This window comes from Lissotriton helveticus, chromosome 1_1 (genome assembly GCF_964261635.1).
Source record: "Lissotriton helveticus chromosome 1_1, aLisHel1.1, whole genome shotgun sequence".
In the NCBI taxonomy this organism is placed as follows: Eukaryota; Metazoa; Chordata; class Amphibia; order Caudata; family Salamandridae; genus Lissotriton; species Lissotriton helveticus.
The window spans coordinates 1,139,202,281-1,139,346,459 of record NC_136057.1 but is presented as its reverse complement, the minus strand read 5'-3'; positions in this window follow the sequence as shown (position 1 = coordinate 1,139,346,459).

Here is a 144,179-nt window from a genome sequence, read left to right as displayed (position 1 = left end):
TTCAGCAGAACTTGAAAAGAGGGAGCAGAACACCTAGCGATAACAGGTGATCTCTGTGTTTTAATTTTTGATTCTGAGCACATATTTGTTTTCACAATCACCATTTTGCAGTAGCTACCAGTCAATATGGTCCTGAAGAAAGCAATGACAAATCTGTCACGAAATTGCTGAAACATGCCGACCACATAAGAACATTCAGACAGTCTATATATTTGTGCGACTGGCACTGACTACTTTTTAACTCTGGGAGGGTGGGTAACACCTGAATAAAGTTATGAGTAACCCCCCCATCCTATTTTATGATCACTTAATTTGTTTAATTTTTCACTTTTTTGAGCACTGCAACATCAGTCCCTCCATTTTGATACTTAAATCCTCAGAACTTGAGTAGCAAGACCACTGTTAGACCTTACTGACCGGGGGTGGAGTTCTTTTCCAACATCTGGACCCCCCACTCTGATAGTTGACTGGCTATACCAGTGGTGGTCTTGACGGAATCCCAAATGATGAAGGGCGGTTCCATGTGGTGACTGATGGGCATCCGTCTTTGACCATCTTTAGGGATGACCCTTACCAGACACACATAGGTTGAGGTTGTCTTAGAGGACCCTTTTAGGATATATTGTGCGTTAAACCTTACTATAGACCCTGTGATATACATGTTGTTATAAGTGTATAGGGAACATATTGGAGCTTGGTCTTAAAAATTCCCTTTGGTCCTTACTAACTGTTTATTGCTTGCTCATGAATTTGAGGTAGCCTTCTATGGGGATGCTCTCTACTGCCCAGGCTTCCTGTAAGAGGATGATATTGTATTCCTTTTGGAAACCAAGGGTGGCAACGGATTGATTTTTCAGCCCAAATCCGTTAATATTCCAGGAGCATTTTGTTAGGCCCTGGTGGGTAATGTTTCAATCGTTCCGTGTTCTTGATAAAGCCCCTGGCAACCATGACCAAGCCACCCTCTCGACGATTTGCTGGTTGAATGTGCGCCATGGAGTTGCTTTTAGTGAATGACTTCTTCCTGACTTTAAAACTGAGAAAGGGGCTGAGGTTGGCTGAGGGGGTGAGCCTGGTTGTTTTCTAATATTGATGGATAGCGAGAGTCACTAGGCATTGTAATTTTTATGCCCCAGTTTTTAAATTGTTCGGTTTTTGACTGAACTAATTCTCAGATTGCTGGAGATGCTAATGTGAGTTGAGTTACTTCACCCATGTTGAGTCCTGTGGATGGTAAAAACTCAATTGCAACTATGTCTTTTGATTGGAGGGTACTTAAGTCCGGCGATGATTTAAAGAGCCTGAGGATATTCCTACGGTCAGGATATCATGAGGACCTCTTGAGACGTATTCTGGGGTTAGCAGTAGTTTGGTATCTGGGCTGTTGATTGCATGGGTAAAGACCTCGTCAGTCATTGCCAACGTTGTTTGTTTGGGGTTTTCTTCGGTTGGCAGAGTTGTTGTAATTATGGCAGGCAGTTGAGGAGACGGTTCTTGGTAAAGGGTAATCAGAGGTAAAACAGGGGGTCTAATACTTGTGGCCTCCAACTTGCGACGATTTGATACATTTGAGGAATTCAAGTGAGATTGTTCTTCGGCTGTGTGCTCTGGGTCCAGGGGTGGTCCTCCACTGTAGGAAGTAGCGTTAGATGGTGTACGGGCCCTTGTAGCTCTGTATTGGGTGCTGGTGCCTCTGTGAGGGATTGATTAAAACCGGGTTATGGTTTCTGAAAAATACAGAAGCAGTTTTATTAACATGTTGTCAATCTGTGGACAGAATTGATTAGACCACTTTCATTTCTGCCTTTGGCAGCATATGTTGGAGTACACCAAGGCAGTGTGAGGGAGAAGTGCCATTAATTGTGCAAAGGTATTCTTCATCAGAATTTCATGTCCTACCTCAGTAAGTGTGTCTATGTCTTTGCCATCACAGTGTCCAATCATGAGGTCAGGGTGTTGGCAATCCACAATGCTTATAATCAAAGACAGTAATTGATTCCACTTTAAGCCTCTCTGACCAATCCAAGTAAAGTCCACATTAGCCAAACCCAAGTCTCTGTTAAATACCACTCTTTCTAGCAGCCTCTCTAGCCCAAAACACATAGCTGTGGCCCACAATCCACACTCTTACCATTTTGAAGTGAAGCTACAGTAGCAGACAGTTGAAGGTTGGAGCTGAATAAGACAGTTTCCAAAACAAAAGGCAGTTACAATGGATGTCATGTGCTGATAAAAAAATAATTTGATTGGTTGCTGTAAATATACAGGTTAATAAAACTAGGTAGTGTCATTAGAAGATATGTAAGTAGATCTCTTATTGGCTCTCGTAAAAAAGTAAAAGTGTAATGCTGACTTGGATATGCCCTTTATTCTGTACAGTAAACGACACCTGCTGCAGCTCATATTGTAACTAATATGCTGCAAACTTGTATGTCCTGCTGGTTCTAGTGGGTTGCTATGGAAACTGTGCAAAAAGTGTATTAGGGGAAGGGTGGTAAAGTATGAGTTCTTTTTTTATTTGAGCTATTTAGACTAATTGTTGTGTAACACGAGTTACATTTCCTAGTGAAGGCTTGCTAATAAATTGTACCGTACTCTTTAAATCATAAAGCTACCAAGCTAAATATGCTTTTGGACTCTGGTTTAGTTTAGCAAATTTGGTGAGATGATCATGAATAAATCACAAAAATGCACAAATACCTTACCATAGTGGGTTTATAAAATTGCAAGAAAGGGTTAATACATACTAACCATTCAGAAGTGGAGTTACAAAACAAAAAAAAGAAACATGTTTTTATTTGCTGCCTTCCCCACTATCTAAGAGTGAAAAGTTGAAAAGGTTGTCATTACTGGTTGCTTTGTATGAGAGTGGTGTGCCATTCTTATGCTTAGCTTTCACATTTCCTGAGAGTATTGAATCTATGTAATAAGAGCAAAAAAAATATTTTTCCAATAAACTCAATTTTCCGGTATGAGAATTCCATTGTATTTTGAGAAAGAAAATTGATTTAAAAAGGTATATGTGTATTTGAGGTTGAAAAATGTGAGTATGAAATATAAATGTTTAGAAACTCTATCAGATGATCTATGTTTGGTAGTGTGAGTGCTTTTATATAATTATCAATCGGTGAGTAAGACAGTTTCTGAGTGTGTGAGTATGTAACAGTTTCAGTGAGGTGCAGAGTTGCTGAGAAAGAAATTAGCTCACAATGTTTTGCCCAGGAAATGAATAATATACCTGTTATGTTATGTTATGTTACGTCTACTTATAACGCGCACGGATACTCATGAGTGTCCCGGCGCAAAGCCAAAGGGGTGTGGAGAGAGACTATCAGGCAAAGAAGGGAGTCTTCAATTTCCTTTTGAACACAGCTGGATCCTGAATAGACCGCAAGGCAAGGGGGAGGGCATTCCAGGCCGCAGTGACCTTCAGAGCAAAGGAGCTGCACCCTAGCCTCTGATACTTAAAGCGAGGGACCTGGGCAAAGCGAAGGGACATGAATCAGAGGGCTTGCGAGGGGACATAAAAAGAAAAGCGTCTCTGCAGATAGAGAGGGCCGCACCCGTGGAGAGCCTGATGGGCCAGAACCAGTGATTTAACTTTGACTCTGTCTACCACGGGGAGCCAGTGGAGAGATCACAGCTGATGGTGAACGCTGTTCCTCGCCGAAATGCCCAATGGCAGTCTGGCTGCTGTATTCTGAACCACCTGTAGCCTTTTCAACAGGTAGCCAGAAATGCCAGCATCAAGGGCATTGGGGTAATCCAGCCGCGACAAAATCAATGCACACGTAACTGTTTCCCTTACCGATTGAGGTAGGAGAGAAAGAAAATTTCCGAGAGTCTTGAGAAGGCCGAAGCAGCAGCCGTCCAATTTCTTGATATTTGTTGAGAAAGAAAGACTCTCATCGAACCATACTCCCATCCCAAGTTTTTAACGGGCTTTCCTGTGGCGAAGGGCAGTGGAAAGTTAGGCAGCCACAGCTGCTCTTGGAAATTAGGAGGCAATTTACCAAATAACATCCGCCAGCCATTTAAAAATAGAAGCCAAGCAATGTTGAGCCACTAAGTCCGTTACTTTGGCCCAAGTAAAGAGCAGCTGGGTATCGTCCGCATAGGCCATCACCTTGGCCACAAGCCCCTCTGCCAGATAAATCAATGGAGTGACATAAATATTAAAAAGGAGAGGGCTAAGGGAGGAATACTGCGGAACTCCCATAGTTACTAACTGAGGGTAGGAGGAGGACGGAGGGAGCCAAATCTGCTCATCACGCTCCTCCATGTGCTGTATTACTGCATGCTGTAATTGCTAGAAACTAAGGGTTAAACTTATACTTATACTTAACAATGTATTAGAAGCTGTGCAAACGTTTGCATGTATACATAATGTGCTACTCAGAAAGAATGTTTTTCTTTGAACTCTGGGACTTGTAGTCCTATTGGCTGCATTTTAAACAAGCATTGGCATAGCTAATAGGTCTCGCTTTTGGGACCTTATAAGTATTTAGTTATGCAGCACAATATCCTTGGTGCAACAACATCAAGTGTTGCATGGCTAAATACTTATAAGGTCCCAAAGGCGAGATGTAAAAGATGACATGATCTTCTATTCTATTCTATTGTATTCTATCCTTATAGCCCAAAGCTATTAGAACATCCCACCCATGAGGGCAAATTGTCCTAATAAATGAAAACCAACACCCTGGAGCAATAGGGGTTTTGAAACCACCCTGTACCTCCAAAGCATCAGTTCATTTCATAGCTTCTACGGTCTGCGCCTGACAATTGCTACCGCATGAACACAGCAATAACTGTGAAAGGAGGCTAAAGTCAGGCCTTGGTTCTCCCTTGGTTCCAACCTAAGCACCTGCTGGAGTTGATGCTGGTATTCCCTTTACCTGTAAATCCCACTACCACAGAACTCAATGTGCTATATTGACCTCCATCCACAGATGTATTGCTTAGACTTTTAGATTTATACTGAAAAAGTAAAAATAAATGTAAAAAAGTGTGCTACAATCACCATCATCAGTAATTTGGAGAAATTTGAAAAAAAATCACTAGTGTTTAGCACATGATCTATGAATGCTGCACAGTTATGATTATCCGTACAGAATACACTTAGCTAAAAAGAAGAAATGCCTAACACCGTGATGTAGCACGTTTCTCTCAGCGTAAAACAATCTTCCTAAATATGAACTGTATTGGAAATGTAGGAATTAAAAAGGAGGCCGGGGAGGTAAAGTGAATGTGTATTTATATATGACCATACTAACAGTAACACTATTATTCAGAGTAAAAAAATGTATGCAGAGAAACAGAGAAGAAACATAATGTATGTATTTGTAAAGAGCATGTGGTTTTTCGCGCTGAATAACATGCTCACTGTTAAAAGTCTAGAGGGCTCTCATTTTATCGTTTTCGAGAGGAGTTTAATAAACTCACAGGAATTCGAACTGGTGACCAGAAAGCAAAAGAGAGTCTCGTGATGTGGACGTGGTAGCCACTTGAGTCATCACACCTGGTAGATGAAAATGTGAATTTTCGCACATATACATTTAAGGGCGGTACCTCTTATCAACAGCATACACATTTACGATATATTTAGTACTGTTAAGTGTTAGAGTTCTGTGTAAAATTACTCTTAAATAGAATTTCCATTTTGATCATACGAGGGGTAACGTGCACGTTGCCTGCAGTCCATCTTTGCACATTTTAACACATAACACACACTTAAAAAATTTGTCACTTTAGAATTCCCTGAAGTGTGCTCATTTTGGTACCACTCAAAGAAAGTAGAATGAATTCATAATAACAGCAACTTTCTCAATAACATTTTGATTTAAATCAGTGCACTTTACAGGAAAGCACAGCGCCTCAAATCATCTCAGGATGAAAACTAGAGCTTTTCAAATTAACTCCGATGTTACTTTAAATGAACTTGTTTGATTTTCGATGCAGGATTCGTGTAACAGAAAAACTGACACTTGTACAAAGCATTGTCGGTGAAAAGCAACCTAACTTGCTTGAGAGAACGCAGTTCCGAGTGACCTTCACTTTTCCTGTATTGCGTAACACACTTTTAGTTACACACGGAAAACAAAACCCCACTTCCCCCAGGCTGTAATGCACATTTGTCTTCATCCGGTTCCCATAGATATGAAGATGCGGCGTACAGCCTTGTTCATTTGCATTGCAAACAGTCAACAAGCATTCCCCGCACTCGTGAAACTCTGCAATAAAAGTCTGGCAGTTTCACTTGCGAGAGCGAGCAGTGCCAGGAGCAATAATTGCTACCATATGGCGCAGGGCACTCCCACAAGTGAATCGCCACACGTGCACACGTTGCCATTGAAGGCGATGGAACGCATGCACATTTTTGGCTGAAAAGCCAAAGCGATTGCTAAAGGACTTTTTGCCTGTGCAGCGCATGCACGCTGAGTAGGCGAGACCTAAAATGGACTGCAAGACTCAAAGTTGAAAGTAGAAACCATGAACTGTAGGTGTACCTATGCATGAACCTGGGAAACTTGACAGCTATGTATTAGTTACCCCTTAGGTAGGAGTTGGTAAATATAGAGCAGGTTTGTATGTTCTTTGATGGTAACACATGCCCTTTAAACTAATACTGAGTAACATGTATAGTATGTAGTATTAGAGTGCTAGGCATAGTTAAAAATGCAGTGTTTAAGCATGTGTCAGGCCTACTAGTGCAGACTCTGTAAATTCTCACTGCCAGATTCACTTGGCATATAAAAGCCGTTTGTTAAGTGTTACATTTACGTTTAAGTATACATATCTCACCTTTCAGATATACTATAGGTAGGCAATAAAGCATGGTGTTTTGTGCTTAAAAGATTTAGAGATGTCCCTATTAGTTTTAGTAAGTTACTCATGCACGTGGAAACTTCTATGCAAAGCATTACATACAGTGTACAACCCAAAATGTAACATACAAATGTGTTTCCAAAGCATAGAGACTGTGTCTCACCCAGTCACAGAACGACAGAAGGACTATACATTCAGTTACATACTAAAAAATTGTTATTTATGTAACATTATCAATTGCAGTTGCAGAGGCACCTAAATACCCCTGTAATAATTAACACAGGAACTGAGGTATTCGTTCAGCCACTTACATGTATATTTAGAGAGCCATAGTAGTACTAAAACAGACAGTCACATACCGGCATATTTACTTAAACATCTCATGGCATTACTGTAGGTGGACTTCTACACTCACTCGGGTGTTTATGTTTATGTTTATGTTTATTAAAACTTTTATAGCGCGCTCAATTACCACAGGGTATCCTGGCGCGGTGAGTGAATTGACAACAGGAGTGATGGATCAGCACCAGAATGGACTATTAGAGTGGAGCATTAAACAAATGAGTCTTAAGTTCCTTTTTAAAAACAGTGATGGTCGGCGAGGCTCTAAGGAACAAGCGGAGGGCATTCCACGCAGAAGCTGCCTTAACTGAGATTGATTGGCCACCCAAACGTGCGTATTTGTATTTGGGAATGGCCAATAGGCATTGGCTGGCCGATCGTAAAGCACGGTTAAGAGTGTAGAAGGAAAACCGTTTCTGTAAATACGTCGGTCCCAGACCATGAGCAGCTCTGAATGCCAACACAAGAATTTTATACAGGATTCGGTGTGGTACTGGAAGCCAATGCAAGCTTCGTAGATGGCTCCGCACGCTCGACCTCCTGGGAAGAGAAAAAAGCAGACGTACTGCAGCGTTTTGTAACACCTGAAGGCGATGAACCATGTACGCAGGTAGGCCGCTAAATAAGGCATTAGCGTAATCGAGCCGAGATAAAATCAGGGCTCGAAGAACAGTCTCCTTAGCTGCCCTGGGCAGAAGAGCGAAAAATCTTCTCAAGGATCGCAAGGTACCAAAACAGATGCCGGTCAGTTTTTTTATATGGTCCGAAAACTTCAGATCCTGACCGAACCAGACCCCCAAGTTCTTAGCTGGGCCTCCAGTCGTACTAGGGCAGGGCAGGTCAGGAGGCCAAATCTGATCCGCGCAGGCAAATGATGACACAACCTAGTCTTACATCCAGACAAATACTCCTTTAAACATGAGTGAGGCCTACTAGTGCAGACTCTCTCTGTGCATTCTCACAGCCCCAAAAAATTGGCACGTAAAATCCCTTTGCCAACTGTTAAACCCATGTTTTAGTACACATAACTCACTTTTTACATAAGCTATAGGTCTGCCATAAAGCATGATGCTTTGTGCTTAAAAGAAAAGAGATTTTGTTTTTAGTTTCTTTAAGTGACTCATGCATTTGCAGACCCCTATGCCAAGAACTACTTAGATTATATCACTCATAATGCAACTGACACACATGTATCCAAAGCAAAAAGCCTGTCTCTCACCCAGTCACAGCGTGACGACAGAGCAACTATACATTCACTCACATACTCAGAATCTACTTATGTATGCAGCAGTATGAAAGATAGTTGCAGACACACCTACATACCCCTCTAATCCCTAACACAGGCACCAAGGTAGTCATTCAGTCACTTATATACACATTTAGAGAGCCATAGTAGTACTAAAATAGACAGTCACATACCGGCACATTTACTTAAACATCTCATGCCACTGCTGTAGATGGACACCTGCACTCACTCAGATTTGTAGGCAAATACTGACACAACCTAGTCTTCCATTCAGACAAATACTCTTTTAAACATGAGTGAGGCCTACTGGTGAAGACTGTTTGTGCATTCTAACTGCCAGTTCCATTTGGTATGTAAAAGCCCTTTGCCAACTATTAAACCCATGTTTTTGTACACATAGCTCACTTCTCAAATAAGCTGTAGGTATGGCATAAAGCACGACACTTTGTTCTTAAAAGAAGAAAGATATTGTTTTGACTTTCTTTAAGTTACTTGCGGACTTGCAGACCAGTATACCAAGCACTACATAGAGTACACCACTCATAATGCAACTGACAAACATTTTTCTAAAGCATGGAGCCTGTCTCTCACCCACTCACAGAGTGACAATGGGACTATACATACACTCATATACTCAGTGTTGGACCTGGCCCTTTGGGCAGGTTCACCCCGAAACTTTTTGCTTTTTCCTAGCCTGTTTCTAGAACCTGGTGTTGGTGATTTTAGGCCTCTGCGCACTTTTTCACTGTGGTACAGTGTAAAGTGCATGAGCTCTCTGTGTATGTGTGGTGAGTGACCTGCCCTCCCATAGGAATGAATGGGGAATATGTATGCCCATGGTAGTTCCTGATGTGTGGGGAGTGCAGGGTCGAGTTTGATATGTGCGAACTCGTGAGATTGAATGCTGCGTAATGGTGTATGCAGCATGATTGTGTCTAGTCTAGAAGTGCTACTTTGAGAAGTTGGCATATTTGTGTAATTTGTGCCTGGTGTGTGATTGGCTGGTGAGCCTGGCCCAGAGTGCCTGGGCCTGCTTGTGGATTGACTGTCTGGTTTGAGTGTGACAGGGGCTGCAGAGCCCCCAGGAGGTTGTCTGAGTCAGCCCGTGGATGAAAGGCAGCATCTGCTGCCAGGGAAGTGGGAGGAGATAGCACCTGACAGTGAAGGGCTGTGCCTGCCTGACCACAATGCTGGCTCCACCTCCCCGCTGGGCGACTGTCACCTCTGTCCCTGATACTGAAAGGACTTCCCTATAACCAGTTCTAGCTGGTTCTCACACTGCCTGCACAAAGACTTCAAAGACTTTTCTGTGTATAAGAAGGGGCTGTGTCCCCTTCCAAAATGTTCTTGTTTCTGACTTGAATCTACCAGGGGCGGGCGCTGCCCAGCCCCTGGATGCCTGGAGGACTTCTGGGGGACCCCTCTGCCTTGCCTGGGCTGGGGGGGGGGGGGGACTTTGCTCTGCCCTGGGATCCTTTGGACCTTCTTCCTATCCCCCCAGGACTTTGCTGGACTTTTCCTGATTCCCCCTAGCGCCTGGGAGCGCTTTATTTTTATTTGGACCTTCTTTTTGCCTGCTAGCGCTTGGGAGCGCTTGACTTGTAGTTTCTAGCTCCTGAAAGAGCTTGCATGTTGTCCCTAGCGCTGAGGAGCGCTTGATTTGTCTTTATAACGATAACGCTGGGGAGTGCTTTTTGCTTGTTTCCGCGCTTCCCCGCCCCGCATTTTGCGTGGGGAATTGCAGGTGCCGCCCTGCGTTTTGCCCCACATATTAATTATTTTTTTGTAGATGGGTGCCACCCCATTCATTTAATTGCCTAACGGGTGCTCACCCCGTTTCTACTTTTATTTGGGATTTCGAGGGTGCCCACCCCTCATTATGCCAGTGAAATCACCGCCGCGGCACAGGGATTCGGACGCCGTGGAAACCGGAAGTCAGGCGATGTTTCCGGTTTTGGCGGGACTTCCGGTTTTGCAGGAAGGTCTCGCGCCCGCCGCCGGGCCGGCTGAGGAAAGAAGAAGCATGGTGGCCGGTGAACAGGGCTCCCGTGTGCCGAGGGAGCCCTGCAGCGAGAGGAGAGCGGTGGAGAGCACAGGCGGGGCTCCAGTGGGGAAGGAGAGCCCCGCGCTGCTCGAAGAGACCGTCGAGAAAGGTGCCGTCATCCCCGTGAGGAGGAGCCCCCAGTGAGCAGCCCGGTGAGTGAGGAAGGGCTGGGGGGGGCTCCGTGGGGAATATGGATGGTGCCTGATCAGGGCACCGGGTGAGGTGCATTTCTGAGTGGCCCCGTCCTGCAGCGGGCCGCTCCAACGTAGCATGGGAAATTAAAAGGGGCCAGAGGGCCCGTGAGCCTTTTGGTTGGTGCACCCGTGAGGGGCTGATCTTCACAGCGGCCCCGCAGTTGCAGGTCGCTGCAACGAGGCAGGCATGATTTTGGTCCCGGAGCCAGCCTGCCCCTTGCCCACCAGTACTTGCAGGCATATTTTCATGAGAGCCTCGTGGGCACATTTATTTAGAGCGGCAGCTGGTCGCTCACCCGAGTTAAGGTCCTATGTAGTGTGTGCAGAGCCTAGAGGGCTCCCCCGATGGGCATGTTTTGTGTCAGAGCCTGTGTGGCTCCAGCGTTTGGCCATTTTTAGTTAGAGGGGGCGTCGGGGCACATTGCCGGTGCCCGCCCCCTCCTGCCTGTGAGGAATTTGCTCAGAGCCTGTGTGGCTCCAGCAGTGGCGCAGTTTGCGCCTAAGGGTCAGTGAGGGCCCTGGCGCAGTTTTGTTGATTTCCAGCTGCCCAGCAATTAGTGGGCAGCTGCACCGTTTAGGTCTTGTGACTGTTCCCAGGTGCCCAGCAAGTAGTGGGCACCTGCACCGTTTAGGCCCCTGACATTCAGACACAGGGCGTCCTAGCCCCAACAAGGCCAGTTGGCCTAGGGACTGCCACAGGTGGTGGCTTGTGTGAGTTTTTGAGCAATGTGGTTACCTGCTATGTTTAGGATGGTAATTGCCTACTGTGTGTTTTTGCGCTATTGATTTGGGTTGGGGCACCTCTGAATGTTTTTATGCATCATGTGTCTTTCTTTCCCTGCGCTTCACCTCTGAATGTTTTAGGCATCATGTGTCTTTCTTTCCCTGCGCTGCACCTCTGAATGTTTTAGGCGTCATGTGTCTTCTTGTGCTGCACCTCTGAATGTATTTTATTGCATCATGTGCTTTGTTCTTAACACCGCTGAATGTGTAGGTTTATGCATCATGTGTTTCCCTTTACTACTCCTCTGAATGTATATTTGTGCATCATGGGTAATGTGTTCTTGTTTATACCCCTAAATGTATTTTATTCTTAGGTGGTTGTTCTTTCTAATACAGGTGGTCCTAGTGAGGTCCTGGTTCCCTGCGTGACATTCTCCTAAGGTGGTTAGGGTTGCGTAGGTGGTACTTACCTGTTCCCAGTAGTTACTGGATGTGATTCATAATTGTTATTTTGTTTTATATCTTATTTTCTATGAACTACAAAGTACTATTTCTAAATGTGTTGATTCTGACAGTGACCCATGTGGCCCTGTCTTGTAAATAATCCCTTGTGAATATTGCCCGTGCCAGTTGGCACAATGTACATGTATGATTTCTATCTGATGTGTTTTGACAATGCAAAAGTTATTTTAATATAACCTTGTGTGGAGTTCCTTTTGTGGTGTGCCTAGGATGTTGTTGCTGTTGTGTGCTGGCGCAAATGCTTTACACATTGCCTCCGAGTTTAGCCTCACTGCTCGTGCCAAGCTACCAAGGGGGTGAGCAGGGGTTATCTTGGCGTGTGACTCCCTCGCCCTGACTAGAATGGTGGTTTCTGCCTGGCTTTGGCGTCAGCCTTAGCGTACCAGAAATAGCCAGTTCTAACACTCAGAAACTACTTTTGAATGCATCAGTATGAAAGACAGTTGCAGTTACACCTACATATCTATCTAATCCCTAACAATGGCACAGGCGTATTTGTTTAGCCACATACATGCACATTTAGAGAGCCATATTAGTACTAAAACATACAGTCACATATCAGCATGTTTAGTTAAACATCTCATAGCATTGCTGTAGGTGGACTCATACACTCACTCAGATAGGTAGGCAAATACTGGCACAACCTAGTCTTCCATCCAGACAAATAGTCCTTTAAACATGGGTCAGGCCTACTACTGCAGACTCTGCACATTCTCACTGCCAGCTCTATTTGTTTATGTAAAAACCCTTTGCCAACTGTTAAACCAATGTTTTAGTACGCATAACTCACCTCTAAGATAAGCTGTAGGTATGCTATTACGCATGGTCCTTTGTTCTTAAAAGTAGATAGATGTCCTTTTCAGTTTCTCTAAGTTACTTGTGCACTTGCAGACCCATATGGCAAGCACTACAATAGAGTATACCATCAATAATGCAACTGGCATACATGTTTACAATTGCACAGAGCTTCTCTCTTATCTAGTCACAGATCAACAGAGGGAATTATACATTCACTCATATACTTAGTAACTACTTCTGTATGCACCAATATCAAAGGGAGTTGCAGAGACACATACATATCCCTCTATTCACCAACACAGGCACTGAGGTTTTTGTTCAGCCACATACTTATACAGAGTCATATACTGGTACACTTACTTAAACATCTGATAGCACTTCTACAGCTGGGCTTGTACAATCACGGAGATATCTACCCAAGTACTGACACATCCTAGTTTCTTATTCAGACAAGTAGTCTTTTAAACATTAGTCAATACACAGAAACATAGTAATATATATGGTAGCATCAGTGGTCGAAGAGGGGAAAATAAGTAGGGGAACTTTGGGCGGAGAATAAAGAGAGGGAATAACCCGAGGATTGGATCAGTGGGCGGAGTCAGAAGCGTGGCTAGAAATAGCAAAACATACCAATTTTGAGTATGTTGGGTATTTCATTGACCAGTTACAGCGTATAAAGTTATTTAATTAAAAAAAGTGGATAAACATGTTTATTTGAGGTTTAATATATAAGTTGTTTACATTAAAATACATTTACAATGTGGGACATGTTTCCAATCACAGAATGTCCTAAATATACTTATAAGCGGAATCATAAGCCACTTGTCTCCGAGCCATGCACTTTCTTTCATCAGCACTTCTTCTCCCTATTTATAACCGTTTCTGAACATAAAATTCAGGTTTAAATTCTTTGACAGGAGCCCCCACGATTTTTATGCACATTATAGAAGATATTTCTTCTTGTTATGCCTTCCCTGGGAGGTGTAAGATTTTGAAGCATTCCCAGGATTACAATTCCCTGTAAATCTGTTAATACGTAAAAAACCGTGGGAGTTGCGTGGGAGACGTTTATTGTTGTAGGAAAACTACTGGGCTTACAGGGAATTCTGCAGTAATTTATGTGTTTTTAAGAGTGAGTCATTATGCTTCGCAGTTCTGCTGTTTTTTTTAATGGGGCCCGATTTTGCTGCATTCTCCGACGCAACTCCCACAGCAACACCTCCCAGTAAGGCAACGCAGCTGTTTGCATTGCTTTGCTCCATATTTATGAAGCCATTCAAAGACATGCAAAGTGGCTTTACGTGGCTTTTAAAGTATGACTTGGAGCTTTGCGTTGTGCATGTACTACGTTGCATGGTGCAAGCATGATGCAAGGCCCTTGTAATCATGCCCCTTAGTTTTGTGTGCATGCAAATTCTGCATTGCTAGTCCTTGGTGAGTTGCATTAGTATTGCTGGAACAAGGCCAATGGAGGCACCAATGGGTGAGGGGGACTGGTCTCAATGGTCCTGTGACCTCAGTGACAAAGTCACTGCTACACTAGGGTGTGCTGCTTCGTTGGCCTGCCTGCAAGACTGGCGGTGAACTTCAGTATGGATTGTGGTGTACAGGCCTTCAAGGTTAACCCACACTGGCCACGGCTGTGGATGTTCCCACGCAACGCCCATGGAACAAGACACATCTTTAGATTTACGAGAAATCGTAAATCTTAAGATGCGCCAGAATGTGCAACGAGGAGAAATTGTTCATTTCCCCTCGTTTTTTCCTCTTTCATGCGTGCTGCGTTCTACAACACGCATTAAAAGAGGAAAATGCCTGTAGTGATTGTTTTTTGTGCTGGAGGGTGCCCCTTCTTGCACAAAAACAATCTCCCACGATGCAGGCATCCTTGCACCATGGTGCAAGGGTGCCTGCAGTTTGTGCGCCAGCGCAGAAGGAAGCACAGAGATGCAACATATTCATGTAAATATGTTGCATCCCTGTGCTTCAGAAGTGCTGCAGCGTGGCGCAGCCAAATGCTGCAGTGCACGCAGCAGCACTTCCTTGTAGATCTGCCCCTATGTTTTTAAAAGACCACAATCCCTGAACACAAATAAAGCAGTGGTACATATTTAATAAAATAACATATGAAAAACAGCTGATAAGACATGCAACGTTTTCCAGTTATATCAAAAATAATGCACCAGGTATTCTTTAATTTTCCCAACTGGATGTTTATTTAAGAGCCTGTATTTCAGAGGCAGTCCAGGCTCTTCTTGCAGGCTCCAGTGCAGTGAAGAGAGCAGAGCTGTAAAGGAGGGGCTGGGGACCTCTGGGCAGGCAAGCAGAACAATTAAAATAAAGGGCAGAGGAGGTCAAGGGCGGGCTCTGCCAAAGCATCCTTGTAAGGCAGGGGTCTGCATCGGACACGCCACAGTCGTGCCAGCCCCCGATGACAATGGGGAGGGTGGGCCCGTCGCGCACCTGTGACACGGCAGGCTCTCCACAGTCAGGGATTGGTCATCCGTTTCGTACCGCGGAAGTGATACTAATCACTTCCGGGGTACGAACGCCGGGGGCCGGTTTGAACCGGCGCCTGGCGAGTCAGGCACATCGTTGTTTCTTTTACAGGAAAAGTTCAATTGTCGTATTTATAGTGCTATTCCTTGGTCAGTGGTAAGGTCATGATTGGTGAGCAGTAAATTTAAGGTCCTTAGGGGCGGCGCCCTTCTAGAATGGGTCGCCCAAGGGGGAGGGACAAGTGGTCTATCATGGAACTCCAGGGGCAGTTACAGCAGGTTGGCTGGAAGGGTGCAGGGGAAGGGAAGTTACGCTTTCCAGTAGTTGGCCACCCCGCACGCACAACCCCGTGGCCATCCCGCACGTGCACAAGGGCGCAAGTAAATGGCGCATAACTGCAAGGGCCCGTTATGGAGTTAATCAGCTGGGTGTATGGGGGTGCTCGGGGGAAGTACCTCCCAGGGAACTGGCCCCCTGCACATGCGCACGGTTGGAGGGCTGGGCATAGTTTTCATCAGGATCTGGCGCCAGTCATTGACCTTGCCTTAGGCTCAAATAGGAATATGCAGAAAGATAAACGTATTTGATTATGTAATGTCTAGATCGGATAGGAATAACTATGTATTAGAGAAAAGTTAAGGTTAGCAACATGACATATGTACCTATCAATGTTATCAAATGTAATGAAATTGACTTTCTGTGTATTATGTAAATAATGTATAAAATTGTTTCAAATTTGTATTTCTTAATTTTAATAAATACGGCCGGGGTTTAACGACCCCCTAATCCCAAATTTTGTCTGGTATGAAAATGACTTACGGCTTTGGGGTGGAAGGGAGGTGGTAATCCTTGACACTGGTAAAAGGGGCCATGTTAGTAAGGGTGGTGTCATTGGAAGAGGGGGTCTAGGCCGTACCTGGCCATATGATGTGACCATTGTGATGGTCACAGTGGGGGCAGGCGGGTAGCTGTCTCACTAAATAAGGTGTGAATCACAGCAGCAGCAGGGCCATCAGAGGTAGCCGTTTTTGCGTGATGACCTAAGACTGATGGCTCTGTCAGTGTTGCTTTGGAGGACCCTGATACAGAGGGGAAGTGGGAGGAGGCCATAGGCACTGCAGAGGCCTTTCTCGATGTGCACCACACAGGCTGAAAGATAAAGATTTAATTTCTAAGTAGGACTATTCCTGCCATCCCGAGTCGCTTTGTCAAAACAAAGAAATAGGGGAGCGGACTGTAATAATTTTTATAAAGTAGGGGCACGCCGTGCCCTTCCGATCCCGCCCACTTTCACCACTGGGTAGCAGACTCAGGAAGAGTACCGGATACACTGACACAGAGATGTAAACATGAACATTAATGTCAGCTTTAATATAATAAGACAAGTGCTTTTTTTGTTTGTAATTAAGAAATTAAAATATATAATTTGATTCTATGTACTAAAATGGTAAATGTAGGTTAAAAAAAATCTTTTCAGGCAGCAATTTTCGAGTTACGTAAAGACAGTTAAAATGCCATTTAAAAGTCATAGAAGAAAGAAACAGAAGCAATGACACTATCTCCTCACAACTGAAAAACAAAAGGAGCAAAATGTGGATAAAATTGGTCAAATAGAAAAAAGCTGCTGGTAAGAGAACAAAGACATTTCTTACAATAGTCTGTAGACTTCTGAAAAGGCAGCTAAATTAGGAAAATAAAAAAACAAGTATGCAACCAACTAAGAAAGGAAAAAAATGTACATGATAAGAAGAGTAAAAAGTCAAAAATTGGAGAAAGTTTAACCAGAAGGAAAAAGCAGAAATCAGAGTAAGAATGTTCCGTAGTAGAGTAATTCAGAATCCAAGAAGTACAGTTAAGACGTATAAAAGAAGAAGAGAAGCAGTCAGACAAAAAGAACATGTTGAGGGTATAGTTCAAAAGGCCTTTGCTCTCCAGAGGAAGCTATTTTTTTTATCCTAAACAGAATAAAGATACTAAGTTAAACAATGTTGTGTATGAGGAGAAGAAGCCAAAAGAAAAGACTTGTCAATTGAAGTAACTTTTGCAAAGTTTTCAATGGAGAATGGAGACATACCTCTAGTACAGAACCTTTTTTAAATGAAGAAAGCTACTTCCAAGAGAACACATTAGTGCATGCAGTTGAAGAATCTGGACAGTGTTATGAGATGAAGTATGGTAGTCGTATTCTAAAAGAGGTGGTGGTAGCAAGGAATGTTGAAGAAGTGAAAGCTAAAGAGCTACAGGGAAGGCATAGAGAGGCCCCTGTATGTAAATGGAACTGCAGCAGTGCTTGCAGTGTTTGACAGGAATATATTGATATACTAAGAAATTTCCTTCGTAACTGTCCATGCAAAAGTTTGAAATAGAAAATTGGGATTTTGCACGGATTAGATCCAAGTATACTCAATTACAGGGACTTTCTCTAACATGTCTATCAAAGAAAGTGTGCCAAAGCAGTTTTCATAATTTTAGATTGTTAGCAGTTCCCCATTCAAAAATGCAAGCTTTAGTTAGCAGGCTTTACTTGGTCAAAACTCCTGCTCTATGTTTAGGAGAAATGAATAGAGCTTTTTTGCATGGTACAGTAGCAGAGGTAGAAAAAAGTTGTGATGATGTTCAGTTTCGTTTCATTCATCCTGAACAAGAGTGTAGGGAAAATAAGGACATGATATCTGCAGGTGTAGAGGAACAGGACACACATATTATTGTTGATAACTTTCAAGAAGAGATTACAAAGGTTAATACAGTTTGTTCAGAGAACCCAAAGTGTTTTTATATGTTGTTGACTCACTCACTACAAAAGCCAAGCACTTTATGTTGTTGTGTCTTCAAAAACTGAAGAAGAGAACAGAGATACTGGAAAGAATTTGCAGGTCATTTATTGTGGCGAAACGCTTTGATTGTTCCACACAACAAATTATATGTAAGTACTGTTATGATAAGATGGAAGATAATGAAGCTAGAGCAGTTATCAACAAGGTACAATTAGTCCCAATCCCACTAGAACTTCAAGATGTAAATGTTTATAAATCAATTCTAATACAATGTATGCATCCATTCCAAGCTATAGTTCATATGGAGCCCAAGACAGGGAAGTTACCTCCAACAGAGTTACAGAAAATCTTAAAGGTAGAGTTGTACACTTGCCATTAGATTTTAAGCAGAATATTGAAACTGTAGGGGTGAAGAGATGTTAGAAATGGGATTTCTGATTGGCTAAGATTTGCACCAAAGCCAGGCATAAACCACCACTCTAGTCAGGATAAGGAAGTAACACTCCGAAAATAACCCCTGCCCACCCCCTTGGTAGCTTGGCACGAGCAGTCAGGCTTATCTTAGAGGTGTGTAAAGCATTTGCACGAAACCAACAGTAATACAATGTAAGCACTACAAATGGACACCACACCAGTTTAGAAAAATATCCAGTATTTTTTTATACTTAAAACAAGACCTAATACGATAAAAATCCACACAGTACTTTAGAAATAGTTGCTTCACCAGATGTCTTTAAAGGGCAAAAATACTTTAAAACACAGTTCGTACTAGTCGTTTGCTCGGTCCGAGTCTACCGCAATGCTGAAAACAACAGAGTCTCACAGTTCTAGTTGACTGCGTCGGTATGGGCTAACAACAGCGGGACAGACCCGTTAACAGTACCATTTTTAGTGCGGCTCACACAGAGGTGCGAGTCGGTCTTGGCATCCGTTGCGGTTGCGATGCAAAAGTGGAAGCGGTGCACGGTGCGGTGTCCCTCGATGCGGTGCAAGCAGCTGCTCGGTGACGATCGTCCAGATGGCGTCAGTAAGACCAAGGCGGGCGGTGCAGGGTGAGACGGTGCTCGATGCAGTGCTGGCAGGTTGCGGTGCAGGTGACAGAGCCGGTCGTGGCGTCAATCGCGGTTATGGTGCAAAGTGGAAGCGGTGCACGGTGCGGTGTCCCTCGATGCGGTGCGAGTAGCGGCTCGGTGATGATCATCCAGACAGCGTCGGTGAGAGCAAGGCGGGCGGTGGAAGGCGAGACGGTGCTCGATGCGGTGCTGGCAAGTTGCAATGCAGCGACAGAGCCGGTTGGCGGGAATCAGTGATGGCCGAGCCGGACAGCTGTGCATGACGAGGCGGTCACGGGTATCAAGACAACGGTGACCATGACAGTGAGACCAGGCCAGCGAAATGAAGCGAGATAGTGCTGGTTGCGGTGCCTCTTGATGCGGTGCAGGCAGCAGCTCGGTGATGATCGTGCAGACGGCGTCGATGAGAGCAAAGTGTGCGATGCAGGGTGAGTCAGTGCAGCCTGCGGTGCCTTCAAGACACAAGGCCAGCGGCGGTGTAGGTTGACTGAGTCGGTCGAGGTTCCCTATTCTCTGTGGCAACTGAAACAGCGGTTCCAGGAGCGGTACCCAGAGGTTGGTGAAGTCTTTGCAGTCCCTGAGACTTCTTAACAGGAGGCCAGCTCAGTTTCAGGCCTTTGGAGATACTCAGCACAAGTAAGGAAAGTTCAGTCCAGTCCTTTCACTGCCCAAGGCAGAGGCAGCAGCTGCAGGCCAACTCAACAAAGCAACAACATAGCAAAGGGACAGTACTCCTCCTGGCAGCACTTCCAGCTCTTCTTCTTGGCAGGTTCCTTGATTCCAGCGAGTTCTCTGAAGTCTTTTCTATCCCTGAGACTTCCAACAGGAGTCAGCGTCTACTTCAAGCCCTTGGAGAAAATTCTAAAAGCAGGGTGATGAAAGCACAGTCCAGTCCTTTCCCTGCTCAAACGAGAAGCAACCACTGCAGGCCAACCCCTCAACATGCAGCATAGGGGCAGTACTCCTCCTTCAGCTTTCCCCGTCCTTCTTCCTGGCAGGTTCCTTATTCAGAAGTAATCTAAATCTCTGGGGTCTGGACCCCAATATTTATACCAGCAAATCCTTTGTCCTCTGAATGCAGAGGGGCCTGTACCTAGTTCAAACCGGTTTTGGGTGTATTTTGCCAGTGTGCACCTTTTTCCTTTGTCAGTGTGGGCCAGGGTCATCAGACGCACTATAGGAGGTGGACCCAGCATTGTGGAAGGCGAGCCCAGCCCTATTCAGACCCAGGTGCTACTCCTCCCACTCATCTATGTGTAGATGTGCCTATTCAGCCCTGCTGACTCACCCTGTCTCCCCCAGCCCCAGTCACTCACGAACCAGACAGCTAATACATAAGCTAGCAGAGGCAGGCTGGATGGTTAGGTCAGAAAATACCCACTTTCTAAAAGTGGTATTTTCAAACACAGAATGTTAAAACCAACTTCACTAAAAGATGCATTTTATCAGGCATACTAAACTCGAATTTCTACCATGTTCCCTGGGTCAGTTAGGATCATAGGATGTAATGATCAAACTGCCTATTCTGGCCTATGGAGAACAGGTAGCCTTGCAATAGGGAAAAACGAAGTAGGCTGCAATTCACTTTGATGACATGCCACACACACCAGGGCATGTCCTATCTTTCACACACAATGCACCCTGCCCATAGGGGTACCTTGGATCTACCTTAGGGGTGACTGAAATGTAGAAAAGGGAAGGTTTAGGGGCGTGCAAGTGTGTGCCCTTGACAAGTCAACATGGCAGCCCCGGGCTGCACACAGGCTCTGCAATGGCAGGCCAGAGTTACACTTTACGGGCTGTTTGCGTGGGTGGCACAATCCAGTCCTGCAGCCCCCCAACATCATTTGATTTATAGGCCCTGGCACTCACAGTGCACTTTACTAGGGACTGACACATAAATCAAATAAGCCAATCATGGAAACACCAATCCATAACACAGTTTACACAGAGAGCATATGCACTTTAGCACTGATTAGCAGTGGTAAAGTGCCCAGAGTCCTAAAACCAACACACACAGGTCAGGAACAAATAGTAGGAAAAAGCAAAAAGTTGAGGGATAACCCTGAAAAAAGGGGCAATTCCAACAAGAGAGATTTGAAAGAAGCACTTATTGTTCTACTCAATGGTGTCCCTACCAAGAGCAGACTAAATATGGCAAGAGTTAGTGGATGTTAGTAAAATAAAAAAAGTTATATTTATTTTGAAGATGTAGATGTTCTTCAAAATGTAGCGCATATGGAGGATGACAGATCAATATCAAGAGGTCAGATTGAAAAGTTTGATCGATCCAGATCAGAAGAAATCTATGAACACTACAGTATTCCTCCTATCCATTCTAAATAGATAATTAGTTATGCTATTGATCTCTTTCAAATGCAAGAAGCAAAAGGAACTCCCTTGAGCATGTGGGAGAAAAGTTTAGAAGCTCTGTGTTTTCAAAATCAGTTTCCTACTGAAGTAGGTGGTAGATATGATGACCGACTACACTAATACCAGCAACCGAGTACAGCTCAACTAGACTATATTCAGAAGATCCTAAATTTCACCAGTGTATTCCCTATGTATTTGACCTAGTATTTGAGAGTAACTCGTCAGGCCTCTCCTATGTAATAAATCACATTCTCAAAACAGGAGAGAATAAGCAAAATCTTACAGCAAGGGCAGTTGATAACAAAGTACAAGGAAAAGACAAAAACCTGGAATATAATTCGATTAATTTGATAAAGTGCCAACATGGCACCAACAAGCATTGGTATTGTCGTCACGGAGAGCTGAAATGCACGTTGAGAAACCTAGGTGCACCTACTTGGTTTCTAACACTCAGGTGTGCTGAGTATGCATGGAATAATCTGCTTGAATTCTGTGAGAAGCAAACTCAAACATAAAGGATATCAAAGCAAAGAAAGCAGGAGAACTGTGATGGCCCTGATACACTAGCACAGCACACACGCTCAAAGATCCCCAACACGTATGTAAGAGTGTATGCATGAGTAACAAGTTGATTGGCGAATGGTAACAGCAATTGGAACTACGAGACCCAGAAAACCTTAAGAGGGCGTGGTTCCCTGTTTTATGCCATGGAAACACGTCAGTGCTTAACCTATAAACGACTACGCCCTCATGTTGTCAGGTGCTTGACAATATGAGTCGGCGTCATCAGACTATATCCCCTTGTGGTGTCAGCTTGTTATCAAGTTTCCCGTCCTGCTTTATTATAGACAGGAGACAACTGTCGGCTTTCCCGGTCTGCGCTCAGGAGAGCGTGCAGACATTTCCACCCGCAGAGGTTTCCTTCATCCAAGTGGCTTCCAGGTCGGAGCTCAGGAGAGCATGCAGACATTTCCAGCTGCGGAGGTTTCCTTTGTCCAGGGGCTTCCTTGGTCTTCGCTCAGGAGAACGTGCAGACGTTTCAGCTGTGGATGCTTCCTTTTCATTTAGCATTCCCGGTCTGAGCTCAGGAGAGCGGGCAGACTATTCTGGAGTGCTACCACTGTCAGTCTTACTCACAGAAGCTTTGTAGTTCAGGTATCCTGGTTTCTGGACGTCACTCCACATGCTGGTGCGCAGTGGAGCGTTTGGATTTTACTTATCTTTTCCTTCTTTTCCGGTACCATTGCTGATTTTGTGTTTGTCCTTCCTTCATTGCGCCGGAGCACTTTACTATCCACTTGGGAGAAGATTCCAAGAACTAAAGCTCTCAGCAGAACATGATGCTACAAGGCACTTGGAACCAAGCAACAGATACGCTCTTTATTATTTGTGTTGAATAGTGGTTCGTGTGTTTAACTTTTATCAGCCTATGGCTGGTTCCACAAGATGTCAGTTTGGATTCCCCTGACCTGTCATCTCAGAAAGATCAGTCCACAGCTTTTTGTCTGCAATAAGACATACACCCTCACAGAAATTACCCAAAAATGCACACAACCTCAGAAAAACAGACGCTTTCAGTATGTCAATTACTACAACCCTGTGATTTAGATGATGTGGAATGCAAATATGGATCTAAATTTGTTGCAGACAACTCCATCACCATTTTTCGGTACATGACTTCATTTATAACAAAATCAAACAAGACAGAGATGAAAGAAATGTGGGAGGAGATTTCTGCAGAAAAGAGTCTTACCAAGAAATTGTATAGTTTCAGCTTCAAGAAGCTTTACCACAGAGAAATAGGTTCTTATGAGTGTTCAGAATGCTTAAGCTCAGCTTGTTTGCTCTCAAAGTCAAGAAGAACTGTATGGGTATGTCTAGGCCTTGCAAGCAGTCAAAATAGAAATACAGTATCTCGCAGAATTCGATCCCGAAAATAGAGATATTCTGAAAACTAATAGGTTGACTACATACTATCCAAGGAGTCTACATATTCAAAACATGCGTCCTTATGAAGTACTTCAACATTATACATATAGAACTAATGTAAGTGAAAACATAGAAGGTGAAAGATATGCAGTACTTGTATGTGATGGATGTTTGATGTGACACCGAAAACTTAGTTGCTAAACTGCGGAAAGAAGAGAGCTATTCAAGCCATGGCATGCTGAATCAGATTTACTTGGACAATATGACTCCTATGAAGTCTCTTTCAACACTCTGAAAGACAGTATTGAGTGTTCAGTCTTAGCAAACTATTTGCAAATGCTGAAAGATGATATTGAACAAGAAGAAACCATTGCTGCTGAGATAGCAAAGGAGAGTTCACAAAGCAGTCAAAGTTCTGCACCACTCAGTCAAAATCCTCTTGGAAAACCAATAATTCAAAATGAAGCAGCTATAGCTATGCATGAGGTGTAGAACGCAATGCAGCAGGCAAGGGAGGATACTGTGGATTTTGCATAGTTAGTAAAACAAATAAACAATGAACAGAAAGAAATGTACAATGAAGTTAAAGATAAACTAGAGCATGGAATCTTCTTCATATAGAGCAATATTACTATATATCAGTGGTCAAGCCGGCAGTGGAAAAAAATTCTAATAAAAATTGTCACAGATTATCTATAGAAGACTACAGATTCAATTGTGGCATCTGTAGTAACAGCACCAATAGGATTAGCTGCACATAACATTAAAGAAATTGTTCTTTATCGACAACTAATGCTACCTGTTGAACATGACATTAAACTGAAATAGCAGATATTATCTGGTGACATGTCATGAGGTATCAAAAGTACTGAAAAAACTGAAGCTTCTACTCATTTTTGAAGTGAGTATGGTATTGAATTTAATGCTCGCCTTCATACACTTAAGAATGCAGTAGATTTTAAGAACAAACTAAGATGTACCCTTTGGAGGAAAGCATTTAAGTATGTTTGGTGACCTACTGCAACTTACTCCCATAAAAGGCAACCTGTTTTTCAAAACACTTGTGCATAAAGAAACAAGGTGTTCCATGAGGAGTATTGGCAATGTAAATATTTGGTTAAACTACTAATATAAGAAAGTAGTAAAACATATATGTAAAGCATTTGAAGTGGAATATGGAGATATACTAAAGGACATTAGAGTAGGAGTTCTGGCAAAAGAGGGGAAAATGCTTTGTAAAATCACATTATCAAGAAGTTATTTCCATATAAAAAACAATTCACTTGTATTTTGTGTTCTGGCCATTTTAACCTCACCTGCACTAAAAGCGCTGCCCTCACGCGCCTAGCAGACCCTCTGAGGCACTCCTGAGACAGCGGCAACCAGCGCTGAGACAGGATTCACAAACTCACCGCCATCGCGGTTCGAAGGCGAGCCACGCCCCCTGCGAGGCCACGCCCACCCAGGATCCCTTATAAAACGCTGATCGCAGCGCAACAAACACCACTTGGGAAACTCCTCTGAGGCGGAAAGCCGGAGGACGGTACTTTCGTCTATTTTTAAAAAAACAATTCACCTGTATTTTGTGTTCTGGCCATTTTAACCTCACCTGCACTAAAAGCGCTGCCCTCACGCGCCTAGCAGACCCTCTGAGGCACTCCTGAGACAGCGGCAACCAGCGCTGAGACAGGATTCACAAACTCACCGCCATCGCGGTTCGAAGGCGAGCCACGCCCCCTGCGAGGCCACGCCCACAACATTGCCATAAATGTGTCGGCCACACAAGCGCAGCGGACGAGCGCAGCGGGAGCGCCGTTTGCGCGCCGAAGGCGCGCTTAAGGCAAGCTCGTCTGCGCTCGTCCGCGCCTCGGCAGCGCCTGGTGTGCCACCTGCGGCCTCGATCCCCCCGTCCACCAGTAGCACACCACACTTGACGCGCGAGGCTCTACTCCTCCTTAGAGACTTCGCTCATAATGGACAATTGTCCTTCCAAGACACCGCCTATCCTCTGCACGATTATGCGCGTAAAGGCTTATTTACAGGTGGCTTGCTGAACGTGAGGTCCCTGCCCAAACACGCTCACGAAATCGCCCAGCTCATAGATAATCATCATCTTGATGTCTTATTCCTGACGGAAACATGGACCCACTCCGACTGCAATATAGAACTGGACTGGGCTTGCCCACCAGACTTCAAAATCTTGCATCTCCCACGACCTAAGGGGCGGGGCGGAGGTGTCGGTGTAATCTATAGAGCATCATGGTCAGCAAAAACTATTGCCATGGACCCAGTGGTCGGGACCGAAATACTCGGCCTTTCCATCGACTGTCATCTTGGTACCACCTTTACGGCGGTGATTTGCTACCGCCCGCCGGGAGCGTTTAATTCTACTCAGCAGCAGTCGCTCCTCACCACCCTCACCAATATGGCTACCTCTCACAACAACCTGATTGTTTTGGGCGATTTCAACCTTTGGCCCAACGGCAGTCTGGACTCTGCACTCAACAATCTCCTAATCTCTTGTGAAGGAATGGGACTTTCCCAGCTAGTGAACAAACCCACACACGCAGCAGGGCACCAGCTCGATTTAATCTTCTCCTCCCCCCAGCTAGCACTTCTGAGCGACATTCTGCCAATGTGCTGGACTGATCATGCACTGATCAAATTTCATATAGTAGGTAGCAGGTCTTGCAGACCGGCATTCCACGGTCATGTACCCCCGTATAGAGACTGGAAGGCTCTGGACAAACTCAGACTGAATGGCCCAGTATTTGAAGTAGAAGACAGTTTCTCCATTACGCAACCAGTGGAGGCCAACTACCTATCCCTTTGTACAAGGATCTCCAGCACCTCGGAACGTCTCGTCCCTCTGAAAAAGGGCAGACCACAGAGACGAGCACCGGCCCCATGGTTTGATGACTCCTTAAGAGCTCTCAAACTAGCATGTAGACATGCAGAGAGAAAATGGAGGCAGGGTTACTCTGACATTCATAAAACCCTCTGGAAAGCAAACCTCCGGAAGTATAAAACTGCCATCGCCCTAAATAAGGCCAAACATTATTGCTCCATCATAACCAACGCCACGAACAGCTCAAAGAGTATTTTTCAAATACTCAAAAATCTGACCAACCCGGACTGTGTTACCTCTACACAGCCTCCTACCCAAGCCCTCTGTGACAATCTTGCAGTGTTTTTTATTAATAAAATAAACACCATTATTCACAACCTGAAAACATCCCCCTCTTCAGAAACTTCTAACATGCTGAGACCAGATACCAGCTTGCGAAACTTGTCGCCTCCTGGCTCTGTCCTTCTGGCTAGACTGGGGGAATTCCCCCCGATCCCGGCCGTCGAGTTTGAAAGACTTGCGCTTGGTATCACCTCGGGTTCCCCACTCGACCCCCTACCTCCAAAAGTCTGGAAAAATTTTGGTAATGAACTTTTTGACACCATGCGCCTAATATGCAATCAGTCTTTGCACAGTGGCTTTGTCCCAACCCCTTGGAAACAGGCACTAATCACCCCTCTCTTAAAGAAACCCTCCCTGAGCCCAGACTGTCTTTCCAACTACCGACCCATCTCTCTGCTGCCTTTCCCAGCGAAGGTCGCCGAACGTTGGGTCAGTTCATGCCTGTCCGCCCACCTAGAACAAAACAACCTTCTCCACGATCACCAGTTCGGTTTCCGTCCTGCCCACGGCACCGAAACAGCAGTCTTAACTGCCATGGAGGATCTTCGCATGCGTGCAGACAGGGGACAGCCAGTGGCATTGATACTGCTGGACCTGTCTGCCGCATTCGACACGGTCAACCATGGTAGGCTGCTGCAGAGACTTGGGGAAGTGGGAGTGGAAGGCACTGCATTGCTCTGGTTTCATTCCTATCTTCGGGACAGAAGACAGGCTGTCTCTCTTCCCCCTTTTCAATCCGCCTTTGCAACAGTACCCCAGGGAGTCCCTCAGGGCTCCTCCATCAGCCCCATCCTTTTTAATGTGTACCTCATCCCGCTAATCAAACTGATCCAATCCTTTGGGGTCAAAACAATAAATTACGCGGATGATACACAGCTCATCCTCTCGTGGGAAGGTGAAGATGCCATTCCTTTCTCTACCTTCCACGACTGCGTAAGAGAGACGGCTGGATGGCTACACAGTAATTCCCTCCAGTTCAACTCCGCGAAAACGGAGGTCCTGTTCTGCTCAGGCACTAAGATACCCCGTCAGTTTCCGAACGAATTCTGGCCCCCGGAGTTTAGAGACAAACCTCTGCCAGTTCCTTCGGTGCGCAACCTGGGTGCCATGCTGAACAACAAATTAAGTATGGAAACCCAGGTGACGAAAACTGTGGGGATCTGCACAGCCCTGCTTCGATCACTGCGGAAAATCATGCCTCTTCTCCCGGCACAAGCCAGGGCGTCGATAGTCAGGTGCACGATACTCAGTCGCCTTGACTATTGCAACGCCCTGCTCCTGGAGTCTCCAGTCACGATGTTGGACCGACTACAGCGAATTCAATCTGCCGCCGCCAAGCTGGCTCTTGGCTGGACGAGGAGGGCCTCAGCCACAGCAGCTCTGGCTGAGCTACATTGGCTACCCTTAAAACAAAGAGTGGCCTTCAAGTCCCTCTGCATTGTCTTTAAGGCTCTGCACGGACTTGGACCTAAACCCCTGCAAGCCCTGTTTCGGTGGTACACTCCTGCCAGAGACCTACGTTCATCCTCTGCCTGTCTGGTAAAGGTGCCCAGATTTAACAGAACCAGAACAGGGGGCAGATCATTCAGCGTTGCAGCGGCCAAGCTGTGGAACAGCCTACCCACCGACATACGTCAGATATCACAGCTTCTTCCCTTCAGGAGACGTATTAAGACCTGGCTCTTCCCCTAATAAATTGTCCGTCTGACTGTTCTCCCGGTTTACCGTTAACAGAGTAATTTCCAGCACCAGGAAGCCTGCAAGGTGTCAGTCGCGCTTTACAAATTCTCAAAATAAAAAAATAAAATATAACAATACAGCACCAGAACTAATATACAATGTTATTCAAGAATATAAATCTATAGTCTGTTTAACACCTACACTTGAAGATTGCTCCAACTTCACTGAACAGTTACTACAACTGAAGAAAGAAGACGTTTTGGAAATTACAGCTATTTCGAAAATTTAACATCAGGGAGTCAGATTACCACCCACAGATAAACTACAAGCACAATTGGATTATTTCAAGAAGTCTGTATCCAAAACAGCAGGACTACAAGAGCGTTTACTTGTGAGCAAAAATTGTTGAGTAATTTTGCAACATATTTGAAATGTTGTAGAAGGGTTGGTAAATGGTGCAATGAGTAAAGTTACTGAGTTCATTAGTTTTCCAAATAGAGAAGAGGTTCAAAACATGGACATAAACTTTTATCACATTGATGGCATGAAGCAGATTGGCTGATGTGTTGTACATTTCTTTCTAGTGAAAGACTTATATGTGAGGAGCCAGCAGTTTCTCCTCTTTCTAGTATATGCTGTAACTATTCATAAATCACAAGAATTAAGTGTAGATGCAGCTTTTGTTACCATTCGTAGAACTGTCTATAAAAAAGGAATGTCATATGTAGCATTGTCACAAGTAAAAGAATTGTCTGGTTTGTTTTTGGTTGATTTTTCATGATAAGAAAGATACTGTTGATGCAAGCTGTTTAAGAGAGTACAATCGGTTAAGAAGTGTACACACTCCTCATTTAGGCTAATACCCAGTTTATCAGAAATGGATCATCTGTCCAAAATGAAAAATTACAAAAGAGTGTATAGATGCAGAAGAAACAAAGAACAAAAGGACAATCTAGAAGCTGTGAAGAAGAGAAAACTGGAAAATGATGGATATATTGTAGGTTACCAGTTGGAAAACAATTCAGGTGTCAACTGCTATGCAAATGTTGTTCTCATTGTACTGTTTTATTTACCACATCTAGTGAACCAAATTCAACAAAAACCAGATAAGAGATTGTGTTCTGCACTGTTTACTGACTAACAGAACTGTGATACATTCTGCTTCAGGTATTCAAGATCTTTTATGTATATGTAATGGATCAGTAATGTTTACTCTCAACAGTCAACAAGAAGCACACACATTTATTATGGTTATGTTTGGAGCTTTAGAAGAGAAAGATGTAAATATTGATGATTTATTCGAGTTATACATGGAACCATGACTGTGAAGATTGTGATTATTCACCTACCACTCAATACATTCTAAGCATTTTCTCTATTTAACATTACCAGATTCCAAAACTGTGCCTTATGACAAATTGTTGAAGAAGGCTTAAGAAAAAATTACCTCCCCAAACTGCAGGTCTGATGTTACGTGTATGCTAATACTAACAACAACTGGAAAATACCTTATGGTAATGCTACAACGATGCAGAGCAGATGCTTCCAAGTTGGAAACTTAAATGACAAACGTCAAAGCTGTACAAATGTCTATTTCTTTTTAATTTTTTTATTTTAGTTTTTATTGAGCATTTTTAAAGCAAATAGTAACATTACATCACAACAGACCAGTGCAATAGGAATCGATCTCGGGTCCATCCAAACACATCATAAAAAACAAAATACATACCTTACATGTTGATCCACATTAAACATGCCCTCTATAAGCAAATAGGTAAACATATAGTAATCATCCATATAATTGCATTAGGCACAGGGCATAAAACAAGAATAACAGTGCTGCACATATCCCCACCTTTAGAAGGCATCAAATACAATCATGCAACCCACTTACATCCTCCTCTATCTTCATGTAAACAGGCACATTGCAAGTAAAACGCATCAAGTGAATAGGTACATTGGACAAGTGCGGGGCAATAATGCATCACTTATCGGGTGTGGTCTGGGCATCCTCCCCATCAGTCTCCCCTGGCAGAGGCTGAGATACTCGAGTCCAGGCTAAAAACGGCTCCCAAATATCTCGGGGTCTAGAAGAGGGGGGCATCAGTTCCCAAAACGTACTTAACTGCGTGTGCCCATAGGTAACATCTCTAACCCACTCTTGTACAGAGGGCACCCGCCACCTACCCCAATGGAGTGCAACCTGTCTCTTAGCAAACAATAAGAGAAGGGCCTGTAACTTGCACAGCTTAGTGGGCGTATCTTTTACATATCCCAGCAAACCAAGAATAGGAGACGGAGCCAGTGTCAGTCCCATGATGCTGTTCACTGTCTCGAAAACCAAAACCCAAAAGTCAGCTATCCCAGGACAGTCCCAAGCGACATGTAAGAATGTGGCTTGGGTAAATCCACATCGCCAGCATTTATCATTTTCACGGATACCCATACGATGGAGGCTCACGGGTGTTCTGTAATATCTATGCAAGTATTTGAAATGTATCAGCCTCAATTTGTAATTCGGGGGAAGTTCGGTGAGCTGTACACAACAGTAGTCCCATTTAGCTTCAGTCAACGAGCCCTCCAATTCGTCATTCCAGTGTCTGAATGAATTCGGTGTCACCACTTGGGCAGTGTTTTGCATGTGGGTGTATAGGTGTGTAATAAGTTTACGGGGATATGGAGACTTCAGCAAGTTCTCCAATCCAGGCAAAGACGGCGGCGCTTTTGGGAAGTCCCTCCACAGGGCCCTACATGCAGTACGGGTCCTGTGATATAGAAAAACCTCAGTGAACAGCACTGTCTGCCCCTCAGGTGCTTCAGGTGGGGGTCTAAATATGTCATCTGGGTACAGGTTTGCAAAGGTCTGGAGTTGCATCTGTAGGGCCAATGTTTTACTCATACTATCCTGTATGCAAGGCAGTAGTGGATTTTGCAGCAGTGGAATGGAGGGAGCATATAGCAACGGGATCCTAGCTCTTTTTTGCTCCCATGCCCAGCATAGCGTCCCTGCAGAGTCTATATCAACGCGAGGACGGCGTGCCTTTTGGTAAAGTGCAACCTTTAATGGAATTGGGGCCATCACATCTGTCTCCACCGCCACATGTGGCTGGAAGGGGGTCGGGTTTGTACAAAAATATAGAAACTGTGCTTGGGTGCACAGCGCATGTAGCTGCATATCAGGAGCCCCCAATCCGCCCTGCCATAGCGGGAGTGTCAGTAGGTCCCAAGAGGCTTTGACCTGTCCTCCCGCCCACGCCAATGTGAGCAGGTGTGAACAAATATCTTTTTCAGGGAGAACGTTTACTACTCCATCTTTCATGAAGGAATTAATACAACCTCTGGACACTACACTGTTTATTTAAAGATTGAAACTGGATGGATGGAATGTAATGACATCAGCCTTAAATTCAAACCAAAACTTCCTTTCAAAGTACCAAACTCTTATCTTTTCTTTATTTCTTTAGTGTTTTATAGAGTGCGAACATGAACCGTTAGGGTATCAGAGCGCTTTACATGGATAACACGTTGTATACAAGTATGAAATAGTCAAAGAGAACAAAAACATAATTTGGAGTAGAAGGAGGTGAAACATTTGGGGAATAACAGGGTGTTTACAATGTTTGGATCATAATTCAGAGAAATCCAGCAAATACATTTGCGGGAGCACAAGGTCAGTACAAGATAGATAGCAGCCAGTCAGTCCAGACTCTAGCGGCAACAGAAATAGGGAAAGCCACTGAGGGGTGTGTGCATTGCATGATTTGTGGGAAAAACTTGCCCATAAGAAATGTTTTGGCTTCCTTTTTAAATATTGACAGAGAGGGAATTTTTTAGATGAAAGATGGCAGGGAGTTCCAGATGATTCTTGGTGCGGCCCCAGAGAAAGCACAATTGTAAGTTTTTTCCTTTCTGAAGCTAGGTGGCAGGGGCACAAAGTCTCTGGTGGACCTGCAGTTTCTGGCTCCTCTAGAAACCATGATTTTTTGGGCGAGATTTGCTGGGGATTTTGTGGGTAGTGCTTTGTGGGTGATACATGGCAGTTTGAGTTGGATTCTGGCTTCAAGAGGTAGCCAGTTCAGCGCCTTCAGATGTCGTGAGATTTGGTCGAATTTCTTTGAGTCAGTGAAAAGTTCTAAGGAGCAATTCTAGATTAAAAAAAAGTGGTATACAGCGTTTCTTCTACTTATTTCATTAGTCTTTTAGACATTATTGGGGGAAATGTCTTTAAAAACGTCTTCAAAATTCAACAGTTCTTTTAAATAACACAGAGGAGTTAATACCACATCTAAATATTACCCTGTCTAATTAAAGTCTGAAACTGAATTGACATAATCTAACTACAGCAGCCTTCAGCACAAAAATAACCCTTTCTGTTTTATCAACCAAACTTCTATGTACTATTTGTGAAAAAAAACTATAGTATGGGATTTTGTCAATAAGGATCATCAGCACTTTAAACATCATTTGGCCTACTAGGGGTGATGTTTTCACAAAAAATATAAAAGTGTTTTACATTTATTTGCAATATTGTGCCAGATATAATAATTTAAGAAATATTTTTAACACATGTTTGTTTGGATTACTGTAGTAACTCCAGAAAAAGCAAAGGCAAAATAGGTCATCAATCGCTCCAACCACATGTGATAGGTGACCCAAAACATAAAAATCGCCCTTCACATTGTAAAATCCTCATCTTGTGGAAACCGTATGAAGCTGCTGATGTTTCTCATCAATGAAGGACAAACTTCTTGTAACACACCACTGAAAGTTGGTTGTGACATTCCACCAGATACAACAGTGTATTTGAATGATCCTGTTGTCACAAGATGAAGTACTGCCATTATTGTCACTATTAGTGTTATTGATAGGAAATTTCTGTTGCGAGGCAGAAGACCGGCTCCAGCTGGTGACATAATCAATAATAGTTTGCACATTTAATCAGAATTTCTTTTAAGTATATCCTGTTCTTCCATGGTGGCAAGGTTTGGAAACGGTCTCATAATTTGAGCTTGTCGTCTTCTCACTCTCCCTGGGTTCATATTTCTGCATTTAAAATGTAAAAACTTGTTATACATTTAGCAAAAATATTTTTGAAATACACAAATTGTGTTTATTTTTCCACTGTATTATTTTACATAATTTTATACAACATTTATTTGTGATTTATTATTATAAATTACATTTTTGACATGTCTATTTAAAAAAATGTGTATGTAAACATTTTAAATGTATTATTTACACTTACTTTTTTTAATAAAAAATTCAAAGGAAGTATAAACAAAACCAAGCAACTATTGCATTTAACCACAGTAATGCACTATTTGATACATTATTGTCAAAACTAAATAAATAACATTACCATTTTGTAAATGTAAACAAACTGCCCAAAATTTTGAGTGGTGATGAAGGACTTAAGATTCCCAAACACACTATTTACTAAACTAAAATGGCGATAGCCAGACCTCACCGTCAGGACATTTGCAATTATACAGAAGTCGGTGGAAGTTGATGGGGTAGTGGGTGTGAAACTCCACGATGGACACAGCCATAGTCAAACATGTGTGAAAGCAGTGTATGAAAGCCAATAGATGTGTCCGTTTCCATTGACGATCTCACATGTCACATAGGTGTTTGCGTAGCACTGTTCACCCTAAGTGGGATGGGTATGCCCAGACAAGGATCCCTTGCTCACTCTGCCACTGGATTCAAGCTTGTCTGGCTGATGAAGGTTAATACCCAGAAACCGGTCCCAGGATGCTTGTTTCCAGTCCAGGGAGGACCTGGCTTGACAGTTCGGTCTGGACTGTTCCCATGAGGCACAGGGTCAAGACTGATTTGCATATGGCTGGGTCTAAACTGGGGTGGCATGGTGAGCAAAAGAACAATAGATTTAACCCAGATCTCTTGACTGAGGGTGAATGTGTGATTTATTCAGCATTCCATTCATCATTTGTTTGCGTAGCACTTTTCCCCCTAAGTGGATGGGTATGCCCAGACGTGTGTCCCTCGCTCACTGTGCCACTGGATTCAAGCTAGCCTGGCTGATGAAGGGTGATACTCAGAAACCAGATCTCTTGACTGGGGGTGAATATATGATTTATTCAGCATTCCATCCATCATTTGTTTGTGTAGCATGTAGATGTATGCAGCGTTAGAAAAAAAAAGCTCACTTGGCTCCTAACAGTGGCACCAAGAACACCTCAACTGTTGCTACTGTTTCCTGTGACTGGGAGCTACAATGCCAGGCAAAGTAGGAGAAAGGGGCCCAAACTTCTCATCAGATGAACAGGAGATGCTGGCTAAAGAGGCTAAAAAGGACCTCTACATGTACAGTAAGTTGTTTGGCTTATAACCTCATGTTTGAGTGTCTTAATACCATGGGTTGAGTTTTTTTAACCCACAGTAGTGAACGGAGAGCACGAAACCACATCATTTGGATATCAAATCCATTAAGTTGAATGTCACAATCAAGAGGTTTCTTCTTAATGGTGTAAGTAAAATGTTTGTCACACTCCCCACTCAATTCTTCAGTACAATTGCCTTGACCAGTTACACTAAGAACAATGTCATGGTCATCTCCACTTGGATGACCCTCTTCACTGATACTAGATACCAAGGGGTTTCATGATTTGCAAAATACTCTTGAAAATGGCCCTTTTTGTTGCATTTAAAACATATTTGATTTAAGGCAAGACAATTTTTAGTCAAAGATGTGTGACTTTTGCTACCACATCTGAAGCATACTAAAGTAGTTTTAGCTCTTTGACCATTGTTATCCACATTTTGACTCACTTTCTGTTTGTCTGTTCTTGCATTCTTGAAATCTTTGGAATCCTTTGCTACAGGTTTAAGCTGTTTTTTTTTGTTTTCCTCTGCATTTTTTTTTGTCAAATCTGTTTATTGGCATTTATAGTTTCAGAAACATTACATTAAATGCAGCATTTCATACAACACATCTGTTTGGTCATGACTAATCTCCATTCATATACAAATAACATGTCAATCAGTGGCCCTAACATTACATATAAGCATCCCGCCTGTTTAGAGTGTGCGTCTGAAGTTGGCTACAATACAGGGGAGTCTGTGTACTCCCGACCTGTATAAAGAAATGATATTTATATAACAACTGTAGAAAATCAGAACAAAACAAACAGCGTCATGATCACAGATATACACATTGATGCTGATCCCCGTCCAATCCCCTCCCCCCCTCCCGAGCCCTCCCCGGCCCCTCACTCGTGCACGCACCTCCAATCGCAGCTGTTCCTACATTGCAAAGCCAATAAGTGTAATGCTAAAACAGGTGAACTGCCCGCGGTGCACCCCCATCTCTTAATGTGCCCGTCAAATCCCCTGCCGCCCCCACACTTGCGAGTCTTTCTGCTGGCTGAAGGGGTTTAAGCATGTGCTCCCAGCGTTCTGCAATAGGCTCCTTTCTAAGTCCCACCGTTTCTTCCCTGCGTATGGCAGTCCATTCCACCCTGGCCCACGCCTGGACGGGATGAGGTCCACGCCTGCACATTGGGTGGGTCGCGTGCCTTCCATCTCTTCGTGATGAGGCGCGTTGCCACTACCATCCCCAGATCTAAGAAACAGGACGACACCTTATCTTTGGGCGGACGCTGGAAGTGATGTAAAAGGTATTCAGGCCAGTTAAAGGGAATAGTACGCCTGGTACTGTTCCTGAGTATCTCACTGATGCCGCTCCAGTAAGTGCCCAGCCCAGGACAGTTCCACAGGAGATGGAGAAGGTCTGCATCCACTTCTCCGCATCGGGGGCAGGACGCGTCAGCTCTATGGAAGTATTTGTTTATTAGTTCAGGGGTGAGGGAGGCCCTAGGGACGATATAAAGTTGGATTTGGCGAAAGCGCATGTTTCTGGGGATGCGCACCGGGCTCTTAAGGATTTTCTCCCATTCTTTATCGTTGAACGCCCGTCCTAAGTCCCGCTCCCATTTGCCTCGGAGTGGGGCCAAATTCAGCTCTGTGTGCGTCCGTAAGGACGCAGCGAACCAACGGACCAGGAGTCTACCCCTGCCCATGACCTGAAGGTATTGCATGGTTAGGTGCTGTTCAGGCTCCGCCGTGACATCTCCCCACCTGGCCGTCATGTTTGCTATCAGGGAACGATGTAGTAAGAACCATCCATCTTCGGAGACCAGCGTCTCGTAAGATGTCAGTGTCCCATCCCTATAGAGGTCACCTAGCGTGCTACAGGTTTACGCTGTTGACTCACTACTTCTCCACACATATTCCCATCACTGGGAGCAGAAATCTCTTTGAAGTAAGCATCAGATTTTTTGATAGCCTTTGCAATTTTTGTAGCAGCTTTTAAATCCATGTTATCTGTACGCAACTATTTTTCTTGTATCTTCCTATTGCACGTTTTCTCTATCAACTGATCACGAATAATCAATCTCACTCCTCGTATCACGATAATCACATTTGAGCACAGTTCTCTGTAAGGAGCACATCGGGCAGCTGTGAATTCTGTCATTAATCTCCACGCAGAGGACCTGCAGAAGCTCACATAATAATGGTCCGTTTTGCTGAAGAAGAACACCAACCTTTAAATGACAATTTAATACATGAAAAGAAAAGAAAAAGCTGTTAAAGTGAGAGCTCTTGCTTAGGTGAGAGATGATCTGTGCCCCACGTGGCAGGGCTGAGCTTATTATTTCTAATTTAAGTTAATTTGAGAAATTCCAGCATAATTGCAGCTGTATATCTGCCTTCAGGATTTCTACTGCACGTAAATTATGTTTGCTGATGCCTTTTGACTTCTTACTATTGTATCAGAAACTTCTGTTGTCAAAGATCTCTCTTTAACACTAATGCGTGCAACATACGACATAAAGTTTTTCTAAATATGTTCTTTTTCTAAATTGCAATGAAAGTTACTATTCTGTCTAATCTCATTGTGAACAATGTATATGTTTTCCTCTCTCTTCTCCTGACAGTTGATTTTTATGTGTGGTTTGTTATATCGTTTTGGTCTGTATTTTGTATTGCAGTCACATTTTTCAGATGCACATATTTCTTATCCCCCTGTAAGGCACCCTGATAGCCCTATAGGCTTGTTCATGCTATCTAATTCAACAAAAATAAATTAAATATACTCATCACTTTTTTGACCAAACGTGCTTCTAAAATACCGAGTACACTACATTATTTCTTCATCTGAAAGCTACATTTAGATTGATCAGAGAATAAGTTTACAAGTTACAGTACAGTTTTTTGTGCTGTCACAGCACATTTATACATTTTAAACCATGGTTCCACTGTCTCCTTTTGTGTATTTAGTTTTTAAGCATTTGACAGGGAGAGTGTGGAATAAGTTAATTGCTATTGTGAATTAGCACTTGTACAGCACACAATCGGCCACTAATGTGAAACTATTTATTTATATATTTCATTAGTTGTTGCAAATGCCAATTACACAGCAAATATGTATCTGTGGTTGATAGCTGACAGCAGCAAGAGCTTTGGGTTGAACGTATGCAAAACTGTAAAATAGAAAGTAAAAGAGTGAATTGCACACCCACTAAGTAGTTTGCACAGGGTGTGATATTTAGCAGGTACACAATTTGCAACCACTTTGAGTTGCAGCACTCGGAATGGAAAATACAAGTTTGCATGCTTTCACCATGGACATCAATTAGGGGTCGCAACTACGACACATGGAAATTCTTTCTCTGTGCTGTACTGTGGCAGTTACACATTGCAGAACCAACATAGGAGTGAACATTTACAGAACTATTTTTGGTTTTCTAGTCCAATAATAATGCTGGAAGACTACACAAGAACTTATCAAGTAAGTTAATTATGATACATTTACTCCATAAAGTTGAGCATTCAATGACAACAATTGTCCTTAGAGTTTTTATAGTTTTTCTTAAATCGCAGGGCTCAACAAAGTTTCTCTTAAGAACATGAGGTTGCTTAAGAATTGGGCCACCTAGCTAGCTTGAGATATTGGTTATGAGCTATTGTGTTATAATGTTATACAGGAGACAATGGCCCCTTAACAAAAAAAGAAACACAGTCGTTCTGGATACAAAAATCAGTTCAATAAACAGATTCATCAATCAGAGTTTTAAATTTTATTTCTACAATTCGAACAAAAATTTGAATTTACTCACCCGGAATAATTTCGAAAAACAAAGATCAAGAGAGCAAAACAACAATGAACTGAAACAAACAATGAGCAAAAAAACAATGATGCACAGAAAACCAGATGTTAAAAACTGACAACAAAAAACATACAGACATATACAAGCAAGCAAACAGTGACCAACATTATAATAACACCTTTAGGTCACTTCTTATTAAAAGCAAAACACTACTGCACCCAAAACAAAAATACTACAAAGCATAGATTAACGGGTCAGAGTGTACGTCAACGACGTTTTGATCCCATAAACATATGGGATGATCATCAGGACTGAGGATCAGTTGCCTGACTTGGTATCAATAGATATATTACATGAGGCACCTGATTTTTCAAACACCTGTAATTAAGCAAAGAACAGGCTTTTTCAACACAATTAGTGCCTGTTAATGAGAACCACACGAAGATGAATCACCTAAAATAAACAAGGAGAGAAAAGGAAGGAATGAGAATGAGAACTAGGAGAATGAAGAAATAATTTTTATTTGTAGGATATGTATATACTGCAGATTCTCCAAAATGCAGCTGCCCGCATTTTAATGAGAATCCCAAAGTTTAAATCAGCTTCAAATGCCTTGTTGCCACTACATTGGCTTCCCATCAGGGATCAATTTGCTTTCAAAGCACTATGTACTTCTCACAAATAGTTGTATTATAAAGGCCCTAAGTACCTTGAAACAAAATTCATATGGTACATCCCCAGTTGAGCCCTTCGCTCTGCCACATCAAGAACAGTTATAACCCCTCACACTAATAAAGCATATTTGGGTGGACAAAGTTTCACCTTCACTACCTGTAAACTCTGAAACAAAATGCCCAAGCACCTAAGAGACCAGACCTATCACCTCAGTTTTAGAAAACAACTAAAAACCTGGCTTTTTACATCTCAGCAATTCAACTAGCTGGACATATCATGACGTCTAGCAGACAACAGCACTCAGATGCCTTCGGGCAATCACACACTTTCTAAACACTACCAATATCAATATGTCCCATTACAATGTTTTGCTTATCAGACATGTTACAACAACCTTCTTGTGGTGTGTAATATATTTTACACTATCTATTCGTGCATGGAAATACATACGCATCGGAATTATTTGAAAGAAAACAAAAGTTGAAGCCTGTAAAAAACTAAAAAGGAAGGCAAACTTGAAAATTGTGAAAGATCTAAGATAAAGAATTAGATACTTCAAAACAAAAAAAAAGTTCCCTTCTCATGACAGAACACTGAAGACCTCATTACGAGGGGCGCAGTAATGGAGTGCAAATAATGTAGGCTCATCCCGCATTCCAAAATGTTCACCCTGACACATCAGCTGCTGAAAGCAGGTGTAATGTCTAGGTGAAAATTAAAATGACAGTTAACATTCTTGAAGTAGCACAGAAAAAAAAAGATTTCCGCATGGTATTCCTTAATACCCCTCCTCCTCCCTGCCTCCTGAAATTATCAATAGCAGTGACATCAAAATTTTCCTAGGGTACATTTCTAAGATATAATCCGGCCCATTCATATTGGCCCCTAAGAAGCTGGAAGAAAGATTTATAAAATAGAGCTTTACCATTTTTAGGGAAACTCTTACTTAGTTTTACATTAACAAATGTTGTGTGTTAGATTTTGTATAGAGAAAAAGACTAGCATATGAAAACTGTACTTTTTCTGAACGATTATTTATGATACATGAAAGCAAAATATATACCAGCATTTTACACTAGGCCTACGTGAGGGATTGTTGAGCAGTCCAAATCCCCCAACCCTCAATCCCAAAATGTATACATTAGAATAATTGCAGCGCTGACCACTCACATCACAAAAGGTGGCCTGATGTCCCATCTGCTTAATATGAAAGTCGCATTGCATCTATTTTACTGAGTCAGAACAACTGTGTGAAGAAACTAGCTGTCTAAAGTAGACATGAGCGTACTGGCCTCTCAGGGAAATCATAAGCGCCTGAAAGGTGAGTAGTCGCGCTTTACAAGAACTCTGATTGATTGAAAAGATTTGCCAGCTGGTCATTGCCTCAGTAAATTGGCATTTATGGGGCAGTCCATATGTCAAAGAGTAGACCATGAGAAAGTCTTTTGAGATTTCTTCTTGATTGCAGGAGGGATGAATGACTCTTCTCACTGGTCACAGTGCCGCAATGACAGGTGTCAATTGTCACTGTAAGAGGGTCTCAGATAGGAGGAAATCCCAAAGGGTAAAAATAAAACGTCTTGGCTATATTGTAGCTCTTGATTGAAGAGGAGGGGTAATGCAGTGCTGAAGATCTAATCCCCCTGACATCACAGAAGATGAAAGAGCCATGGTAGGGTATCCAAAAATAAATCCAGAGATAAAATAGCTAGCAGCAAAAATCAGCGACAAAAATAGTAAGTGAGCAAAGAAGGTGACTTTAAGGGCCTGATTAAGAGTGGGTTGGTTAATTCCATTCAATGTGTGAACCACTGTTTACTCAGGGGTCGAAATTATGCATTTGAAAGTATTAAATACATCTGAAAATGATGTGTTAAATAACTCATGGCTCATTAAATGTACTTGCTGAAATGTAACAGGGGAAAAGCATACAGTATTTACGGATTCACATATTTTGGTGCGTTCAACACCAAAATCCACGTTATTCCCCATAAACTCATAATAGGTGTCATTTATCATACTCAATAAATAGCATACCCCATGGTATTGTTATTTATCATGCCCTAAATAGCACCTACAATGATAATCAGGGCCTAAGTATGAAAACAAATGTGTTGCAACACATCCATCACCTGTAAATTGCTTGTTATATAAGATCCAAACAGGAATTGACATCACAGAAAATGACTCTACATTGGACTGGGAACCTCAGATAGAATTATTTGGAAAGGCCACTATCTTGCAAAGGGCAGTTTATAAGACTAGCCCACTCCCCTTTCCTGAAACTCTTGGCATGGGTTTGGAACAGGCTGAAGCCCAATTTTGACATTCTTTGCACAGCATTGAACTTCATAGTTCTGCCGCACCAGACACTCCCCAGTATCAAAGAACACCCCTCTGACCATTGATGGCGCGGGATTACCAGTTGAAAACACTATACTCACCTGGGACCATAAAAATTCACACTTTGAACCTGTAATCAGTTTTCTACCTGCCTATCTGAGTTTTATTCACCTTTAGGATTTATACCTGTACACCATGACTTACCAAATCCTTGTCACTTATACTTTAATTCCTAGGTCTAATGGATCAAAAGGTGTTAGAATAATAGGTATAGCATAACATTTATTTTCTCATGGAAATAACCACAGACTCTGGAAAGTTTAAAACACTTTATCTATGCAATATTTTGTGAGCCAAGAACCAAATCAGAGCGGTTAAAGATTTTTCAAGCCGAAAAATAATAATCAAAGGAATAATCTTTGGAGATTTTTCCACACTACTTTTAAGCAGTGGTACCTGGGAAGGGTGAGAAAAGGAAACAGTACAAGGACATACCACACAGATTATATTTACCTAGAATGGTGCGAGGACCAACCCCTGGCCAAGGGCTGGGACAAGAAAAGGCTCCCGACTAATCAGGTGCCAACAGGTCAGGGCAGGACAGGTAACCTCCGCTAAGTGCAACACCAGCTTCACACCGCTCTCTACAGCTGCTCTCGATCCCTTCTAGATGACAGAGTCTTCTCCCTCAGCGATCGACCAATTCTTCTTTCAGAGTGCTCGACCAGCCCTCTGAAGTCTGCAGCATCCACGATTTTTCTCCAGCATACGTTGGGTCAGTGACAGGTCTGTGACAAGTCGGACAGTCTAACTAACTAAACCTACATTAATTATACCATTTCCAGGGCAATGTACAACCCCCAGTGTTGCAAATGTATGTATTCCCTACATTTGATTGGTCAGAAAGACGAGGTGAGGTCATCACATCATACCAGTATGAGATCATTTCTATTCGATATAATTGATCTAGGTTCACGCCCAAATTTACTTTCCCATGAATTTTATTCCACCCAGCAATATTAGTTTCAATTCACATACAATGTACTAAATGCAGTCAGTATTTTCTTCCTTTCTTGGTGTTACGAGGTTAGGTTCCCAGGAACATTGCAGGTAAGACAGGACTTGGCTGGGTTTCAATGACAGTGCTTCAAGATTTTCAGTGTTCGTTTGCGCAGGCGCAGCCTTTTCATAGTGGAGTTTGCGACACCCTTCAGGCTCAAATACGAGCTAATAATAAAGTCAAAGAGAGACATGTTAGAATACGAAAATAAATGAATTCGCTGTATACCACGTATTTCTACTCTAACCACATTCCTTTTTTTTAACTATAGCATGAGTAGTTAAACAGGACATTTAGTTCTAGCAGAAGCATGTGCATTAGTATGTGAAGTTTGAAGCGGCCATCTTCCCACCAAAAGCATAGATACGTCACACTACGTAGATGTAGCAGACGCATGCGCAGAAAGGTTTCCGCGTTTTTGGCGATCATAGTACACTCGAGTTACTGTTAGTAAAAGCACATAAGAAAGCTTCCCCTAGATACTAACATGTTGTGACTTGCAGTCATTAGTAATCACAAAACATGTTGATTAATAAATAACATGTTATTTCGAGAGGGTTGAGTACAAGCAACTTTCTTTACATATGAAACCTTGCTCCATCACCATGAGCCCGATAACACCAGTGCTGTCTAGATGGCAAGGACGATTAACCATGTGCAGAGAGTGGCATCCAGCAACATACTGCCTAACTGACAAAGAAACACACCTCCATCTACTGAACACTTGTCATCTTTGGTAATCATCCTTCATAAAGGTAACATGGGAGAGGAGTTGGCCTAATGGCTGGGGCGGTTGACCTCATATCTGGGGAACTGGGTTCAAGTCTCAGCAACGACGCTGAACATCCTGTGATTCTGGGCAAATCACTTCATCTCCCCTTGCCTAACAAAAAAATGAATGTGTCCTCATGTAACACAACTGGTGCTATGTAAAGCGCTCTGATACCCGATACCTTCAAGTTTGCGCTATATAAAACTCAGTAAAATAAAAAAATAAAAGTAACACAATGCTGCAACACTATGGGCCTAATTCCAAGTATCTGCGTAATCCCAATGGGAATTGTAACAAGTGGTGCCAACTGCATTGCGTTTGCAGTAACATCACAACACAGTAGCTTTTTTGCCTGGCAACTTCGCCTGCTCAAATCACACACAATGTTAGTGTGAAAACTCACATATGAATGGTGAAAGAATGCAGGTTTCTGCGCAGAAACACCAACCACCATATAGTATTCCCTATTGTTTCATAATCAGGTGGTGGTGATAGGTATGGTGATGTTTCCCAATAGTGTTGGTGGTGATAGTAGTTGCAGTAGTGATTGTGGAGAGGATGGTGGTCATTGTGGTGGTAGGGTAGCGATAGAGGTAATTGTGCTGGTGGCCGTATGGTGGTGGTGGTGGTGGGTATAATGGTGTGGGTATAATGGTAATAGTGGCGGTGAAGGGGGGGAATGGAGGCAGTGGTTGTCATGGTGATGGTAACAATGATCTTGGTTGTAGTGGTGTACTATTGGTAATTGTGGTGGTGGAAAATTGAATGGCAGCAAGACCGAGGTACTGGTGATGGGGAGGGCGCCTTCTGTGTGGTCCTTGGCATGGTGGTACCAGTCTCTGGGCCCCACTCCTACACCTTGTGAACAAGCTAAGAATCTGGGGGTATGGGTGGACAACAAGCTGTCTTTTGACTACCATACCAGGTGGGTGGTAGGAGCCTGCTTGGAATTTTACGGGGTCTATGAAAATCTCTAGACGCCCTGCTCACTGCTCTTAGGAAGACTATGGTACGTACATTGATGACTTCTCGCCTGGATTACGGCAATCTCCTGTGTCTGGGTGCTACTGCCAAATGCATGCGGAGATTGCAGTGTATCCAGAATGCAGCAGCAAGACTGGTTCTTATGCTTCCAAAGAGAGCCTCAGCAAAAAGGCTTCCCTTCATTGGCTTCCAATTAGGGAGAGAGTACAGTTTAAGGCCCTGTGCGTTAGTCACCGGATTTTACAAAGGAAGGGGCCCTCGTACCTCCATGAGTTTTTTAACTCCCTATGCACCGACCAGACATCTGAGATCTGGTAGGACAGGAAAGGTGTGTGTTCCCTACATCAAGAGAGCCAGGATGGGTGGCCGCTCCTTTTGTTTTTTGGCTGCACAGCTGTGGAACACACTTCCTCAGAGCCTCTGGATGGAGTGCTCTGAGTCTACTTTTCGGTAAGGTTTGAAGACCCACTTGTTTCCTGATGCATAACTGTAGGCTTTAGCCTTAGGCCATGTGTTGTTGCTGTTTGAGGCCGGCACCTTAGCGCGGGGACACACTGACCCAGTGTAACCAGGCGCTCTACAAATGCAATTATTATTATTATTATTATGTGGCAAAGGTGCTAATAATGGTAACATTAATGATAATAGTGGTTTTTGATTATTATTTTTTCAGCTTGGGAATGCATAAAAACAATTCATTAAAAACATGATTCATAAAAAAGCAAGGAAGCAAAACACATTTGACCCCTTTCAGCCAGTTGATGAATTTGTTGAAGATTAACAATCTCAGAAATCCTAAACTTTTTAAAATGTGGCCATTCAACACATACGTTCAAAATCATTTTTTTCATGATCACATACTCCTAATATTATTCAACATAACGCTCAAAATTTCGGGGGATGAATAATTTCTGATGTGTGCAATGGTGGATCTAGCAACGGATATTGCAGTGAAGACTTGCTTAATTTGGAAACTGGAGATACTTTATTTTTCAAAATAACAGCCAAAGAATGCGAAAACAGGTTTGGACTACATCAGCCAGAATTAATTGGCTCAAAGTGTGAGAAATCCTTTGACAAAATTTACCAAGGTACGGAAAGATCCAAAAAACACCATGTCACAGCTTAAGTAGTGCTCAAACGCATGACTGATGGCAATTAAATTCATGTACGCCCATGCCCAGATTACAAAAATTGACACCCCATGCTGGGCAATGTTGCAATCACATTTGCACCAACCATCCAGTGATGTCATTTTTACTAAATTATAGGTGCAAGAAGTAGATCTGTTGATGCTGGTTGTGGTGTATTGTAGTATATGGTATAGGAGCATATTAACGCTTTGTACCCCTTACAATGTGGTTAAGTAGTCATATTGTCATAAAGTTCCTGAGAAAACTTTAGGAGTATGGGTGAAAATGTGTAGGTTGTACTTTGTCCTATAAGTGATGTAGTGGAGGGCCTTTCCATGGACGATGGCTCCTATCCTCGAACAACCATGGACCTTGTGCCAGAAAAACGTTTTAGGTAACCTGGACAGCAAATGTGTAATGTTATTATTTCAGGTGTCGTGTTTGATAGAATGCTCAGAGTTAGATAGGTCTGCTATTTTGACACAAAAAATTAATCAATGCTGAATGGAATAGAGCCTCTGGTAGGCTGGTAACTCTACTTTCAATCAGCAGAATTGTTTTATTTATTCATCTAGAAAGGAAATGTTCCTAGGCTTTAAGCTGTTAGATAGACATAAGTCTGAACAGGAAAGAAATTAGATCTATGGTTATATATATTTATACATTTACTAGGGTGAGTTTTTATCTGAATTGGCCACCTTGGAATCATAGTTATTCAATGCTATAAGTATATTTTATTAAACTATTACTGCTGGCTGGTGGTTTAAATATTAAAATCAATCCCCAGATTTAGATGGCTGCCTTGGTAATTTATTAGATGCATGGGATTCCAGGGACATCTTGGGGGGTTCACAATACCCCATACTGAAGTGGTAGGGATAGTTTTAGCAGAACATAGTTTTGTTTGCACATTTAGGATAGGTACATGAGTTGCCTCCATTGATTGTGTGTTCACTCCATTTCTTTATATTAACTTCATTGCTTCTTTTGAGATTCTAGATTCAGTGAGTGGTGGTGATCGTTAATTTGGAGACCACATTTGCTTTATATTTCAGGCCTTGAAAACAAGTGGTGCTTGAATTATTCCTGTAGAATTTGAGCCATTTTGTCTACTAGATTGCTAAACTTTTCATCCCTTTTTCAACTTTCATCACCTCCTATAAACAATATTATAATAGGAGCCCCATTGGAGTGATTTAAGTATTCAACATCACAAGTCTTAGCCTCTCTGGCCTCCTTGGTTAAATCAAGTAATGTTATTTTGTCTGAATATAGTAGGCATTCTATTAAGAAGGGGGAGGGGTCTGCAATAAACTTCAATTAATGAAAGTAGACTACAGCTCAAATTTTAGAGCCTATACAAGGAAACCCGCTGATGTGTCCTTAGAAGTGCAACAGTTGCACACTGTATATAGAAATTTACTAAGTGATAATAGAGGGAATGCAGGATGGGAGGTCATGGTGATTTTAGCTTCTTGTCAATCAAGTAACCTGTGAAAGTCCAGTATGCTTGGTCTGTGCTATTCCCATGAATAGCACAGACCAAGACATCAAGGGTCCATCTTCTTACAACTCTTTACAGCTAAGATAGAAATGCAGGGGTGAACACCCAAAATATCGAACTTTAAATATTGACTGTCCAGAATATCAAATTAAAAATATAGAGAGCCAGAATATCGAATTCCCAAAATATAGTTGCATAGAATATCGAATTTGATGTAAGAAATATTGATTTCCATAGTATAGAATTTAGAAATATAGTTTTCCATAATATCGAATTAAGAAATATTGCTTTTCATAATATCGAGAAAAAAAATTGTGTTATGTATGCTAGTATATGTGTTAAAATTATATATTATTTTTGTAATGGATGTTTTATTTTTTTACAGTAATACATTTTATGTTATTTAATTTTTGCGTAATTTAATTCCATGGCGGGTTGTGGGTTTATAGGGGAATAGGTTGGGAAGTAATTTAATTATAGTAAATTAAATATTAATTTTTATGAATTATTAATTATTTTTAATTTAATCTTTGCGTTTTAGTTCTGTGGCGGGTTGTGGGTTTATAGGGGAATTGGGTGGGAAGAAATGTAATTGTAATTAGGTAAATATTTATTTTTCTTTATAGGTATTGATAATTAATTAATTGTTAATTAATTATTAATTGGTAATTATGTTGTATTACTTGGTAATTGATTTAAATTAATTGTTTAATTGATAATTATGTTAATTGTATTAATGTATTATTTGGAGTGGGTTGTGGGTTATAGGGGAATAGAGTGTGAAGTAATGTAATTGTAATTAAATAATTATTGAAATTATTTTTGGGTATTGATAATTAATTGATTGCTAATTAATTCTTAATTGGTAAATATTTTTTATTAATTGGTAATTTATTTTAATTAATTGTTTAATTGATAATTATGTTAATTGTATTAATGTATTTGGAGTTGGTTGTGGGTTATAGGGGAATAGGGTGCGAAGTAATGTAATGGTAATTAAAGAATTATTGAAATTATTGTTGTGTATTGATAAATAATTGTACAATAATTTTAATTGGTATATTTTGTATTATTTATTACATTTTTGGTATTGAAAATTAGTTGGTTAATTATTAATATGCAGTTCATTTTTAATAAATAATATTTATTGGGATTTATAATTAGTTAATTATTAAATATTTTGTGATTGGTAAATAATAATTGTAATTACTTTTTAATTGGTATTGATCATTAATATATTCTTATTTAAATATTAAATCATTACTGTCCCTACTGTCGCACTCTCTGGAGTGGGAATAGTAAATTTTACCCCTACGCTATCCAATGCTTTCCCTACAGTTGCACTCACTGGAGTGGGAATAGTAATTTTTACCCGTACGCTATCCAATGCTTTCCCTACTGTTGCACTCATTGGAGTGGGAATACTAATTTTTACCCTCTTGCTATCCAACGCTTTCCCTACTGTTGCACTTAATGGAATGGGAATAGTAATGTTTACCCTCCCGCTATCCAACGCTTTCCTTACTATTGCACTCACTGGAGTGGGAATAGTCATTTTTACCCACCCGCTATCCAACGCTTTCCCTACTGTTGCACTCACTGGAGTGGGAATAGTAATTTTTTCCCCTATGCTATCCAACGCTTTCCCTACTGTTGCACTCACTGGAGTGGGAATAGTAGTTTTTACCCCTACTCTATCCAACGCTTTCCCTACTGTTGCACTCAGTGGAGTGGGGATAGTAATTTTTACCCCTATACTATCCAACAGCTGAAGTACTTGTGCATAAGCATGAGGTTGGTTTGCAGAAAAGTGGACACATAGATGCAGTTGTGCATACAAGGCTCTACTGCTTCTTAGCGATTCATTCATATTCGCTTCCTATGGTCTCCCTTAATGGAGTTTAGGCACGCATGAAGTTCATTTAGAGGCCACTCAAAGCAGTATCACCTGTGTAACTACAAACTAGAGTCTCTGCTGCATATTGTTTGTATCGGTCCCGCTTGCGCAAGTGACTAAGAATGTTCTTCCTTAAAAACAAAAGGAGTGTCACCAGGCAGTGGTTGCAATAAAATATGCATGAGGATCTCCAAATGACGGCTTGCTTGGTCAAATTCATGGAGAAAGCCCTGCCTGTTCTGATGGCTATAGAGACACTGTGGTCGGCCTATTTAGCAGAATACATTGGGTTCTAACATTCTTTTGGGCGGCCTATAATGAAAAATGCCAATGTTGTAAAACTGAAGATATCATAAGTGGTGGGAAAGCCTTCAGGAATTCATCTTGCACATATTTTAACCTGCAAGAGGAGTGACCGGTCTTAATATTAGTATTTGTTTGGTTTGTGTAGGATTTTGTTTTTGTATTTTGGGATTTGCCCGCCTGATGTTCTTTGGACTTCTCTTTGTTTAGTATTAGCCAGGCGTTTTACAGAATTATGTATTGGATTACTGATTTTTAGAGGACTGTGTATTGTATCATTTTAATTAATTCTACGATAAACTTCTGAACTACTACTGCTTCCTTAGCAGTAACCGGTCAAATAAAGTTATGGCAACTGACAGGTTTTGATGGGTCTCTGGAATATGACATGGTTGTCAGTTGATGTTATTCTTGCAGGCATCGATTCCAAATTTCAGACCGAGACTTTTCCAGGGAAGAAGTGGCCAAGAGTGAAGGTAACCCGAGGCACCGATCCTAAAATGATGTTCTTGCACTAGTTGACATGTGCAAATATGCTAGCAAAATTGTCCTGCAATGACGCAATTCAAGAAGAAATGGCATGCTACGTGTAATTCAGTCAGCTTAGTGCTGGAACTGAAGTGCGGCTAAGATTTCCTGAGCCCAAGGGCTGAGGAGGCCACGCGCGGAATGCAGACACAGACAAACGTTCCTCGTCGAAAATTCTCGAACTCCACACAGCGAGCCCGTTGCACGCGGGACCAGGAAGAGAAGTCCTGTATTTACCTTGGAGCCCTCACGGCGCTTACATTGGCAGAGCGCCCGCTTCGTGTTATCTTTACAAACCTGTTTTCCTTTATGAGCCGGGTTTGTTGTCCAACTTAATTTGTTCACTTTTACTAGCCGGGAGATTATTGTGCTTAATTTGTTTAATTATAATAGACGTGTGGAAGAAGTCTTTTTAGACGAGTATGAATAGAAAAAAAATAAAACGCAGGACTATTGGGTGCAGGTGGTTTGCTCCTGCCTGGGGGTTCACCTCCGCGCACGTGGCTTACCTCAGCTGGGTCTGGCTTCAAAATAACTAATTCCATGGGTGCGCAAAACAGTATATGCTTACTCGTGGAGTGGCCTGCTTAGGAGAAATATATGGTATACTGGCTACCTCGGGATCGGAACATGTGAATCCGAATCCCGGCTTCTCTTCCATATCCTAGACTGTGTAATGTTGGACAAACCGTCTCACTGCCATGCGTCTTGGTTATCCGCCCAAAAAAAAGGGGGTGCGGGGGGAAGGGGTCGTATTCATTGGCAACTTGGCAGAGGTCGCCCGGTACTATTAGTTAGAAGTATACCGATTTCATTAAGATTCCTATAGAGTAGTTTACTCGCAGCTACTAGGAAATCGACATTAACTAAACAAAGTGCCAGAATGCGCGTCTGCTTGCACAGTAGTTTAGACAGTACTGATCGCTTAGTTTAATTGCATTGTTTTTGTGTATTCACTATTAACCGTTTTACACAGTATCCAAAGTAAGTTACCTAACCTAACCCCAAATCCCCGAGTTGTTAAAGGATCCATAGAAGGAAGGGTTTTACGTTGAGAAAATGTGTCAAAATGCAATTTTGGTAGTGCCATGGAATGATTAGCAAATGTGATACTCGATGAACAGGTATTTAACTACACGTTCAAATTGTACGGTATTGTGTCAGTTGACTGTTTGTACACAACCACCTTTCTGAATGTGTTTAACCCCTCCCATGCTCGTGACGGAACCGTTCCGTCACGAGCCTCGGGTGGGCTGTGCTGGTGACGGAACGGTTCCGTCACGGCCCGCTAGCCGCGCCTGCGCGGCGCGAATTCCGCGCCTGCGCTGACGTTCTAATGGGCGGGCGGGTCCGTGACGGAACCGTTCCGTCACAAGCACAGCTCACCCGAGGGCCGTGACGGAGCGGTTCCGTCACGAGCACGGGACCGCCGCGTGGCCCCGCCTCCCCCTTAGCGCTGCGGCGGAATATTATTATTATTATTATTATTCTGAGTTTTGTATAGCGCCTGGTTACCTATTAGGCATCCCAGCGCTTACCAGAACATAACACTACTTAAAGAATGAAGGGATTAAACAGAAAACAGGAAAGTTTTTAAAAGTTTTCGAAACCGAAGCAGGCTAGCTTCCGAGCGCAGTTGTAGGGGCAACGAGTTCCACAAAGAGGCCACATTTATTGAAAACCTTCTGCCACCCGTTCTTGCCTTCTTCACCCTGCCAACCTGAAGGAGATGTTGGTCGTCAGAGCGAAGAGGACGGGGGGCCTTGTAGGGCTGGACCATCTCCCCCAGAATAGGTGGACCTACCCCGTGCAGAACTTTGTGGGCGATACAGAGTGACTTAAACTTCACTCTGTCTCTCACAGGGAGCCAGTGCAGTTCCCTCAACGCCGGGCGAGCCGATTGACGCCTGGCGAGACCCGTCAGAAGTCTGGCTGCCGCGTTCTGCACTTGCTGCAGTTTATTCAGGGTAAATTCGGGTGCACCCAGGAATAACGCATTGCTGAAGTCCAGCCGCGAGATGATAAGTCCCTGGATAAGAAGCCTTCGGGTGGTCGCTGGGAGGAATAGCCGCCGCAGCGAAGGGGTTAATTAACACAGAGCTTCATCTGCCAGGCAGTGCTCACATAGGGACGACTAAAGCACAGAACATAATTATCCTGAGTGTGAAGGCACCCGGAAGGCGTAGGTTCCCGCCCAGACAGACAAGGGATCCCAGTGCGTTTACAGACTCTGCTGTGCTCCTCTGCACCAGCAGGGCACAGCTCGGAATCTGCCGCTTCTGCTAATAATAGGTGAGGGGGAAGAGGTTGGGGCATGCAGGATTTGCCGGCAAATTTCTAGGTTATTGAAAGTGATGGTTCAGACGTGAGGCAATGGAGACGGACTTTGTCTGTTTGTCTACACCAGCCTATTTCTTTGTGATGGTCCACCATCCACCAGGCTCACTGTCATGTATCCATTCAACTCTCTTTGTAAGAGGTGCGCGAGCCAATACATTACCAGGTAGAGCCAGCTGGAGACGATCCAAGTGTATACGAGCCAGTCAGGCCCGGACTGGCCATAGCGGGCACCGGGCAATCCCCCGGTGCGCCGCAAGGGTGGGGGCCGGTTTTGAGCCACTGGGGGGCCGATTTTGATACAGGGCCGTTTTTGCAGCGTAGCTGCAAAATCGGCCCTACAACAAAATCGGCCGAAAACCGGCCCCAGCAAAGCGCTCGGCGGCACCTCCAACCCCCCCCCCCCAGTGGGATAGGGGGGGGGCCGGCCGAGCACTTTGCCAGGGCCGGTTTTGGTTCCCAGTCCGGCCCTGGAGCCAGTGCACGAGCCGAGCTGTGAAAATGTTCGGCATGGTAATTATACCATAAACATGATGTAAATGTGCGATAATGTCTCTTCAGAATTCAAAAAAGTGAATTTCTTTAGCGCATCACCTCAGTACACAAGACTATAGCACTAAATTGAGAGGAAGCTAATAAAAGTGCTTGTTTTAAGCATGAATTAAAACACTGCCGCTCCTACCGCCCGACAATAATGCCATTTGTGAACTAAGAGCTGTCAGTGGCCATGCATACCCCAAATGTGGCCTAGAGTCTTAATATATTTAGAGTAACATTAAAATGTAGTTAATTAAATACGAGAAGTTTTTGTACAGCACAGATCTTGAACTCACATATGTCAAGGAGGCAATAATAAAGAACAAGCATTTGCAATGCAATAGGTCTCGCATTTTCAAAAATGTGACCTATTGGTATTGTAAATGACAATGCCTTTTATTATTGAAGGTTTTTTAAACACGTAAATAAAAGGAATTGTCATTTACAATACCAATAGGTCAAATTTGTGAACATGTGAGACCTATTGCATGCAAATGCTTGTTATCCTTGGTTTCTTAAACCTTCCTTTTACTATATGTGCTTAATCTTCTGTTCTTACGTTTCTTCTCCGTCCTTTTTTCTCTCCTCCCGCTTGACTCCTTCCTCAAAAAGCCTCAGTTACAATCAAAAGACACCGTTTACCATAACAAATGACGTAAACCAATCAAAATAACAGGCGGAATCGAAACACCACTTCTGAAAGTGTATTGGTTACAAGAAGCCCTTGCAAAGGGAACAGCCCATGCGATGCAACGCTAGGCGAGATCTAAAAATGGAGGCAAGTGAAATGAAATATTTACCTAGAAGCTCTCAAATTGTCCAAGCGGGGAAGCTGGGGTTGTTCCCGGTTATTGACCTTTCACGCTGCGCTATTCAGCAACTAGTTGGTATCTCTTTCTCTCACTTACTCTACATCAAAGATTTGTCTATAATTCTTGGTGCATGAAGTTACAGGTGGATGGCAGGCGGAAGCCACGTGAAACTTTGGCTCATTATGGGTTTGAATTTAAAAGTGGCCCTCGAGCTGAGCCAAGCATCTGTCTAGAGACTTCAGTGGCTCACCTGCCTGCCTGGCTGGACTTAAGATGAATGTTCTGAAACGCTGAGAACCACCACGTCCAGTACGAGATTATACCTCGTAATTATAGATTGCAAATGCTATGACCAGCCTTGTTGCAACTTAAAACGGAGGAAGACTATTTCGTTGTCCGAATGAGACAGGTATCTTGAATATATCTTGAATAACTGGATCGAACCATAAGATGCCGTCGACACAAGCAACGTGTTTAAGAAAGACAAGGAAACCCAAAAGGTATGCCATAGGGACCTTGGGCAGTATCATGTTACAAAAAGCAGTGGTCCCTACTCGTGGACACAATGGTATACTGAGCTGATAATCACACACCTGATAAGTGTTATGTCTTTTGTCCAGCCGGACAAGGAATTTATTTAACAATTTTCTTAATAAAAACTGAATGAACACATTAATAACAAGTGGGCACAGCCGTGACCCACAACATTCAGACAAAACAACGAACAGAATGGTAAAAGGAACAAAGCAAAAATATGTCTTTGTACTTGTAGTTAGTGTTACAGACAGAGATTGTTATAACCACACCATTGCATTTCACAATATTTTAAATGTCATATTGCATACGGGGTTTTTTGGTCGACGACGTTTCGATGCCTAAGTTAAATGAGGGGCATCATCATGAGGACAAAATTATAGTCATTGTTTATCTTTAAATATTACACTGCCTTTTAACGCAATTACGTATCGCATCATGCAATTCAACGAATCAGCAGATACCATGAACAATGGAGGAATCGGTACTGCAGTTTCCAGCGTGGAAAGTCGTTTGGATTGGGAGCATAATAGCTCGATATGCAGAAGGCGGCAGCGCTGTGGCGGACGGTGGGGTTCTGAACCAGGCAGGTTAGATGGGCTAGTGTGCGGGGTTTAGGCAAGAGTGCCCGGAGCAGGCCCGGCTCCAGGATTTTTGTTTTGGGTAGGCCAAAGGTGCATTTGGGTGGCCCACTATGGGCCCAATTTGTGACTTCATGCGGTAGCCTTCAAGCCCCAGATTATATCATATCTACTTGCAAACAGTCACCATCATACAACAGATCGATTCTGTGTGTATACAGAGCATGTGGAGAGTTATTTGAAAGTAAGAGCAATGTCTCGACCTAAGTGCAAACCCTCAAATTCCAACAGGCCACGCTTCAAAACGAGTACTTCCATGCCAGATTATCCACTTTTCTACCATCCCTCTATTGTGCACCTTATCTCACAGCTGACCTTGGGCCCCAGCCCCTTATCAGCCACCATCCAGCTTCACTTTCATTATTCCAGTAAAAAAAAATTAGTAAAATCACCTTCAAACTTAAAACATTGAATATAGCAGTAAATATAATTAGCACACACTTTAATATGTTCCACAGTTGCCCTAATGACCTGACTGCTAATTAAACAAAAACAGAAAGGCCATGACATGGCCGGCTTTAGCACTAGTGCGAAAGTCTTTTTTGGCAACCCACCAATGACCTCTTTCTCTACAGATATTATTACTACCACCCTCCAACAGTGCCTTTAATCTCTCCGTAGTCACTCTCTCATATGCATTTCATTTGTTGTATAGCACTACTCGGTAACTAGTCATAATATCAAAAAAATAATATTGAATGGACATAATATCGAAGTCAAAATATAGAATGGACAAAATATCGAATGGACATAATATAGTGGTTAAAAATATTGAATTGAAGGTAAGTAATATCGATTGTCAAAATATCGAAGTATATAATATAAGCATTAAAATATATCGAATTTTTAATAAAATCGAATTTTTGAAAGTGTTTTGTATAATAGTATATGTGTTAAAAGTGTATATTATTTTTGTAATGTATGTTTAATTTTTTGTAAGTAATGAATTTTATGTTATTTAATTTTTGCGTAATTTCATTCCATAAAGGGTTGTGGGTTTATAGGGGAATAGGGTGGGAAGTAATTTAATTTTAGGAAATTAAATATTAATTTTTAGGAATTGTTAATTATTTTTAATTTAATTTAGCATTTTAGTTCTGTAGCGGGTTGTGGGTTTATAGGGGAATAGGGTGGAAAGTAATTTAATTGTAATTAAGTAAAAAAAAAAATATTTATTGGTATTGTTTTTAAATTTATTGTTAATTAATTTTTAATTGGTAATTCATTTTTATTAATTAGTTATTCATTTGTATTAATTGATTAATTGATAATTATCTTCATTGTATTAATTTTCTTTCCATAGTGGGTTGTGGGTTTATAGGAGAATAGGGTGGGAAGTAATATAATTGTAATTAATTACATATTAAAACTATTTTTGTGTATTGATAATTAATTTACTGTTAATTAATTATTAATTGGTATTTTTTTATTATTAATTAATTTTAGTTATTTAAAATTAATTAGTTGTTAATTCATTATGAATAGGTAATTAATTTGCAATAACTCATATGTATTTGTATTTATAATTGATTAATTATTAAATAATATGTACTTGGTAATTATTTTAATTATTTTTTTATTGGTATTGATATTTAATTTATTTTTATTAATATATTAAATTATTATTTTCCCTACTGTTGCACTCACTGGAGTGAGAATATTAATTTTTACCCTCCCACTATCCAACGCTTTCCCTACTGTTGCACTCACTGGAGTGGGAATAGTATTTTTTACCCCTACGCTATCCAACGCTTTCCCTACTGTTGCACTCACTGGTGTGGGAATTGTAATTTTTACCCCTACGCTATCCAGTGCTTTCCCTACTGTTATACTCACTGGAGTGGGAATAGTAAATGTTACCCTCCCGCTTTCCAACGCTTTCCCTACTGTTGCACTCTCTGGAGTGGGAATAGTAATTTTTACCATCCCGCTATCCAACGCTTTCCCTACTGTTGCACTCTCTGGAGTGGGACTAGTAAATTTTACCCTCCCACTATCCAACGCTTTCCCCACTGTTGCACTCACTGGAGTGGGAATAGGAATTTTTACCCCTAAGCTATTCAACACTTTCCCTACTGTTGCACTCTCTGGAGTGGGAACAGTAAATTTTACCCTTCCACTATCCAACGCTTTCCCCACTGTTGCACTCACTGGAGTGGGAATAGTAATTTTTACCCCTACGTTATCCAACGCTTTCTCTTCTGTTGCACTCTCTAGAGTGGGAATAGTAGTTTTTACCCCTATGCTATCCAACGCTTTCCCTACTGTTGCACTCACTGGAGTGGGAATAGTAATTTGTACGCTCCCGCTATCCAACGCTTTCCCTACTGTTCCACTCACTGGAGTGATAATAGTAAATTTTACCCTTTCGCTATCCTATGGTAAAAATATTGAATATTTTTTATTGATATTACGTTAATATATATATCTATATATATATATATATATATATATATATATATATATATATATCTATATATATATCTATATATATATCTATATATATATATATATATATATATATATATATATATATGTATTAAAAAATAAAAATGAATGTTTATTATTTTTAACACATTAATTATTTATTAATTTTAAGGTTATTTAAGTATTTTTATGTATGTTTTAGTTTATCATATTTATTATTTAATTCATTTTAAATTACTTTTAAGACATTTTAAAAAATTCAATATTTTGACTAACTATATTTTTTACAACGATATTTTTGATTCGATATTTTAGTACTTACCTGTTGGTAGATAGGAACTCAAAATTTTTATATTCGATATTTTGTCCTCGATATTTTGTCAGGTCGATATTTTCCTCATCTATATTCTGTCAGTGATCTGCGCTACTCATATCAGTGTAGGGTGTCAAAGTACTTTACACAAAGCACACATAATAAAGAGGCAATGAATCATACAAGTATGCAAATCAGTCTATAGGGAATGCCTAATAAGCGAATGAGGATTACAAGGTGTAGGAATCACATGTCATCCATACTGGTGGGCAGTATATTTTAAGAGGGTTTGGGCTGGAGAAGCACAGACGTAGGAATTAAAAAGTGGTTGGGGGTTGACTTTACTAATAAAAATGTAAATCAGCCCAAACTCTGTTTTGGCAACATTAAAATAATGAAATTCTGGGGAAGTTCTAACTATATAGTAACACAAAAAAGTGAAGTTCTAACTATACCGTTCATGTTTGTAGGAAGCTCTTTGTTGACAGTTCATAGGTCACTGTCCTATGTTAGGATTGTAACTTCTGAACTGCAAGTAACAAAAGAATCTCTGTAACCCACTGAGCTATCCACATAAAATACAGCTTATCTGCATTTCAAAACTACCAACAGGCAAAGGATTGCTCTCCAGCAGGATCAATAAACACCAGTTATCTGGACATTTTTATTGTTGTCTTGCACCCAAGCCCATGATAATGATAAAGCAATTTAAATGAAGCATACACAAAGTATGTGCCTTGCTGGGCCTGTGCAGATTAAAAAAATATAAACAAAAAGTAACACATTCTCTTACCTACTCCGTTAGTCAATTTTTGTGTCACAGACGAATCTGATATGCATCTGTAGGGATCAGGAATGGTGAATAGGAATAAACAAACGTATTTTCTCCAGCACGGAACAGAAAAGGAAATATCCACACTGCAGGATGGTAGGCAAAAGTTACTCGGTGCGAAATAAAGAATGTGTCCCCTTCGCCAAGCCCCTATTGTTCCTGCACGACATAGCCCACCTTTCTAAAAGGAGTTGAGTGATTGTGGATGGCTGTGAGAAAGAGCCCACCAAATCACTCAACTCCCAGAACAGGAATAAAAACAACGTTAGGAGTAACATTTTAAATTAAAGATGTCATTTTTTATTGGCCTTTGCGCCATCACTGTGAGAGCCAAGTTTCATGTTTGGTTGGGCCTGGCGCACCCGGCCCCCGCTAGAACTGGGCCTGGCCCGGAGGGGCAGCATTGTTTGCCATTTTTCTGCGCACTGTAAGGCTTAAATTGTTCACTCACCCACCCTTTCTTCTAGACAACGTGGGGATAGAAAGTGGAGTTTTACTTGAAGGTAAGGGCATTTTGGGGTAAAAGGGACAAGGAATTAGCGTTCTCTGACCCGACAGGTCGCCGCAGTTAGTTGTTGTTCCACTGGAAGGACGGGTCTTCCAGTGTTAGGAGCATGGTAACAACAACTAAAAGCTGGAGATGTGCAGGTGTGTGTGGGCGGGAGGGGGCGGTATTAGGCGGGTCAGTGTTTGATGTCAAGGTCCTAGGTATTTCTTCGGAGCCCATTGCAGCTGGCATTACCCACAGCACCTGCCACTGCTGCTGAATGCCAGCATTACATCTCTAACCATTACTGTCATACAAGAGTGGCATATTGGTCTTTTCCAGGTCACTGTATGGAACCCAGAAGGGCTGGTTCTATCACACTTTTAAAGTATAGTGATGTTTATGCAATACCCTCTGTGGTAGACACTGCTAAACTGTTTAGAAAAAAGTGGCAACTCCGAGCACCAGTAAACACCCGCAAAAATTACGCACTGGGAATAGGATGACCAAACGTCCCGAACTTGACTGGACTGTTCTGGTTTGGGTGTGTGTCGGAAGCTGGTTCTGTATATATCATACCAAAGTAAGGTACAGTGTGCACAGATTCCAGTAGATCCTCAGAGGCTTATAGAGGCTTAAGTAGACCATACTAAAAGCTCTATTTGCGGTAGTGTGGTCAAGCAGTTAGGCTTATCAGAGGGCTGTGTTAAGGATTTATTGTACACACTCAGGCAAGAAATGATTACACACAGGCAAAGACTGAATCCAGACCAAAGGTTTTGTATAAAAAGTTATTACTTTGCTATTTTATTTCTAGAACCAAGAGGAAGTCAGTTAAAGATGAGTAACAGTTTCAAAAGCAGTAATACCTTTCAAATGCAGTCAGAATTATTTTGCAAGGCAGTAATAAATGCTTGACAGCATTAGAAAAACTTTTGTATAATCCGATTGAAACAGTAGAACTTTTCAACAGAAGCAGATAGACTTTTGTATGCAATAGGTTTGTAAATGCAATATAATCCAATGGGAGAAAAACAGTACTATGTATTAGCAGGTCAATACTCAACTTAAAATCCCAGTCTTCAGGGTGTTGACCAAAACTGGGCAAGATTCAGTTTTAAGTAGGTTCTTCACCACCAGCGGCACTGGGGGGGCCGGGTGCAGAGGTCACTGGGCTCAATTTAAATCAATGGAGACTGAGGGTACCTCAAAGAGACACGGTTAGCAGGTAAGTATCAGTGGTTTCAGGGCAAAGGCCCCGGGGTTAAAATAAGCACAGGGCGGCACAAAGCAGCACCAAAGCTACACCACCAGCGGCACAGGGGCGGCCGATGCAGGGTGCAAAATCAGTATCGGGCGCCCAATGCTTTTCAATGGAGGTTGTCAGTCACACAAAGAGGCTGTAGGCTCTACCAGGAGGCTGGTTTAAGGTAGCCACTCGCTGGGCAGGTAAGTTGGAGGGCTGGGGGAGTTCAAAGCACCGTCGGTTGAGCTCCCCAAGGCCGAAGGGCTGATGATGCAGGGGAACCTTATGGTGTCAGATCTTCTGGGTTTAAGCCGGTCACGGTCAGCAGGGCCCTTCGTGTTGAGGCTGCAGGCGACTTCGTGGGGTCTAGGAGAGGTCAGCCACTGATGGAGATGAGGTCAGGATCACTGGGTAGAGCTCACAAGTTAGGTGAGCCCATCCACTCGGGCCGTGGGCTTTGGGTGTAGAGTGGGCAGCGGTCGCGGTTCCATCTGGATTCATAATCCTTGAAGATGGAAGGGAGGGAAGCTGTCCTTGGGAGATCTGGACTCTATTGAAGAGTGGCAGCCTTCCTGGGGTTCTTGGAGGTCGCTGGCCATGGGACAGGCGTCGTCTTCTTTGCAATCTCGAGACAGGCCTGTTGGGTTGGGATTAATACAGTAGGTGTCTTCTTGCTTTCATGCACGGCGTCCTCTTACCTTTAGTGTGAATACAACCTCAGAAAGGCCCCTCCCTCTGGGTAGGGGGCATCCCCCTAACCCGTTCGAGTCAAATCCTTCCATTCAAGATTGAGGATTTCCTAAGGAGGGGGTCACCTCAGTTCAGGGCACCTTAGGGGTGGTCCTGGCAGAGAGGGGACACACTACTCCTGGCTACTAATTTTCCAGCCAACCTTGCTGCCAAAAAAGTGGGGCTACGTCAAGGGGGTGGGCATGTCCACTTACTGAAGAGGCCCTGGCTAGCATATTAAAGGGCAGGAAGCCTTTGAGGCTCACTTCCCTGAATGCTGTTCCTGCTTGGGGGTAGGTGTAAAGCACCTCCACCCCGAACATCCTTTGTCCCTACCCACAAGAGCACAAGGGCTTCCACCTCAGGGGATCAGAAACATGTCTGTGTGTGACAGGCTGGTGCAGACCAGTCAGCTGGACACGAGGGAGTAAGACTTTTTCAGGGGGCCTCTCTAAGATGCCCTCTGAGGAAATTTTGCAATGAATGGAACACTGGCATCAGTGTAGGTTTATTGTGCTGAGGAGTTTGACACCAAACTTCTTAGCATTCAGTAAAGCCATCATGGAGCTATGGAGTTCATAATGATAAATTCCTGACCCATGTACTTAATATGGCTCAACTGCACTTACAATGTCCGTGAATGGCTACTGCAGCTGTGCCCTCACCTGTGGTATAAAACACCCTGCCTTTGGGTATGCTAGAGGGGTAACTAAGCTATGCCACTGACAGTGGTTGGTGGGCATGGCACACAGCGATGTGTGAAATGTCGACTCTTAAGTTTGTCTGCACCAAAACACACAGCCTCCAATGGCAGTGTGTATGTGTTTGGTGAGGGGTCTCTGAGGGTGGCACAATGCATGCTACAGCCCTTAGAGACCAACTCTGATCACAAGGCCCTCGGTATCAATGGTACCTTTTACAAGGGACTTAAATGTGAGCCAGAGGTGTGCCAATTGTGCAAAAAAAGGCACAGTTTTGGGAATGATCACAGGCCCTGGGAACCTGATTGGCAGGAGCCCAGGGCACATTCAGTCAAAGTGCATCAGCAATCTGGCAAAAGTGGGGGGGCTACTGCAACAGAAACCCACTTTCCTACTGGATGTATTTCCTGGTGCCAAATACTTTTCTCAAATTGAATATATGGCCCTGTTTTGATACAGGTTCATGTCAACCAAGGCTCCGTCCCTGGAATGCTGCTCATTCAGCTGATCCTCTCATGATAATTCTTGCAGCGCTTGAACAAAGAAGTCATCCCTCTTCTCAAAACAACAGCTCTATTCTTGCAACTTTATTCGGAGGGAAGGGTAGCAGCTGTGCTCCAGAGGCAATATGCCACACTTCATGCCTTCGTTTTGGGGCTCATAACATTCTAAAATAATTTCAAAAACTTTCTTTTTGTGACCTTCAAATCAGGTGTGACCATAAAATAAAAGACTGGAAGGTCCACAGCCCTATCTCTGTCATGATTTAATCAATGTTACAGCAAACAAAAGATGGACGGAAGGCTGACAATGCAAACATTCTCCCCCAGTCAAAAGATCTGGGTTAAATCCATCGTTCTTTTGCCCACTACGCCACCCCAGTTTGGACCCAGCCATATGCATATCAGTCTTGACCCTGTGCTTCATGGGAACAGTTCAGACCGAACTGTCAGGCCAGGTCCTCCCTGGACCGGAAACAAGCATCCTGGGACCGGTTTCACAGTGAGCAAGGGACCCACGTCTGGGCATACCTATCCCACTCAGGGCTAAAAGTGTTACAGCAAACAAAAGATGGACGGAAGGCTGACAATGCAAACATTCTCCCCCAGTCAAAAGATTTGGGTTAAATCCATCGTTCTTTTGCCCACTATGCCACCCCAGGTTGTACACAGCCATATGCAAATCAGTCTTGACCCTGTGCCCCATGGGAACAGTCCAGACCGAACTGCCAGGCCAGGTCCTCCCTGGACCGGAAACAAACATCCTGGGACAGATTTCAGGGTATGCCACCCTTCTTCAGCCATGCTAGCTTGAATCCAGTGGCACAGTGAGCAAGGGACCCACGTCTGGGCATACCATCCCACTTAGGGGGAAAAGTGTTACAGCAAACAAATGATGGACAGAATGCTGACAATGCAAACATTCTCCCACAGTCAAAGGATCTGGGTTAAATTCATCGTTCTTTTGCTCACTTCGCCACCCCAGTTTGGACCCAGCCATAAGCAAATTAGTCTTGACCCTGTGCCCCATGGGAACAGTCCAGACCGAACTGCCAGGCCAGGTTCTCCCTGGTCCGGAAACAAGCATCCTGGGAGTGGTTTCAGGGTATGTCACTCTTCTTCAGCCAGGCTAGCTTGAATCCAGTGGCACAGTGAGCAAGGGACCCACGTCTGGGCATACCCATCCCACTTAGGGCGAAAAGTGTTACTGCAAACAAATGATGGACCGAATGCTGACAATGCAAACATTCTTCCCCAGTCAAAAGATCTGGGTTAATTGCATTGTTCTTTTGCCCACTACGCCACCCCAGTTTGGTACCAGCCATATGCAAATCAGTCTTGACCCTGTGCCCCATAGGAACAGTCCAGACAGTACTGGCTGAAGAGGGGGAAACCCCGAAAACGGTCCTAGGATGCTTGTTTCCAGTGAAGAACCGGGTTTAAGAACCCAGTGGCGCCAGGGGCTCACCCAAAAGTCTTCGGGTTCTCCTGTCTTGGTATACAGAGACACGGAATACTTCTGGGTGGCGTCAGAGATCAAATTTATTAGCTGCAGCTAGTAACAGTAATCCCAGCAATACAACACGGTGTACAACTCAGGAAACTGCTCAATTTTCGTAGAGCAAGACATCTCTTTTTATACATATTTTGCTCATTACAATTACACACCCACTGCGACAAATACTGACGAATAAAATACATTTTCCCACACATTATCACATCATAAAAAGCTCACTTCACATTGTACCAACCCACAAGTTAATTATTAGGAATGTCCCAAATTCAATTACCACAAGCCGGACAAACCCATAATTGAAAGCACTACCCCTGTAATGAAAAGACATAAGAAAAGGAAATAGTTCAGATGCTGAATAGGATAAGATATGTACAAGAGCACTAAAGTTAACGATATCCTGAACATTGATTGGCAATCTCAGACAACGATGAGCCAGAGAAATTGGCTTTGCAAAGGGTCAGTTTCAGGTGACGGGGTCAGCGTCCTGCAGTTCACTCACAAGTCAGAAAAGGCCTAGTTAATACGTACATGAACAACGAAGCCCATGCAACTTTGTTCGTTCGGTTACCTCCATAGGCCTACGTGAGGGCAACACAAAATGGCGTCACGAACAACTCAAACAAAATGGAGTCCGGTTCGAGAATCACAGAACCTCACCAGTCCAGGGAGGACCTGGCCTGGCAGTTCGGGCTGGACTGTTCCCATTGGGCACAGGGTCAAGACTGATTTGCATATGGCTGGGTTCAAACTGGAAAGGCATGGTATGCAAAAAAAACAATGGGTTTAGGCCCAGATCTCTGTACTGGGGTGAACGTACGACATTGTTCTGCATTCTGTCCATCAATTGTTGTTTTTGCATTTGTCACCCCTAGTGGGACGTGTATGCCCAGACGTTGGTCCAGTCCCCTTCATGCCACTGGAGTCAAGCTATCCTGGCTGAAGAGTGATGGAACCCCGAAACTAGTCCTAGGATGCTTGTTTCCAGTTGAGGGAGGACCTGGCCTGGCAGTTCGGGCTGGACTGCTCCCATTGGGCACAGGGTCAAGACTGATTTGCATATGGATGTTCAAACTGGAATGACATGGTGAGCAAAAATACGATGGATTTAGGCCCAGATCTGTGTACTGGGGTGAATGTATAAAATTGTTTTTCATTCAGTCCATCAATTGTTATTTTTGCATTTGCCACCCCGAGTGGGATGGGTATGCCCAGATGTGGGTTCTGTGCTCTCCATGCCACTGGAGTCAAGCTATCCTGGCTGAAGAGGGGTGAAACCCCGAAACCAGTCCTGGGATGTTTGTTTCCAGTCCAGGGAGGACCTGGCCTGGCAGATCGGGCTGGACTGTTCCCATTGGGCACAGGTTCAAGACTGATTTGCATATGGCTGTGTTCAAACTGGAATGGCATGGTGAGCACAAACACGATGGATTTAGGCCCAGGTCTCTGTACTGGGGTGAATGTATGAAATTGTTCTGCATTCTGTCCATCAATTGTTGTTTTTGCATGATTTAATCAATGCCATGCTTTTATGGCGTGAATGGACATTTAATATTGGTCAGAACATTTGCATTTAATGTCCTCACCGATTGCCACAAAATACATGTCCAATATTGTAAGATTCGGTGTGCTATTTATATAATCGGCATATGTATGTAACATTTTATCTAGCTTTTGTGTTATTGTAAACACAGGCCCTGATTATAAGTTGCACAGTACTGGGGTAAGAATTGGTAATTACGCACTAGCATCGTGCAATTACAAGTAAAACCCAAGGGGGTATAATCTCATACATTTAGCATGTGCTCTAAGCAAGTGGTAAAGGTATGTACTGGCCTGGTTGTGGGTCAGAGGGTGAGCGAGGGGGTGGGGGATTATTGGAGAAAATGCTTCCACCTGTTTGATAAATATTCAGATTCAGATTTAAACTACCTCATAGGTACACCTCACCTTGGGCGCTAGACTGGCAGCCATGAGTTCTGGTAGTCTGAGGCACCAAGCCAGCAGAGTTGGTCCAGGAATGGTGAAGGAGACTCCACTGCTTCTGGGTGGTGGTATCTGAAGGCCTGCATCTTAAAATGAGATAGAGCATTTGCTGCATTGTTCAACACACCAGACATATGTTTGGATTTGAAATTGACATTGAGCCTCAAACATATCAATATGATTTCTTTCAACAATCTCAAGATCATCTTACATTTTGTTGTTTGCTGGTTAATGCAATCCACTACTGTCATATTGTCTGACCAGAAAATCACAGACTGATTGTTAAACTGATCTGGCAAGATTGTGGGGACCCCAAGGATAGTGAAGAACTCCAAGAAACCTATATTTTCCTCCCGTCCCGCTTCCACCCACTCTGTTGGCCAACGTTGGTGTTGGAAATTGGGTTTCTGGTTGGCAAAGGTATGCACCCTGTCCAAACAGGAACCACAATCTTAGTTAGGGTAAGTCAGATACACACCATAAGTTAAAGTGTGCTCACCCTCTGGTAGCTTGGCACACAGCAGGTAGGCTTAACTGAAGAGGCAATGTGTAAAGTATTGGTGCAACACTTCAAACAGTAACACAGTCAAACACCACAAAAAGACTCAACACCTGTTTAGAAAAGTATATAATCGGGGGCATGGCTAGCACCCAAGGAAGATGGCAGCGCCCGAGTGACTCTCCTCAGGACGGCGCGAATGCCGGAAGCTGTATGGCGATATTCCCTTCAGCGGACCGCCAAGGACGAAGGGCAAAGACGTGGTGATTGCGGAGAAACTCCAAATGACCCCAAAGTCTCAGCACTTGTGAGTAAGGAGGGCATTGATCCAATGTCTGATACAAATAGCTTTTGATGATACCTCCCTCCTCTCCAATCATTTAATTGCCGCTTTCATTATACTTGCGGCTTCTTCACAATTGCGGCCGCCATTTTACGCTGTCAGAGCTCCCACTGGGGAACCCTTAGTACTATAGTGGCTCCTGTGCTCATAATTATAGAGCCAACATTGGTTTTGCTAGTTAAGTACTTTTTTTATTATAAAGACCACATTTAATCTACTTCTCTTGGAACTCTTCAGTTTTTTGCTGCGTAGTGCAGCTCTGTCACAATATCGGCGGCTATTTTGAGTTCTGCATTTTGAGTTCTTGGATTTCCGGAGCTCCTGGACTTGAAGATCATATTTCTGTCTTTTGGTCTATACAACTCCTTTATAAGATAGAGCACTCTAGGAGGCAGACCTTCCTGATTCTTCCATCCTCCTCTTATGGGCAAATTGAAGTAGGCAAAATCGTTATTAGCACCCTATGCTCATAAATTCATCACTCATTCAAATGTTTTCTTGCATCTAGCCACAATTGAGTACTCTGTGGTCTCCCTACAAAGAGGCGCCTCTACAACAGGCTCTAATGGCGCGTCTTGGCAGATATCTACCAAACATGTGAAAAAAAGATCTGCCTTCTCCTCCAGAACCGATTTGATTGTATCAATGGACCTTCTCTTAGAAGAAATCCGCGCTCTACGTCCCTTCATGGAAGAGGCCAATGCCATGTTACAACATCTCACAGATAGATGGTCATGCATGGAGGAGGTGCTCAATGTAGCTGAACAAAACATATAATCGATGGAATCAAATACCCTTGGGGTTAGTGTTCTCCAATCTTAGGTCTCATCTCTCCAGAGGCAGGTCGAAAACCTTGAGAACAGAAAATGGAGAAATAACCTCTGCATTTATGGCCTACTGGAGGGCTCGGAGGGTTCTGATCTTATTTCCTTTAAGTTGTCTCTACCAAAAATACTGAACCTTTCGGATGGCACTCCTCTTAATAATCAATGAGCCCCTAGATTAGGCAATCTGCCTGCTTCTACTGCCACGATGAGAAGGCAGCGAGGAGTATTATTATATTTTTTAGAATGTACTGATCTCCTTAAAGTTCTATTAGCAGCCAGATCCATGAAGTATATCTCTTGGTCAGATAACTCTCTGTTCTTTTCTCAAGACTATGCAAAAAGCACAGCTGACATACATTGAGAGTTTCTTGCTAAGACCAGATCTTCTTTCTCTTGGTGCTCGTTTTGGCCTTTTTCACCCTTGCTGTTTAAAGTCACCTACACAACAAGACAGCCACCTATGAGGAGCCTATTCAACTGTTCTCAATGCTTGCAAGTTGGACATTATGGATACCTCTACAACAACTACTACTTTACTTGTTTGATTCATGTTCTTTGCTTTGATACATGTAGTTTGGACGTTTTCATGCACTTTTCTCTTGTAGGATTGTTAATGGTGATAGGTTTAATGATTGAATATTTGCTTTAATCTAACAATTATTTTTTTCTCCCTACAGGTCCTGTCCCTTCCTGTTGTGGCTCCCTTACCTTTTGTGTGGTGTATGCTCCAGTTTCCCTCACCTTCCCTAATGGAGTGTGGACGTGCCATCTGTTCCATGTGGCCCCATTCTCCCCATCTTGATATTTTTGGATTATATGTAGGTATGATTCACTCTCTTCTTCTCACTCCATCATTGCTTTGGTCTTCTTCTCAGTCTCTACTAGTTTTCTATTTTGATCATCTTATGCACTATCTTCTCTGTTCTACTCTCTTTATTTATTTTTCTCTTACACTTTTCCTTTCTTCCAGTTTATCATGTATTAATGACATCCTATTTATATTGACTGCCTTTTGATCTTAATTGATTAATCTTTTTACTTTGGCTGGTTTGCTTCATTTTAATTTTTATATGAATGTTTTATGTCCCTGAAAATAATTTCCTGAAATGTCAGAGACTTTAGTTCTCATATTAAGAAGCAGCTTGTATTGTCGTACTTATCCATATTGGATGTTAGTATAGCCTTATTACAAGAGTCACACCTTACAGAATCTGAATCGTTAAAATTAAAGAGAAGCTGAGTTGGTGAGGTTTTCCTTTCACCAAGGGATGGCAAAATAAATGGTGTTTAAACTTAATGTCATAAATAACTCTGTACTAAGCTTATCTCCCAGGAAATGGATGAGTATGGTAGATGGTTGTTTACCAAATTATTGATTGGAAATATCCCTCTTTCCTTGTTTAACATATATGCCCCTACAAATGGTGATGCTCACTTTCAGTCTGGAATAACTCAACAACTCATTAATTACCCCAGAGATAATTTTATTTTTGCTGGTGACTGTAATCAGGTTGTAGATCCCTTTCTCGTTCGCAATTCCACAATATCGTACACTCTTAACAAAGCACATAAATGTTTTATGCCCACTATAGCACAGAGAAATTTAACTGATGCTTGGAGGCTCTGCAATCCTTCCTCATGAGAATACACGTATTTTTCACCTCCGCATCAGACTCAATCTAGAATAGATCATATCTTTATATCACAAAACGCCTCACAATACTTATGCTCAGCTGATATAGGTCCTATACTCATATCTGATCACGCCCCTGTTTCGATTCAACTGGACATAATCTCCCAACCCAGATTCCCTAACAGATGGTGTTTTAATAATTCACTCCTTTAGAAACTATTTTTACTTCCTCTTATGTCTCTTTCTTTCATAAATACCTTCATTTTAGGACAACTGATGATGTGTCCTTCCATATTATCTGGGATGCGTTTAAAGCAGCTGCTCTTGATTTCATTATTAGATATTAGAACAAATGGAAAAAATCGGATGTCTCTACGGATATGCTCTTAACTAAAATAAAGAGCTTGGAACACTCCTTCTATACTTCTAAATCAAAACATTGCTTATCAGAACTTATTAGCGCTAAAATCCAGTTTAATAAGGAATCTCCTGATAACGCCTCATTATATTTATTAGAGCCCAGTGTGAAATTGTATGGTGGCCAAAATAAGTCGGGTAAATTATTAGCTAATTACCTTAAGATTACACAGAATAGGCTCCATATTGAATCCATTATAGATGCTTATCAATTACCTAAATATAAAGACTCAGAAATTGTAGAAGAATTTGTACGGTTCTAGAAATGACTTTACACTCCAGAAATGGAACCCCCGATTTTTGATATCTCTCATTATCTCTCTTCTATTCAACAGTCTTCTGGCCCCCTGATGAATTTTCACTCATTAGAATTAGATATATCCCAGGCGGAACTATTTTCTGCTTTGCAAGCTCCTAAAAAGGACAAAGCCCTGGGTCCAGATGGATTCACGGTTGAATTTTATTTTCACTTCACTCATTTGCTCATTCCAGGTTTGCTTAACCTTATTAAACAAAACCATTTAAAATAGGGTCCAAGGGATATATATTTTAAAGACCCACACCTGATTTTATCCCCAGCACCAACTGAATGTATAACACACGAAACACAGGGGGTCTAACAGCCAAATTGAGAGGCTACACTGTCGATACTGAGTCAACAAGATCTCAAAATATCTTTATCGCACACACATAACGTATTAATAAGGATAAAGAAGGAAAAAAGGCTAACACTACATGCATAGAGGAGACCGGTACATCATCGATTATTCGTAAAATGGCTGATTAATCCACAACAGATTGTAAAGGGTTTCCATCAAATTAGACTCAATGATCAGTCCTATCATTTGGCCAAACCCATGTGCAAATGAGACTGGTCCCCTGATCAGTGGGACACTCAGCTCCGCACCTTATTGTTGTATCAGGATTTGGTCCACCAAATACACAAACCGTCCATGATGACTGATCTTTTGATGGTAAAGTAAGAAGAAATAGTGCAACGAACAAGAAAGTGATTGAAAATAGGATGGAATGTCCTCCTTCTAAATACTTTATTCTGCGGACTGGACACGCCTCCTAATTAAAAAATAGAACAGTGCAAGAGAAGACAGTGACAATTATCTGTCTACATAAGGGCCAACATGTTTCTGCCTAACGGGTATTTAATCCCTTGGCATTCGTCAGGGCCTCTGCTAGTATAATAGTTGCACTCCTGCGGTACAACCTGTAACAACCATGGACATTAACCCTCCGATTCACAATGGTTACTCAAGTTCCCATCTGAGCCTTGGGGGAGCCTCCCCCAAGTCTCATATGGGAGCTTGAGGTACCAACGGAAAGTGCGGGGCCTCTTAGTACCTGAGCAGTGTCCAGGTAAGGTGAGGTCTATTGCCCTACCACAAAGGAATTCACAGTAACCATTGTGAATCGGAGGGTTAATGTCCATGGTTGTTACAGGTTGTACCGTTTCTAACCAGTTTTACTACAATTTGTTTTGGTGATGGTGGTGAATTCTACATTTCACTATTAGGAGTGCAACTATTATACGAGCAGAGGCCCTAACGAATGCCAAGGGATTAAATACCCGTTAGGCAGAAACATGTTGGCCCTTATGTAGACAGATAATTGTCACTGTCTTCTCTTGCACTGTTCTATTTTTTAATTAGGAGGCGTGTCCAGTCCGCAGAATAAAGTATTTAGAAGGAGGACATTCCATCCTATTTTAAATCACTTTCTTGTTCGTTGCACTATTTCTTCTTACTTTACCATCAAAAGATCAGTCGTCATGGACGGTTTGTGTATTTGGTGGACCAAATCCTGATACAACAATAAGGTGCGGAGCTGAGTGTCCCACTGATCAGGGGACCAGCCTCATTTGCACATGGGTTTGGCCAAATGATAGGACTGATCATTGAGTCTAATTTGATGGAAACCCTTTACAATCTGTTGAGGATTAATCAGCCATTTTACGAATAATCGATGATGTACCGGTCTCCTCTATGCTTGCTTAACCTTATAACTTCTTTTCTGCACTCACATGGATCTACTTGTTCCTTCTCAGAGGCTCTGATTTGACTTATCCCTAAGGGTGGAAAAGATCTGCATGTTTGTAAAAACAACCGGCCTATTTCCTTGGTCAATGTTGATTACAAGATCTTTTCTAAGGCCCTAGCTATGCGTCTGGAATCTTTTCTTCCCCAATTACTTGACAAAGAACAATCAGGTTTTGTCAAGGGATGCTATATCACGGATAATGCACGCTTATTTTTAACATTTTATCCAAATCGTCTTATTACCCTGATTCCCTTGCGGCAATTGCTTTGGATGCTGAAAAGGCATTTGACCGATTATATTGGCCTTTTATATTCCACACGCTTAAAAGGTTTGGCTTTAGATCCAACATTATTTCCCTTATCTCATTATTGTATAAGGATCCTAAGGCTGCCATTTTTGAGAATGGCCTCACATCTTCATATTTTATGCTACATAGTGCTGTCTGTCATGGTTGCCCTTTATCCCCTTTTCTTTTCAATTTGGCCTTAGAAACATTTTTATCCAGACTAAGGTAAAATCCACATATTCATGGTTTTATATCTAACACCCAGCAAATTAAATTGGCAGCATATGCTGATGACGTTCTATTGTTTCTCTCTCAACCCCAATCTGCGCTTCCAGTATTTCTACAGGAAGTTGACTCTTACTCAGTAGTCTCTGGATACAAACTAAATAATGAAAAATCTGAAATATTACCTCTTACTAGATACACTTTTAAGGAATACTTTTTAATATCAAATTTTAAATGGTCTCCTCAACATATTCATTATCTCGGAATTTGGTACACCCAATCTATTAAACCTCAATTACTCTAGACCTGGACAAATGCCTCAAATACTCTAGACCTTAAAATAGCCTCACTCATTACGAGATGGCATACATTATATTTATCTTGGTGGTGTCAACTTGATACCATTAAAATGATGCTAGTTCCTATCATACTTTATATCATTTCTAATATTCCATTAGCCATACCACTCAAATCCCTTCATAAGATTAACTCGTCACTTACGTCCTTTTTATGGAATAATAAAAAATCCTGATTGTCATTGTCAAAATTGTCACCCCTAAAAACAGTGGGAGGTGTAAACTTCCCTGACTTTTCCAAATTTCATAAGGCATTTTTGTTACGCCAACTTGCTCTCTGGCTCTCAGACTCCTCATTAGACTCTCCACTGTGGCTTGACCTCGAAAAATCATTTCTCTCCCCCTTTCTCTTTTCAAGAATGTTTGTCTTCTACCCGCAAACCACAAAAGACATCTACATCGATTCTTAAGTATTCTCGTAAGATTCTTGATTCGGTTCTTCACTCTACTCGTACTGACCTTGATACTTTTCTTACTTCCACTATTTGGCATAATATGTTTATACTAATAAACTATAATAAACCCATATATTGGAAATCGTGGAGAAACAAGGGATTACTTTGGGTACACTAACTCTTTGAACAGGACACACTTCTTCCATTCTCACGAACAAGTCAGCTTTATTCCCTCCCTATTTATTTTCAGATCAAGATTTTGAATGGAATAAGTTCCTACGTACTAGCCCTAAAGCATCTAACATCTATTCTCATTTGACCTTCCCCCCTATAAATAGAGCGAAAATTAAGGTAGAATTATCCTGGGAACAAGACTTAGATAAGGTTTGGCCTATTTCCCTATGGAACAAGATTTGGGCAAAAATGTGGAAGTCTTCCAGAGCAGCAAATACCACACAAACTCTTTTCTTCATATATAACAGACTTCTATTATCTCCTACATTCCTACATAGAATGCACTCTGACCATCAAGACACTTGTTGGTCGTGTCCCTTTGAACATGCTGACTTAAAACATTTGCTTTTTACGTGTCCATTTGTGTTAACATTTTGGAAGCAAATTTGGACTCAAATCAATACAATTGTTTGCACTGTAACTCCCTTTTCATTCGCTAATGTTTTTGGGGGGAGTTTGTCTGATGATTGGGACATATGTTTGTCTCAGTTAGATATTTTGGATTTATAGGTTAGCAGTTGCATTTCAACAAATTACAAGCAACTGGAAAAGCTCATCCAAATTATCCTTCCAGAGATGGTGGTATGCTGTTTGCCACAATCATAGACTGAATACCGCTTTTGTTTATCCCATCTCCCTAGCTATGAAACGATTACATTTATGGTCTCCTATAACACGGTTCCTAGACAATACTGTGAAATGTTCTTTTACTCTCACCCACTCTCAACACGATGTCTTTCAGCCTCCTTGACTTTCCCTCATTGGTATTAATGCTATTTTGATATGTTTGTTTTTATTACCCAACCAATTGTATATTTATATTAAGCTAGATCTCTCAGTACACAGTCAACTTTCTGACGTTTATTATTCCTCCTCATATGAATAACTTCTGTAAATTTAAACTGGTTCATATGCCATTTCTTCTCTTTTATTGTATTATGTATTGATGTTTGAAGATTCCTCCAATAAAGTCACTTTTGAACTGGAGAAAAGTATATTATGATTTTATAAGTAAACAAGAGCAAAATGACAAAAATCCAATAAGTAGAAGTCGAGATATGACCTTAAAAATGAATTCAAGAGTAAATGGAGCTTAGAAACAATAAGCGCCTATTGACAGGTTTTCTGATCATGCTGGACTAAGGCAAAGGAAGAGTTCAGGTTGACTATGATGGAGTGTGGGATGGATACAAAGTTCCTTGACCCTGGTCGCAACAGTGAGATGTGAGGTGCAGCCGAGCGATGTGTCTGTGTCAATCCCGTAGTCGAGATGATGTGTCAATTTTCTCCACGCAATGATGGCGATGCGCCAGTTCTGAAGATGAAGCACCGAAGCTGAGATGAGTTGGTTCTGAAGCTGATGTGTTGGGTTTCTCCACTCAGTCGAGGGGATGCATTGATTGTCTCTCACTGCAGCTGCGGTGATATGGTGGTTCCGATGAGTCGGTTCCGGAGGCGATGCACTGGTTCCAAGTGCGATGCGCCGGTTCTGTACCCGCGCGGTTGCGTCTATTCAGTTTCATGCAGCAGAGCATGCATCTGTTCGATTGGAACAAGCACCTGGATCCACTTCGAATAGACCAGGCACAAGAGCAGGAAGTAAGGCTTTGATATCCCTGAGCCTCAAAACAGGATGGAAGCCAGCATGACCTTGGAATACAATCTGGGTTCAAGCAAGAGTCCAGTTCTTCCTCAGCAGGGGCAGAGGGTGGCAGGCAGCTGTGCAGCACAACAGCAAAACAAGTCTTCCAGAGTAGTGGTCCAAGAGTGGCAGACCTTGTAGCAGAACAGCAGTCCCTTTTCCTGGCAGAGGTCCTTTACTGTTTCAGAAGTGTCTGATTTGGTGGGGTCAAAGGCCCTGTACTTATACCCAGTTGTGCCTTTAAAGTGGAGGTGACTTCAAAGTGGAGCTTTGAAGTGCAGAGCGGTCCTCCCTTCCCAGCCCTGGCTCCATACACACTACAGGTTGGTATGCACCCGTTTGTGTGGTGACAGGACACTGCCCATTCCGGTGCAAGTGGCAGCTCCTCCCTACCATCCAACCCAGGATGATCCATCAGGACACAGATGGCCACTCAGTGACACCTAACCTTCCTTTGTGTGTGCTGTCTAGAGGGAATTTACAAAGTACAGCTGTGACCCACCCCAGACGTGTATTGGAGACAGGAAGCAGGCACACAGAGCTTTAAGAGCAAAGAAATGTTATCTTGTTAAAAGTGGCATTTCTTAAACAGTAATGTTAAATCCAACTTTGCCACCAAAGAGAATTTATCATTACTAATACAATGATATTAAATAGGACAGAGCTACTCCTTCTTAATCAGGAATTACAGCTAAAGAGTATAATAAGAAATTCCCAATGTTAACCTATGAGAGGGGTACGCTTCACAGTAGTAAAAAATGAATTTAGGTGTTTTTCACTACCAAGACATGTAAAATGTAAAAGTACATGTCCAGCCTTTTACTTACACAGCACCCGGCCCTTAAGGCTACCTAGGGCCTACATTAGGGGTGACATATATGTAATAAAAAGGGAGTTTAAGGCTTGGCAAGGGGGTTTTGAATGCCAAGTGACAAGACAGTGTAAACTGCATACACAGGCTTTGCAGTGGCAGGCCTGAGACATGTTTAAAGGGCTACGTGTGTAGGTGGCACAATTAGTGCTGCTGGCCCACTAGTAGCATTTAATTTACAATCCCTAGGCACAGGTAGTATACTCTGCTAGGGACTTACAGAGAAATTAAACATCCCAATTGTGGATAAGTCAATGAAACTGTGTATAGGGGAGAATGACATGCACTTTAGCACTGGTAACCACTGGTAAAGTGCTCTGAGTCCCAAGGCCAACAAGAAGAACTCAGCAAAAATTGGAGTTAAGCAGGTAGGCGGTTTGGGGAAGTTCACCCTAGTGCTATCAGGTGTAATAGTTAGGCACACCAAGAGGTGCCCAAACTGGCGTAAAAACCTACGCTGCCTGCGGAGTCCTTAAACAGACCTAACTCTACGTTGGTCTTGGCAGGGATTGGCTATATGACCTAACCGTTGAAATCACTCAAAAATGGCTCACAAATTCTCATGTCTTGTTGCACATCGCTTGACTGCCCGGTGTGATAGTGTTTCAATTTCAAACAGGACATGGCCTGGACAATAGACCTGGAAAATGGACTGGCCATGGGTATGAGACGCATAGCGAAATTCAATTGTCCCACTACAACCTGCAGTTGGTGCAATGTCACTTTCTTGACCACCAGACATTCCTTCAATGCCATCCTAAATTCTATGACCTTTTCTTGGGGAAGCCTGGACACGCCTGCCTTAGGATCCAGTTCTCTCCCAAGGAATTTGATTCTTATAACGGGGCACATGTCTTTGTCTGCGCTAAAGGCACCCCAAACACCCCCATTTGCTCCTGAAATGTTTCCAAGGCATCCCCACAGTCCCATGTGTCCTGGGGACCCAGAAAAAATAAATAATGCAATACTTACTGGTGCCTGTCCTCTGCCAGAAACCCCACTCTAAGAAATTGCTAAATCCTTCAAAGAATGCTCAGGAGACTGAAGAGGCCATGAGCATACATTTGTCAAAGTAGGAAGCGCATTCAAATTGGAAACACAATAAATGGGAATCATCAGGATGCACAGGCATCAGCATAAATGTGCATTCTATATCTACCTTGGCTAGCAATGTCCCAGATCCCATCTCCTGGAGCATCCTAATTGCTTGATCTAGAGAGACATATTTGACAAAGCACAATAGCCTCATTGACCGACTGACCTCTAGGTGCTGACAGATTATGGATCAAGCAAAACTCCCCTGGGTCTTTCTACCTACGGGCCACTCCCTAAATGTAACATATGAAATTCTCCAGCAGGATGGAGTCAAAAGAACCTGCTACCCTCGCTAGATTCCTGGCAATGCTAGGATTAGCTTGCAGCGACTGATGGTTTTTGCATGATATAACACCTACACAGCCCTGTGCCGGGATTCTGAAACCATTCCTAAAGCCGTTGTACAATCACTGTGCCACTGCTGTGTTGCTGCACTCATTCACCCATGTCACTATCACCTGCCAATTGACAAGAGAGGGGGCCCTTGAGAAATAAGGGGTGACAATTCATGCATTTTGGGGCCCCTATCTTTTGACTTTTTAAACACACCGACTCCGGGTGTGGGGGGCGACACAGAAAGAGCGGCAGTTTTTGAACTTGCACAGCCATGGGGCTCTAGAACATGATCTCTTGCTAAAGTCCAAGCATGGCCCCGTTCTTGCCCCTCCCCATGTGGGTAGTTGTGCCCAAAGACTCCTCAAAGGGGGAGCTTCATGAAGCACAGCCAAGTATTCATGCCTATCTGATCCCATGCCAATGTGGGTCTGGTAGCCTTTATCCTCTTAATTTCCTTATTGTAATCCCTCCACGCAGTCCCCCCAAATTTGTCATCTGCACACACTATTCTATACTGCAAGCATGCTAGTTTTGCTCCCATCATTGGAAATCATTCACCCATGATTGCCTGGAAAATTGTGAACCCCTGGACCCTATTCAACAAGGTTTCTTCCACCTTCTTCCTGTATGGCCAATGCCCACAAACCTAGAATGTGAGCTTTCCTTACACCGTTTACTCTCATCCCATTTGATTATATAGGAAATTAGTTCACATATTTTAACATAATTTCTCTTCCAAATCTTCTCTTTGACCTCAGTCAGCATGTGCTTGCCAAACGGATCGTGCTCCAAATACTTATCCCCCAAACCAATGCTCGGGAATGATGTAAAGGTACCTGCTGGCATAGAATCTTGGTAGGGGGAGGCCCCCATTGCCATGAAGTTGAAGTTGAAGTTGAAGTTGGAAGGGTCTTATAAAGCGCTCTACTACCAAGCGGTTTCTTGGCGCTGCAGACAGAAACTAAAACTGAGGGGGGGAAGTGGGTGAGGTTTAACGAGTGTAAGCAGAAGAAAAGAGATGAGTTTTCAGAGCAGCCCGAAAGTCCAGATAGGAAGGGATGGATCTAATTATCAGAGGAGGTGAGTTCCCGAAAAGGGGGGCAAGTGTCGAGAATCTGGAGCCACCCGATTTCTTCTTACGAAATCAGGGGACTACAAGAAGAAACTGGGTGGAGGACCGCAGATGACTAGCAGGGACATATGCAGTGATTTTGGATCTGATGAAGGCAGGGGCAGTGCCAGCTAACGACATATAGGTCATCCAACCCAGCTTAAAGAGTGAGCGCTCCTTTATAGGGAGCCAATGAAGAGTTTTGAGCAGAGGGGTGATGTGACTAGATTTGGGGAGCCTAAAAATGAGGCGCGCTGCTTGGTTTTGGATAAGCTGCAAACAACGACATTCGTAGGCTGGAATGCCCAAATAAAGGGCATTACCATAATCTAGTCGGTAAAAGGATCATTGCCGAAACAACGAGTTTGAGAGCTTCAGCCGAGAAGTAACGTGAGACTTTACGGATGGTTCTGAGGGAGAGGAAGCAGGAGGAGACTACTGCGCTTATCTGGGGGCGCAGAGAAAGGTCCTGGCTGACCTTAATGCCGAGGGTTCTGATGGAAGCAGAGGGGGATGGGGGGGAACCGAGGATGGGGGGCCAAAAGGCAGGGGACCAAGGGTTAGAGGGTCCACCGATAAGAACCAACTCCGTCTTATCGGGGTTCAATTATAGATGAAAGTAAGAGTGGAATGAACCCTGGAAACTGAGTCGGGAGAAGAGGAGAGTTTGAAGATGAGCTGGAGGTCATCGGCGCAATTGAACGCCGTGACCTCCGTGTCCTGTAAAGCAACAATAAGGGGGTGTATGTAAAGGTTAAACAAAAGAGGGGAAAGGGAGGAACCTTGAGGTACCCCGCAGGAGACGGGGCGGATGGGTGCAAGAAAACCTTCCAGCCGAACAGCCTGAGTTCAGCCTGCTAAAAAGGAGGTGAGCCAAGACAAGGCTGGCCCCCGTAGGCCGGCACCTCTGACACGGTAGAGTAAGATGGAATGGTTGACCGTGTCAAAGGCCGCGGATAGATCGAGTAGGACTAAGACCTGGGGGAGTTAGTGTCTGCACTACGTCGGAGCTCATCGACCACTGAGAGGACCACAGATTCCGTAGAGTGTACAGGACGGAAGCCAGCCAGGTGGTCAGCCAGGAGGTGATGATCCTCAACGTAGGTAGAGAGTGAAGAGGTGATGTGGCTCTCTAGAATCTTGCTCAAGAGTGGAAGGAATGAAATGGGTCGAAAGTTGGAAGAAACAGTAGGGTCAGCACCAGGTTTCTTTATAATGGGGATAACCGTGGCTGATTTAAAAACATCAGGTACAATTCCTGAAGTGATGGAGGTGTTGAGCAGGGTAATACGGGGGGGCTGGACAGCCGGAGAAGATCTCCCTCAGGATATGTGCCGGACAAATGTCAGCGGGGGAACCCGTCTTAACTTTGCCTAGGAGGGTATCAAAGACTTCTTCTAAATTCAGCGGGAATTGGTCAAAGAAGGAAGGGGGCGGGGGAAGTGAAGGACAGACGAACAGAGAGGGTGCTGAAGGGATATTCCGTTTTATGGTAATGATTTTCTCAATGAAATAATCATTGAGAGTGTTACAGAGGGATTGGGAAGGAATGGGTCTAGGCGCAACTCTGTTTGAGGCAGCGAGCTCATGCACAATCGTAAAGATCTCTTTGGATTTGTTTGCTGCCTGATTGATTTTCTGAGAGAAGTACTCTAGCTTGGCAGTGAGTATCGCTTTTTTGTAGGCCCGAAGGAGGGTCAGATAAGAAATCTTGAGATCAGGGCATTATCTGCGACGCCAGTGGTGCTCAGCCTGTCGAAGTGCCAGCTTCTGGTTTTTCAGGGCATTGGTGAACCATCTATTGACGTCGTATGGACGGCGCGTTCTAATTAGTCTGAGTGGCGCAACTAAATCACAGGACTCTGAGAGCCAATTATCAAGGATTTCTACCTGCCTATTGGGGGACAAGTCTGTCAAGGTAGGGGCGGAGGAGGCTAAGGAATGGCATAGGCCAGCCAAGTCTACCCTATTCCAATTGCGGGCATATATATTTTTGGGAAGAGGAAGGGTGTTGCTCTCCCTTACGGGGGCGGAGAATGTGATCAGGCAATGATCAGACCAGGCGCAGGGAGATATGGTAGGTGTGGAAATTGACAGATTAGCAGACCACACCTGGTCAAGAATGTGCCCCTGAGTATGGGTGGGAGCAGTTATATGTGGCGTGAAGTTAAGGCAGTGAAGGGTATCGGAAAAATCTTTGGACATGGTGTTCTCATGTGGATCACCGGGCCAAAAATTGAAGTCACCCAGCAGAAGGACAGTGGAGTTGTTAACTACCAGTGTGGCCAGTAAATCCTGTATGGCTGGGATAAAGTGGGGCATAGGTTGAGGGGGACGATAGAAGAGCACAATAGTAAGGGGGATTGCAAGATTAGTAGAACGCACCACTAGAAAGTCAGTTGAGATAATAGGATGGTGAGTAAGAGATTGAAATTGGAGATTTGAACGTAACATCATTGCTACTCCACCGCCGGTCTTCGCGAAGGATGTAATAAGCATCAGGAAGGGAAGTGAGGATATCGGGCAGGGAAGCGGCCGTGTACCAAGTTTCAGTGAGACATAGAATCTCGGGTTTGAAGGTGTCAAGAAGGTCAAAGAGTTCCAATTGATGCTTGACCGCAGACCGGGTATTAAGAAGGGAGACTGAGGCCATGGGAGGAAGGCCAGCAGTGAGTTTGGAGCAAGAATGAGGAGAGGCCGAGCGTAGCAACTCCTTGTGGGGGCTGGGGGTCACAACATGCAGGATTAGAGTAATCATAACGGGCGATTTCAAGAGAGTTAATCCGGGTCAGTGTTGAGGGGCTAATGGGCCAGTCGTCGTGGTATGCCAGGAGTTGGTTAGGTAGGTAGGAGAGGGGACAAGCAGGGTGGAGGGCCCCGGGGCCCGGCCTGGCGCGGACGGCGCAGACGGGCTTGCTTTTGGCGCGCCTTTGGCGCGCTCGCTGCGCGGCCGGGCAAGGCACATAGTTAAATAGAGGAAGAAGAGAGGTGTGTCCTGGCGTAAGTGGGCGTGGCCTGGGCTGAGGGCTTCCCCAGAATGGCGGCAATCCTTCTGCAACCCGCGTCAGCGTCAAAATCAGCTGCGCGGGGAGAAGTGCTGAAAGTGAGGATGTTAAGGTGCAGGGAGCAGGTAAATAATGAAAACACAAGAAGAATACAGTTTTAAAAGCATTCGTCGCTCCCGGCTTCCGCCTCAGGAGTTAGTAGCTGACTAAGCCGCGCGTTGAGGAGAGCGCGCTTTAAGTGGAGGCGAGGGGCGTGTCCTGGCGTAAGTGGGCGTGGCCTGGGCTGAGGGCTTCCCCAGATTGGCGGCAATCCTTCTGCAACCCGCGGCAGCGTCAAGATCGGCTGCGCGGGGATAAGTGCTGAAAGTGAGGATGTTAAGGTGCAGGGAGCAGGTAAATAATAAAAACACAAGAAGAATACAATTTTAAAAGCATTCGTCGCTCCCGGCTTCCGCCTCAGGAGTTAGTAGCTGGCCATCTATGCAGCCTGAACCACACCACCTGCATGGAGAGTACCAGCAACTATTGAAACCTGTGAGACCTGAGTGCCCACTGCTGACACCCCCCAGCCTATGCTGCAGACGCGCTAGCCACTCCAGCTTGCTGTCCTTCCCATATTGCCCACCTTCCCTGTCCAGATGGGCCACCAGCCCCCTGACCCTTGCAACATTGTCACTCTCAGGTACTCCTACTTATGCACCACCCTAAGGGGTGCAGATAACATCCCCACTTTTAATAACCATGGCCACACACTGGCTGAGTTCGCAACCAAATCCAGTTGCCCTGAGCTACCCGCTGGCATCTCCCCAATTGCCATGCAACTATTGCTATTTTGCACAATGCTGTGGTTCACCACAGGCACTATTACTACAGGCAAACTACTCTGCCCTTCCATGCAACCTTCACCGTCAACCGGTACAACATCCAGGTTAACCCGCAAACCTTGACCAGCTTCACTACCTGTACCCTGGCTCCTACCACACTTTTTTACTGGCGGAAATGCTGCCCTTGAAGGAACTCTTGGCCTCCTAGGCCTCTCTGCTGGCACCGCTGGCTCCTGTGTTTGCCCCCCATGGGGACTGGGCGCAGAAGCACCAATAACCTGTCCATCCTACACATCAATACCTCCATGTCCACTCCAGTACGTGAGCGCTTGCCACCTTTCTTAGCCCCCCAGGCATCTTTGCAAATAATCACAAACAGTTTCCACAAAAATTGTGACAAAACTTGTCTCACACCAACCCTGCTACCTACCTGTTGCTACCACAACTCTGATCAACTCTGATCAAAGCGTGCTTACTTCAGCCCCCAGAAAATACCACAGGCTGCATTACCAGCACCTGGACTGCCTACCACCTGCACATGATGCCAAATTAGAGTCTTTCCCTGCTATTGAAGCCAAAACCAAACAATGGGTAGTGCTGCTGTTCAACTAGTGCCCAACTGCCACATAATTCCTTGCTTTGGCTTATGTAAGGAGAAACAAGTGAATGTCCTTACACTAACCATGCACATGCACGCTCTGCAAATAAAGTGTTCCCAAGTGCCTAAATTGGCCTCAAAAGCCCTTTGCGATGCAATTAGAATAATTACCAAGCCACACAGCCCTCAAAACTGCCCCTCTGCATCCTTCAGTACCTGCCGCTGGAGCCCCTCGACTCCCTCTGCAGCAACCACTGCATGTTTAAGCACAAATCTCCTGGGTCGGTGAGAAGCAAGCACTCTGCCTGTGTAACTACTGGAGGGCAGAAGGAGGGGCTGTTTGCAGCTCTACAGCTCTCTTCATGGGTTTGGGAATCCTGGCGGTCCCCATTGCTATGCGAGTTGTGCTGCCGTGCCGAGCGGGAACAAAGAGTTGCTCATCATTGCACTGCCCCTTCAAGCGTCTGGCTCCCACCCCGCCGACCTCTCACCCCTGATGGACTGAACCCTTCTAGGGTGACACAGGAGTGCAACCCCCACCAACCTCACTCTTCCGGAAATAACTGCACCTGCCTACTGCTTGTTGACCATGTCTTAAGGATCGGCTCCCCCGAGTTGGGAGATCATCTTTGATACTTTTAATTGGAGAGCGCCAGTACTTCTCTGAAGTAGGTACTCTGGTATGGGGTACCTGCACTTTTCTTTTCCATTTTAATCACTGGAGGTGACAGAGATACCAGCAGAGATGCTAGCCATGATGAACTGTGACATCATCAAGTATGCCATATGTCTTTACTTAATGTTTTAAATTTGGAAGTTCAAATTTATCTCTTAATCAACGTGGAAAAATGGGTTTTGGGGGGCAGCCAACCATAAGAATGTGTGCTCCCAAGGAGGAGTGGGGAAATGGACCCGCCCAACCCACTTATAGGCTACATTTGGGCTATAGCCTTTGTGTTGAAGCCCAATAGAAATCATACCATTATTCGTAATTCGTCACCATTTTTGGAAGGTGACATGGTAGTGTAAGCGCTAGCGCAGTAAAATCTTCTAATTTACCTTCAATATTGTTGGTGCGTCTAATTAGGCTCATGGAAGACGCACATGTTCAGGAGGCGGTACAACAACCTGAAGCTTCAGGTCGCATGGATCTCATACAACTAGGTGCACATGTTGTGGTGCGTCCTGCACATCAGCAGGCAAGCAGAGTCAAAGCAGTGCTCCTGGCTTGTTCATCACTATGCAGGGTTTCAAAGGAGATTATGCAGGCTAAGGTAGGAACCAGGGGCCACTGGAGAGGCAAGAGAGTAGCCCCTGGGGATGTGCATGTGGTGCACAGAGTGTGGCAGCCCGTACTGCAATTAATGGAAGGCAAAGGGGGTGTGGACCAGGAGATGCAGACTGTGCCAGCCAAAACCCCCCCAGCGGTTGGCACAAGGACCATGTGGAAGGATGAAACAGGGTTGAAGAAGCGCACTGCAGTAGTGCAAGCTGGGAGGAAGGGCCTAATGATGACTGGTATGGGGGCGGGCCTTTAGGCCTAGGCCCTTAAAACGGCATCCGACATGCCAGGGAGGGCCCGGGGGGCTGGTGAAGGAGGCGGGGGGGCTTTTGAAGCTCCACTGTATCAGTGGAATATTGGAAGGTAAGAGTGTCCAGCAGGATGAAGGCCTTATCTGTCAGCAGTGGGCATGGGAGATGGGGTCAACCAGGGGCAAGTGCAGAGCTGGCAATATGAAGGGAGTGAAGGCAAGAGCAAGGGTGGGCATTAGTGACCCCCGGTGTCATTGTCACTGAGAGAGTGGTTGAACAGGGCCCCCACAGAGCTGCAGTAGTGTTGGTCATAGGAGAGCGGTGGGAGCATGGAGGCACACCTAGGTCACACCTGTGGCCAGGCAATAGGCACGCAGTTTAGGAAAAGGACATAGCAAAGGGTCACATGGTGGGCCCCTTAACAGCCATGGTGGTGGTAGTGTTGGAGTGGCGTGATGAGGACAAGGAGAATGACAGGGAAGGGGGACAGTGGAGTGAAGGGGTAGCAGCTTGGGGGTTCGATAGCAAGCCACCCCAAAAGGTGTATTTGCTCAAGGGCAGGGAACAGCGCCCAGTGCTGGCACTGTGGGGGGGAATCTACGAAGAGAAAAGGCAGGAACAATATAGTTGTGGTAAGCTCACAGCGAGTGACTGATGGGGTAGTAAGGGGCACTTTAAAGGAGGAGCTAACAGGATAAATGTCTTAATTTCTCCGTGCTTTTCCGACTTTGCATGCGTGCTGCACTGTGCAGCATGTACACAAAGTGGGAAAAGCTTTGCATCATGCCTAGCATAGAATTTTGTACAGGTTGTCTGCCAACTGTCTGCAGCTCAATGCTGGTAAGTCTGAGATCCTGCTGGTTGGGAGGAACTCAGAGCTGTGGAGTGAGTGTTGGTGACCTACCACCTTGGGCTGTGCACCCACCCCCAAACAGGTGGTAAAAAATCTGGGTGTCTGGGTAGATTCGGCCCTCAGCTTCCAAGTACAAACTAAGAAGGTGGCAGGGACGTGCTTTGGAATACTCCGAGGGCTCAAACCACTGCTAGGGTTTTTCGATCCGCCCACTCTGCAGGTTATCATCCAGACCTCCATTCTATCTAGATTGGACTACGCAAGTTCACTATATTTGGGGTTAAATAAAACCGAGATTCTGACACTTCAGAGGGTTCAAAACGCGGCGGCCATACCTCTGTTAGTCCTACCTAGAACTTGCTCCACCTCATGTGCTATCAGACGACTACATTGGCTGCCAGTGGCCAACCGTGTGGATTTTAAGTCCCTCTGTATCGCTTTTAAAATTTTGAAATCTTCCTCCCTTGGTATTCTGGCCAACCTGCTCCTACCCTATACACCTCTGCCAACTTCGGTCTATGGGTCTACATCTGGCGATTGTTCCTAGGCTGAGAAGTGTGCGTGCCGGTGGGTGTTCCTTCCGTACACTGGCAGCCAAACTTTGGAATTTTCTCCCACTGCGCATCCGAAGTCTGACCAAGCATTTAGTTTTTCGTGAGGCACTTAAAACCCATCTATTCCCCCCGCCCTACGCCCGGTGGTTCTCGTCTGTGTCTCCCTGTCTGCTGCTGCTAGCGCTGGGACGCCCCTTTGCTGGGGCAGCTGTGTGCTCTACAAAACTTCGTAACCTAACCTAACCTACACTCATGCACACACCCTAGTGCTACGGCGCAAAGGTGTGTGCATGGTGCACGGCAGCTGAAATCAGCGCCGGCTCCCTCCCTGTCGTGCAACACAGCGCAGCCTGGCGGGGGCTGCACTGTGTGGATTTTTTTTAAATCTCCCCCTAAGTTGTTGAGCGAAGGTTTCAGGAGGGTTTCCGGCTGGGGTATGAGGGTCTGAGTACATGTGGGTGGGTTGAGAATTTGAAGTCAGCTCAGGCACACAAACAGGTGGTTCAGGTGAAGCTCCGCTATGGAAGGTCAAGAGGGTCGAATGGCGAGCCATTTTGTGACTGGCCACTGCCAGAACTGATCATATTACTCATTGGTGTGGTTCGAAAGAAAGAGAATGATCGATGTAGGCACATACAACACTTGTTATGGATGGAAGAGAATTCAGTTAATGATTTCATATCGGAGGAGTCATGTTGGTCTCGTATTCTTTTGTGGACGTGGCCATGGCATTTGTTGTGCAGGTGGGGAGTGGGGCCCAGATGGCAATGTGCAACGTTAAGTTGCCTTTTAGGCTATTGCCGGTACATTCAGAGAACTTCCAGTTGTTGGGTATGCAGTCAGATGGGCACTGGTACATGGATAATGCATTGTCCATGGAATGTTCCATTGTGTGTACTTTATTTGAGCATTTCAGCTCCTCTCTACAGTGGTTGTTCATGTGGCGCACAGGTCAAAGGAATGTGATCCATTACCTTGATTACTTTTTCTTAGTAGATCAGCCCAGTTCTGCTGACTGCCAACAATTGTTGGCAAGTTTTCAAGAGATTATGGGTGACCTTGGGGTGCTGCTGGCTCCGGAAAAGACAATAGGACCAAGCACTGTACTTTCAGTTTTAGGTATTGAATTGGATTCAGTATCCATGGATGCATGCCTACCTATAGAGGTGAAATTGCATAGCAACTTCTCTTAGACACTATGCCAGGTTTGCTAACTGTGACTGTCAGGGAGGTGAAGGTCCTGCTTGGTCTCTTGAATTTTGCATGTTTAAGTGAGGGGCGGGAGGACGTTCTTTAGGCAGCTAAACATGTCCCTAGCTGGGCTGGGCAGCCTCATCACCACATGGAATTGTCAGCAAGTACAAATGAGGACTTATGTATGTGGTGTAGGTTTTTGGAGGATTTCTTTGGCATTCCAATGGTTGCCCCCGGGAATGGGATGTGCAGATCTTTTCTGATGCAGCTGGGGGCTTTGGATTCGGTTTCTACTTGCAGGGCAGGTGGTGTGCAGAGGAATGGCCCATGTCCAGGAAGCATGGGAGCAGGAGCCTCACATTTCTCTAATTTTTCCTCTTGGTTGCGGCAGTGACACTATGGGGTCTGAAACTGGCACACAAGAAAGTATTGCTTAGAACTGACAACAGGGCAGTAGTGCACATTGTTAATAAACAGTCAGCAAGAGATACGCAGGTCCTCGAGATTTTACGGGTGTTCATTTTGGATTGTTTGAGACATGATGTTTCATTCAGGGCTAGACACAGGCTGGGGGTGGACAACAATATTGTGGATGCTCTGTTGTGTTCACAGTGGGATAAGTTCCATGGTCTGGCCATGGAGGCAGACATGGTGAAGACACCTATGCCAACGGGCATGTGGACCATAGGTGACAAAGGATGCTCCAGTTGGTGATAATATCATTGGGGAAGTCTACCAAGAGGTCTTAAGCAGAGACGTGGGAGGATTTCATACTCAGTGGTGCCCATGCAGAGGTCAGAGGTTTGGAGCAGAGAAGAGGATATAGTTCAGTCCATGTTGGCAATGATTGAGAAGGGTCTATCTAGGGTCACAAATGTGGGGAAGCACGCAGGGATTGCTTTTATGAGCAAGCTTCTTCGGGGCTATGCACCATCAGCCTGAGAGCTGGGAAGGAGGATGCTAGAGGGATAGGGAAAGGGTTGTTGACCCCAGGTGAGTAAGCCGTTGACAAAGACCCCTTTTCAGCAAAGAATTGGGGAACTTTCAACAATTTGCAATGGGGTGGAGGAGACAATTTTGTTTTCAACCTCAATGTCTTGGATGTTTTTCTGGCTTTCTGTGTCGGGACTGCTTGAAGAAAAAAGGGGATAGTGTGTTGGACTGGGCGGATGTTGCGGATCTGGGTGGCAGTCTAGAACTGGACCTGCGTCAATCCAAGACAGATCAAAGAGCCATGGGGAAGACAGTGGTATTGCAGGAATTCACTGTGCAGGGTCTGTGCCCAGTGAGTTGGGGCAAACAATTGAAGCTGATCAAGCAGGGAAGCCCAGGGAGCAATTGTTCGACATGCTAATGGGGTGTGGGTGACTTCTTCCCAGCTGCTTTGCATTCTGCATAAGTAATTGGTGAGCATGAGAAAAGAAAAGCCCCGGATGAATATGGAATGCATTGATTTTTGATTGGTGTGGCCACAGAGGAAGCAAAACGGGGTTGGGGCAGGGATAAGGTCATGCTGCTAGTTAGGTGGTTTTCTGAATGTTTACGATGGTTCGTACGGTTGGGAGGAGGAATTGTTGATGGTCAGAGATATTCTGTTGTGTCTCCCATATGTTGTTTTTTCAGATGTGGTTGCTGGCCGGGTGGCAGTCGAGCTGTCTATTTGGATCGTAGGACATTCTTTTAATATGTGGTCAGAAAGGCACAAATTTCAAAAATGTCAAGGTGCTACCCTCGGGTTTGACAAATGTTTGTTTTTTGTTACCTGGCATGGAAAAGGGGGAATAAGATGTCAAGAGCTGTTGCGATGTTTAAATCATCTAATGAGAAGGTATATATATACTGACAATTTACAGATTCACTTAGGACGAAAAAGACGTGGTGGTATGCAAGGGCCTGGCATTGTTAAAGGAGATGAAGAAGGATGTAATGTAAATCAAGTGGCAATGGTTAGGATGCTTCTTTCTGTGGATGGAATTCGTTCCAAGATGCAAGTGGATGAGGTGCGATAAAACCCTCAGCCATTTATAAGGGCAGATGTAAAATTAACAGGGGCATGCTTTTTTTTGCAAGGAGAAGGTTTCTGTCATGTGGAACACTCTGATTTGAAATTAATGCAGGAGAATTTTTTTAGTAGGGAGGGACAGGTTTCATTTTTCTCACTACAGGATGGAGCTGTACTTGTGGCAGTTGAAGGAAGTTCTGGCTAGGACGTTGACTATTCACAGATGAGACAGCAGGTCCTGGGGGGGGGTGACAAAAGTCAGCGGGCCTTTTCTGAGTGACGGTTGACAGATAAATTGTCATGGTTCTAGATTAAGAGTTTTGTTGTGAACATAGGTGAATCAGGAATTTGGGGGTGGCGATGAAGTTACACCTGGATGATGTAAGAATTTAAAAGTTAAGATTTAGGATATTTTTATAGTTAGATGTTAATAGATGTAGGTTAAGAGGTAAGGGAGTTAAAGGCCACCAATTCAATTTCAGGGTTCGTAGTAAGACTAATAGCGTGGGAGAACCCAATATACCCTTGGAGGCTTGGGCGATTCAAATAGTGTCAGATCAAATGTGCCAATAAGGGATTTTATTTAAGGGATATGATTTCTATTTAGTTGTATTGAAATAATTAGATCGTTCAGTCTGGACAGTAGGACTGAAGCCCGTGCGCGAGCCGTTTGCAAGGAAAAAGTGATTGTCCAGATAAATGAGTCTTGAGGCAAACTCGAACGACCTTTCAATTGACATCATCGTTCTGTACTGATGTCAATCATCGGATCAGAGTGATAATTCCGACATTGAAGTTGTGGAGTAAAATTGAGTTCTCCTGAAATTGAACTAACTGTGCTGGATTTATTCTCAGAAAATTTGCTCTCTCAAAAAGGGTCTTTAATAGATGCAATATCTATTGTCCTGAAGATGGTCTGAGGGATTTACACCACGGAAGACCGAAACGTCTACTGTGTCATCCACTTCCTTAATATTTAATGTTTTTAAGTGATTGTTTTGTATACCAGGAGATATGTCACTTCTTTGATTATTTGGGAATGGATAATTTTACTCATAAATTGTAGGACAAGTTGCAATATACCTCTTTCATGTTTTTCATTGAATTAATTTTCGTTCTAATTGTACCCTTCTTAAAGTCAATCAATCAATCACTGACATTTATAGAGCGCACTACATACCCGTAGGGTCTCAAGGCGCTGGGGGTGGGGGGGTGCCGCTACTGCTCGAACAGCCATGTCTTCAGCTTCTTCCTGAAGGAGAGGTGGTCTTGGGTCAGGCGCAGGTCGGTCGGGAGGGAGTTCCAGGTCTTGGCGGCCAGGTAGGAGAAGGACCTTCCTCCCGTAGTCGCTCTTCGGATACGGGGGACGGCGGCGAGGGCGAGGTTGGCTGATCGGAGGTGGCGTTTGGGAGCGTAGAAGTTGACTCGGCTGTTGAAGTAGCTCGGGCCTTGGTCGTGTAGGGCTTTGTGTGCGTGGGTGAGGAGGCGGAAGGTGATTCTTTTGTTGACGGGGAGCCAGTGCAGGTCTCTCAGATGTCCGGAGATGTGGCTGGTTCGTGGGATGTCGAGGATGAGTCTGGCTGAGGCGTTCTGGATCCGCTGGAGTCTCTTCTGGAGCTTGGCGGTGGTACCGGCGTAGAGGGCGTTGCCGTAGTCCAGTCGGCTGGTGACGAGGGCCTGGGTGACGGTCTTCCTGGTCTCGGTGGGGATCCACCAGAAGATCTTCCGTAGCATGCGTAGGATGTTGAAGCATGCCGAGGATACGGCGTTGACTTGCCGGGTCATGGAGAGGGAGGAGTCCAGGATGAATCCCAGGTTGCGTGCATGGTCTGTCGGTTTGGGTGCGGTGCCCAGGGCGGGAGGCCACCAGGAGTCGTCCCAGGCGGAGGGTGAGGAGCCCAGGATGAGGACCTCCGTCTTGTCCGAGTTCAGCTTCAGGCGGCTGGTCGTCATCCACTCGGCTACCTCTTTCATCCCTTCATGTAGGTTGGCTCTGGCGGCGGCGGGGTCGCTGGTCAGGGAGAGGATCAGCTGGTTGTCGTCGGCGTAGGAGATTATGTTGAGGTTGTGTTGGCGTGCGATGGCCGCGAGGGGGCTCATGTAGACGTTGAAGAGGGTGGGGCTCAGAGAGGATCCTTGAGGGACGCCGCAGATGACATCGGTGGCCTCTGACTTGTACGGTGGTAGACGGACTCTCTGTGTTCTTCCGTCGAGGAAGGAGATGATCCATTCCAGCGCCTTGTCCTGGATTCCGACGTTGCTGAGGCGCTGGACTAGGGTGCGGTGGCAGACAGTGTCGAATGCTGCGGAGAGGTCTAGGAGGATGAGGGCCGCTGTTTCTCCGTTGTCCATCAGGGCTCGAATGTCACCGGTGGCGGCGATGAGGGCTGTCTCGGTGCTGTGATTGGCTCGGAAGCCGGACTGTGAGGGGTCGAGGGATCCATTCGTCTCGAGGAAGGCGGCCATCTGCTTGTTGACGGTCTTCTCGATGACTTTGGCTGGAAACGGGAGGAGCGAGATGGGGCGGTAATTCTTGAGTTCGGTGGGGTCCGCTGTGGGTTTCTTGAGTAGAGCACTGAGTTCGGCGTGCTTCCAGCTCTCCGGGAAGGTGGCGGTGTCGAGGGATGTGTTGATGATGTCTCGCAGGTGGGGTGCGATGACAGCGGCAGCTTTGTTGAAGACGTGGTGAGGGCAGGGGTCGGTCGGTGATCCGGAGTGGATGGAGTTCATCGTGCGGACGGTGTCTTCGGTGCTGGTCGGAGTCCAGGCGTGGAGGGTGGTGGTGAGGGGCGGTTGTTCGGTCTTGGTGTGCGTTGGTTGGTTGTTGAAGCTGTTGTGTATGTCCGCGATCTTGTTGTGGAAGTATGAAGCGAGGGAGTTGCAGAGGTCTTGCGATGGGGTGATGTCGTTGTTTCCTGCGCTGGGGTTGGAGAGCTCTTTCACGATGTTGAAGAGTTCCTTGCAGTTGTGTGCGTTGTTGTCCAGCCGGTCCTTGAAAGCAGTTTTCTTGGCGGCGCGGATCAGCTGGTGGTGCTTCCGGGTGGCCAGCTTGAAGGTGGTCCTGTTGTCCGGTGTAGGATCCCTTCTCCAGGTTTTCTCGAGGGCTCGGCAGTTCTTCTTGGAGCTCCTGAGTTCGTCGGTGAACCACGGGGCTTTCTTGCTGCCGGGTCTGCTGGGCGGGGTCCTCAGTGGTGCGAGTTCGTCCGCGCAGTTGCTTATCCACTTTGTGAGGTTGTTGGCGGCCTGGGTGGGGTTCGCTGAGCTGGCAGGAGGGTGCTGGCTCAGGGAGGTGGCGAGCTGGTCTGCAGTGATCTTGTTCCAGCTTCTGCGGGCGGCCTGTTGTTGGTGGTGGTGGGTCGTCGTTCTCTTGAAGGTGAAGTGGACGCAGCTGTGGTCCGTCCATTGAAGCTCTGTGGCGTGGCTGAAGTTGATGTCTTTGCAGGATGAGAAGATGGCGTCGAGTGTGTGTCCGGCGAGGTGGGTGGGGGTGGATACCAGCTGCTTGAGTCCAAGATTGGCGAGGTTGTCGAGCAGGGTGCTGGTGTTGCGGTCGTTGTTGTTCTCCAGATGGAAGTTGAGGTCCCCCAGGAGGATGTAGTCAGCGGAGGGGAGGGCGAGCGGGCTGACGAAGTCGGCGATGTCCTCGCTGAATTGTGTGCGTGGTCCCGGGGGTCGGTAGATCAGGGTGCCTCTGAGGGTGGTGTGCGGGTCGGTGTGGATCTGGAAATGCAGGTGTTCGGCGGTGGTCAGGGAGTTGTCGGTGCTGGTCGTGAGACGGATGGTGTTCCTGTGGATGATGGCGATGCCTCCTCCCATCTGGTTGGCGTTGCGGTCCCTCCGGATGATCTTGTAGCCCTCCGGGATAGCGATGGCGATGTCGGGAGCTGAAGAGGCGTTCATCCAGGTCTCCGTGAGGAAGGCGACGTCAGGGGCTGTGGCGTCTAGGAGGTTCCAGAGTTCCACGGCGTGTCTGTGGACGGAGCGGGTGTTGAGCAGGATGCACTTCAGGTGGGTGCTGCTGGTGTTCGACTTGGCGGCTGCTGGTGCGGGGCAGGTCCGGGTGCAGGAGAACTTGCAGGCGTGGCAGCTGAAAGGTCCGTGGGTGAGTCGTGGTGTGGCTTGGTGGCACTCTGGGCGTCGGGCGGTGTTGAGTGCGATGAGGGTGGCGGCGGAGTACGTCAGGCGGGTCGGTCGGGGTCTTCGAGGGCCAGGGGTCCTGGCGCTGGTCGCGATCCGGTCGCGGACAGGCGCAGACGGGCTTACCTTTGGCGCGCCTTCGGCGCACAATCGGCGCGCCCGCTGCGCGTGACCGCTGCGCGTTCGCACGGTCGCCATATAAGGCGAAGTGCGCGGGTGGGCGGGGCAGCTGGGAGGCGGGAGCGGGGAGGGATACAGAAGGCAAAAGGGGCGGGGCTAAGCGGCGGTGGCGGGAAGCGGGGAGGGAGAGCGGGGCTCGGCGAGGTAGGCGGGCAGACAGGAAGGAGACAGCAGAACACGGGCACAATTACCAGATAATTACAACAGAAACACGGGCACAATTACAATGAAAAAAGGAGAGGCACAAGTTACAAAGTCAAGGGAATCCTTTCTACACCAAAACGAGCAGCTGGCAGGCAGGCACGGACCGCGCCTCTCGGAGGAGGGGGCGCGGTCAGCGGCAGCGCGACAGGCAGCGAGGCAGCTAGGCAGGGCAGAGGAGCACACGCAGCAGCTGGTGGCCGTGCGGCGCGGGGGTGTCCCACAAGTGGGTCACACTCACCTGCGTCGCACGGTCGCCATATAAGGCCAAGTGCGCGGGTGGGCGGGGCAGCTGGGAGGCGGGAGCGGGGAGGGATACAGAAGGCAAAAGGGGCGGGGCTAAGCGGCGGTGGCGGGAAGCGGGGAGGGAGAGCGGGGCTCGGCGAGGTAGGCGGGCAGACAGGAAGGAGACAGCAGAACACGGGCACAATTACCAGATAATTACAACAGAAACACGGGCACAATTACAATGAAAAAAGGAGAGGCACAAGTTACAAAGTCAAGGGAATCCTTTCTACACCAAAACGAGCAGCTGGCAGGCAGGCACGGACCGCGCCTCTCAGAGGAGGGGGCGCGGTCAGCGGCAGCGCGACAGGCAGCGAGGCAGCTAGGCAGGGCAGAGGAGCACACGCAGCAGCTGGTGGCCGTGCGGCGCGGGGGTGTGATCTTTCTCCAGTATTAGGGGTGTCTTTCATAGATTCACATGCCTGAATCATTCCCCGTCGTCGGAGTGGGAGTCCCACGGTATATAAAAAAGCAATAATATGCTATAAATACATAGTAAATACCAATAAAAAACAAACCAGGAAGTAAAGTAGCCAAGCTACAGAAGAAAAAACTTCCACATTAGTGACTATCCCTGTCATTTTGTGTAGCCCAAACTGCAGCCAATCAGGCGACAGCACCCACCAGAAGGTTCCCCCCAGAGGCTCAGGCTGTCAGATTTTTTACCGCACGTCGTGTGCAGGGAGTCTCCCTGAGCTCTGCTCAGTTTCTTCATTTATATTATATATATCTATTAAATTTTGTGATATTTTCTCACACGAAGTCTATTTGTTGACCCTGTGTCACTGGTGGAAAGCTGAGACCGTTTCCATGGATCATTTTGTCTGGCTGTTGCTGACATGGTAGGATAGAAGGGGATGTTCTTGTGATTTGGCTACCCCCCTTCTGATGTGGGAGGATTTTCAATGTTTATATGGCGCCTTTCTGTGCAGTGATGTTTTTGGCTTTACTTCACCAGCTGAGGTTGCTTCTAAGGTAAGGGTCTTTGACCTGCTACGAGTCTGCCTCCCACATCTACGCCCACGAGATTTACTCTCAGGCGTTTAGACTCGTTCTGTGCATTTTTCTTCTGAGGTGCCAGCTTGTTGACTAGACGCTCTTGGTATTCTACGACGGCAATCTCTGCCGTCACTGGTGATCTACGGTGTCACAGGGCTACAGGATCCTGTTGACAGAGCCCTCAAATGCACTGGTTGTAAGTCGCAGGATGCTGCGCAGCCGACAATGAGCTTCGTTGACCAACAGCTTTTTTCACAAAATGCACTTTTGCCTCGTCAATGCTGAGCCTCGACGACGAGTTTTGCCGCGTCGACGACGAGCAACGTCGACTGTGATGGTGGCATCGTCGACGGGAACCTTTCGTCCACGACGAGGGGGCTGCGTCGACGACGAGCCGCGTTGACGGCGAGCCTCGTCGACGGTGAGAGGTGTCCCTCGTCGACGCTGAAGAGCAATCGTCGACGGTGGAGAGCCTCGTCGACGGAGGGGTGCCTCGTCGACGGTGAAGGACCTCGTCGACGGTGAGATGCCTCGTCGACGGTGGGGAACATCGTCGACGATGCAGGGTGTCCCTCGTCGACGCTGAAGAGCAATCGTCGACGGTGGGGAGCCCCGTCGACGGTGAGGGGCCTCGTCGACGGAGGAGTGCCCCGTCGACGGTGAGGAGCCTCGTCGACGGAGGGGTGCCTCGTCGACGGAGGAGCGCCCCGTCGACGGTGAGGAGCCTCGTCGACGGAGGGGTGCCTCGTCGACGGTGAGATGAGGTGCCTCGTCGACGGAGCAGTGTGTCCCTCGTCGACGCTGAAGAGCAGTCATAGACGGTGAAGAGTCTCGTCGGCGTTTGTGAGCCTATTCAGCTGACATAGTCAACTGAAAGCTTGGGCGACGGTTGGCTCAATAGCAGTGGGCCACTGACAGTGGCCCTTCTGACATGTGATCCATCGGCACTTGGCCATTGGCAGTGGACCTGGCATCTCTAGGCTATCAACAGTGGGCCTATAAACAGTGCAGTTGGGGCCATTAACAGTGGGCACATCGGCAGTGGCCACGCAGGCTTTAGGTCCGTACACAGTTGGCCCATTGACGACAGTTCTCTTAATCACTAGCAGGCTCGTCGACGACTTTCAAAGTTGACAAACTACTTGATTCATCAATCATCCTCAGTGATGGTGAGTTTTATTGTGGAATGTTGGCCAAGTTAAGGATCAGTTTTCGTTGCCAACAAGAAGTACGTCTACGGAGGACTTGTAGACTGACAGCGTCAGCAGTCACCTCCACAGTAGTTTAAGTCTGCAACAGTTTTCCTATGCGGACACTGAGGGTCACGTTTTCTTGTTGACCTCTCTGATGCTGGACCCAGTCCATGGTCAGGTTAGTCGACGCTTGGTCCAGTTGGGCTTATTACAGTGTTACTTTACCATACTTATTAGTCGTAGCCTCCTTTCAGCAAGTTACGGGATCTTGCATGATTCTTTATTCTTCTATCCTCCGGCGGATGTTGACGGATTTAACCTCCTCATGTAAGGAACGGTGACGCGCTTTCGTCAAGCCCTTGTCACCAGGATAGAGGCGGACGGTTTCTTTCTCTTTCAATATTGTATTGACAGTGATTTTGAGCTCTGCTTAAGCCAAAAGATCGACGCTGGTGACTCTCGGGCAATCTTTTAGCTCTCTGGACAGGATCAATTTTAACATAGGGGCACAGAATGTGCGTATCCTTGAATACCCCTACACTGGCATTTCTAGAATTTTTAACAAAAAGGATGGACAAAAGATAATCATCAACAAAACACCGTGCAGTGTACATTACATCTCCAAGTTTTGCAGTATTGTGTTGCGGAGTTAAGGTTGGAGGAACCCTTAGTTCCTCGCCCACAAGTCCATACTGAGATAATGGCCGTACCTTTTTATAGTTGTTACTTCTGGGCCATCATATTGACCAGACAATACCGCGCCTTCGATTCTCCACAGTACGGGGATCAACTCTTTCGGGGTGCCCGAGAACAGTTTTCGCATTTAATCCAAGAAGTTCCACCCAGTACCTGATATGCAACTGTATGATTCGACTCTAAATCGTATACAGGACGTCATTTTTCCAGGACACTACGACTTACTTTAAAGCCCATCATGACTCCATTCCAAGTGGGATAAGGGTGGCATATCTCTAAGATTTCATTTGGTCACCACTGCTATTTATCTATGGAAAATTCTAATTGTGAGGTCAAAAGAGCATGCTCTAGAATTTGGCAATTTCCTGTATGCTACGCCTTCATAGTGACCGCATTCAACTCATCTGCGCGAGTCATTTACAAATTGACTTATGGATACATCAGGGACCGTCGGAGTGGTTCTGAATCTAATAAGGAGTTAGGTTTTTTCCTCTCAGATCCTCTTCAACTAGCTGGTCAGATATGTAGCGCCGGATTTTTGTCATCTCTGCACAAACATTTTTCAAAGGTTGTACCTCCAGAAAGTTTTTCAAATGTTACTGCCAGGGACCTAACATGTGCACTCGACCTCCAGAGTGTCAAGGTTTAGGTAACAATGCTTCCACAGCACGGAACGTGGTTGATCTATACTCTAAGTTATATCGCAGGCCTATCTTGTCAGGACTCTCGGTCCACTCCACGTGATTCTTATGTAGATTCTGGCAGCCTATCTGTGTCTGCAATACATACGCATTCATCATTTCTGAGACAGGTTTATTTACAGAGGATCACTCTTCTTAATAAGCAATCCAGTACACCCAGACTTTGTAGTCACTGTTTCAATGCCTGGTTTTTATCGATATACCATGTCCAGTCCCAATTATTCCTAGTTACGACACAGGATTTTCTAGGAACAACAGTCCATGCTAATTCAGCAAGGGTGTTTGTCTCTTACGAATGAGAAGCCTGCAGCTCTTTCTTGCTGTTTCTTTTGAGTACATTAGTCTATTTCATTACATTCTCCAAATTTCAGCGGGCATGACCTCCACCTGCTTCCTGTGAGTGTCCTTCTGCACAGGATAACGCTGCTACAGCAACTGCATAAACATTGGTTTCACGTCTCTGATTCATTTGAAGATCTCATTACAATCCCTCCTCGATGCGAGAGGTTTTTTCTTGGGTGAATCCAAGACAGAAATTTATACACAAGGTGTGTTTTTTCCCTCAAAAAGGTATCAAATTGCACAATCACCATGGACACATCCCTCAGGAATTGGGGAGCACTATTTAGGGGCTGAAGGTCTTAGGGAAATGAGCCCTCATATGAGGTTGGTACATCATCCTGCTGAGCGAAGAGCCATCTTCCTTGCCCTCCAATTTTGTTACGCAATAATTTCGAGGAGACAACTGTATTGTGGCGCATAGACAATACAACTGGTGTACTCTATGTCACTAAACACAAGGGGCTAGATCAGCTTTGTTGCCTCAGGAAGCCGGTGATCTATGTGCATGAGCGATAGAACGCACACAACTTTCTGGCGATTCCACGTTCCTGGTACAAGACACAGTCTGGCAGGCACTCTCAGCAGGACGACAATTTCCACTCTCGATTGAGTTTTTCCTCTACGGAATGTGGATTCAAATTTCGTCAGTAGGGTGCTTCCAGATCTGGTTTTTTCGCGACCAAGAAGAACAGCACATACTGGTGCTTTTCAAGTTGGCATCACCACAAGAATTTACAGGGAAATGCGTTTGTCGTCCAACTGATCTCAATCTGATTCCATTTTCCACCGATACCTTTGGGTTCCAGAGTTCTCCGAAAGAACAAAATGGAGTGGTGTCGAGTGTCCCTCTTCACCCCTCATGGCTTCGCCAAGACTGGTTTACTGAGTTTCTCCTTTTCCAGTCGGAGTGCAAATCAATCCGGACATGTCCACCTCCGGATCTATTTTCTTCCAGAGCGGCCAGATTTATCACTCTGAACAGCCATTTTTGAGGTCAGTGGCCTAGCCCCTGATTACCTTTGGTTCGCCTATCTAAACATCCCTGCGGTTTGCAAGGGAGTGTTCGCCATAACAGGGACAAGGTCTCCGACGCAAATGTTTTTGCGGTATCTGATATTGTTCGGCTAGAGTTCATCCTTTTACTCTTAATGGAAAGGATCTTCCAGTTTGTTCTCATTTAGCTGTCAAGTTCAGGATTGCCTCATAATTCTACTAGTGCCTTACCTGGCAGCGGCTCCAGATGCCGACAAGAGGCGATCACATCTTTTTATTCCTCAAAAAATATAACTCAATCCTTCAAGAAAATTTCAGATAGTTTTTTCTCCGCCAGTTCGTCCATTACCATCGAGACATCTCAGTGTGGTAATAGGGCAGTTCATGTGATATCCTTTCAACTTTTCCTCAGTGATGATCTACGATGACTTAGAAAGGTGTCATTTTCTTTTTCTTGGCTTTAACAGTCCTCTATTAGAGTCAGTTAGGTTCAGATCTTTCGATTCTTTAGCCTTTTCATACAGTTCTCTATAACTCTATGGTGGTTCGAGTTACTCTGGAATTCCTACTTAACGTGCCTCCGGAATTTCTTTCGGATCGAGCCGGTAAATTCAACTGCATCTTTGCCTCCACCACTATCAACAAGGTGGTTTTTTCCATACACTTGATAATAGAAAAGGTTTCAAATGTTCTGTTTACAAGGGATAGTTCGGTTTTCGCAGATCTGATCAATTTATTACTAAAGTACGATTAGTTAAAACCCAACAGGGTCCGGGCGAACAGTTGCATTATTGATCTTTTGCTCCGATCGATATTTGCCATACACAAGTTGAACAGCTTTGCTAGCAGCCCCTAGAACGCACTCTACCAGGCCAATGTCTTCCTCAACTGCTCTGTTTGATGGAGTTCTTCTCCAGCACCTCGGCAGAGCGGCAACCTAGGTTAGCAGCCTTGCTTTCTCCAATCACTACTGTTTGCTGCAGCCAGTAGGACCGATATTTCCATGTGTCCAGCAGTTCTATGTAATCTTTTCAGCTAAGGGGAGCCTCTGTTCCCACCTCCTTTTTTCCTGCAGTCAGACGCTTCTGCTACCGTTTTCAGAGTGCACATTCTTCACTAGATGCATTTTATCATGCTCCAGGCTATGCTAAGGCATTTTATATATAATTCATATAATGTGCACAGTTTGACAAGCTGGGTTACTATGGCGTCTGCCTAGCAAGGATATTTACTGCTATCTACTCTGATTCAGGCATGTGAATCTATGAAAGACACCCCTAATACTGGAGAAGAACAATAGTTACTTACCTGTAATCTGTGGTTCTCCAGTATTGGTGTCTTTCATAGATTCACATGCACCCGCCCACCTCCCCTTCAGAGGCTCTTAGCATACTTTGGTTTACTATCACTCCGTGCGACAAAATCTGACAGCCTGAGCCTCTGGGGGGAACCTTCTGGTGGGTGCTGTCGCCTGATTGGCTGCAGTTTGGGCTACACAAAATGACAGGGATAGTCACTAATGTGGAAGTTTTTTCTTCTGTAGCTTGGCTACTTTACTTCCTGGTTTGTTTTTTATTGGTATTTACTATGTATTTATAGCATATTATTGCTTTTTTATATACCGTGGGACTCCCACTCCGACGACGGGGAATGATTCAGGCATGTGAATCTATGAAAGACACCAATACTGGAGAACCACAGATTACAGGTAAGTAACTATTGTTCTTATATGAACATACATTGATATATTTACAATAAGATATCCCTGTGTTTGTTTCTGATTTTTTCTGCGCACTTATTCCATAAATAGTTTGTTAAATTGTTGGTTCAGGGTTGTAGTTAGACATTTGCAAGATAAATATGTAAAGGGGGGTGGGAATCTTAGGAGTGGGGGGGGGGGGGTAAGTGACCCTAGGTTACTTGTTGTATAGTGAGGTTTAATTTTGTGAGGTAATAGCTGAAAGTTTATTGTGTGATGTGCACCTGTCTTCAATAAAGCGGCCTTTTTCACACAATAAAGTGAGTAATGTGGTCTGGCACTCCCCTTTTACCCAATAATTACGACTGGGTAATTTTCTCCACATATGGTTTCTGTTTTATCTTTTGAGAAGGTGCCATCGCTCCACCTCCTCCCAAAGTCCAGGTTGCACACACACTTGCAGTCCACCCCCAAGGCACACCTTATCTCTGGCCATCAGTGCGCAAAACCTTCCAGTGAGGCTTTCGCGGTAAACCGATGTGCTGCTAATGTTTCACGCAAGTGCCATTTTTATGGTCTTAGCCTCCAAATCTTGTAATATCAACTTCCAAACTTGCCACACAAATATTGACTTTGGCAAAACATGTCAGATTGGGATGTTTCGTAGAGTGAGGTGTTTTTTGTCTAAAATGTTGGTAATTGCAACAGATCTTACTTACTGCTCAGACCTCCGGTCACTGACGTGCAGGGCGCGAAATCTCGGAGCCATTTGCATCGGTGCTGAAGGGGCAGGGTGGGCTGCGTAATGCACATAGGCAGTACAAAGCATTGGCAAAGGCAGACGGGGAGCGCTGGAAACACACAACTAAAAGCCTCCGACACACCGTTTAAAGTATGTTTTTTTTTAATTAAAGCTCACGTTTAATATACGTGTCTTATGTATGTTTGAGAAGCATGACCCAGGTTTTAAATTGTTTATAACGCACCAATGTAAACTATAACCCGGAACATTGGGTACTCGTCGTGCGTCGAGGAGGACATTGGCTATTTTCCATAGTGGGTTCCATTTCCCAGAGAAACACCAGCACGTAGAGCATGCATTAGTGCAGTGATGACGTAATGGCGTATTTTCCCAGTTGTGGTCCATCTGTCGGAAGCGACTGCCCAGGTACATTGAATAAATGGTCGGGAAGTGACGACGTCGCATTTTGTTTTCCTATATGTCTTTAATCCTATCTCAGGATGTCAGGTGTACAGCCAGCCCTGCGGTGGTGACGTCCTACACTGCGTTCACCACTGAGTTGAATTTGCCTTGGGTCAACAGCTCAGTACATTCTTTTCCCATATGATTAAAACTGACTAAAGTATATATTGCAATCCACTTTGCCACGTTTTAAACATCACCTCATTGTGGGAATTACGCGTGGGCAAAGGGCGATTTATAAGCACCATTAAAAAAAATCCAGTCTTAATGGTATGTGAGCAAATGAGAAGGGAAAACGGGCCTGGGAGATGGAAGTTAGTGTGAATTGACGAGAACGGATTTTCATTTTTTTTTTTCATAATTACATTTTCGACTACTTTTTACAACTATTACAGCGCTTCCGGTACTGGCCTTTTACACTAAAGCACGCCTATATTTATTTTAAGTTCTTCTCTAGCCTTTCTATGCACGTAATTGCTCAGCTTGCCGTGGAGTAACGCACCCCGTCCCCTCCCAAAGTTACATTTCCACTGATTGTCATTGAGATAGATTTACAAAAAGTTCATATTAACCGCAAATATGTAAATCAATTAGTATAATAGGTAAAATATACACAAAAAACTACAGGACAATATCACAATGTGTCCTTGATCTAAATGCCGAGATTGGCCGACAGCATCAAACATGGCATGAAAGAGCTAAAGCACAAAACATGTTAAAAGTAGCACGTAGGTAAAGAGTGTGCTTTCTTAAGCACGAGAGCGAGGCAAGGCGTGGGACGAGTTACCATCTTTCAAAAACAGTAATCTGGATGTACGGGGTAAACGTCGTGGATATTTTGAAGCACAAATCCCAAATCCCATTGTTTGAAGAGAACAGGCTCAGAAGAAGAAGAAAGGTAATGAATGTCATGGCAGACAAAAGTTCCTTTTTAAAAAAAAAAAGTTGAGACTGTAAAAAAACTGAGCAAGAGGCAAACCTAAAGGAAGAAAGGAACCAAAAATGCTGCAAAAACAACACAACTAAAAATATTTGAGAAGCAAATGCGCTTTAGTGTCATTTTGCTGTCCCAGGTGGGGAATGCCCATGAAGAGATGAATCGATTTGTTCGGAAATTGGTATCAAAAAGACAGGAGGAGGAGGTAGGGGAATATTGTAATTATTAGCAAACCATGTGCCCCGGAATATAATCATTCATTCAAAAATGAAATAGTAACGCGACATATTTTCGGTCCACTAACACAATCTACTTCATGCATCTAATTTTTCTTCAATGGGACAACTATTTGCGAACCATATCCTTACTGCAGAATTGTGATTGAAATAAATGAAGGACAACTGCGGCGAATAATTAATCTTCCACATCATTGCGTCAACACATGGATTGTACCCGTATTATAAAATATATATTTTATGGAAACATTTTATTTTACAAGCTGTTGTTCTTTGCATTGTTAGTTTATTGTTTGTCTGAGTAGTACCTAATATAGTACTTAAATACCTGTTTTAAAAACAACAACAAAAAACAATTACGAAAATGTGTATGATTCGTGCACTCCTGGATGAGCGAATGATGACAGTTTTTTGTGAATTTTTTCAGGAGGACTGTATTTTGTTTTCTGCTTGTTTAATAAAGAATGCATTGGTTTTTCTGCCAGCGGGCGTGGTCATTTAGTCGCTTCTATGTACCCTGGTGGTTTTTAAAGCGAGGGAATAGTCTCGTGGATATTGTTCAACATCACACATTTTGGTCAGGGGAGAAGCCGGGAATCAAAACAAGGTTTTAAGGCCGTGAACTTGGAGCGCGATCTGATCTGGCTGTAACGAGCGCGGGACACGGTAAATGTGGCTTCCTTTTTATGGGCTCCGCGAACCTGTCTTGTTTTACCACAGAGGTGTGTGCCGCTGCTCTTTCCACTTCAAGCACAACTCCGAGTCGAAGGACGCGATCTTATCTTCAGCGCGAGAGGACGAGATCGTGCAGTTCTGAAAACGACACGGGAACCTTGCACGAAAAAATACCACTGCTGCAAATCACAATTTTCTGCCAATTTAGATTACATTCGTCAATTTCCCGTTCTAAGCTTTTCTTAATGATGTCTACAGTGTGAAAAACTATTTCCCTCATGACAAGTGGTCCGGTAAGGCCGAACCGGATACAAAGGGACGGGCACGTGTATGTGCGTGATTTGACAGTACAAGGCTTGCACGATCCCCCCAATAATTTCGGCAGAAATCCCCTGACGGAGGTTCTGCAGGAAAATAAAAGGATTCCGAAGTTTACAACTCGAGTCTCGAGGACACATGCTGTATTGCCGTGTTATTACCAAGTCCAACTTGCAGAAATCGGAATATGGAGGTAAAACAGCAAAGGAGTAAAACCTCGTGAAATTTGTGCACGGAAAACCCCAGCCTCAGTAAGAAACTTGCACCCACCCGTGTAATACAATTTTAGCGCCGTTTTGACAAACGCATCACCAGTTCCCGGTCCCTTCTCACTGGAATTAAAAAATATGTCTTATTTGATGTGTATATCAACTAAAGTACGTGGCAACATAATATAAAACAATAATTAGTAACACCACTAGTTCTCGCCTGTGATAACAATGTGCAGACCCATTGGTTTTGCCAATGCTTTCTTTCCCGGACAGCCAACCACCGTGTGCCCAACGGTGGCCATCTTAAAATGCTGATTCTTAACCACTTGGCTGCTGAGCTTTTCGCCCTCTGGTGTTTGCCGCTTTTCGGATGTTTGGGGTAGTTTGTGATTAAACCGTCATAGCCTTTTCTCCACAAAAGGTATCCATGGCAAGTTTTAATTTTTTTTCCAATAGCCTGAAGATTTTAAAGTCACCCATGGTTTATAGAGTTTCCTTAAGAAAATAGCCAGAATTTAGCCACATTTAGTTTATTTTGGAAAAAAGTGCTGTGCACGTAACCCTTTTTTTGTTTAAAAAAATTACAAAAACAAAAGGGTTGATATGCTGAGAACACCAGCTTTCAGGAACAGGCAGCACTGTGCAATTTTCTTTTCTTTACCGCAGTTTTCACGTTTTTCTTAGTTGTTCAATTTTCCCTGTTTGTTGGAGTTTTATCCTACTTAAAGTTTTAGAGGTGTGAAATCAATGGGTGATCGTGGAAAGCTGTATATTTCTGAAAATTAGACAACATTCTGAATTCAGCTAGGGGTCATTTGTGTAGATTCCTCAGGGTTTCCCCCAAAAATTATTAGTTGAAATACAAAAAAAGGAAAATGAATAGGAAAAAACTGCCATTTGTGACAGCAAATTTATCAGTAATTGTTTGCCACAATGGCAGATTTACAAAAGCAGTACACTGTTACATGGTATAGGTCCTTCTTGTTGCAGCGGATATAAAGGCTATATAGGTTCTCCAAAATTACAGGATATCAAGTACAAACGGCTGGTCTGGAGTTTATAATGAGTTTTCGGTTTATATCAAATATGCAGCAATTTATAAGGAAAGTATGAATGGAAAACAGGTATGAAGGAAACGTATTTCTTAAATGTTCACAAGATACTGAATTTCGGAACAGACGTTATTTGTACGCCACTGAATTAGGGGTTGTTCATACTATCATGTAATTCAGAGGGCATTTTGCTCTTGCACATTGACCTACCCGAAAAATGGGGTACCGTTTTCATCGGGGGACGTGTGGGAGCCTTCAGTGGCAGTGGCGGCTCTCGAGGGAGTGCTGCAGGGCGGTGGGGTGGGCGTGGGAGGGGCAGGGTGGGGGTAGTAAACTCTGGCATACGGCCAAACATAGTTAAGTAAATAAATAAATAAATAAAACAAATTACATTGCGCACGCTGCATCGCCAAAGGCGTGCGCAGGTCGTATGCCAGAGTTTACTACCCTCCACCCTTTCCCTCCCCAGCCTCACCGCTCCGCAGCACTCCCTCGAGGAGCCGCCACTGTTCAGTGGAAGAATTTTTTTGGCCCCCTGCAGTTTTCATAACTTTTTCTGACAAACATGTGAGGAAAATGTGTCTTTTTAGCCAAAGTTAGAGATTTTCAAGGCATTATGGATAAAACAATAATTTTGGGATCCATAAAAGTCACCCCACCCTGGGCTCTCCTAGGTGTCTAATTTTCAGAAATACCAGGGTTTGGTAGGTTTCTATGGGTGTCAGCAAATGCAGGAAAGTAGGGAGATTCCAGTTCTGGTAGGTGTTTCTTGGCCAAATCTGGGATCCAGCTGGCTTAGTTAAACATGCTGAATTTGTCCTGGTATCATATTCAGACACTGGTACTCAATACAGCTGCACCTGCACGTTGTCTGTGTAGGAAGGTAGATCCCTGACTATGGTTGCCCCCAACTTTTTGCCTGGTGTTTTGCTGGTTTTCTGACTTAGTTGACCTGGGGCCCTGCTATTCAGGACCCCAGGCCTACTGCTCTCTCTGTAAAATGGATTCCATGTACCTTAGGTACATATCTAATTGGATACTGGGTCACCTTATCAGTCCCTGTACAGTGTACCTTAGGTACCCAGGGCATAGGTGTGCCCAGGGCCTACCAGGGGCTGCAGCATGTATTATGCCACCCCTGGCTGGCCATCCAAATCTGACACAACTGGCTGCACAACAGCTGGGGCAAGGTGGTGTAATCACCCTTTGCTTTAGATATAGTATTCCTATATCTAACCCTAAAATGGACACATATATTCCTATCAGTCACTCCTATGGCCGGCCTTAACAATCCTGAAGGCAGAGTGCTTGGAATAATGTGAAATGGTGCTCTGGCATGAGCTGAGCCCGTTTGCAGCTTGCGGAACCAAGTCCTAATAGCTGTTCCATGATAACGCATACCATATACTCTTAAGTGCATTATAATCCTCGCGGTTAAATGCCAACTCTGGTATCGCTTTATCAAAACATGTCGAGTAAGGTGTCATACGAATTGGAATACTAACCCCTCGCCAATTCTGGTGACGGGGTTAGCATTCCACCCTTCTAGAGGGACACGACATGTATGTAACCTGTAACCCCGGTTAAAGTCAGACAGAGCCTTAGCTCCACAAAATGGATGCTGCCACCGAGACACAAGTCTGCCCTCCTGCTGCTGGGAGTCCTCCCAGCCCAGGAGGCAAGGACAAAGGGTTTCCTGCCAGGGGCGGTGCCAGCACCGTCCCAGACAGGATTTTGTGTATCTTAGGTAGGCAGGGCTTTAGAGGAAGGTGACTGCAAGTGGCACCCCGGTGCTCACTGTGCATAGGCCGGCTGAAACCAGTTCCAAGGGCACTCCAGCCCCTGGCCTGGGGAAAGCCCGCCAAAGGAGAGGGGTGTAACCACCCCCCTCCTAGTCCCACCCATAGGGCAGGACTTAGTCGCGTGCCAGCCTCTTTTTGCAGGATAAAGGTAGGAACTGGCCCCCTTCCAAATCAGATCATCTTTGAATCCTGAAACTACTTTCCACGAAAGGAACTCAAGACTTCTTCCCAAGATTCTCCCTTGTGACTAAGGAGTAGTCACCCTGCAGCAGCAGGAACCAACCAAGCATCGCGGTTTGTTGCCAGTCTCTCCTTCGGATCAAGACTGCTCCAGCATGACGAGAACCGGCTTCCCTGGCACCTCTGACCTCAACCTACATCATCAGCCCAGCTGTGATCCGTGGGTGCGACGAGACCTCGAGGGACCGGCCATCTTCAGAACTGCACGACGCTTGTCCAGCACGACTCCCGAGTGACCCTCGACTGAGTGCTTTGGGGTAAGAGAAGCCCCGACCCTGAGCAGCTCCAGCACCGAAGTTCAGCCCCCCTGCATCCACGAGATCTGCGTGGGGCCCTTCTGCTCTTTGCTGCCAACCGCGTTGTCCAGGTCGCTTGCCCGTTGGCTAGTGGCCCTCTCACGACGCTCCACGACGACAAACACTGCTGGTCTGGTTGCTCCAGGCTAGCCCTTGCTCCCCTCCAAAAGAGGAGCACCCTGGACCCTCCTGGTCCACTCAAGACGCCATTTTAGGTCCACCGCGTGGGCCTTGCATTTGCCAAGACTTGTTGCCCAATCCTGGGTCCAGCGACGTCGACAGCAAGAACCTTCGTGGGACAGCTCGCACCTCCATCCTGGTCGCCGACAACGCCTCCTGGTCCGAGAGACTGCAGAGCCCAGCAGCGCCCACTCACCTGGTCGAGGTGACTTTGTCCGGTGCCACCCTGGTGCCCATCTAATCACTGGCTAGTGATTCAGAACTTGGTCCCCTCTGCTTTCAGGTCTTTCTTCTTCCCTGATCCAGGCTTGGATCACCACGAACTTCTTCACTGGTCGCCTGCCAGCAACTTCTTTCTTCAGGCTCCTGGATCTTCAACAACGGTTTCCGACGCAACTTCAACCCTATGCAGCCGCAGCCCCTGGGCTAGGTAACCTGAGTACTCCGGTGCTCCAGCATAGTCCAACACCCTAAGTGTTCGGATCCACTCTTGTTTTCGACCCACCTAGTCGGGTTCGCCCGAGAACAGTAACTTTGCAACTGCTAGCCTCCATAGACTTTTTCCCGCCTTACGCGTGAGAGTTCCCACTCTGCACACGACGTCCACAGGCCTCCTGCAACTAATCTAAGTGTTTAGAATTGTAGGCCAAGCGATTCCAAAGTCTATGAGAATAGTTACTTACCTGCTAGTAGTTCGCATTCCACTTTTGTAATATATGGTTTTTCGTGCCCCTAGGGCATTTGTGTAAATTGTGCGACTTAAAGCATTTTCGTAAGAGTTTTGTTGTGTGCTTAGCTCCCTGACTCATAAAGAGTTCAGGGTAGTCTTGTTATAAATACATATCTGTTTATTTTCATAACAACTTGTGTGGTGTCCTTTCACTTGGTGTTCAAGGGGTAATGTGATGGTAAAACAGCTGGCTTAACACGCCCTCTAGAGTCTTAGCCTTAGACTGCTCGTATCCATGCTACTAGGATAGCTGGTCTATAAGGTTGACTTACAACCAATCATCAATAAGGGTTGTTTGGACTGATACATAGTGATCACTAGAATAGTGAGCACTGCATATCAGGCCAACTTCTCACAGTCTGCATTTTGTTCGGAGCAGCAATGTGTATATGGCAAGGAGGCTTTCTGATTTTAAATTCCAGACTAGCCCAAAACAAAGCCCTAATATAAAGGGCCATCAGTCCTCCATTTTTCCCAGCAAAAGTTTTATTGGGTTTCAAAAACTCAAACCCCCAAAACGGGGTCCGATAGTCTGTAATAGCATAATAAAGAATACTGTGTCCCTCATCCTTCCATCCCTCCCCCATTCCCTCCTGCCAACCCTCTTGTGGTCAAGTTCCATGTTAGGCCCTCTTTCTACATTCAAAGCCAGGGTGCCCCTATGGAGATAATGAGTTTCACTTCAGAGGTGATTAGGCTTCAGGATCTGTACCCATTGCAAGGGTAGTGAGTTTGAGCAATCAACTCCATATGCATAGTACTTATCAAATAATCCACCAAGGGTTATCACATTTCATCATATTTATTGTCCATTTTGTTAAGACCCCAAGTAAGTTTTCCATTGCTATTAACAGCCACAAGGTCTCCATCCATTCTTGCATAGGAAGAATATTCGGGGACTTAAATTTGAATGCAATTAACAGTTTTGCTGGCAGGGTCAGGTTGGTTATTAACCTCCAGTCCACCTTGCACAAGTTCTTGATCTCCAGTGGTTTGATGTTAAGTATGATGGTTACTAGATCATCTGCTCTCCTTTTGTTCGGGCATCATCCTGGTTGTGGCCCATTTGGACAAAGAAAAGTGCACTTCAAACTTCAACATCATTGGAGACTTGAATTTGCATATCGATCTAATCAATGACAAAGAAATCCAGGGCTTCACTAATGACCTGGCTATCTTGCAGCTGGTATTCAGACAGAATATCAAGTTGGAAAAGTTGACTTACACAAATATCGAGTTGGAAATATCGTGACACAGAAATATCGACAGCAAGAATATCGTGGTGAAAAATATCGAATTTAAGGTAATAAATATTGTTTTAAAAATATAGAAGTGATTATTATCGTTTGCAAAAATAGAGTTGTTAAAAATATTGATTTTTTAATTAGTGCTATTTATTTTAGTTTTTATTTTAAATGTAAGTGATGTATGTTTTCTGAATAAGTATTGTTTATGTTGTTTAATATATGTGTTCAATTTTGAGTAGTTATCAATTTTATTTTAATACAATTTTGTGGTTTTTTTAGTTCTGGAGCAGGTTGTGGGTTTATAGGGGAATAGGCTGAGAAGTAATTTAATTATAATAAATTAATGATTTTTATTATTATTATTATTATTATTTTCAAATATATGTTTAGTGAAAATATTTCAAAGGACATCATAGAGTATTACCATCATTTCACACCGCACAGAAGGTATTACAAGTGTCAACAGGACGGAAATGGTGCATAGTTACACAAAGTTGAATAGAGACCCGGCCACGGTCTCATGGGCCTGCTTAAATGGAGGGTACAGTTTCTTATAGTAGTGGGCCTTGGGGGTAGACTTTTATAATTCTTGTGTGAAGTCAAACTATTTCAGTAGGTGTCCCATCATCCTTTTGTGACAGTAATATCTCAATGCCTTCCAACCGGAAGGTGCCATTTGAAGTGCATGAAAAAACATACAAAACACAACTCCCAACCAGGGAACAATATAAAAAAAATAAAACCCTCGCCACCCCCCCCCCCCCCCAATGGTGGCGGAAATACTACACCAGCTTAGTCAACCTGTGGTAATAGAAGGGAACTCAGAATTGAAAGAGGTGAAGGGCTCTGACGGAAGAAGGACAGACAGCTGATGGTATGATGGTAAACCACGAGAAAGGAAGGTAACTAATGAGCCCCATTTAAATTCACAATTCTTGTAATTATCTCTAAAAAGATCTGACATTCGTTCCCGGCTGAGTAATTTCCATAATCGAGAATGCCAGACGGAGATTGCTGGAGCCTCCTTCTTTTTCCAGGCGACTGCCAGAGTGAACTTCGCCGCACCCAGACAGAGGCACATGATCGCCTTATCTGCTCTGATCTGGTGTTCCAGGGTGGGGTCGTGAAGTCCCAAAAGGGCACTTGCCATGGTGTTTGGAATGGGGTATCCCAACATATCGTTGATGTGTGCGAGAATTTCCTCCCAAAAGGGGCGTATAGTCGGGCAATCCCAAATGATTATTTTTTATTTATTATTATTTATTTAATTGAGATTTTATAGTGTTAACTGTGGGAAGTAATTCATTTGTAATTAATTATTAACCCCTCCCGTGCGGCCGCGATTCCCCCCGTGTGCGGCAGCCGCACAAACAGGGCGGGGCCGTGACGAACCCCAGCCGTCATCAGCACACGAGCACCGTGGAGCGTGACGGCTGGGGTTCGTCACCAGCATCGAAGGGGTTAATTGTTAATTAATATAAATTAATTAATTGTTAATTAATTATGGTAACTTGTAATTTTTTTAGGTAAGGGCTGTGAGGTTTATAGGTTAAAAGGGTGGGAAGTAATTTATTATTAAAGATCTAATTAGTTGTTAATTAATATTAATTAATTAATTGAAAATTAAGTATGTAAATTATGTAATTACATTTAGGTGAGGGTTGTGGGGTTTATAGGGGTTAAGGGTGGGAAGTAATTTATGTTTAGTTAATTAATAATTAGTTAATCATTAATATTAATCAATTGATATTTAATTAAAGTAATTGTTAATTTTTGTGTGTGTTAGTTTTACTTTAATGGGGTAAAGGGTGGGGAGTAAATTACTTTTACTTACATTATAATTAGTTGTTTAATATTATTAGTTTTTTAATTGAGAACAAGTATTAATTGTGTAATCCATTTTTTTAAAGTTTAGTTTTAGCTGTGGGTTGTGGGGATTATAGGGGTAAAGTGTGGGATGTTAATTCATTCTTATGAGTTTTAATTTGATATTTAATTGATAATATTTCTTTAATTGGTAATTAATTATGTTAATTATGGCAGTACATTTTCCCTGTTTGTTGGCGTTTTATCCTACTTAAAGTTTTAGAGGTGTGAAATCAATGGGGGATCGTGGAAAGCTGTATATTTCTGAAAAATAGACAACATTCTGAATTCAGCTAGGGGTCATTTGTGTAGATTCCTCAGGGTTTCCCCCAACAATTATTAGTTGAAATACAAAAAAAGGAAAATGAATAGGAAAAAACTGCAATTTGTGACAGCAAATTTATCAGTAATTGTTTGCCACAATGGCAGATTTACAAAAGCAGTACACTGTTACATGGTATAGGTCCTTCTTGTAGCAGCGGATATAAAGGCTATATAGGTTCTCAAAAATTACAGGATATCCAGTACAAACGGCTGGTCTGGAGTTTATAATGAGTTTTCGGTGTATATCAAATATGCAGCAATTTATAAGGAAAGTATGAATGGAAAACAGGTATGAAGGAAACGTATTTCTTAAATGTTCACAAGATACTGAATTTCGGAACAGACGTTATTTGTACGTCACTGAATTAGGGGTTGTTCATACTATTATGTAATTCAGAGGGCATTTTGCTCTTGCACATTGACCTACCCGAAAAATGGGGTACCGTTTTCATCGGGGGACGTGTGGGAGCCTTCAGTGGCAGTGGCGGCTCTCGAGGGAGTGCTGCAGGGCGGTGGGGTGGGCGTGGGAGGGGCAGGGTGGGGGTAGTAAACTCTGGCAACCGGCCTAACGAAGTTAAGTAAATAAATAAAACAAATTACATTGCGCACGCTGCATCGCCAAAGGCGTGCGCAGGTCGTATGCCGGAGTTTACTACCCTCCACCCTTTCCCTCCCCAGCCTCACCGCTCTGCAGCACTCCCTCGAGGAGCCGCCACTGTTCAGTGGAAGACTTTTTTTGGGCCCCCTGCAGTTTTCATAACTTTTTCTGACAAACATGTGAGGAAAACATGTCTTTTTAGCCAAAGTTAGAGATTTTCAAGGCATTATGGATAAAACAATAATTTTGGGATCCATAAAAGTCACCCCACCCTGGGCTCTCCTAGGTGTCTAATTTTCAGAAATACCAGGGTTTGGTAGGTTTCTATGGGTGTCAGCAAATGCAGGAAAGTAGGGAGATTCCAGTTCTGGTAGGTATTTCTTGGCCAAATCTGGGATCCAGCTGGCTTAGTTAAACATGCTGAATTTGTCCTGGTATCATATTCAGACACTGGTACTCAATACAGCAGCACCTGCACGTTGTCTGCATTTTGTTAGGAGCAGCAATGTGTATATGGCAAGGAGGCTTTCTGATTTTAAATTCCAGACTAGCCCAAAACAAAGCCCTAATATAAAGGGCTATGAGGAAAAAGGGTCAGGCAGATCAGGTCGATTACCCCTTTTCAAGGTTTGCCCGGCGTTAGCCGCCTCTCACCCAACTCACGGTTACCAAATAAAGAGGCAGGCGCTGGCGACTGGAAGGCAGGAAACAGGAGTTTATTCCGACGGAGCAGAACACGTCAAATCAGACAACAGAGTATCTTCTCGAGGTGCTCTAACCGCATCTCTGAGGCCTGGCCTCTTATACACAGGTTTATGGCTTTATTACATTTATGACATCCGTGGTATTGCTTTGAAGTTCACAAAGGCATCTTTGGAATCCCCAGTTCAGGCCCGTTCTCACACATATCTACAGTAGAGGTCCCCACCCAAATCTCAGCATGATGGCTATCGCGCAGCTGGACATTCCGCTGGGAACAGGAATGTGGGCGATCGGTCGGATCTAGGGGTGTGAATGCATTAATTAATCCCCGCTCCTTTGATGTGGGGTGAGGTCCTACTGTAGGGGGCAATAAATTGCATCTGTTGAGCTAGTTGATGGCCTGGGGTCAGGCCGGACAATCGGGCAGGGAGGAAGAGGTTATCAAAAGGGCCTGTTCTATGAATGAGATGAAAGAGTGAGGGGGGTTCAGCACGGGATGTGGCTCGGAGACAGGGTCGCGCTGGAGGTGCGTTTATGACCCAAGCAGGAGGGACCGGGGGCTGTCGGGGATGCTTGCGAGGCTGGGGAGTGAGGGGGAGAGAGAGACGCTGGCTATCGGGAGTGGGCAGAGAGGCCATGGCAATCAAAATGGTTGCTGCTTACGCGCACGTATGGATCTGAAAAAGGACAAGATGGCGCCGATAATGTTTACGCCACAATCCAGATTTTAACAGCTATCAGTCCTCCATTTTTCCCAGCAAAAGTTTTATTGGGTTTCAAAAACTCAAACCCCCAAAATGGGGTCCGATAGTCTGCAATAGCATAATAAAGAATACTGTGTCCCTCATCCTTCCATCCCTCCCCCATTCCCTCCTGCCAACCCTCTTGTGGTCAAGTTCCATGTTAGGCCCTCTTTCTACATTCAAAGCCAGGGTGCCCCTATGGAGATAATGAGTTTCACTTCAGAGGTGATTAGGCTTCAGGATCTGTACCCATTGCAAGGGTAGTGAGTTTGAGCAATCAACTCCATATGCATAGTTCTTATCAAATAATGCACCAAGGGTTATCACATTTCATCATATTTATTGTCCATTTTGTTAAGACCCCAAGTAAGGTTTCCATTGCTATTAACAGCCACAAGGTCTCCATCCATTCTTGCATAGGAAGAATATTCGGGGACTTAAATTTGAATGCAATTAACAGTTTTGCTGCCAGGGTCACGTTGGTTATTAACCTCCAGTCCACCTTGCACAAGTTCTTGATCTCCAGTGGTTTGATGTTAAGTATGATGGTTACTAGATCATCTGCTCTCCTTTTGTTCAGGCATCATCCTGGTTGGGGCCCATTTGGACAAAGAAAAGTGCACTTCAAACTTCAACATCATTGGAGACTTGAATTTGCATATCGATCTAATCAATGACAAAAAAATCCAGGGCTTCACTAATGACCTGGCTATCTTGCAGCTGGTATTCAGACAGAATATCAAGTTGGAAATGTTGACTTACACAAATATCGAGTTGGAAATATCGTGACACAGAAATATCGACCATTGAATCAATGGGGTTAACCCAATTAGTCACAGGACCTGGGTAGCAGTTTGTATGTAGAAAATGGTCCTGGATATAACTCACGACACAATAGATGTACAACTTGCAGTTAATATAAGCAAGTTCACCTTTAGACAAAGTCAATTTGTACCTAAGGAGATGTATAACTTACAACCAGCAATATTAATTGCATTAAACCCAACACATATACTTCAAAAGCATAAATGCTTTATGTCACAAATTTATTTGCATGATATAAAAATAAACGATCCAGAACAACTGTAATTTACAGTAGACAAGTGATAGATTAAGAAAAGGGGGTGCTCAAGTGAATTGAAAGGAAAACGGTTGAAAAGACAGATTTAAGATAAGTCAGTACAACTAAAAAACAAATTTTTCAATTTGAAGCACAGAAAGCCTACCCACACATTATTATATACATCAATTAAAAACAATACAAGGATAATGGGAATGGAGAATTGGGTGTAGGCCTAGGTGGGGGGGGTGTAGTCATCGACGTTTCGACACTAACGCAATACGGGCGATTTAAAGGCCTCTGCTGCGGGTCTTCTTCAGGACAGGGGTGGGGATGGACAAAGACTGGATCAGATAACCTACAAATAATAATTCAAATTAGTATCGCTATTCGTTTACATATGTAACAGTAAATTAACATGGATAGTGTTGGGTTATATTACCAGGAATGGTTATTAACCATTCCTGGTAATAAGTTTAACCCAACCCAACGTATATAATAATGTGTGGGTAGGCTTTCTGTGCTTCAAATTGAAAAATTTGTTTTTTAGTTGTACTGACTTATCTTAAATCTGTCTTTTCAACCAATTTCCTTTCAATTCACTTGAGCACCCCCTTTTCTGAATCTATCACTTGTCTACTGTAAATTACAGTTGTTCTGGATCATTTATTTTTATATCATGCAAATAAATTTGTGACATAAAGCATTTATGTTTTTGAAGTATATGTGTTGGGTTTAATGCAATTAATATTGCTGGTTGTAAGTTATACATCTCCTTAGGTACAAATTGACTTTGTCTAAAGGTGAACTTGCTTATATTAACTGCAAGTTGTACATCTACAGAAATATCGACAGCAAGAATATCGTGGTGAAAAATATCGAATTTAAGGTAATAAATATTGTTTTAAAAATATAGAGGTGATTAATATCGTTTGCAAAAATAGAGTTGTTAAAAATATTGATTTTTTAATTAGTGCTATTTATTTTAGTTTATATTTTAAATGTAAGTGATGTATATTTTCTGAATAAGTATTGTTTATGTTTTTTAATATATGTGTTCAATTTTGAGTAGTTATCAATTTTATTTTAATACAATTTTGTGTTTTTTTTAGTTCTGGAGCAGGTTGTGGGTTTATAGGGGAATAGGCTGAGAAGTAATTTAATTATAATAAATTAATGATTATTATTATTATTATTAATATTTTCAAATATATGTTTATTGAAAATATTTCAAAGGACATCATAGAGTATTACCATCATTTCACACCGCACAGAAGGTATTACAAGTGTCAACAGGACGGAAATGGTGCATAGTTACACAAAGTTGAATAGAGACCCGGCCACGGTCTCATGGGCCTGCTTAAATGGAGGGTACAGTTTCTTAAAGTAGTGGGCCTTGGGGGTAGACTTTTATAATTCTTGTGTGAAGTCAAACTATTTGAGTGGGTGTCCCATCATCCTTTTGTGACAGTAATATCTCAATGCCTTCCAACCGGAAGGTGCCATTTGAAGTGCATGAAAAAACATACAAAACACAACTCCCAACCAGGGAACAATAAAAAAAACCTCCCCCCTCGCCACCTTCCCCCCACAATGGTGGCGGCAATACTACACCAGCTTAGTCAACCTGTGGTAATAGAAGGGAACTCAGAATTGAAAGAGGTGAAGGGCTCTGACGGAAGAAGGACAGACAGCTGATGGTAAACCACGAGAAAGGAAGTTAACTAATGGCCCCATTTAAATACAAAATTCTTGTAATTATCTCTAAAAAGATCTGACATTCGTTCCCGGCTGAGTAATTTCCATAATCGAGAATGCCAGACGGAGATTGCTGGAGCCTCCTTCTTTTTCCAGGCGACTGCCAGAGTGAACTTCGCCGCACCCAGACAGAGCCACATGATCGCCTTATCTGCTCTGGTCTGGTGTTCCAGGGTGGGGTCGTGAAGTCCCAAAAGGGCACTTGCCATGGTGTTTGGAATGGGGTATCCCAACATATCGTTGATGTGTGCGAGAATTTCCTCCCAAAAGGGGCGTATAGTCGGGCAATCCCAAATGATTATTTTTTATTTTTTATTATTTATTTAATTGAGATTTTATAGTGTTAATTGTGGGAAGTAATTCATTTGTAATGAATTATTAACCCCTTCCGTGCGGCCGCGATTCCCCCCGTGTGCGGCAGCCGCACGAACAGGGCGGGGCCGTGACGAACCCCAGCCGTCATCAGCACACGAGCACCGTGGAGCGTGACGGCTGGGGTTCGTCACCAGCATCGAAGGGGTTAATTGTTAATTAATATAAATTAATTAATTGTTAATTAATTATGGTAACTTGTAATTTTTTTAGGTAAGGGCTGTGAGGTTTATAGGGGTAAAGGGTGGGAAGTAATTTATTGTTAAAGATCTAATTAGTTGTTAATTAATATTAATTAATTAATTTAAAATTAAATATGGAAATTATGTAATTACATTTAGGTGTGGGTTGTGGGGTTTATTGGGGTTAAGGGTGGGAAGTAATTTATGTTTAGTTAATTAATAATTAGTTAATCATTAATATTAATGAATTGATATTTAACTAAAGTAATTGTTAATTTTTGTGTGTGTTAGTTTTACTTTAATGGGGTAAAGGGTGGGGAGTAAATTACTTTTACTACATTATAATTAGTTGTTTAATACTATTAGTTTTTTAATTGAGAATAAGTATTAATTGTGTAATCCATTTTTTTAAAGTTTAGTTTTAGCTGTGGGTTGTGGGGATTATAGGGGTAAAGTGTGGGATGTTAATTCATTCTTATGAGTTTTAATTTGATTTTTAATTGATAATATTTCTTTAATTGGTAATTAATTATGTTAATTATGGCAGTACATTTTTAAAATTTAGATGTGGGTTGTGAATTGTGTGGTGTTATAGGTTATGAAATAAAAAAAGCAATGTTATGTAATGATTAACGTTTTTGTTGTTAAATAATCTCTAATTAAAAATATGTATTTGTTTGAAAATATTTTTTTATTTTATTTAATATAATATTTGTAGGTATTTGTCATATGTATTTAACATTAGAATACTTTTTTTTTTTTTCAAAACTAACATTAGAATACATTTTTTAATTTTTTAATATTAAATATATTTGCATTTTAATTTTTAACATATTTACTTATTTATTTTATTCATTTTGATTTGTAAATATTTGTGATGTTTATATTTTTTTTTTAATTGCATGGAGTGTTGAATATTAATTGTTACCCCTCTGCAATCCACCACTTTCCCTACTGTCGCACTGATTGGAGTGGAAATAGTAAATGTTATCCCGTCACTATCCAACACATTCCCTACTGTTGAACTCACTGGAGTGGGAATAGTAATTTTTACCACTCCGCTATCCACCACTTTCCCTACTGTTGCACTGATTGGAGTGAAAATAGTACATTTTATCCCTCCGCCATCGAACACTTTCCCTACTGTTGCACTCACTGGAGTGGGAATAGTAATTTTTACCCCTCCGCTATCCAACACTATCCCTACTGTTGCACTCACTGGAGTGGTAATAGTAATTTTTACCCCTCCGCTATCCAGCACTTTTACTACTGTTGCACTCACTGGAGTGGGAAATTTTAATTTGAAGTTAAATAGTTAATGTTTTCATTTATAATAGAATGTCTTTTTTATTAGATTTAATGCTATTGGTACACATATATATATATATATATATATATATATATATATATATATATATAAATATATACATATGTATATTAGTACAGTTTTATATAATTGTAACATTATAAAATAAATTAAAATGAATAGTTTAATTGCTTTAAAGTAAATATATATAATAATTATGTATGTGTGTTTAACTTTTTTAATTAAGTTTATTTGTTATATTTGTTAACATTTATATTAAATCTACTTTAATTTTTATATAAATTTTATTATTTAACATATTTAATATTTTTAATTTTTATATTATATATCTATACAAATTGATATTTAGTACAACTATATTTTTTACATCGATATTTTCCCCCTGATATTTTTGAACTTACCTATTTAAGTACAGGGAGTCAATATTTTTACATTCTATATTTTTTCAATGATATTTTTGCAGTCTATATTTTTTACATCGATATTCTGTCAGTAAACCCTTGCAGCTAGCGCAGTTAGCAAAACATTCAACTCATGACGCCGGCTATCTGCTGGACCCTATTTTTTTACTTGCCTACCCTTCAAATAGCTGTTCACATACCAGTGACCTGGTCAGGCCATTACATGGTGTCTATGACTATAGATTTTCCTAGCACTGAGAAAACCACTACCAGCAACCCAACGATGAGAAGGCAATGGCATAATCTGGACCCATCTGCCTTTTCAAGCATTATCGAGAGGAGGGTCCCCCTACTAGACTCCAATATACAACGGGCAGAGCCTTCCACCAAAGCATGGCTCATTTCTGCCTTAGACCATTTTATTCCTGCCAAGTACTGCAGAATTAGGAATCAGCTCCCAGCTGCTTGGTTTAATGATATATTGCTCACTGAAAAGAAGCAATGTAAAAAACTAGAGGATGCTTGGTACAAATCCTACGATGCTGTAGCAAAAATACAATACATTAGAGTGATTGTATGCTACCAGGAATTGATCAAAAGAGCTTGCACCGACTTTTTTGCAGACAAAATCAAAAATAGCAGCAACCCTTCTAAGGAAATATTTTCTTTTGTGAACAGCCTAACTTAACCCACATCCACTCCAAGACTGGCGGATGCTTCAAATAGCCACCGAAATACACTTGCTGATCATTTTGTCAATGAGGCCAACAATATTTATCTTCACTTTAATAAATGAGAGGTTGCAGTCAAGCCTCCCTCCCTTGACACAGGGGCCTACCACACACAATGGGCACCCCTGTACCAATTTGATCTGCTTGACGTAGATACTATTTCCACCTTAATGCGTCAAGCAAAATCTGGATCTCCAGACGACCCATTAAAACCTGACTACATTTTAAAATTTCAGCTGAGCATCACACTTATTATTATTGAAGTATCTATCCTATGGCTGAGTATTGAAAAGGTGCCAATATCATGGAAACATGCCATGGTTATCCCTCTTGTAGAAATGCATTTGCTAGTTGCCACTCAGCAACAAAACTATCAACCCATTTCCATGTTGCTATTTTTATTCAAGGTTGTGGAGAAACGTAAATAATCTCCTAACCAAATTTTAAAAAGAAAATCAAATATTAGATGCTTCCCAAAATGGATTAAGACCATCACACAGCACCCAAACTGATCTTCTAACAGTTACCGAAGCCCTTCGCAGCACTGCAGATGCTGGCAAATCCCAGGCTCTGATATTCCAAGATTCAAGTGCGTCCTTCGACACTGTCTCACATGCTATTCTACTACCTCGCCTCACTGTACTGGGAGTACAGGGAAAAGCTCTGACCTGGTTCATCTCCTTTTTAAAAGAGCTGTCTTTTTAAGTTGTTATCCCCCCTTTTGCTTCGTCCCAAAGAGCACTGGTACATGGTGCCCCCCAGAGTTCGTCGCTTAGCTCCACCCTTTTTAATATTTACGTTAGACCCCTGGCTGAGGTAGTGAAATCCTTCAGAATCTCACTAGTGTTGTATGCCAGCGATACTCAGCTGATTATCTCCCTGTCAGCAGAGTCTACTAGCAGCTGTGTCAACTTTAAAAACTGCCTAACAGTGTTTGCTGGATGGATGCATGACAACTGTTTAAAACTTAACGTCAATAAAACAAAGATTTTCCTGTTGGGTAGGCATACCCAACTTTGGAGTGATCAATAGTGGGCGTAAATACTACACCCCCCGAAACAACATCGGTGGTAATGAATCTTGGAGTATGGATGGATAATTTTTTATCTTTTGAAACTCAAGTCAAGACTCTAGCAGGTTACTGTTTTGGCCTTCTAAGAAACCTTAATCCCAATATGGGACTCTTTTCCCAGCAAGTACACCAACTGATTGTACAATCCTTGGTCATCACCCCTCTTGACTATTGCAACATTCTCTGCCTAGCCTCAAAAAAATCTGTTCTGAACCATTTACAAGTTGTTCAGAATGCTACAGGCAGAATGTTTTCCCTCTACCTAAATTCAGCTCTGATTCCTTACTTTTGGGCAAGCTCCACTGGCTACCTATTGAAAATTCTTATATAAGCAAGGAGCACTCAACCTAACTACCTTGATGCAATTCTACAGGGCCTGCATAGCACTTTGCACTGCTGATCTAAACCTGGCTCACATCCCCGGTACATTAGAGCCAGAATGGGAGGCTGCTCATTTTGTGTCTGAGCCCCTTTATGCCACTAAACCTTAGGAAGATTCAAAACCACTTACAATTCTGGAAACAGTTGATGACTTGGCTGTTCTCCAGCTACATTGATGATCTCACTGCTCTGCTACTGCTTTATCTCTCCTGTGACTAGAGGCAGGAGGACCCTTCTGGGGCAGCCGGGAACTTTAGAAATCTTTTTAACATAACATAACTTCCCCTATGCAAGCCCAATACTTAGTTCATAAACCGCGTGTGAACCGTGCAACAAAAAAACCCAAAGAAAAAATACAATGCTAAACATTCATATCATTTATTTATTACATTCCAAACAATTAAGAGACATAAATACTCAGACCACAATAAAAACAAAACATTAAAACAGGGAAGATGTAATAAAATACATAAAACCGCACATATATGTGTATATGACTCTTTATTATAACAGATCTTGTGGTATTGAAATCATTCTATTTAGAATTGCCGAACGTCAAATACAAGAAATGAGTCCTCAATATTCATCAACGCGCTTTCGTGGTTTCACATATGATTTGGGCCTCTACTCCAGGACATAAACATATAATTATCAATTTTCTTATAACATTCAAACAAGAGTAAAATCTAAAATCAACGTATCAAATATGTCCAGAAATAAACAGATGAACATTGCAAAACACATAACTAACAATATCAAACATTTAACAAAAATGTCACAAATTATTGCCAATTTATCATGGATATCTGAAATATTTTTTCAGCAACAAATAACGATTAACAGCAAAAGTATTTTGACCAGAGAACAGCATAGAACAGCCTAGAACATACAACCTCAAAAGATAACCTCTGAACCTAACTCAAAAATGCAATGTAAATCAAATGGCATGGTGATTAATTATAAATCTAAGGGTAATAAGGCCTAGCGATATACAATAATAAAAGGGTATGTCCTAGTCAGACTATTGGTTTACACCTTGTGCCATACCCTTCACACAGGAATGCAAACCCCAGGGTCATTAATAACACCCACAAATTATAATAACTCAAATTAAAAAACCATACAAAGTCACATGCTTATCAGTGCTTTAAAATATGATGACCTGTGACTGATATTTCATATTTCACTTTTCATCCTTATCTAGTACTGTACCTTTAAAATTCAGCAAAAAGACTGTACCTTTAGAATTCAGCAAAAAGCTTTCGAACCCAAGTGAGTGACCCGCCCAGGAAATTTTCCAGGATGTGTTTCCTAGACATTATAGGGGCCTATTCATTATCTGCGCTCGTAATAAGAACTAATGGGAACAACATCACCCTCTACACTATATAAAAGGCTCACATTCTTTTCAATAATACTTAAGGGATTTATATGTATTAAATCCTGGGAAATCCTGTTGTGCCAGCGAGAATTTGTAGTGCCAGAATACTCAAGACGTGACCTTCACATCACCTCCCAAGGAATTTGTGTTCTTAAGAGTGACATTTGTCAATTTCTGTCACAAGCTGCGCTGTTTCAAGTCTTAGAGTTGATGTTTGTCATTGTGAGAAGTTGGCCTGATATATGATGCTCACTAATTCTAGTGATCACCTTGTATCAGTCCAAACAACCCTTATGGTGATTGGTTGTAAGTCAACCTGATAGACCAGCTATCCTAGTAGCGTGGACAAAAGCAGTCTTTAGGCTAAACTCTTTTGGCATGTGAAGCCAGCTGTTTTACCACAATATAACCCCTTGAATACCAGATGAAAGGACACCACACAGGTTGTTATGAAAATAAATGATATATTTATTAATAACAACACCTCTGAACTCTTTATGAGGTCAGAGGGCTAAGCACATGACAATACTACAAAAGAAATACGAGTTCGCACAATATCTATACAAGTGCCTTAGGGGCACGACAAACCATATATTTAAAACAATGGAATGGGAGGAAGGAAAATACTGTAAGGAGATCCAGAGGCTGGAGGATCGGTGGGACTACGCTACAAACTAGGTAAGTAAGGAGCAGGAGGCCCACGGGACTCACGTGCAGAGTGGAAACCCTCACGCGGGATGCGTACCAACGTCTATGGATGCTACAGTTTACAAAGTTACGGATTCCGGACGAACCCGGCTGGATGGAGGGAAAACAACAGTGGACCTGGACACTAGAATAGTGGACTCAGACTTCAGCACCTAGAAGCTTTAGTTACCTAACCCACAGGCTGCGGGTGCATAGGGCTGAAGTTGCGTCGGGTTTGCTGTGTTGATCCCGATGATGCCTGAAACAAGAAGTTGCTGGCAGGCAGCCAGATGGAGGAGTCCGGTGGTTCCAAGGATGGAACTAGGAAGAAGGAAGTCCCGAAAAGGAAGGGGACAGAGTCTTGGTCACTAGCCAGTGACGGTGCTGGAACCAGGAGGGAACCAGATGCTGTCGCCGCGTTCAGGTGAAGGAAGGGTCGCTTCTCTCAGTAGCTGCGTGGACCAGGAGCTGTTCTTCACGATCAGGCTGGAGGCACGAGCTGTCCCACGTAGTCTGCTGCTGTTGGCGGTGTCGGATCGTCGATCTGGACAACAGGCTTTGGCTAATGCAAGCCACGCGGTGGAACAAAGATGGCGTCTGGTGTGGACCAGGAGGGTCCGGGGTGCTTCTCTTTTACAAGGAAGCAAGGGCCAGTCTAGGGGACCAGACTAGCAGTGTCGAAATCTTCGGGTCGTCGTCTCAGAGGTCACTAGCCAGCCGGCAAGTGACCAGACAACAGGAAGGGCAGCAACCAGGCAAAAGGGCCCCACGCAGATCACGGGGATGCTGGGGGGCTGGTCTTTGGTGCAGGAGCTGCGTCGGTGTGGGGCTTCTCAGTCCCCAATGCACTCACTCGAGGAACCCTCAGGGGTCGTGCTGGAAGCGCTGTGCAGGTTTCTTCAAGATGGCCGTCTCCACGTTGCTCGTCGCACCCACGGGTCCCAGCTGTGCTGTGGATGTGGGTAGAGGTCAGAGAGGTCTGGAGGTCTGGGTCTTGTCGAGCTGGGTCGTCGGATTCCGGGATGGAAGGACTTTGCAGCAAACCGCACAGGAGCTTGATGGAGCCTGCAAAGCAGGATGGTCACTCCCTGACCATAGGGGAGATTCTTCAGTCTTCTGATGTTCAGGAGGTCGAAGGTCAAGAGTTCTTCGTGGAAGTTGTCAAGAGTAATCTAATTTGGAATGGGACCAGCTCCTACCTTTATTCAGCTAAAGGGGGCTGCACTACGACTAGGTCCCTCCCCTGGGTGGGACCAGGAAGGGGGTGGTTACACCCCCTATCCTTTGTCCAGTTTCCCGCCAGAGCTGGGGCTGGAGTGCCCCAGCAACTGGTTGGAACCGGTGTATGCACAGGGCACCTTGTGTGCCCCAGGCATGTCTCATTCCTTTCAGCCTTGGCCTACCTAATACACAAAATCCTGTCTGGGGTGGTGCTAGCACCTCCCAAGGCAGGAAACCCTTTGTCTGAGTCTCCCTTGCTGGAAGGACTCCCACCAGCAGGAGGTCAGACTTGTGTCTGTGGTGGCAGCATCCATTTTGTGATGCTGAGGCTCGAGTTAACTTTAACCGGGGTTTACAGTTACATACATGTCGTGTCCCTCTAGAAGGGTGGAATGCTAACCCCGTCGCCAGAATTGGCGAGGGGTTAGTATTCCAATTCGTATGACACCTTACTCGACATGTTTTGATAATGCTATGCCAAAGTTAGCATTTAACCGCGAGGATTATAATGCACTGAAGAGTATATGGTATAGCGTTATCATGGAACAGCTATAAGGACTTGGTTCCGCAAGCTGCAAACGGGCTCAGCTCATGCCAGAGCACCATCTCACATAATTCCAAGCACTCTGCCTTCAGGATTGATAAGGCCTGCCATAGGAGTGACTGATAGGAATATATGTGTCCATTTTAGGGTTAGATATAAGAATACTATATCTAAAGCAAAGGGTGATTACACCACCTTGCCCCAGCTGTCGTGCAGCCAGTTGTGTCAGATTTGGGTGGCCAGCCAGGGGTGGCATAATACATGCTGCAGCCCCTGGTAGGCCCTGGGTACACCTATGCCCTGGATACCTAAGGTATACTGTACAGGGACTGATAAGGTGGCCCAGTACCAATTGGTAAATGCACCTAGGGTACATGGTTGTAATTTAGAGAGAGAACAGCTAGGCTGTGGGTCTGATTAGCAGGCCCACAGCCAGGGAAAGTCGTAAACCAGTGAAGCAAAAAGCAAAAATCTGGGGTGGTCATGGGATTGCAGACCCCACTCTCCTACATAACCCCCCCCAAACTTAGGGACATTAAACTAACCTTGACCAGGTGAGTCTTCTTGCTCTAAGTGGAAGTACCTGGAGAGACCATCTGCATTACCATGGTCAGTCCCTGGGCGGTGCTCCACTGTAAAGTCCATCCCCTGTAGGGAAATGGACCACCTAAGAAGTTTGGGGTTTTCACCCTTCATTTGATTTAGCCATAAGAGGGGCTTATGGTCGGTCTGAATCTTGAAGTGAGTACCAAACAAGTATGGCCTCAACTTCTTCAGGGCCCAAACCACAGCAAAGGCCTCCTTCTCAATAGCTGACCAACGTTTCTCTCTAGGGGTCAGCCTTCTACTTATAAAAGCAATGGGCTGGTCATGACCATCAATATTCAGCTGAGATAGAACAGCTCCCACACCCAACTCAGAAGCATCTGTTTGGACAATGAAAAGTTTGGAGTAGTCTGGACTCTTGAGAATAGGTGCAGTGCACATGGCCTGCTTTAGGTCATCGAATGCCTTCTGACAGCTAACTGTCCACTGAACTTTCTTTGGCATTTTCTTATTGTCAGGTCATTAAGTGGAGTCACAATGGTTCCATAATTTCTGACAAATTTCCTGTAATAACCAGACAGGCCCAAGAAAGCTCTGACCTGTGTCTGGGTGGTTGGAGGAGCCCAGTCCTTTATGGCCTGTATCTTGCTCTCCAGAGGTTGAACTTGGCCTCCACCTACAAGGTGGCCCAAGTATACAACTTGACTCTGCCCTATCTGGCACTTAGTAGCCTTGATAGTGAGGCCTGCCTTTTGCAGGGCCTCTAAAACTTTCCTTAGGTGGATCAGGTGATCCTCCCAGGTGGAGCTAAAGACAGCAATATCATCTAGATATGCTGCACAGAAGTCATCCAACCCAGTGAGAACTTGGTTCACCAACCTTTGAAAAGTGGCAGGTGCATTTTTCAAACCAAAGGGCATCACCACAAATTAGTAATGACCTCCTGGGGTAGAAAATGCTGTCTTGGCCTTGGCATCCTCAGCTAACCTGATTTGCCAATAACCAGCTGTTAGGTCAAATGTACTTAAGAAAGTTGCAGAAGCCAACTTATCTATCAGTTCATCTGCCCTAGGTATTGGATGGGCATCTGTCTTAGTGACAGCATTGAGACCCCTGTAGTCTACACAAAACCTCATCTTTCTCTTACCATCCTGGGTGTGAGGTTTAGGCACTAGAACTACAGGACTAGCCCAAGGGCTCTCTGAGGGTTCAATGACTCCCAATTCCAACATCTTTTGTACTTCAGTTTTTATGCAGTCCCTGACGTGGTCAGGTTGCCTGTAGATTTTACTCTTTATAGACAGACTGTCTCCAGTGTCCACCTCATGTGTGCACCAGTTTGTCTGACTGGGGGTCAGAGAAAACATTTGTCTGAAGGATTGAAGGACTTGCTTACAATCCTTTTGTTGATGCTCAGTGAGGCTGTCAGAAAAGACTACACCATCTACTGACCCATCATCAGGGTTCTGAGTGAGCAGGTCTGGGAGAGGGTAACTCTCTTCCTCCTGTCCCTCATCTGTGGCCATGAGCAAGCCCATGTCCTCCCTGTCAACAAATGCTTTGAGCCTATTCACATGAAGAACTCTGTGAGGGCTCCTGGGAGTTCCCATGTCCACTAAGTAGGTGACTTCTCCCTTTTACTCAATGATGATGTGGGGCCCAGACCATTCGTCTTGGAGAGCTGCCGGGGCAACTGGCTCCAACACCCACACCTTCTGTCCTGCATGGTAAACAGTTAGGACAGCCTTTTGGTCATGCCAAGCTTTTTGAAGTTCTTGGCTGGCCTCCAGGTTTTTAGATGCCTTCTCCATGTACTCTGCCATCCTGGAGCGGAGACCAAGTACATAGTCCACTATGTCAAGTTTAGGCTTTTTGAGAGGTAACTCTCATCCTTCCTTCACAAGACATAGGGGTCCTCTTACAGGATGTCCAAACAAAAGCTCAAAAGGGCTGTAACCAACCCCCTTCTGTGGGACCTCTCTGTAAGCAAACAGAAGGCAGGGTAAAAGGATGTCCCATCTTCGCCTAAGCTTGTCAGGTAACCCTTTTATCATCCCTTTGAGGGTCCTGTTGAATCTTTCAACAAGCCCATTGCATTGTGGGTGATAGGGTGTGGTAATTTTGTAATTTACACCACACTCCTTCCACATAGCAGTCAAGTATCCTGACATGAAGTTTGCACCTCTGTCAGAGACAACCTCCTTAGGAAACCCCACTCTGGAGAAAACTCCAACCAGGGCCCTGGCCACAACAGGAGCTGTAGTGGTCCTAAGGGGAATAGCTTCTGGATACCTGGTGGCATGATCCACTACCACCAGTATAAATCTGTGCCCAGATGCTGTTGGGGGGTCCATTGGTCCAACAATGTCAATCCCAACTCTTTCAAAGGGAACCCCCACCACAGGTAGTGGTATAAGGGGGGCCTTTGTTGTGCCACCTGATTTGCCACTGGCTTGGCAGGTGATACATGAGCGACAAAACTCTTTAGTGTCCTCAGACATATGAGGCCAGTGAAAGTGTGGGGCAAGCCTGTCCCAAGTCTTGTTCTGGCCTAAGTGACCTGCTAGGGGAATTTCGTGGGCTAAGGTGAGAAGGAAACCTCTCAGGGACAAGGGGATGACCAGCCTCCTGGTAGCACCAGGCTTGGGGTCTCTTGCCTCAGAGTATAGGAGTCCATCGTCCCAATATACCTTATGGGCACCTGTAGCATTCCCTGCAGCCTCAGCAGCAGCCTGCTGTCTGAGGGGTTCAAGAGAGGAATAGTCTAACTGTGCCTGCCTCAAGTCTGCCCTGGAAGGTCCCCCTGTCCCAAGAAACTCAACCTGTTCAGGCTCAAGCTCTTCTAGGACAGTTCCTTCTGGGGTCTTGGGGTCAGTCTCCTGAGAGAGCTGATCCTCCACCTGAGGCAGGGGGGAAGGGTCAACCTTACCCCTACTGCTCTTTCTCTTGGGTAGTGTCTGGTCCATTCTTCCAGGATCCAGCACTAGTTCAGCTGGGCATTTCTTGGCCTGTGACCTAGTCACAGCAAGGACATGTACTGACAAACCTAACATTTCCACATGAGTCCTATACTCCACATCTGACCATAAGGAGGATTCCAAATCATTGCCCAAAAGACAGTCCACTGGGAGGTCTGAACTAACAACAACCCTTTTGAAGCCATTTACCCCTCCCCAGGAGAAATTAACAAGTGCCATACTATGGGAGGTAGTGGCATTGCTAGCATTGGTCACCAGGTAGTCTGAACCTGGTATTACCCGGTCAGGGTCCACAAAGTTTGGTGTCACCATAGTGACACTGGCACAAGTGTTCCTGTAGGCCTGAGCCATTTTTCCATTGATCAAAGGCGTCTGCCTGTACTTGCCCAGAGTACTGGGACTTATTGTAGGGGTCATATCCATGTCCCCAGTACAAACAAGAACAGCCTGAGTAGGTGTCCTGACTAAGTCAGAGCCCGCCTCAGTTCCCAGGGTTAACCCCACTATAGCCTTGGGAGGATTACTACCACTACTTACTGTACTAGGGGGTGCAGGTGCCTTAGGGGCAGTAGGGGTAGGAGTTGGGCCTTTCTTGGTGCACTCACTAAACCAGTGAGTATTACTTTTACAGTATTGGCACCATGGTTTCTTCTGACCATTATTCTTCTTCTTCTGGGAATTCTGGGAATTCTGGGTCCCTGTTGAAAACTTCTGGTTATTTTGCTTATTCTCATTACCCTTGGGGTCTGCTTTCTTTTGGCCACCACCCTGGTTCTGGTTCTGCTGCTTGACCCTTGTCCTGACCCATCTGTCTGCCTTCTTTCCCAATTCTTGGGGAGAGGTCAGATCTGAGTCAATAAGGTGCTGATGCAACAACTGATTCTGACAATTACTTAAGATTTGTTCTCTCATAATTAGATTATACAATCACGTGTAATCAGTAACTTTACTTCCCAGTAACCAGCCTTCAAAAGCCTTAGTGGCACAATCAACAAAGTCAGCCCAATCCTGAGACTGAATTTTCTGGGTGTCTCTGAACAGCAACCTGTACTGTTCAGTTGTTAAGCCAAACCCATCAATCAGTGTATTCTTCAGGACTTGGTAATTGTTAGCATCCTCAGCTCTAGTAGTGAGGAGCTTATCTCTACCTTTACCTTCAAAGGAGAGCCACAATATAGCTGCTCACTGACTCTGGGGGATGCACTGGACAGTGCAGGCCCTCTCCAAAGCAGTCATCCATTTGTGGATGTCATCTCCTTGTTTAAAGGAGGGCACTATCTTACTCAGGTGTCTAGTATCAAAACTCCTGTCTTTATCCTTAGGGATATTGCTGCCACCAGTGGGGGCTACCCCACTCAACTGTTGCTCTCTAGCAAAGGCAAGCTTCTCCTTGGCAAGGGCAAGTTCTTCCCTCTGGATCCTCAGATTAGCCTGTTTCATCCTTGCTTCATGTTCTCTTCTCTGAGGGGAAGTCATTCTCCTCTGGGGAGAAGTCATTCTCCTCTGAGCAGAGGCATGAGAGTGCACAGATCTATTGGAGTCCCTAGAATGAGACCTATCTCTTCTAACTCAAAAGTTAGGCCTGCTTAGGGTCAGTACTGGGGGTCCCCCAGATCCTTCCCTATGTAGGTCTAAGTTGGCCCTAGTAAGTCTGCTGACTAGCTCAGGACCATTGTCTGCCTCATCCTCAGAAAGAACCTCTTCATCATCCTCCTCCTCTACTTCTTCAGTTTCAGGGAGGTCAGAATCACCAAGGGTACCTTCTGAGGCTGGCATGCTCCCATCTGTATGAGTAGCTTTTCTAGCATCATATGTCTCTAAGAGACCTAACAGAAAAGGAGTGGTAGGGTTAGAACCCTGTTTCAATTTCCTGGAGGTACACAATTGTCTCATCTCCTGGAAACTGAGAGCTGCATATCTGGAAAGGACCTGTGGAGGGTCACTAGCCACTAGGGAGTCTCTGTGGACTCTCCATGGGTAGACATGCTTCTAGTGTGGTGTAAGTGATGCATCTACCTACACTATGGGTTTACCTACTGATCCCTTGCTAGAGTTGTAGTCAGGGTGTGCTAAGCCCTGTTACACTACAACAGCTGGTTCAGTAGAACTCAGAGTATTTCTAAGCTTGTTATATGTACCTAGGTACCTTATGTGATCTTTCAAATGATATCTCAAGATTATACGTGGTAAAAACAACAGCAAGCTCAAATCCCAACCGCTGCACACCAATGAGAGAAGTTGGCCTGATATATGATGCTCACTAATTGTAGTGATCACCTTGTATCAGTCCAAACAACCCTTATAGTGATTGGTTGTAAGTCAACCTGATAGACCAGCTATCCTAGTAGCGTGGACAAAAGCAGTCTTTAGGCTAAACTCTTTTGGCATGTGAAGCCAGCTGTTTTACCACAATATAACCCCTTGAATACCAGATGAAAGGACACCACACAGGTTGTTATGAAAATAAACGATATATTTATTAATAACAACACCTCTGAACTCTTTATGAGGTCAGAGGGCTAAGCACATGACAATACTACAAAAGAAATACGAGTTCGCACAATATCTATACAAGTGCCTTAGGGGCACGACAAACCATATACTCAAAACAATGGAATGCGAGGAAGGAAAATACTGTAAGGAGAGCCAGAGGATGGAGGATCGCTGGGACTACGCTACAAACTAGGTGAGTAAGGAGCAGGAGGCCAACGGGACTCACGTGCAGAGTGGAAACCCTCACGCGGGATGCGTACCAACGTCTATGGATGCTACAGTTTACAAAGTTACGGATTCCGGACGAACCCGGCTGGATGGAGGGAAAACAACAGTGGACCTGGACACTAGAATAGTGGACTCAGACTTCAGCACCTAGAAGCTTTAGTTACCTAACCCACAGGCTGCGGGTGCATAGGGCTGAAGTTGCGTCGGGTTTGCTGTGTTGATCCCGATGATGCCTGAAACAAGAAGTTGCTGGCAGGCAGCCAGATGGAGGAGTCCGGTGGTTCCAAGGATGGAACTAGGAAGAAGGAAGTCCCGAAAAGGAAGGGGACAGAGTCTTGGTCACTAGCCAGTGACGGTGCTGGAACCAGGAGGGAACCAGATGCTGTCGCCGCGTTCAGGTGAAGGAAGGGTCGCTTCTCTCAGTAGCTGCGTGGACCAGGAGCTGTTCTTCACGACCAGGCTGGAGGCACGAGCTGTCCCACGTAGTCTGCTGCTGTTGGCGGTGTCGGATCGTCGATCTGGACAACAGGCCTTGGCTAATGCAAGCCACGCGGTGGAACAAAGATGGCGTGTGGTGTGGACCAGGAGGGTCCGGGGTGCTTCTCTTTTACAAGGAAGCAAGGGCCAGTCTGGGGGACCAGACTAGCATTGTCGAAATCTTCGGGTCGTCGTCTCAGAGGTCACTAGCCAGCCGGCAAGTGACCAGACAACAGGAAGGGCAGCAACCAGGCAAAAGGTCCCCACGCAGATCACAGGGATGCTGGGGGGGCTGGTCTTTGGTGCAGGAGCTGCGTCGGTGTGGGGCTTCTCAGTCCCTAATTCACTCACTCGAGGAACCCTCAGTGGTCGTGCTGGAAGCGCTGTGCAGGTTTCTTCAAGATGGCCGTCTCCACGTTGCTCGTGGCACCCACGGGTCCCAGCTGTGCTGTGGATGTGGGTAGAGGTCAGAGAGGTCTGGAGGTCCGGGTCTTGTCAAGCTGGGTCGTCGGATGCCGGGATGGAAGGACTTTGCAGCAAACCGCACAGGAGCTTGATGGTGCCTGCGAAGCAGGATGGTCACTCCCTGACCGTAGGGGAGATTCTTCAGTCTTCTGATGTTCAGGAGGTCGAAGGTCAAGAGTTCTTCGTGGAAGTTGTCAAGAGTAATCTAATTTGGAATGGGACCAGCTCCTACCTTTATTCAGCTAAAGGGGGCTGCACTACGACTAGGTCCCTCCCCTGGGTGGGACCAGGAAGGGGGGTGGTTACACCCCCTATCCTTTGTCCAGTTTCCCGCCAGAGCTGGGGCTGGAGTGCCCCAGCAACTGGTTGGAACCGGTGTATGCACAGGGCACCTTGTGTGCCCCAGGCATGTCTCATTCCTTTCAGCCTTGGCCTACCTAATACACAAAATCCTGTCTGGGGTGGTGCTAGCACCTCCCAAGGCAGGAAACCCTTTGTCTGAGTCTCCCTTGCTGGAAGGACTCCCAGCAGCAGGAGGTCAGACTTGTGTCTGTGGTGGCAGCATCCATTTTGTGATGCTGAGGCTCGAGTTAACTTTAACCGGGGTTTACAGTTACATACATGTCGTGTCCCTCTAGAAGGGTGGAATGCTAACCCCGTCGCCAGAATTGGCGAGGGGTTAGTATTCCAATTCGTATGACACCTTACTCGACATGTTTTGATAATGCTATGCCAAAGTTAGCATTTAACCGCGAGGATTATAATGCACTGAAGAGTATATGGTATAGCGTTATCATGGAACAGCTATAAGGACTTGGTTCCGCAAGCTGCAAACGGGCTCAGCTCATGCCAGACCACCATCTCACATAATTCCAAGCACTCTGCCTTCAGGATTGATAAGGCCTGCCATAGGAGTGACTGATAGGAATATATGTGTCCATTTTAGGGTTAGATATAGGAATACTATATCTAAAGCAAAGGGTGATTACACCACCTTGCCCCAGCTGTCGTGCAGCCAGTTGTGTCAGATTTGGGTGGCCAGCCAGGGGTGGCATAATACATGCTGCCGCCCCTGGTAGGCCCTGGGTACACCTATGCCCTGGATACCTAAGGTATACTGTACAGGGACTGATAAGGTGGCCCAGTACCAATTGGTAAATGCACCTAGGGTACATGGTTGTAATTTAGAGAGAGAACAGCTAGGCTGTGGGTCTGATTAGCAGGCCCACAGCCAGGGAAAGTCGTAAACCAGTGAAGCAAAAAGCAAAAATCTGGGGTGGTCATGGGATTGCAGACCCCACTCTCCTACATAACCCCCCCCCCCCCCCAAACTTAGGGACATTAAACTAACCTTGACCAGGTGAGTCTTCTTGCTCTAAGTGGAAGTACCTGGAGAGACCATCTGCATTACCATGGTCAGTCCCTGGGCGGTGCTCCACTGTAAAGTCCATCCCCTGTAGGGAAATGGACCACCTAAGAAGTTTGGGGTTTTCACCCTTCATTTGATTTAGCCATAAGAGGGGCTTATGGTCGGTCTGAATCTTGAAGTGAGTACCAAACAAGTATGGCCTCAACTTCTTCAGGGCCCAAACCACAGCAAAGGCCTCCTTCTCAATAGCTGACCAACGTTTCTCTCTAGGGGTCAGCCTTCTACTTATAAAAGCAATGGGCTGGTCATGACCATCAATATTCAGCTGAGATAGAACAGCCCCCACACCAACTCAGAAGCATCTGTTTGGACAATGAAAAGTTTGGAGTAGTCTGGACTCTTGAGAATAGGTGCAGTGCACACGGCCTGCTTTAGGTCATCGAATGCCTTCTGACAGCTAACTGTCCACTGAACTTTCTTTGGCATTTTCTTACTTGTCAGGTCATTAAGTGGAGTCACAATGGTTCCATAATTTCTGACAAATTTCCTGTAATAACCAGACAGGCCCAAGAAAGCTCTGACCTGTGTCTGGGTGGTTGGAGGAGCCCAGTCCTTTATGGCCTGTATCTTGCTCTCCAGAGGTTGAACTTGGCCTCCACCTACAAGGTGGCCCAAGTATACAACTTGACTCTGCCCTATCTGGCACTTAGTAGCCTTGATAGTGAGGCCTGCCTTTTGCAGGGCCTCTAAAACTTTCCTTAGGTGGATCAGGTGATCCTCCCAGGTGGAGCTAAAGACAGCAATATCATCTAGATATGCTGCACAGAAGTCATCCAACCCAGTGAGAACTTGGTTCACCAACCTTTGAAAAGTGGCAGGTGCATATTTCAAACCAAAGGGCATCACCACAAATTAGTAATGACCTCCTGGGGTAGAAAATGCTGTCTTGGCCTTGGCATCCTCAGCTAACCTGATTTGCCAATAACCAGCTGTTAGGTCAAATGTACTTAAGAAAGTTGCAGAAGCCAACTTATCTATCAGTTCATCTGCCCTAGGTATTGGATGGGCATCTGTCTTAGTGACAGCATTGAGACCCCTGTAGTCTACACAAAACCTCATCTCTCTCTTACCATCCTGGGTGTGAGGTTTAGGCACTAGAACTACAGGACTAGCCCAAGGGCTCTCTGAGGGTTCAATGACTCCCAATTCCAACATCTTTTGTACTTCAGTTTTTATGCAGTCCCTGACGTGGTCAGGTTGCCCGTAGATTTTACTCTTTATAGGCAGACTGTCTCCAGTGTCCACCTCATGTGTGCACCAGTTTGTCTGACTGGGGGTCAGAGAAAACATTTGTCGGAAGGATTGAAGGACTTGCTTACAATCCTTTTGTTGATGCTCAGTGAGGCTGTCAGAAAAGACTACACCATCTACTGACCCATCATCAGGGTTCTGAGTGAGCGGGTCTGGGAGAGGGTCACTCTCTTCCTCCTGTCCCTCATCTGTGGCCATGAGCAAGCGCATGTCCTCCCTGTCAACAAATGCTTTGAGCCTATTCACATGAAGTACTCTGTGAGGGCTCCTGGGAGTTCCCATGTCCACTAAGTAGGTGACTTCTCCCTTTTACTCAATGATGATGTGGGGCCCAGACCATTTGTCTTGGAGAGCTGCTGGGGCAACTGTCTCCAACACCCACACCTTCTGTCCTGCATGGTAAACAGTTAGGGCAGCCTTTTGGTCATGCCAAGCTTTTTGAAGTTCTTGGCTGGCCTCCAGTTTTTTGATGCCTTCTCCGTGTACTCTGCCATCCTGGAGCGGAGACCAAGTACATAGTCCACTATGTCAAGTTTAGGCTTTTTGAGAGGTAACTCCCATCCTTCCTTCACAAGACATAGAGGTCCTCTTACAGGATGTCCAAACAAAAGCTCAAATGGGCTGTAACCAACCCCCTTCTGTGGGACCTCTCTGTAAGCAAACAGAAGGCAGGGTAAAAGGATGTTCCATCTTCGCCTAAGCTTGTCAGGTAACCCTTTTATCATCCCTTTGAGGGTCCTGTTAAATCTTTCAACAAGCCCATTGCATTGTGGGTGATAGGGTGTGGTAATTTTGTAATTTACACCACACTCCTTCCACATAGCAGTCAAGTATCCTGACATGAAGTTTGCACCTCTGTCAGAGACAACCTCCTTAGGAAACCCCACTCTGGAGAAAACTCCAACCAGGGCCCTGGCCACAACAGGAGCTGTAGTGGTCCTAAGGGGAATAGCTTCTGGATACCTGGTGGCATGATCCACTACCACCAGTATATATCTGTGCCCAGATGCTGTTGGGGGGTCCATTGGTCCAACAATGTCAATCCCCACTCTTTCAAAGGGAACCCCCACCACAGGTAGTGGTATAAGGGGGGCCTTTGTTGTGCCACCTGATTTGCCACTGGCTTGGCAGGTGATACATGAGCGACAAAACTCTTTAGTGTCCTCAGACATATGAGGCCAGTGAAAGTGTGGGGCAAGCCTGTCCCAAGTCTTGTTCTGGCCTAAGTGACCTGCTAGGGGAATTTTGTGGGCTAAGGTGAGAAGGAAACCTCTCAGGGACAAGGGGATGACCAGCCTCCTGGTAGCACCAGGCTTGGGGTCTCTTGCCTCAGAGTATAGGAGTCCATCGTCCCAATTTACCTTATGGGCACCTGTAGCATTCCCTGCAGCCTCAGCAGCAGCCTGCTGTCTGAGGGGTTCAAGAGAGGAATAGTCTAACTGTGCCTGCCTCAAGTCTGCCCTGGAAGGTCCCCCTGTCCCAAGAAACGCAACCTGTTCAGGCTCAAGCTCTTCTAGGACAGTTCCTTCTGGGGTCTTGGGGTCAGTCTCCTGAGAGAGCTGATCCTCCACCTGAGGCAGGGGGGAAGGGTCAACCTTACCCCTACTGCTCTTTCTCTTGGGTAGTGTCTGGTCCATTCTTCCAGGATCCAGCACTAGTTCAGCTGGGCATTTCTTGGCCTGTGACCTAGTCACAGCAAGGACATGTACTGACAAACCTAACATTTCCACATGAGTCCTATACTCCACATCTGACCATAAGGAGGATTCCAAATCATTGCCCAAAAGACAGTCCACTGGGAGGTCTGAACTAACAACAACCCTTTTGAGGCCATTTACCCCTCCCCAGGAGAAATTAACAAGTGCCATACTATGGGAGGTAGTGGCATTGCTAGCATTGGTCACCAGGTAGTCTGAACCTAGTATTACCTGGTCAGGGTCCACAAAGTTTGGTGTCACCATAGTGACACTGGCACAAGTGTCCCTGTAGGCCTGAGCCATTTTTCCATTGATCAAAGGCGTCTGCCTGTACTTGCCCAGAGTACTGGGACTTATTGTAGGGGTCATATCCATGTCCCCAGTACAAACAAGAACAGCCTGAGTAGGTGTCCTGACTAAGTCAGAGCCCGCCTCAGTTCCCAGGGTTAACCCCACTATAGCCTTGGGAGGATTACTACCACTACTTACTGTACTAGGGGGTGCAGGTGCCTTAGGGGCAGTAGTGGTAGGAGTTGGGCCTTTCTTGGTGCACTCACTAAACCAGTGAGTATTACTTTTACAGTATTGGCACCATGGTTTCTTCTGACCATTATTCTTCTTCTTCTGGGAATTCTGGGAATTCTGGGACCCACCCTCTTTAGATTGTTGGGGCCCTGTAGAAGACTTCTGGTCATTTTGCTTATTCTCATTACCCTTGGGGTCTGCTTTCTTTTCGCCACCACCCTGGTTCTGGTTCTGCTGCTTGACCCTTGTCCTGGCCCATCTGTCTGCCTTCTTTCCCAATTCTTGGGGAGAGGTCAGATCTGAGTCAATAAGGTGCTGATGCAACAACTGATTCTGACAATTACTTAAGATTTGTTCTCTCATAATTAGATTATACAATCATGTGTAATCTGTAACTTTACTTCCCAGTAACCAGCCTTCAAAAGCCTTAGTGGCACAATCAACAAAGTCAGCCCAATCCTGAGACTGAATTTTCTGGGTGTCTCTGAACAGCAACCTGTACTGTTCAGTTGTTAAGCCAAACCCATCAATCAGTGTATTCTTCAGGACTTGGTAATTGTTAGCATCCTCAGCTCTAGTAGTGAGGAGCTTATCTCTACCTTTACCTTCAAAGGAGAGCCACAATATAGCTGCCCACTGACTCTGGGGGATGCACTGGACAGTGCAGGCCCTCTCCAAAGCAGTCATCCATTTGTGGATGTCATCTCCTTGTTTAAAGGAGGGCACTATCTTACTCAGGTGTCTAGTATCAAAACTCCTGTCTTTATCCTTAGGGATATTGCTGCCACCAGTGGGGGCTACCCCACTCAACTGTTGCTCTCTAGCAAAGGCAAGCTTCTCCTTGGCAAGGGCAAGTTCTTCCCTCTGGATCCTCAGATTAGCCTGTTTCATCCTTGCTTCATGTTCTCTTCTCTGAGGGGAAGTCATTCTCCTCTGGGGAGAAGTCATTCTCATCTGAGCAGAGGCATGAGAGTGCACAGATCTATTGGAGTCCCTAGAATGAGACCTATCTCTTTTAACTCCAAAGTTAGGCCTGCTTAGGGTCAGTACTGGGGGTACCCCAGATCCTTCCCTATGTAGGTCTAAGTTGGCCCTAGTAAGTCTGCTGACTAGCTCAGGACCATTGTCTGCCTCATCCTCAGAAAGAACCTCTTCATCCTCCTCCTCCTCTACTTCTTCAGTTTCAGGGAGGTCAGGATCACCAAGGGTACCTTCTAAGGCTGGCATGCTCCCATCTGTATGAGTAGCTTTTCTAGCATTATATGTCTCTAAGAGACCTAACAGAAAAGGAGTGATAGGGTTAGAACCCTGTTTCAATTTTTCTGGAGGTACACAATTGTCTCATCTCCTGGAAACTGAGAGCTGCATATCTGGAAAGGACCTGTGGAGGGTCACTAGCCACTAGGGGAGTCTCTGTGGACTCTCCATGGGTAGACATGCTTCTAGTGTGGTGTAAGTGATGCATCTACCAACACTATGGGTTTACCTACTGATCCCTTGCTAGAGTTGTCAGTCAGGGTGTGCTAAGCCCTGTTACACTACAACAGCTGGTTCAGTAGAACTCAGAGTATTTCTAAGCTTGTTATATGTACCTAGGTACCTTATGTGATCTTTCAAATGATATCTCAAGATTATACGTGGTAAAAACAACAGCAAGCTCAAATCCCAACCGCTGCACACCAATGTGAGAAGTTGGCCTGATATATGATGCTCACTAATTCTAGTGATCACCTTGTATCAGTCCAAACAACCCTTATAGTGATTGGTTGTAAGTCAACCTGATAGACCAGCTATCCTAGTAGCGTGGACAAAAGCAGTCTTTAGGCTAAACTCTTTTGGCATGTGAAGCCAGCTGTTTTACCACAATATAACCCCTTGAATACCAGATGAAAGGACACCACACAGGTTGTTATGAAAATAAACGATATATTTATTAATAACAACACCTCTGAACTCTTTATGAGGTCAGAGGGCTAAGCACATGACAATACTACAAAAGAAATATGAGTTCGCACAATATCTATACAAGTGCCTTAGGGGCACGACAAACCATATACTCAAAACAATGGAATGCGAGGAAGGAAAATACTGTAAGGAGATCCAGAGGCTGGAGGATCGGTGGGACTACGCTACAAACTAGGTGAGTAAGGAGCAGGAGGCCCACGGGACTCACGTGCAGAGTGGAAACTCTCACGCGGGATGCGTACCAACGTCTATGGATGCTACAGTTTACAAAGGTACGGATTCCGGACGAAACTGGCTGGATGGAGGGAAAACAACAGTGGACCTGGACACTAGAATAGTGGACTCAGACTTCAGCACCTAGAAGCTTTAGTTACCTAACCCACAGGCTGCGGGTGCATAGGGCTGAAGTTGCGTCGGGTTTGCTGTGTTGATCCCGATGATGCCTGAAACAAGAAGTTGCTGGCAGGCAGCCAGATAGAGGAGTCCGGTGGTTCCAAGGATGGAACTAGGAAGAAGGAAGTCCTGAAAAGGAAGGGGACAGAGTCTTGGTCACTAGCCAGTGACGGTGCTGCAACCAGGAGGGAACCAGATGCTGTCGCCGCGTTCAGGTGAAGGAAGGGTCGCTTCTCTCTGTAGCTGCGTGGACCAGGAGCTGTTCTTCACGACCAGGCTGGAGGCACGAGCTGTCCCACGTAGTGTGCTGCTGTTGGCGGTGTCGGATCGTCGATCTGGACAACAGGCCTTGGCTAATGCAAGCCACACGGTGGAACAAAGATGGCGTGTGGTGTGGACCAGGAGGGTCCGGGGTGCTTCTCTTTTACAAGGAAGCAAGGGCCAGTCTGGGGGACCAGACTAGCAGTGTCGAAATCTTCGGGTCGTCGTCTCAGAGGTCACTAGCCAGCCGGCAAGTGACCAGACAACAGGAAGGGCAGCAACCAGGCAAAAGGGCCCCACGCAGATCACGGGGATGGTGGGGGGCTGGTCTTTGGTGCAGGAGCTGCGTCGGTGTGGGGCCTCTCAGTCCCTAATTCACTCACTCGAGGAACCCTCAGTGGTCGTGCTGGAAGCGCTGTGCAGGTTTCTTCAAGATGGCCGTCTCCACATTGCTCGTGGCACCCATGGGTCCCAGCTGTGCTGTGGATGTGGGTAGAGGTCAGAGAGGTCTGGAGGTCCGGGTCTTGTCAAGCTGGGTCGTCGGATTCCGGGATGGAAGGACTTTGCAGCAAACCGCACAGGAGCTTGATGGTGCCTGCGAAGCAGGATGGTCACTCCCTGACCGTAGGGGAGATTCTTCAGTCTTCTGATGTTCAGGAGGTCGAAGGTCAAGAGTTCTTCGTGGAAGTTGTCAAGAGTAATCTAATTTGGAATGGGACCAGCTCCTACCTTTATTCAGCTAAAGGGGGCTGCACTACGACTAGGTCCCTCCCCTGGGTGGGACCAGGAAGGGGGGTGGTTACACCCCCTATCCTTTGTCCAGTTTCCCGCCAGAGCTGGGGCTGGAGTGCCCCAGCAACTGGTTGGAACCGGTGTATGCACAGGGCACCTTGTGTGCCCCAGGCATGTCTCATTCCTTTCAGCCTTGGCCTACCTAATACACAAAATCCTGTCTGGGGTGGTGCTAGCACCTCCCAAGGCAGGAAACCTTTTGTCTGAGTCTCCCTTGCTGGAAGGACTCCCAGCAGCAGGAGGTCAGACTTGTGTCTGTGGTGGCAGCATCCATTTTGTGATGCTGAGGCTCGAGTTAACTTTAACCGGGGTTTACAGTTACATACATGTCGTGTCCCTCTAGAAGGGTGGAATGCTAACCCCCGTCGCCAGAATTGGCGAGGGGTTAGTATTCCAATTCGTATGACACCTTACTCGACATGTTTTGATAATGCTATGCCAAAGTTAGCATTTAACCGCGAGGATTATAATGCACTGAAGAGTATATGGTATAGCGTTATCATGGAACAGCTATAAGGACTTGGTTACGCAAGCTGCAAACGGGCTCAGCTCATGCCAGAGCACCATCTCACATAATTCCAAGCACTCTGCCTTCAGGATTGATAAGGCCTGCCATAGGAGTGACTGATAGGAATATATGTGTCCATTTTAGGGTTAGATATAGGAATACTATATCTAAAGCAAAGGGTGATTACACCACCTTGCCCCAGCTGTCGTGCAGCCAGTTGTGTCAGATTTGGGTGGCCAGCCAGGGGTGGCATAATACATGCTGCAGCCCCTGGTAGGCCCTGGGTACACCTATGCCCTGGATACCTAAGGTATACTGTACAGGGACTGATAAGGTGGCCCAGTACCAATTGGTAAATGCACCTAGGGTACATGGTTGTAATTTAGAGAGAGAACAGCTAGGCTGTGGGTCTGATTAGCAGGCCCACAGCCAGTGAAAGTCATAAACCAGTGAAGCAAAAATCTGGGGTGGTCATGGGATTGCAGACCCCACTCTCCTACATAACCCCCCCCCCCAAACTTAGGGACATTAAACTAACCTTGACCAGGTGAGTCTTCTTGCTCTAAGTGGAAGTACCTGGAGAGACCATCTGCATTACCATGGTCAGTCCCTGGGCGGTGCTCCACTGTAAAGTCCATCCCCTGTAGGGAAATGGACCACCTAAGAAGTTTGGGGTTTTCACCCTTCATTTGATTTAGCCATAAGAGGGGCTTATGGTCGGTCTGAATCTTGAAGTGAGTACCAAACAAGTATGGCCTCAACTTCTTCAGGGCCCAAACCACAGCAAAGGCCTCCTTCTCAATAGCTGACCAACGTTTCTCTCTAGGGGTCAGCCTTCTACTTATAAAAGCAATGGGCTGGTCATGACCATCAATATTCAGCTGAGATAGAACAGCCCCCACACCCAACTCAGAAGCATCTGTTTGGACAATGAAAAGTTTGGAGTAGTCTGGACTCTTGAGAATAGGTGCAGTGCACATGGCCTGCTTTAGGTCATCGAATGCCTTCTGACAGCTAACTGTCCACTGAACTTTCTTTGGCATTTTCTTACTTGTCAGGTCATTAAGTGGAGTCACAATGGTTCCATAATTTCTGACAAATTTCCTGTAATAACCAGACAGGCCCCAGAAAGCTCTGACCTGTGTCTGGGTGGTTGGAGGAGCCCAGTCCTTTATGGCCTGTATCTTGCTCTCCAGAGGTTGAACTTGGCCTCCACCTACAAGGTGGCCCAAGTATACAACTTGACTCTGCCCTATCTGGCGCTTAGTAGCCTTGATAGTGAGGCCTGCCTTTTGCAGGGCCTCTAAAACATTCCTTAGGTGGATCAGGTGATCCTCCCAGGTGGAGCTAAAGACAGCAATATCATCTAGATATGCTGCACAGAAGTCATCCAACCCAGTGAGAACTTGGTTCACCAACCTTTGAAAAGTGGCAGGTGCATTTTTCAAACCAAAGTGCATCACCACAAATTAGTAATGACCTCCTGGGGTAGAAAATGCTGTCTTGGCCTTGGCATCCTCAGCTAACCTGATTTGCCAATAACCAGCTGTTAGGTCAAATGTACTTAAGAAAGTTGCAGAAGCCAACTTATCTATCAGTTCATCTGCCCTAGGTATTGGATGGGCATCTGTCTTAGTGACAGCATTGAGACCCCTGTAGTCTACACAAAACCTCATCTCTCTCTTACCATCCTGGGTGTGAGGTTTAGGCACTAGAACTACAGGACTAGCCCAAGGGCTCTCTGAGGGTTCAATGACTCCCAATTCCAACATCTTTTGTACTTCAGTTTTTATGCAGTCCCTGACGTGGTCAGGTTACCTGTAGATTTTACTCTTTATAGGCAGACTGTCTCCAGTGTCCACCTCATGTGTGCACCAGTTTGTCTGACTGGGGTCAGAGAAAACATTTGTCGGAAGGATTGAAGGACTTGCTTACAATCCTTTTGTTGATGCTCAGTGAGGCTGTCAGAAAAGACTACACCATCTACTGACCCATCATCAGGGTTCTGAGTGAGCAGGTCTGGGAGAGGGTCACTCTCTTCCTCCTGTCCCTCATCTGTGGCCATGAGCAAGCACATGTCCTCCCTGTCAACAAATGCTTTGAGCCTATTCACATGAAGTACTCTGTGAGGGCTCCTGGGAGTTCCCATGTCCACTAAGTAGGTGACTTCTCCCTTTTACTCAATGATGATGTGGGGCCCAGACCATTTGTCTTGGAGAGCTGCTGGGGCAACTGGCTCCAAAACCCACACCTTCTGTCCTGCATGGTAAACAGTTAGGACAGCCTTTTGGTCATGCCAAGCTTTTTGAAGTTCTTGGCTGGCCTCCAGTTTTTTGATGCCTTCTCCGTGTACTCTGCCATCCTGGAGCGGAGACCAAGTACATAGTCCACTATGTCAAGTTTACGCTTTTTGAGAGGTAACTCCCATCCTTCCTTCACAAGACATAGAGGTCCTCTTACAGGATGTCCAAACAAAAGCTCAAAAGGGCTGTAACCAACCCCCTTCTGTGGGACCTCTCTGTAAGCAAACAGAAGGCAGGGTAAAAGGATGTTCCATCTTCGCCTAAGCTTGTCAGGTAACCCTTTTATCATCCCTTTGAGGGTCCTGTTAAATCTTTCAACAAGCCCATTGCATTGTGGGTTATAGGGTGTGGTAATTTTGTAATTTACACCACACTCCTTCCACATAGCAGTCAAGTATCCTGACATGAAGTTTGCACCTCTGTCAGAGACAACCTCCTTAGGAAACCCCACTCTGGAGAAAACTCCAACCAGGGCCCTGGCCACAACAGGAGCTGTAGTGGTCCTAAGGGGAATGGCTTCTGGATACCTGGTGGCATGATCCACCACCACCAGTATAAATCTGTGCCCAGATGCTGTTGGGGGGTCCACTGGTCCAACAATGTCAATCCCCACTCTTTCAAAGGGAACCCCCACCACAGGTAGTGGTATAAGGGGGGCCTTTGTTGTGCCACCTGATTTGCCACTGGCTTGGCAGGTGATACATGAGCGACAAAACTCTTTAGTGTCCTCAGACATATGAGGCCAGTGAAAGTGTGGGGCAAGCCTGTCCCAAGTCTTGTTCTGGCATAAGTGACCTGCGGGGGAATTTTGTGGGCTAAGGTGAGAAGGAAACCTCTCAGGGACAAGGGGATGACCAGCCTCCTGGTAGCACCAGGCTTGGGGTCTCTTGCCTCAGAGTATAGGAGTCCATCGTCCCAATATACCTTATGGGCACCTGTAGCATTCCCTGCAGCCTCAGCAGCAGCCTGCTGTCTGAGGGGTTCAAGAGAGGAATAGTCTAACTGTGCCTGCCTCAAGTCTGCCCTGGAAGGTCCCCCTGTCCCAAGAAACTCAACCTGTTCAGGCTCAAGCTCTTCTAGGACAGTTCCTTCTGGGGTCTTGGGGTCAGTCTCCTGAGAGAGCTGATCCTCCACCTGAGGCAGGGGGGAAGGGTCAACCTTACCCCTACTGCTCTTTCTCTTGGGTAGTGTCTGGTCCATTCTTCCAGGATCCAGCACTAGTTCAGCTGGGCATTTCTTGGCCTGTGACCTAGTCACAGCAAGGACATGTACTGACAAACCTAAAATTTCCACATGAGTCCTATACTCCACATCTGACCATAAGGAGGATTCCAAATCATTGCCCAAAAGACAGTCCACTGGGAGGTCTGAACTAACAACAACCCTTTTGAGGCCATTTACCCCTCCCCAGGAGAAATTAACAAGTGCCATACTATGGGAGGTAGTGGCATTGCTAGCATTGGTCACCAGGTAGTCTGAACCTAGTATTACCTGGTCAGGGTCCACAAAGTTTGGTGTCACCATAGTGACACTGGCACAAGTGTCCCTGTAGGCCTGAGACATTTTTCCATTGATCAAAGGCGTCTGCCTGTACTTGCCCAGAGTACTGGGACTTATTGTAGGGGTCATATCCATGTCCCCAGTACAAACAAGAACAGCCTGAGTAGGTGTCCTGACTAAGTCAGAGCCCGCCTCAGTTCCCAGGGTTAACCCCACTATAGCCTTGGGAGGATTACTACCACTACGTACTGTACTAGGGGGTGCAGGTACCTTAGGGGCAGTAGTGGTAGGAGTTGGGCCTTTCTTGGTGCACTCACTAAACCAGTGAGTATTACTTTTACAGTATTGGCACCATGGTTTCTTCTGACCATTATTCTTCTTCTTCTGGGAATTCTGGGACCCACCCTCTTTAGATTGTTGGGGCCCTGTAGAAGAC